The 116,957-nt window shown below is 41.2% G+C and overlaps 8 protein-coding genes across 18 annotated transcripts; 2 read left to right on the top strand and 6 right to left on the bottom strand.

The window, feature by feature from the left end:
- Window positions 1–17,019: 17,019 nt before the first annotated feature.
- Window positions 17,020–27,605, bottom strand: LOC122038003 (26S proteasome non-ATPase regulatory subunit 8 homolog A-like). Its single transcript, XM_042597536.1, has 6 exons — window positions 27,430–27,605; window positions 23,992–24,070; window positions 21,554–21,653; window positions 18,149–18,415; window positions 17,958–18,069; window positions 17,020–17,288 (listed from the first exon to the last, which is right to left on the bottom strand). The coding sequence occupies exons 1-6, from the start codon at window positions 27,532–27,534 to the stop codon at window positions 17,148–17,150; spliced, it is 804 nt and encodes a 267-aa protein (XP_042453470.1). The 5' UTR covers window positions 27,535–27,605; the 3' UTR covers window positions 17,020–17,147.
- Window positions 27,606–32,837: 5,232 nt separating this feature from the next.
- On the bottom strand, window positions 32,838–35,678 carry LOC122038002 (alpha/beta hydrolase domain-containing protein 17C-like). Of its 7 annotated transcripts, none has more exons than XR_006127782.1 (4): window positions 34,522–35,200; window positions 34,207–34,415; window positions 34,082–34,129; window positions 32,838–33,470 (listed from the first exon to the last, which is right to left on the bottom strand). XR_006127782.1 is itself a non-coding variant. In XM_042597534.1 (4 exons), coding segments are annotated over exons 1-4 (255 nt in total). In that variant the 5' UTR covers window positions 34,840–35,204; the 3' UTR covers window positions 32,838–34,122. The 7 variants fall into 7 exon arrangements, 3 of the variants coding, with proteins under 3 accessions (XP_042453468.1, XP_042453469.1, XP_042453467.1); XM_042597534.1 differs by having other exon boundaries at window positions 32,838–34,129; window positions 34,522–34,558; window positions 34,838–35,204; XM_042597535.1 differs by lacking the exon at window positions 34,082–34,129 and having other exon boundaries at window positions 34,522–34,558; window positions 34,838–35,202.
- A 3,838-nt stretch (window positions 35,679–39,516) lies between these two features.
- LOC122038000 lies at window positions 39,517–42,900 on the bottom strand. 2 transcript variants are annotated; one of them, XR_006127780.1, is made up of 3 exons: window positions 42,002–42,900; window positions 41,604–41,785; window positions 39,517–39,638 (listed from the first exon to the last, which is right to left on the bottom strand). XR_006127780.1 is itself a non-coding variant. In XM_042597530.1 (2 exons), exons 1-2 carry the CDS (start codon window positions 42,719–42,721, stop codon window positions 41,723–41,725), a joined length of 783 nt encoding a protein of 260 aa, XP_042453464.1. In that variant the 5' UTR covers window positions 42,722–42,900; the 3' UTR covers window positions 41,491–41,722. The 2 variants fall into 2 exon arrangements, 1 of the variants encoding a protein (XP_042453464.1); XM_042597530.1 differs by lacking the exon at window positions 39,517–39,638 and having other exon boundaries at window positions 41,491–41,785.
- A 696-nt stretch (window positions 42,901–43,596) lies between these two features.
- Window positions 43,597–45,005, top strand: LOC122038001. The gene is made up of 3 exons (XM_042597531.1): window positions 43,597–44,388; window positions 44,531–44,594; window positions 44,699–45,005. Exons 1-3 carry the CDS (start codon window positions 43,762–43,764, stop codon window positions 44,707–44,709), a joined length of 702 nt encoding a protein of 233 aa, XP_042453465.1. The 5' UTR covers window positions 43,597–43,761; the 3' UTR covers window positions 44,710–45,005.
- A 5,871-nt stretch (window positions 45,006–50,876) lies between these two features.
- LOC122037998 (mannose-6-phosphate isomerase 1-like) lies at window positions 50,877–65,491 on the top strand. Of its 2 annotated transcripts, XM_042597529.1 has the most exons (6): window positions 50,877–51,439; window positions 51,979–52,146; window positions 52,539–52,751; window positions 63,988–64,254; window positions 65,045–65,094; window positions 65,178–65,445. In XM_042597529.1, exons 1-6 carry the CDS (start codon window positions 51,146–51,148, stop codon window positions 65,236–65,238), a joined length of 1,053 nt encoding a protein of 350 aa, XP_042453463.1. In that variant the 5' UTR covers window positions 50,877–51,145; the 3' UTR covers window positions 65,239–65,445. The 2 variants fall into 2 exon arrangements, with proteins under 2 accessions (XP_042453463.1, XP_042453462.1); XM_042597528.1 differs by having other exon boundaries at window positions 65,045–65,491.
- A 3,453-nt stretch (window positions 65,492–68,944) lies between these two features.
- Window positions 68,945–70,505, bottom strand: LOC122011284 (transcription factor MYB62-like). Its single transcript, XM_042567675.1, has 3 exons — window positions 69,966–70,505; window positions 69,740–69,869; window positions 68,945–69,656 (listed from the first exon to the last, which is right to left on the bottom strand). The coding sequence occupies exons 1-3, from the start codon at window positions 70,114–70,116 to the stop codon at window positions 69,062–69,064; spliced, it is 876 nt and encodes a 291-aa protein (XP_042423609.1). The 5' UTR covers window positions 70,117–70,505; the 3' UTR covers window positions 68,945–69,061.
- Window positions 70,506–77,058: 6,553 nt separating this feature from the next.
- Window positions 77,059–79,530, bottom strand: LOC122037997 (transcription factor BEE 1-like). 3 transcript variants are annotated; one of them, XM_042597527.1, is made up of 6 exons: window positions 79,052–79,530; window positions 78,845–78,964; window positions 78,585–78,650; window positions 78,439–78,507; window positions 78,065–78,142; window positions 77,059–77,472 (listed from the first exon to the last, which is right to left on the bottom strand). In XM_042597527.1, the coding sequence occupies exons 1-6, from the start codon at window positions 79,460–79,462 to the stop codon at window positions 77,389–77,391; spliced, it is 828 nt and encodes a 275-aa protein (XP_042453461.1). In that variant the 5' UTR covers window positions 79,463–79,530; the 3' UTR covers window positions 77,059–77,388. The 3 variants fall into 3 exon arrangements, with proteins under 3 accessions (XP_042453461.1, XP_042453459.1, XP_042453460.1); XM_042597525.1 differs by having other exon boundaries at window positions 78,845–78,970; window positions 79,052–79,521; XM_042597526.1 differs by having other exon boundaries at window positions 78,071–78,142; window positions 78,845–78,970; window positions 79,052–79,521.
- A 20,136-nt stretch (window positions 79,531–99,666) lies between these two features.
- Window positions 99,667–101,987, bottom strand: LOC122005201 (formin-1-like). The gene is made up of 3 exons (XM_042560152.1): window positions 101,667–101,987; window positions 100,088–100,621; window positions 99,667–99,966 (listed from the first exon to the last, which is right to left on the bottom strand). The coding sequence occupies exons 1-3, from the start codon at window positions 101,985–101,987 to the stop codon at window positions 99,667–99,669; spliced, it is 1,155 nt and encodes a 384-aa protein (XP_042416086.1).
- Window positions 101,988–116,957: the final 14,970 nt, after the last annotated feature.

Below are 116,957 nucleotides of genomic sequence, written 5' to 3'. Positions count from 1 at the left end.
CGAAGGCTGGTCGCGACGGCCTGGTTGTTGACGGAAAGTCGTGGGTGATTCGGCTCCCACGGGCGGCTGACGATGCTGCAGGATCCTGCACACACTCAGACGATCTCCCTCCTCACGTTAGAGACCAGAACCCAGGGAAAAAGTCCCCGGATCAGGCCCTCCGACGCTCAAGTCAGGTCCGAGACTGGTGGCGATGGTGCTGGTCCGAGACCAATAATGATACTCCGGTCCGAGACCGGTGGCGATGGAGCTGGTCCGAGACCAGTAATGATACTCCGGTCCGAGACCGATGGCGATGGAGCTGGTCCGAGACCAGTAATGTTACTCCGGTCCGAGACCGGTAGCGATGGTGCTGGTCCGAGACCAGTAATGATACTCCGGTCCGAGACCGGTGGCGATAGAGCTGGTCCGAGACCAGTAATGATACTCCGGTCCGAGACCGATGGCGATGGAGCTGGTCCGAGACCAGTAATGTTACTCCGGTCCGAGACCGGTAGCGATGGTGCTGGTCCGAGACCAGTAATGATACTCCGGTCCGAGACCGGTGGCGATGGAGCTGGTCCGAGACCAGTAATGATACTCCGGTCCAAGACCGGTGGCGATGGTGCTGGTCCGAGACCAGCTGGACCCCAAATGGCGAAGGCATAGATGCATTGCTCTTCTCCGCCTTCATCCGTCTCGCTTATGCCGACCTCATTGCTTTGGTTGATCTGGTCGTTATTGCTAGCTTTGGGCTTACTCATTCACACCGCGTTTCTCCCTGCAATTGCATTATGTATGGTATAGAATTAAGAATAGAGAAGGGAGCGTAAAAACCTTACTCAACCCTTGGGCCACAGTGCCCTTGCAGCTTATGATGACCCCGCAGTTCTCGCGATGCGCTTGGTTAGCTGATCGGATCAGGGGCTGCCTACGCAGAGCTACTTGCTCGGCTGATCCGAGCAAGCAACACCCCCACAGGCCCGCTTGATACTTCTCTGATCTGACATTCACTACTGCTGACCTGCCTTGTCTCATCCGCGACCCTTTTGAATTGTCTGGCTTCTGCAGCTTTATGAAACTTCCCGCCTAGCCTCGGGCCTTTCATGAAGAATGCCCCTTTTTTGGGGTTATGCCCCTTCATGATTACCTCGCCATGTCAATCTTTAATGCGCTTCCTCTCGCGATGACACATGTCCGGCGCCTTTATTGCTCACGCCTCCTGATGCCAGCTTTTGACCCTTTTTCGCACCCTTCAGCGCTTACTCTCCATCTGATGGCGCTGGAGCGTGTTACCCAAAAAGATACTTGGCTCGACTCTCGATATTTCTTAGGAATGAATGGGCTTTATAAACCCTAAAGGCAGTCCGCCGTCTTCACTTCGACGCTTCGCTATCCTCTTTCTCTTGTTCGTGGCCGCTTCTGGTAGTGCAACTTCTCGTCTTCCTGCTCGCGTCCGACCTGTGACCCCTCTTGTCTTCGACCTCCTCCTTTGCTTACTCCTCACAATCATGGACGGTAAGGAAACCTTCTGGTATTCATACTATATCTCTGATCTGGACCATCACGACTTGTCTTTACTGCAATCCCATTTGAAGTTAGATTCCTCATATGAGCTTCGTCTCCCTTTGTCCACTGAACACCCCTCTTCTCCTCCCGAAGGTTTTGTCACCGTCTTTAAGGATCAAGTCTTAGGCGACCTTCGCTTTCCTTTACACCCTTTCTTCTCCGAGCTGTGTCAGTACTTCGGCCTCAGCATTTCTCAGTTTACCTCAAATGTATTCCGAGCCGTCTGCGGAACCATCATCTTGTGCCGCATTTATCACATTCCCTCGACCGCTCGATTATTCCATCATTTCTATTCCTTCCGGCGGGCCGAGGTGGGGGTATTCAACGTTCAGGCCAAGCCGGACTATAAGTTTTTTGATAATTTACCTTCTTCCAATAAAGGCTGGAGATCTCGCTTTTTCTTCCTCAAGCCCCCCGTCCCCTTAACCGGACCTTCCCAATGGCGTCTCATCCTTGCTTCAGACTTCCCTTCGCACGCTCATGAACCTGCCTGCTCCGCAGCTGCGGACAAGCTGAACGGTGTTGTTGTTCACTTGTCTGGATTGATGCTAGAAGGCATTCTGTACGCTTTTGGTCTTAGTCCTGTTTCTGCAGAAATCGGAGCTCCTTTTGGTAAGTTGTTACTTTTTATATGCTGCTCTTCGCTAACTGAGGTGCTTCTTCCTCTTATTCTTGTAGTGGCTGCCATCCTCCGCTCTTTTGCCAATCAGGAGACACCCTCGGTGGTCGTTCTGCAAGCTCTGAACGAGGAGCTAACACAAGGCCTATCTTCTGACCCCGCTGCTTCCGTCGGTCCACAGCCTTGGGACCCCGAACCTCAGAGACGGTAGCCGCCTCGGCGCTTATTGAGCCACCTGCCCCCAGCCCTGCAGACTCAGCCCTACCCCGCATCTCTGATCAACCTACATCTGAGCCATCGCCAGCAGGACAAGTGTCTTCGCTCCCTCCTACTATGAAGCTGCGCCTTACGCGCAAGGGCAAGAGAGCGCCCTGGTCACCGCAACTTCTCCTCCACCTCCTCGCCGTTAACGTGTAGTGAGTATCTCTTCCCCCTCTAGGTCCTCGGATACGAGCTCGACCCAGGAGACATGTTTGGCCCGGGAGAAAGCCACTGATCTGAAAGTGGCAGACCCGTCATTGGACCTGTCAGCTCCGGTACCAATCCAGAGTGTACTACCTGCCCCGCCTTCGTCCTCTGGCGATCAACCCCTGAGCTTGCTGACTCCCCCAGCCTCTCCTCTTCTTGCGCCTATGAGCTCAGCCATGTCGCCTTTGAACCTGCCTTCCGCAGACCTAGCTTTCGAGGCTTCCTAGAGACTTCCTTCAGAGACCGACCCGGCTTACGCGCCCACTGCCGACCTATCTTCTATCTTTGGTAAGGTCGATTTCTATGGGGACTTGGCCACCACCTGGCAATCAGCCAACCGCCAATTCTGGGAGAGCAGTTCCCCTTTGGAGGGGTTTGATCAAATTGCTCGTTCCTTGGTAGCGGTAAGCTCCTCTTTTTCCTCTTCTTCCTCTTCTGGGTATTCATATGCTTCTATAACCCCCTTTCCCTTCCTATGGCCACCTGCAGACCTGTTCCGCGAGTCTGAGTGTCGTTCAGTGAGCGGCCGAGCTTCAGCGAGAGAACGCGGTGCTCAAGGCACGTCTTCAGGAACTAGAGCCCCCTGTGGCTTCCTCAGCTCCTCTTGAGCCTTCCCTTGGAAGCTTGGATGCTCATCTGCGTGCCGCCGGGGAATCTGCGGCCTCTGCCTGAGCCATTTCCCATGCCGCCTTTGATAAAATTCAAGAGTTGGAGGCGGCCTTAAAGACAAGTGAGTCTTCCTTGGCTTCTGAAGTGGAGTGTCATCAAGCGACAGTTTCTGAGCTGAAAGACAAAGAGGCAGAGCTGCTCTTCCGATCAGCGGAGTTGAGATTGCTACGGCAAAGTCAGGAGCTCCTGCAAATGGGGTTGGTCGATGCCCAGGCCCTGGCTAGTGTTGCCGCTAGCCGGGAGGCAACCGTGCGGACTCAGTGGGAAGCTTGCCAAAACACTCTTCTATCTTTGCAAGCGGAGCTCTCGCAGGCCCAGGAAGCAGTGTCTCAGGGCCAGAGCGATTTATTTGTGGCTTGCGCTGAGGCTCCAAGAACAAGAACAGCCTGGAAGCGTACCAGGCCGGTGAACCAGGGCGGCTGAAAGCCTACAGACTGGCCTATGTCAGCTCTTCCTTTTTCCTCCAAAAGCTGGGGCGCTGGATGGTCTTGTTGCTGTGTCATGGGGCCGCGGGCGGGGTCAAACAGGCCTTCGAACAAGGCTTTCTACTCTCGGCACCTCCTGCCACCTTTCTGGACACAGCTCGCCTATCCAGGGAATTGCCGCAGGAAACTTCCCTTCCTTCGAAGCGGATGATGGACTCTTCTTCCTGGAGGCTCCTCACCCTGCGGCTGATCCGGCTCCCGTGGATATTTCTGCCCAGGCCCTTCCTGTTGCTGCTCCTGAAGCGTCCGCGGATCCTGCGTCTTCCGTCATAGTGCCAGCCGACCCCGGGCCCCTTCCGTTGGCTTCCGGTGACCCTGCCCCTTCTTCCTCGGATGTTGTGTGATTGGCAACATGTTGTAATGTTAACTTCCATGTGCTAACGCTGAATTTTCCGTGATTGTACTTATTCGCGTGGTCCTATTGAACTTTGGATGATTATGCTTATCTGCCTTTATGTCTGGATAATCGTATGGCTTCCTCTTCATGTGTCCTTAGTTTACATCTTTTCTTAGTAGGTCGTCCGTGGCTTCGGTTGATCTTTACCAATCCGCTCGCCCTTGCTTATTTTGCTCGGCCACGTCGCTCTTCCTCCAATAGTTGCCTTCATACCTAGCCCGGCCAAGGCTAGACTTTACCTTGCATGTCCCTGAAGCCTGCTGCTTTGATCTACCCACCTTCCTAGTGGCCCCTCCGTACACTTTTGTCCTGCTTGGAGCAATCACCTTAGGAGGCGCTTCGTATCTTGAGCCCCTACCTTTCCCATAAGGCCCCCTGGTTATACTCTCGAGGACCATCACAGGGCGTTCCTTGTCTATCTCCGCCCCTGCATCCACCATCCGTTGCCAACTTACGAAAGTGTCATTCCTTCGCCATACCTATAAGTATCTCTGTAATCTTTCCCTTCTGCTGTGATTCGCCATCACCGCAGAATACTCAAACGTCGCCGCCACCGACTGACTTTCTCGGGGACTTTGCCGCGACCCTCCCTTTTCTCCAAACCTCTTCTTTTCGTTTGCTCTTCCTATCTTCTGAGATAATCTCTTCTGCAATGGCTTCTCCTTCTTGGATCTCCTTGTTGGTGGAGCACTTCCCCAGCTTCGACTTTTGCTGAGTTGGATTGGGATGACCTACGGTACACTTACGAAATCCCTACTAGCTTTCGCCCATCATCCCTACTGGTGTGAACTTGTACTTCGATCCTCCGCCTGGTTCTTGTACTTTCTTTACTGAGCAATTTGTATCTGACCTTCGTCTACCCCCGCATCCTTTTCTGTCTGAAGTGTGCCGCTACTTTAAGATCCCCTTAGGTCATCTAACTCCCAACTCCATAAAGATTTTATGTGGCTTTGTAATGCTCTGCGAAGTTTGCGAGGTTTCCTGGTCCGCTCCCCTCTTTCACTGCTTCTTTGCTCTTGCTCGGCAAGCCGATGGTCTTTTTTACTTCCAAGCTCGCAGTCATACTGCTTTCTTCTCTCCTCTTCCTCCTCCCAGTGCTAACTGGAGGAAAAAAATTCTTTTTTCTCCGATTTCCCGAAGAAACAGGCTGGCCTATGCACTGGCAGTCTGAGCTCCCTCTAACGCCGGCGCTGGACGAATTCCACATGGACTTCTCCTTTGCTACGGCTGCAACCCAGATGGAGGATTGACGCTTGAATCTGAAAAGACTGCTATTGGAAGACCTACTTTCCTTTTTCCGACTGAGCCCCGCTTCCTCTGAAACACCGCGCTCCTTAGGTAAGTTCAGGCTGAGCCCCCCTCCTCCGCTTTCGACCATTTTCTTTGTGAGAATGACCCTTCGTATTGGTGCCTACAGCGGAGGTTCTGCATCGCGCTTCAGAGGTTCTGCCTTTGCCCCTCGATGATCTGGAAATACTGCGACGCGGTCGGGTGATCTTGGATAGGAGGCTACTCCCTCATCTTGGATCTACCTCATTTGGGGCAGCGACTCAGCCCGCTTCCAACCCCGCCTCGCACGCAGCTTCTCCTTCACATGCCGCCCCGAACCGAGGCCGGGGTTGTGGTCAAGCCAGCCGTCCGGTCAGCCGCGTCTTCCGAGGAGCCCCCCGGGCCTCTAGGCGTGGTCGCGCGGCCCTTCATCGCGCAGGTCGAAGCTCGTCCGGGCGAGACGCCACAGACAGGGGTGCTGCAGCCTCTTCACAGGGTCAGTCTCACCCTGATGACTTTGACTCTAACGACCAGCCCCTGCTACACAGGCGGCGCCGAAGACCAGGTCTGACTTCATAAACGCTTAATCCTATTCCTTTTACTGTCATATTGCCCCCTGCTACCATCGTGGCTGACTCTGACCCCACTCCCTTCTTCATTTTCGTTTCGTTTATCTGCCAGCCTCTCCCGACCCTTACAGGGGAAGACCAGTTGCATTCCCCTCTGCCCCCACTCCTGCTGAGGAAGACAGCCCAGGCGATCGTCATGACCCCGTGCCAACTGAGCCCGTTCCCGAGCCACCTCCTGCTCCTCCTGGTTCTGACGCTGGCCCTTCTCGACCTTCCTCCTCCGCCCGCCATCATTACAGGACCACTATCCCCTCTGAAGCTGCTCTAGCTCGGCGACACAACGCCCCCACGAGCATTCTGATGATGAAAGGCTGCCTCGGCAGTTTGTGGGCGGAGAGCATGAGTCAAATGGACAGCGCGTCACCCTTAGTTCAGATGGATAGGTTCTCGAAGTCCTGGGCTAAAGTAAGTACTCTTCACCTTATACTTAGTATTAGTTCGCCTTAATTGAGGGTTATATCTTCCATCCAGACTCATGCAGAATCTTTGGTACTGAACCAATCCTTCCACACCCTCCATCACGAGAGCAAAGAGCTCCGAGAGAGAGTCTCTGAATTAGAGCTGCAACTGAATGACCCCGCCCAAGCCAGTTATGCATTGCGAGCAGAGATCCAAGCCTTAACTAATTAGACCAACTGGCAGAAAAGTTCCCTGATGCAGGTCAAAGATGAACTCCGAGCTATGAGGGAGGAAAGAGCTGCCTCTGAGGCGGGGTATCAGCAACAACTAGCCCACCAGGCTCAGGAAGCACAGTCCAAAGATACCCTTCTGCAGGAGAAGAACAATAGACTGGAGGCTCAGGCGGCTCAGTTGGAAGTTCAAGGAGCTGAGCTGAGGGCCCTGAGGGAGGAACTATGCCAGTCTCGGGCGGCTTTGACGGGATTATCCGCTGCCCTGGCGATCTATCAAGAAGGAGAGGAGGATCGTTGCCTGCGAAGTCGAATGTCTTATCTGACCTCTCCTGAATTTTTATCCCAGACTGGGGCACGCTTTTCCCGACCATACCATACACGGCGGCTGGGGTTATCCGACAGCTTCACGCGCAGAATTTCTTGAACTTCATCCCTCCCGCAGACTTTTTGGAACAAGACAAAATCATTCAAGGCTTTCCGGATGAGATTTTTGCTCCTTTTAAATGATCTGTACCAGCCGCTTAAACTGAGGAATTTTTACATGTACATATGCATCTTCGACATTTTACTTGACTATCCTACTGTCTCCAGGCCCCTCGCCTGACCCGGCTTACTGTCTCCAGGCCCCTCGCCTGACCCGGCTTACACCGATAGAGTCAACCCTCTTAAATCCGATAGGGCCGTAGGTAGTTAGCACTCCAAGGTCGATCCAGCTTCCTTCCTTGAGCGTCCTGCAAATAATAGGCCCCCGATGCCAATTTCTTGATAACTTTGTATGGTTCGTCCCATTGAGGCGCCAACTTTGTCACTTCCCCTAAGGGTTTCATCTGCTTCCAGACGAGGTCTCCTTCTCCGAAGAATCGGGGGATCACCCTTCTGTTATAGTTTTGTCTCATCCTCTGTCTATAGGCTTCCAACCTGGCAGCTGTTTGTTCACGAATTTCGCTGATAAAATCTAGTTCGGTCAGCCGTCGCTCTGTGTTCCCTTGGTCATACATCATTCTTCTCACGGACGGTATCCCGACCTCCAGAGGTACTACTGCTTCATTACCATACACTAAATGGAAGGGTGTCAGACCTGTACTTTCTCGGGGTGTCGTACGATAGGCCCATAAAATGCTCGGCAGCTCGTCCACCCAACTACCTCCCATGTGATCCAGCTTGACTTTAAGCCCTCGCACTATTTTCCGATTGACCACCTCTATCTGACCATTGCTTTGAGGATGAGCCACCGAAGTAATGACCTGAGTTACGCCGAACCCCTTGCACCAATTTTGTATTTTACGTCCTTGAAATTGTCTGCCATTGTCCGACACTAACTTATGAGGCAGGCCGAATCTGCAAAAGATATTATTCCACAAGAACTGGATCACCGCATCTTCAGTGATTCTGGCCAGGTCTTCCGCTTCCACCCACTTGGAGAAGTAATCTACTGCTACCAGTAAGAAACGTCTTTGCCCCGTAGCCATCGGGAAAGGTCCTACGATGTCCATACCCCATTGGTCAAATGGGCAAGACACTATAGAATTTCTCAGCAGCTCTGTGGGTCGGTGCGTCAGGTTCTGATACCTCTGGCACGACAAACAAGTATTCACCAGCTTCTGTGCGTCCTTCTGCAAGGTAGGCCAGAAATACCCGGCCAATAGTACTTTCCGGGCCAGCGTTCTTCCACCTGCGTGATTGCCACAGCACCCCAAATGTATCTCCCGCAAGGCCTGATCTGCTTCTTCCGTATTCAAGCACTTAAGCAGAGGTCTGGAGAAAGACATTTTGTACAATTGATCTCCGATCATAACATAAGAATGGGCCTGTCTCCTGAGCATACGCGCCTCTTCTAAGTTGGTGGGTACAATTCCTTGTTGGAGGAAGCTTATTATGGGCGCCCTCCAATCAATTACTTCTCCCAGGTTATTTTGTAGATCTATCTGAGCTATAAGGAAGGTCTGTGCTATAGATTTGTCAAATGCCCAAGTGGTCAGGGAGCTGGCCATTTTAGCTAGTTTATCCGCTCTTTCATTTTCAGCCCTGGGAATCTTAGTGACTGTGACTTCTTTAAACTCTTCCCTCATCTTTTCATAGGCTTCCTTGTAAACTCGCATCTTTTCATTGTTTACCTCAAAATGCCCGGTCACCTGCTGAGTTACTAACTGGGAATCTAAATATATTATGATTCGGCTGGCCCCTACAAGCCGAGCTGCTTGCAGACCTGTTAATAGGGCTTCATATTCTGCCTCATTGTTGGTAGCTCTGAAATTTAGCCGTACAGCCAGCTGCATAATGTCTCCCTGTGGAGATATTAGAAGTGCCCCTACACCACTTCCATGATGGGTAGCCGACCCGTCTACATAAATTTTCCAGATCTCCTCCGAGTCTGCTTGATAAACCTCTGTCAAGAAATCCACCAGAGCCTGTGCTTTGATCGCGGTTCGGAGCTGATACTGTATATCATATTCCTCTAACTCGGTTGCCCATTTGATAAGCCGCCCTGCTACCTCCACCTTGGTGAGAGCTCGACCCATTGTACTGTTTGTCAGGACGGTGATGGGATGCGCCAAAAAATACGGCCGGAGGCGCCGAGCCATGAGAACAAGTCCGTAAACCAACTTTTCCAGGGCCGTGTACCGAGACTCAGCCCCCTTCAATAGATGGATGAAAAAATGCACTGGCCGTTGTACATTGTCCAGCTCTTTAACCAGCACGGCCCCCACGGCCTCGGGGGTGGCTGACAAGTAGACCCAAAGGGGCTCTCCCACAACAGGCTTAAACAGCGCTGGCAAAGACTCCAGGTATTGCTTTAGCTCCTCAAAGGCCTGTGTGCATTCTTCCGTCCACTGAAACTTGGCTGCTTTCCTGAGCACTTTGAAGAAGGACGCGGCTCGATCTGCAGATCTGGAGATGAATCGAGACAGCGCTGTTATCCTGCCGACTAGCTTCTACGTTTCCTTCAGATTCTGAGGGATCTGCATGTTTCGAAGTGCTTGAACCTTCTCAGGATTGGCTTCTATCCCTCGTTTAGTCACCAGATACCCCAAAAACTTCCCTCCTTTGGCCCCGAACAAGCATTTCAGAGGATTCAGCTTTACACCATATTGCCTTAGAGTCCCGCAGGTTTCCTCTACATCTCTTATGAGATTGGACGCCAGGGGGGACTTGATTAGGATGTCATCAACATAGACTTCGATGTTCCACCCAATCTGACTTCGAAAGACTTTGTTCATCATCCTTTGGTAGGTAGCCCCAGCATTTCTGAGTCCAAATGGTATGACCGTATAGCAGAAAGTACCGTCAGCCGTTATGAAGTTAACTTTCTCCTGATCCTCCCTGGCCAAGGATATCTGATGATATCCTTGATAAGCGTCCATCATGCATATCCTCTCACAGCCAACAGTTAAATCCACCACCTGATCGATCCGCGGGAGAGGATAACAGTCTTTGGGGGTGGCTTTGTTGAGGTCGCGAAAGTCTATGCACACCCTCCACTTGTTGTTAGGCTTTTTTACCAATACAACGTTAGAAAGCCAGGACGGGAACTGCACCTCTCGAACATGTCCTGCCTTCCTGAGCTGATCCACTTCAGCTCGGATAATTTTATTCTGGTCGGCAGAGAAGTTTCTCTTCTTCTGCTTGACTGGCTTGGCTTCGGGCATTAAATGCAGCTTGTGCTCGGCTACCTCTGGTTTGACTCCGGGCAGCTCTTCCGGTGACCAAGCAAAAACGTCCTTATTACGGCTCAGACACTGTATCAGCTCCGACCTAAGCTCCGGCGGTAAGTCGCTGGCAATGCGAGTGATGCTCTCTGCTCTGTCAGGGTGCAACTGAATCTCTTCCCAAGGGATAGGCTCCTCGGCAATAGGCAGAGACTCCTCTTGGATAGCGTGTACACCACCATCCTGTGTCCTCCGGCTTTTGCGCGCCTCCACCCGGACCATATCAATGTAGCAGCTGCGAGACACCTTCTGCTCTCCCCTTGACTTCCCCAACCCGCTCGCCGACCGGAAACTTGATCTTCTGGTGAAAAGTGGAGACAGCAGCCCGGAACTCATGCAGAGCTGGTCTTCCCAGGATGACGTTGTAGGAGGAAGGCGAATCCACCACTATAAAGGTGCTCCTCCGGGTGCGCACCAGTGGCTCAGTACCCATAGAGATGGCCAGCTTGATCTGACCCATGGGCTTGACTTCGTTGCCTGTGAACCCGTACAAAAAATTGGTTACGGGTTGGAGCTCAGCGGCATCAATCTGCATCTCCTCGAACGCAGCTCTAAACAAAATGTTGACCGAGCTCCCGGTATCCACAAAGGCCCGAGCCACTCGGCTATTAGCAATAACGGCCTTGATTATGAGAGCGTCGTCGTGGGACAGTTCCAGACCCTCCAAGTCTTGGGGCCCAAAGCTAATAACAGGGTCGAACGCCTGCTCGTGGCTGCATCCCACTGCTCCCACATATAACTGCCGACCATGTGACTTACGGGCTCGGCCTGAGTCCCCGTCAGTGGGCCCTCCTGAAATCATGCCGATTTCTCGCACAGCAGCGTTGCCCCGGTTTTCCAGCTCCCCGGCATCTCTTCGATCTTCCCCGGGACCGGCTTGGTTAGAAGGACCGGCTAGGTCGGGTCGGGTCTGACGAGCACGTCCAGCCGCGGCCCGTTCTTCCTCCATTCTCTGTATTTGGGGCGCTAACTCCGGGGAGCACCTGCTCGGCAGCTCGCCTGGAATCACGAGCGAATTGGAAGCAGTTACTGAGATCATGCGTCCTGGACCGATGATATGTGCAATATGGTGCTCCCCTTGGTCCAGGCCTGGGCGCGTGTATGGCAGCAACTCGTGGGGCTGGTCTGACTCCCTGAGCGGGCTGAGGGGCAGGCCTGGGTTGAACGCGCTGAAAAGGCTGAGCTGGTTGGGGTGCTCTCCTTTCAGGTCGGTTGCCAGGAGCCGCCGTCTTTTCGGCCTTCCTCCTAGCGGCCTGAGCTTCCTCCACCTTGATGTAGCAAGAAGCTTTCTCCACCATATCGTCAAAACTCCGGGCGGGGTTTTTGATGAGGTCCCTGAAGAATTCCCTTCTCGCAATCCGTGGGAGAAGGCGCTCATCAATATTTCTGAGGTGGCGGAGGGGACGTCATTGGCCACCTGACTGAACCGGTTGATGTAGCTTCGCAGAGGCTCGGTCGGCTCCTGTTTAAGAGCGAAAAGGCAATGGTCGATTTTTTGATACTTACGACTACTGGCGAAACGACGTAGGAAGGCCATTTAGAAATCCATGAAGCGGTTGATGGACTCTGGGGACAATCCATCGAACCACTTCTGCGCCGACCCTGATAGGGTATATAGGAAGACTCGGCATTTGACGGCATCGCTGTATTGATACAACATAGCCGCGTTCTTGAACTTCCGCAGATGCTCTTCCGGGTCCTTGCTCCCATCATATTCTCTAATGTTTGGGGCTCGATAACCCCTTGGCAGGCTTTCCCTCAAGATCTGAGCCGAGAAGGGTACCTTATCAGCCGGATCTTTAGGCAGATCTCTGGCAGAGATTATAGCCTTCCCCTTTCCTGAATCCCGGGGTGGATGTAAAGAGCTCTCCGCCACCGACGCCGGCGGCTCTTCTTTTTTCGGACTATGCTCTCGAGGTCCAGATCGATGATAGTTGCGGCGAGGCTCTCGGAATGAAGTACGAGGGAGTTCTTCCGGTTGCTTTCTCTTTGAGCTCCTGTCAGAAACAGGAGCTGGTTCTTTAGACGCTTCAGGTGCTAGGCGAGGTCGTGAAACCGTGCCTTGTTTTTCAGAGGCGACTCGCTTTCTGACCTCCTTGAAGAGCTCGTACTCCCCCGCGGTCATGGTAACGTTAATCCTCCTGCTGGAGCTTCGACCAGAGTCCTCCATCTTCACGCTTCGGATCAGGTTGTTGTGTTTCCCACAGACGGCGCCAAATTTGATCCTGTCCGAAAGTTGAGTCGGACGAAGGCTGGTCGCGACGGCCTGGTTGTTGACGGAAAGTCGTGGGTGATTCGGCTCCCACGAGCGGCTGACGATGCTGCAGGATCCTGCACACACTCAGACGATCTCCCTCCTCACGTTAGAGACCAGAACCCAGGGAAAAAGTTCCTGGATCAGGCCTTCCGACACTCAAGTCAGGTCCTTTTTTCCCAGAAAAAGCAGAGAACCGAAAAAAATGACTGAAAATGAAAAGTTGTGGAAAAAGTGACGAGAAAGCGTACCCGCGTACGAGGAATCCCTTCCTTTTTATGCACCCGCCTTGCTTCCAGAACCTGCAACCCTGTCTGAAAACGTTAGACGTTGGGCTTTGTCGTATATCCCGGACACCCGTCGTGCTGCTATTGGTCGTGAAGACATCTTCTTCTTTAGGAACCTCCGCCTTTACACATGGGTTTTATCTTGTAGCGAAGGACATCTGTCAGGCTACTATTGGTTATGTGGGCATCTTTTCGTTTAGGAACCTCCGCCTTTGCACATCTCACTGGTATGTAATGATTACCCCTGACGGACAATTGTGATCCTCCGACTCCTGCACAGCTTAGCTCATCCATTTATCGCGGTCTGCATCTACCTCACACCCCTTGACCAGGTCCCGCCTCTAAGCGTTACTTGTCAGTCGGACTAACCCTAAACAGCCCTGTCGGTCACGGTTTGTACTCTGTACCCTGTATTTCCTGGCGCTCGACCATAAGCCTGTAGATCGGGTTGTCTTTACATAGCTCTACCGCTTCCGACCTGTGATTTGTGACTTGCCCTTCCGGGCCTTCGAATCGCAGGCCTGTAGATCGAGCTGCCTCTACCCAGCTCTGCCGATCCCGACCCGTGAGTATTTGCTGACCCTCGACCGTAAGCCTGTAGATCGGGCTATCTTTACACAACTCTGATGCTTCCGATCTGTGATTTGTGACTTGCCCTTCCGGATCTTCGAATCGCAGGCCTGTAGATCGAGCTGCCTCTACCCAGCTCTGCCGATCCCGACCCGTGAGTATTTGCTGGCCCTCGACCGTAAGCCTATTGATCGGGCTATCTTTACACAGCTCTGACGCTTCCGATCTATGATTTGTGACTTGCCCTTCCGGGCCTTCGAATCGTAGGCCTGTAGATCGAGCTGCCTCTACCCAGCTCTGCCGATCCCGACCTGTGCCCGATGTTTCGCCTGTCGTCTCCCTTTGTCTTTCAACTACTTGCCCCTTTGATCGACAAGTTTGCCTGACCTCTGACTACCCCATATGCTTGCCTCTGACTGCCTAGTCAGCTTGACTATTGACTGCCGAGTCACCTTGACTATTGACCGCCACGTCCTCTTGACTTTTGACCGCTATATGGCCTTGACCCTTCTCACCCTTTTCTCTGGGGCCCCTCCATTGCCTACCGTATCACATTCCTTGAATTTTTTTTTCAATTTATAGTTCACTCGTCGAGAAAAGTTTGGCCTTCCAATGAGTCAGACAAACTCAATCATCGTTCATCCAATATGTTATCATTGACATTGAACGTTTGTTCTACAACAACTGTTGATACTCGGTAAACTAAAATTTTTGGGCAATCATAGAGAGAAAGGGAAAGCTTTGAGTCAAATGAGACCACCAGTTTAGGATATTAAAATCTGTTTTGCTATCTGCTATATTAAGATCAAAAGTATCCCTATGTACAACTGGGGATCCTTGTAGACATTTTATCCATTTTTTTAATGAAATATATATTTTTATAAATTTTAAATTAAAACTACTAGCATTTTATGTTTAAGAAATATTAGTTTATATTTTATACTTTATATTATATTCTTTATAAATATCATATAAATATTTTTTAATATTATATACAATATTATTAGAAAAAGATTTAACTGTCGTAATAAAACTTAATATTTCTTATAAAATTTTATAATTTATATTTCCAGTCTAAATCAATGCAACTAAATAAATTTTAGAAATATAAAAAAAATATTTTTTCTAATTCATTTTCATTGCTAATATAAAAGAAGATAAAAATTTATTGGTACTATTTTAATATAAAATTAATACTATATTAAAAAAATTTCTAAAATTAAATGAGAAGGAGGATATTAAAATTAAAAAACTGTTCGAGTCATTAAATATTTTTAAAATTTTATAAATACTATAATAAATATTCGATTGTGAAACTAAATCATATCAATATCATTAATATTTTATATAAAAAATAAATGTAATAATTCTCTCTACTAAAATGAATCTTGTAACAATTAATAGATTGAATTACAACATATTAGACACCAAGTAGAAATTTTTTTAAATCTCATTCTATTATTTTTATAAAATTTACCTCATTATTTCATTATAAAGAAATGTGACCATAAATAAAAAATAATAGTTCTAATTAGTTTAATATGATTTTTTTAAATTTTCAATTCATCTTTAACATATAAATTTAAAACATGATATACACAATGAATATGAAAAAATAAACCACTAATAATAGGTTACATATAAATTTTAGTTCTTCGATACTAGAAGTATTAGAATTAACATTATCAAATAATATTGAAAAAAAATTATGAATTAATTCATATTTATCTAAAATTAAATATAATAATGAGATGTTGTGAGTACTATATGATAACAATATTTTTTTGGATATTCCAATAGTTATCGATCCAGTGACAAGTTACACTCACATACGAATGTTTTTGCCAATGATCACTCTAAATATCATTACATAAAAAAAATTTATTATTTAATTACTAAATTCATCAATTCAATATTTTTTTCCTTATTTTGTGAATTTTTAATTTTAAGTATACTTCTAGGAATATTACAAAAATCTTCAAAAGTACATTTTATCTAAAACTAAATAAAAGATATTATACAGAAACAATTCTAGAAAATCAAGATAATTGTACTTGAGAATGACCAATTTTATATTTTATCGAGTACTTCACTTTGACATGTTGTTTCAATAATTCAAGTCATCATCGACTTAGAATTTGTAGGAAACATTGCGGTGCTTATATTTTATACGCAATTTTCTCGACAGAAAAATAATCTTCTCAAAATATTTAATAAAAATAGAAGATTTTAAAGAAGAATTTACCAAACTTTAAAAATAATTGTATTGATATTTTCTTATGTTTCAAATGTCATATTCAAAAGTTATACGATTTTATTATAGGTGGATTAAATGTTGATCTTATTCGAATTTACTATTTCTTTGTCCCTATGAGATTGAGATAATGAACCTCCTTATCCTTAGCCTCCTTCCACTATAGTCAGAACTCAGAAATAGAAGTCAAAAGTATATAAAATTAGAGTCAAAAGAACATAGAAATTATAGAATTAAAAATAAGAAAAGAGAAAATGAGAATGGAAACAGTGAAATAAATTTTCTTTTTATAAAGTTTAGAGAATAATAGATACTATATTATATATTTAAAATGATTAAATGATCACCACGGTTGAAAAAAAAAAAATCCATCTCATTCATCCCGAATTGTTAGAACTGCCAATTAATTGACGGTTCCACCCATCAAAATCGTTGATTAACTGACAATTCCAAGGATCATAACTAAAAGAAAAAATAAAAAAAACAAACCTGGAACAAACAATTATTTTGGACTGCAATCGTAATCAACCTAGAATTGGGTCAACAAGTATCCAATCCATTGACCCGATTACGGATCCGAACTGGTCCAGTTCAGACCCAGCTTGTGGTCGGATCTGAGTAAGATATAAGAGAATTTAATTCAACATTCTTACACTAAAAACGCACACCAAGCTTTTGTTACTCCTTAATCAATGTGAATCATGTCCTCTTGGATGGATCTAGTGATTAGCGCATGAGATATTACCATCATGAGATTTGGGATCCAAATCTCGACAAAGCCAAAGTAAATGACTCCTTTATGTACTAGTCACTATTCCAAAAGCTAATAATCATCCGTGATTTACCTCCTCCGTATTGATTCTGAGATGGATTAACGGGAACGCTGAGAGCGAACGTATTCATCTTTTGCCATCTTGATCAGTGTAAATCATACCAAACTTATTTGATCTATAAATTAAATTAAATTGTTTAAATTTGATTCAATTGTTTTTTCTATTTAACCCCAAAAGACCGATTAATAATTGTTGTGGATGAACTTTTGCTCGTGAAAAGAGTATGGATGATCTTGATGAACTTTGGCTCATTAAGCCATTAATTAGGACAAAAGCTTTCTAGTGTCAACTTGATTTTCCAAATTATATTAGTCGAGTAGAGCCAAGCTGTTCAAACCTGCATCAAATTGTTGAAAAGAAATCACGCAATGAAAGGGTTTGGAATTTGGAAGTGCGAGTTCGTCCAATCTTCTCATCCATCAAAGAAGTTGAAGACTAATAGAATGTGCAAATTAATCTATGGCTAAATCTGAAGCTTTAGTGTATAAACCGTCGAGTGGAAATGCGAAAACCAGAACGAAATCATTCAGACTATGCGCTCAAGCTCTCTGGCATAACTTAATGTCTGGTTGATAAGTTGCAGTGCTGGTATTTCCTTGCAAGGTTGAGATTCTTTAGCCCTCCGAAAGAAAACACAACAATCCTTGATTTCCCATTCCGGGTGTTCCTGCATGTATCAAATCATAGAACAGATAAACTTCCACTATAACACCGAATGGACATGTTTTCAAGATGTCAAGAGTGGGGAAACTTCGAGTGAGCTCAATGTACCATACAGGAGACTTGTAGGGATGACATTGGAGAAGTCAGCTACCTAAACTATGTTTATTATGTGCAATACCTAGATGCAGTTACTTTTCAGAAAATATGATCGAGGTTGACTAGATGACTATTTTAAAGGAGGCAAAATAGCCGACTCTAAATAGTAGGAATTAACATGACTTGTGATTTTGTTGTTGCTGTTGTAAAGTGAAAAGAAAGTTTAGACACCCGTATGGATTTTATCTGAAGTGAGGAAGTAACACTGCATTAAGAGAACGAAGAGTGACACTAATAGCTCATTAGCATGCTAGCTTTACTGCATAACTGCCAGAATCATTTAGCATAGAAAACCACAGGGAAAAAAATGTAGCCTATATAGAACGACGAGTTGAAAAACATCAGTGTCAGACCTCATTCAACTTTTCTTTTCCAAATAAAATTTATAGGTAGTAAAGGTGATGGGAAAAAAAAACTGACACCATCTTCAAAAGAAAACAAAGAGAGGTTATACACTTATACTGGTTGCTTGCTAAACTACAGCAAAGATATTCCAGCAGTAAAATAAATTAAGTACCTCTGAGATATAATCCAAAAGCTCTTGGTCAGAAGAAAACATCAGAATCTTTTTGGCATCAGTAATGGACAAATAACCATAAGCCTTTTCGCTGCACCCAGAAATCTCATCTCTGAAAATATTAGGGACTGTGAACTCACTTAAAAGAACCTTACATAATTTGAGTATAGAAGAAAGATATTGTATTTTACCTGACTGTCTTTGCAAGAAGATCCATGAAATAAACATAAGTATCATGCGGCACAGACTGCCTTGCACTCAATACACGATTATAAGCACCTTCCATGAAAGATTGTTCCAGCTCCACAGCATGCTTGATGCAAGGGTTCTCCAAAGCATTTTGCAGAAGTAGTTCTAATTCATTGTGAAATTCTGCTATTCTATTTTGCACAAGTAGCCTTAGAAGGTTCAGACCTAAGATTGGGTACTGCTGGGGTGACGGTGGTATCATACCATTGTTCGAAAGAAAAGAAGAGAAGAGAAAAGTCAACAAAGCAAAGAAGAATTAAAAAAACAATGATATTGTTAAAATCTAAGAACCCCTTGGTAGGATAACCATAGACATTGCAGGTAGACATGCACCAACCGATAAAATTCAAATCTAGAATACTAGGGTGATCTGAACAATGCTCGGAGAATAATGCATTGAGAAACAGTAAATTTTTGGGCAATCATTTCAAAACTGTGATGTTCCACCACCTTTTTTCTGTCAAATTCTATTATAAAAGCAAGAAAACAATATGATTAGAAATTAGAACAGTTTTATTTTCTTTTCTTTTCTTTTCTTTCCATGTTATTATACTCAAAGACAAACCCGAGCAGATATCAATAAATTTAACACATTGTAGTTACGCATATTGTGTCAAAGTACCTAAACAATTATCAAATCAATTGACAGGCGTGAATATCATATATGCCACAGGCGGTCTTCAATTCATAGTGGGGACTTAAATTCCATGCACTGATGCACAATATTATCCGCATTGAATAGATAAATAAATTATTAAATATTTAGCTACAATTTGGTGCCAAATTTAATGTATCAGCACGACAAGTTTGTTAACCCTCTCAATTTTTTTTAAAATATTAAAATAAGTATTTCTGTATGTTTCTTTCGAAAGAAAGATAGTAATAGAGTATTACACACTGATTAGGAGAAATTAGTAATAGGGTGAAGGCCAATTAATCAGCAATACTTTCCGTCCAATTTTAATGTCATCGCCAGAAGTTTGGTAATCAAGACAAAGAAGTAGCACAATTAAAATAACTGCTCATGTATATTCTTTATTTTGATCCACAAAAGTAGATATTAATTTGGAAATCTTGTATCTGGATGACTGATTACAAACTAATAAGGAATAGTTGCAATTGGGGTAAACCTAAGTCATAATTGAGCTAAATAGGGCTGAATCATTGGATGTGCAACTAACCCGACTACCCAAGATGTATAGAGGCTGGTTTTATGGTAATTAGGGCTCCACTTGGGTTTGATTGGTTGTTGGTCCCTTTCCTAGCTGGACAAGTGCGCATAAGCAGTATTTGTCGTAGGTGTGAATTAGCTTTGAATCAAACTAAATTTAGATATTCCAGTTGAACCAAGATTGAACTAGGTGAACTGAACAAGTTGGGTTCATGGGAGTCAAGTGGGTTTACTAAAGTTATTTTGATTTCCATACTCGCTCTTCTCCTCCACAACAATGGCACATAATGCCCTCTACCGAACAACAAACACCACATCTCCTTAGATGCTGATCACTGCAAATACACCGTCAGCAACGCCTTCCAATGCTAGCTCCATCACTGCTGCCCTTACAATCCACCACTAGAGTAGATGAGGTATAGAGCTTGTCTTTCTCCTCCATCTTGCATCGTCATTGCTTGCTGGAATCATGTGTAAGTATCCCACGGTGATTTTAATGTGATAAACCAAGTCAAATTAGGTCATGTTATGTTTTGATGTCCTGTGTCTAGTGTGCAGGAACTTAAGAGCACAAAAGATTGATTGAAAGACGCAACTAGCAAGAAGGACGATACGAGAGAGAGTCGACGTGCTCGGTGCATCCGAGGGACAAGGTGCTGCGAAAGAGTACACTGGCGGATGAGAAGAAAACGCGCGGCGGATTCGAGGGACGAGAAGCCAGAGTGAAAAGTTGCTTGAGAAGGCTGGAAAATGGGTTCGGGTGAGCCCTATTCCGGATGGCCAAAATCACCCAAGCGAGCGGAGCCGGAGCGGAAGCCAGATGAAAAGTCAACCTGCTGTTCACTGTAGTCTGGGTGCCTGGAGTGATTCCAGGCACCCGGAGTCCGGGTGCCCAGATTGCCCAGACCACTTCGAGTGCCGAGGGTGCCCAGCACCCTCGACTCCGGATCAGGATTAACAGGGTGTAGGCGCCCAAAGCGGGTCCAAATGCCCGGACCAGAAAGTTTATCGAGACGCCACCTGTTGCAATCCAATGAGATGCAAATAAAGTTCAATCCACATCCAGGCGCCTGGAACCTTCAAGGCGCCCCGAACAGAGCTATAAATGTGCAGCCATGATCCGAATAGCTAAACAGAACACTTGTAAACGATCTACTTTCAGTTTGGCTTTGTAATTCGGTGCTTTAACTTCTGTAAGAGGCTTCTCCGCCTAATAGAGACTTTAGTGAGCTTTCAACGTCTTAGATTAACAATCTCCTGATTACAAACCAAGTAAAAGATCTGTCTCTTCCTTTTTAATTAGCTTCTTAATTCTATTTATGCAAGTATTTATTAAATTAGCTTGAAAAGTCGAGAAAGGTTTGCATTTTTATTTGCAGGACAATTCACCCTCCTCTTGCCAGCCGCCAGGGGACCAACAATATGTTCCTTGCACCAATGCCATCATCGCCTCTCATGCAGTAGATGGGCAATGGCCATTCCACTGAAAGGCCAATGGCACGCAAAGATCAGTGCAAGAAGAACAGAAAAAAAAATGAAAAGGGTGAAGACGAAACTAATCCAAGAAGCAACACAGCCTGAACAAGTGATCAAATGATGTGAGGTCTACTTCTCTGATAGTTGAGATGGGGGAGATGGTTCTCTGAGGCCATCCCCAGAACCAGTAACACAAAGCACGTCACTTGTCTTGTTTGTCTGGATGCGTGCGTGGAGAACCAATTACGGTGTGCACATGGCAGAACCCATCAGATGGGGTTTTACAGATCAAACAAGTGAGCAACTGCAGAATATCAGCTATGCAAACACCCACTTCTACAATATATGAATTGTCATTCTTTTTCAAATTCCAAACAATTGAATTGAATCAAAATTCTAAACACAGAGAGCTATGCCAACTATAGGCTTTATTACAATAATAAAGAAATCCATGGTAAATAAGCCTTGAGCATAACATACATCACTAATCCATCTAAATTTTCACCAACAGGCATGACAAAATTACAACCCCACTTTAACAGACTATCATCCAGTTGATTTAAATAATGTTTAACTAAAAATTATACAGTCCACAAAAACTAGTAAACTTCAAACAGGATAGGAGAATTGAGAACATTTCTTGAACTTTTTTGAGGTTCAGTAAACATAATGTAAGAAAAAATTTGATAGAACATACCAGGTATCAGTATAGTAAGGTTTGAGTTGAAAGAAATCTCTTTCGAAGGCATCTTGATCTTCAGTTTTCACACTCAGAACAACAGCATGTTCGTATATCTCTCCTGAAATCTCACTACCAATGGCAACCATTATTATTATACTGGATAACAGCAGTTTGTTTCAGGTCAAAAGGTTATACAACTCAGCATACAGGAAAATATACTAAGAAAAAGAAACATAAAGAAAGAAGTGATGAAAGAAGAACAAACAACATAACTTGCAAAATGGAAAAAAAAAACTATCACGCCATCAATGCTAAAGAAACAAATTGGCAATTTGACTATATGTATACGACACAGTGAATTAAGAAGATTATCAACGAAACTTTGGGAAAAAGTATTTCTGAACAATTCCATTGGTATAATAAAAATCATAACACTCAGAAAGATTAATTGATTGATAAGTTCTTCAACTAACTTGGATGCATCAATTCATGTAGATTGTGCAATCAAAAGGGGCAAAATGATGTCGGTTATATCTGAATCCCATATTCCATAGCTCTCATTTTATACCTAATCTCCAACTTCACGGAGTTAAGAAGACTAAAGAGTTTTCATCATAGATCTGCATCTATGTCTATACCAGTAGAACAAATTAACAATAACAACATCGTTAGCCTTTAATTGAGTAATATATGACCCAAAAAAAATAGAACTAGCTGTCATTTCTTTAATTTAGCTTACAAGTAATTGGACTCAGGTTAAGGAAAGTAACAATTTGCAGAAAAACAATACCAACTGTTATGCAGCGTAACTAAAGTGGACTACTTAGTTAAGAACGGAAAATTTGAGTATGGTACTACTGCATGTAGTCTCAAATGTCAGTTGTCACAACATTTTGCAAAGTTAGTGCCTAACAGCATCAGCAACATGGATCAGCATGTACATTCTAATAGTCTCCTAATACCTAACTGAAGTTTATTTACAATTCTTAAACATGCTATTATGTCCTAAGCTAATTCCCAATGATAAAACTGTATAGCATAGATCAGCGTGCTCCACATAAGTGTATTGTAAATCAACACACTCCACATAAGTGTATCTAAGGTTTAAACTCTCGACCCGTGCCAAGGTTTCAATCCAAAACCGAAACAATACGGTTTCGGTATTGTATCATACTATATTGTGTATAATTTAGAAATAAGTTGTATATTGATCTTATATAAGTTCTCCATTATTGAACAACTTAATATTATTAGAAAAACTAATTAAATATAATTTTCTTTAAAGAAAATTGATTTATCAATAACTCGAATTAAAATTGATAAATCAAAATATATAACCTTCCTAATAAGTGGTGTGAATCAAATGGAGGCATTAGTTCTTGTAACATTTTATTTAGGTCAACTCTATAGTTCTCTAACTTCTAAATTAAATAATCATAATTATATAATTAATACAAAGATACTATTTTATATATAATAATTATATAAATTAACTATTTATTCATTTAATTAATTATTAATTTAAATAATATATATTCAAAATGGCAAAAAATATTAGAATATCAATTAAACATTAAAATAGTAAAAAAGTACAAAATAATTTTTAAAATAGCAGAATATAAATTTGATTTTTTTTTTTATTTTAAAATTTCTTTTTAAGAATTTTTTTAAAAAATTGATTAGAATTTTTTAAAATTTTTAAATAAAATAAAAAAAAAACGATTTCAGAATATTAATTAATAAAATTTATTATTATTTTTAAAATTTTAAATATATTTTTATATTTTATTGTGATAATTTAATTAGGGTTTGCGAAAGCCTCTTCGAAATATCACACTTGGTAATTGTTTAAATTATTTAAAACTCAATATTAAACATTGCACAAGAACCCTAAATGTGTACGCACGATGGATGCGGCGCCCGCATTGCCCCACTGCGCCCGCATCACCCCGCGGAGCTCACATTGCCCTACGCGTCCCGCGGCCCCGCAGTGCCCGTGTCGCCTAGCGGCCCCCGCGTCGCCCTGCGACCCCCGCGGTGCTTGCGGCACTTCCGGCGGTGCCGGAGGAGTCCTACGACGCCTCTAGAGGCACTGGAGGCGTCCTGTGACGCCAGAAGCATCGCTGGACACTTTCAATGTCACTAGAAGCATTCCTCGACACTTTTGGTGCCGCCAGAAGAGTCCGGCGAAGCCTCCGGGATGTGTGACAAGCTCGAAACTGCCGCGCTTGCGGTGCCAGTTTTGCTCCCAGTCAAAACGATAAAAATCGTCCGTGCTGCACGATACAGAACGAAATTTCAATTGCTGAGTGTATCTAAAAAAACTATAACTCATATTGTATCATAGATCAACATGTTCAACATAAGTGTATTGTAATTGCTGAATTACCACATGATTAATCATGAGAATATCAATAGATGAAAGAAATGTAGCTTTATGAGTGAAAGTGTATTACTTGCAATTGTCAACTCTTGGGCAGCATTTGGTGTTTTCTGAAACGAGGGCGGCAAGCTAGGAAACTTTGTCAACATAACCTGCAAAAGATCAAACATATTTAAGAAGATAAAGAGAGACAGCTAGAAAAGTTCATTATACCTAAACTAGCCTGTTTTCCATTCCACTCTGGAGCGCTACGATACAAACATCATGATCATGTCTGAACTTTAAAAGAGTAAACATTTAAGTCATATTATTTGAAAAAAAAAAAAAAGAAATGGAAAGGGCAAAGCACTATGCAATTTGATTCTTGAATATACACAATAAACCTCACTCTTGTCACCATCTCTTGTCCTCATATCTTCCACGTAGAAAATTACTTTAAGAACATGTAAAGCAATTTTTATCTTTAATTCAACATTCATATTCTTACTGTCATGGATTTTGCCTTTCATAGCATGCACATTATCAGGGTAATATTTGAACTAAGAAAACCCAGTCCAGATATATTGCATTAGTATAGTTATAAATGCTTATTCCTAAATATAACCAATTAATAAGCATGCAGTGGTACACCATATTTGCAATGAACTTCTCTATCATACACTATACATGGCACAGAGATCCAGATAACTACCCTCATCTGGTTCTCTCTATCTCTCTTTAGAAGATAATTCATATAAATTGAAGCAATTTCAAGTAGCCTTTTTTACTTGCTGGCTTTACATATATGGAAAAATGAATCTTCCACAATAAGCAAAACAAACTACATCTTAGTTCCACCTAGTTCATTCCAATGATTTTAACAAATCTCATTTTTATTCAAATGAAAAACTTGGCAAAAGGGTCCGAATTCTAAATTCGGATATTGTGTTTCTACATCCCTATGTGCAGTGAAAATTTAAAATGTTATTTTATGATTTAACAGTTAAATCAAAGGAGTGTTCGTATGGTTTTTAAAACAAATGTAAGCATGATCTTTATCTAAGCATGCATTACAATCTAACCGTTTAAGTAAAATCCTAAAATCATAACAAAGATAAACTATTATGTGATTTATTCATATAATGCTAATTTAATCATTTTATTTAGACATGCTAAATTATCTAAAATAAAAATATTAGATCATTTAAGTATAACCTAAATAAAACTATTAACATATGCATCAATATACATATGAATCAAAGTACAAGCGAAAAACATACCTTCCAAACAACCTGTGTTTGGGGATGGCTCCAACTATTCCGCGGTTTTAGCGGAATAAATCTTTGTTGATTGTCATGAGCTCATACTTCTTCCATCTAATCCGATCCACGATTGGAGTCCCCTTTCCAACACTTGATCACATTAGAAATCAAGTGTCATTTTTTATCGAGACGTTCGAAATGTCTTCCTCGAAGATGAGGAAGGGGCTGCCCAATTACCCCTTCACAAGGGGTTGTCTAATAGCCCTCAACAAGGGGCTACGCCTTCCAAAATTCTGCAAAAAGGTGGGCTGCAACAATCCTTCTTGGAGAAGGAAAAACTAGCGACAAGGAGATGATTCTCTTTCGATGGAAGAGAGGGAGAAGATCTCTATCTTCTTCCTTTGAGAGGGGTTGCCGAAATTGGTGATGGCTGCTGAAATTCTCCAATGAGAGGAAAAATGACTGTCCGATTTTTCCAAGGAGCAAGAGAGGAACCAGCTGCCAAAATTCTCCTATGAGAAAGAGACGAAGTAGCAATTCTCCAAGGAGAAGCCGAACAAAATGTGGCTACCGAATTCAATTCTCCAAGGAAGAAAGAAGTGACTGCCGAATTCTCAAAGAAAAATAGCTGTGTCAATTCTCCAATGAGAAGCCGAACCAATGTGGCTCTATGTAATCATCATGGAGGAGTGGAGTTAATGGTTTCCATCATCTCCAACAAAACGTGGTATATGTGGAGGAGAGAACGTGGTGGATAGGGAGAAAAAGAAAATTAATTTTTCTTTTCTTTTCTTGATCTCATGTCACGTTGAAATGAAATCCCCTTTTTTCCTTTTTTTTTTTAATTTCATAATACAATATTTAATGTAATTACATTTCCTCTTGGGCTTGAGCTTTCAAGGCTCATTGTCTTTTCTATCTTTGTCTATTGAATTTTTAGAACTTTTCTAGAACCCAATAATGCGAGTCCAGTGTAATCATATCAACGATCCAATATTATTGACGCGGAAAACACAGTTGTTCGCTATTACAATAATATAAATCTAATTTGTAGACTTTGTGTGGAACTCTTCCACTCTCCTTATTTCCATTGACTGTAAATCACTCATCAATTACATTTGATCATATCAAACTTTATTTGTCAATACATTGTTTAATCGCATCAAACTTATTCGCCAAATTCAACTACTTGAATTTGACTTTCTCAACAGGAAATAGAAAACCAATACTTGTGACCCTCAATAGTTCAGGGATACAGCTAATTATGGGTTCACAACTCTTTACGATTCAGGACTATAATCGTCCTTTATTCGGGCATATTCTTAATAGTCTCATCCTATGATCAACTTCTTAATTATATGACATTATAACTAATTTTGATTAACATCTAACGAATCATGGTAAGAGTGTCTAGCAGCATTGCCCCATGATTCCCTAGGTATCATTGAATAGTGTTTGCAAGAATCAGTCGATTATGGTTAACGTACAGTCCGGTCCTTTCATCTCATATATCCAGATCGAACATTGAGGGTTGTATATTGATTTGACAACTATGTGATATATCTTGTAGTGATATAGCATGTGTAACTAGAAAACTCATTTCCTAAAACACATCTTTCAGCTCTGATAAGAGACTTCATACATTATAAAACAATATATTACATAGGATATCCACACCCATGGGTGTGTGGTGAATCCCCAATTGTTACAGATTTGAAACACAACTTTGGAGCCCTAGGTCAATGAGATTCCACATTTTACAAATTTTAAGTTACATGAACAAGGAGACAAATTCACCAGAAACAACCAAAAAATAGGAGCCAAGCACAGTCTGATATTGTTGTTGTGTAATATTTTGAACAATCAGGACTTTCTAAACTAAATATGCACGTCAATTCTAATGTCAGGAAATATCACAAAAGCATCTCTTATCAAGCATATCAATGGAGAGAAGTGCATTTCTTTTCACTTTCATTCTACTGTTCCGGACATTACTAAAAACCAGAGTTGTGCAATCCACGCCAATCTCTCAAGGTTCTAAAAAATAACGCTCTGAATTTCAACTGGGATGCAAAACCGTCCCTAACGTTGAAGCAGGCTATATTTCTGCCATGCTCCAGCCAAACCCTAAAAGCAATTAAAAAGGGTAAACTTTTAACTTAAATCAACTCAAGAAGGAATATACGTTGCGATTAACTGCCCTAACAATCCAGGGATATGGAAAGCATTTCTCGGCACCGGTCGTTTAAATCTTTGAACGAATCGAGTACCTTCAGCTGGGACAGAAGATTGTTGCAGCTGCCGAAATCGCTCCTGACCAAGGCAGCCTTGAACCGCTCGAAGAGCTGCGTGACTTCTACCAATTGCGGATCCATCTCTTTCCCTCTCCGCTCCTCGTTCGACCGACTGACGCGATCTCAACCTGAACACACAATTAAAATGCCAACATCTTGCAATCGAAGGCGATCAAATCCAACCATCCAAGCTAAGGCCCGGCCCATTAGCGAGTTATTATTTATTTATTAACATTTTATTTTCTAAAAATAAACGATATATTACAGGTTTGCTTTTTAAAAAAATGAAATAAATCTAGCCCTCACAAATTATATGACGAAATTATTATAAATTATATTAAAATTTTATTATAAAATTGTTATTTATTTTTTACTGATTTTTAAGTTTTAAATGGTGTCTCATTTATTAAAATCGTGTCATTTGTAAATTGAGAATGTGCTAAATTTATTACCAACATTAAAAGATACGTATAGACTTAACAAAAGAAGGAAAGGCACCCAATGTGAACACGTAGACTGAAAGCCTGGTGCCATGTAAAATTAAAATAAAAAATAAAGGAAAGTCAGTCATGCTATAATTGTTAAAATCTTAAAAGCTTCTATCAAATTTAGTAATAATTCTTAAATGCGCCTTGTTGAATCAATATAAAAATTGGGATCCTAAGTCTAGAGAACCATACAAAATCCAAATCATTTATAATCCTATCAGGAGGTGCTTGATAGACGGATTTAGGATGCTCGAATGGAATGAAATCTGTTTCATTTCTATTCTTAATATTTAGTAGATGAGAATCGAAATCAAAATATGGATTTGATATCTCTAATTTCATAACTCACCCATCCCTAGGTTATCATTAAACTCATTCCTCCTTATTCGTTTGATTTTTTTTTGACGGCCCAGCCCCCTCCTCCGAACCATTTCTTATTTTCTTTTCTTCTCTTTTGCTTTTCGCGTTTCATCTCAGCGCCTTTCTTCCTAGCTCGTCGCCGTGTCACTGCTTCCTCGCTCGTCGGGCCACCCGCGACTGCATCCCCGGCTGTCACGCTGATCGCCGGTGCTTCTTCTTCCCCTACCCCACCCGTGATTCTTCTTCCCCGGCTGCCCATCCGCTCGCCCACCCCTCTTTTCCTCCTCCTCCTTGCTCGACCGCCATCACCTCTTCCTCTCGGGCACTCCTTGTAAGTTGTGACAAGCGATTTCTTTATGTGTACGCATCAATAAAATTAATTGTGTAACTTGTCGTATATAAAATGTGAATGTAATTTAATTATGTATGCATCAGTAAAATATGAACACGATCAAATGTAACTTGTCATAGTAAATTAACATGACATTAATTAACTGCTAAAACATAAACCCTAAAACATACACATTTTCTTTAATCATGTAAAAAATTAAAGTGGAGAGGTCATGCGAAGTCTATTCATCAGGTTTTGTTTAGATCAAGAGCTTGCTGCTTCCTAATCTACGATGATGGATCAATGTTTCACAGTACTTGCTTATTCCTAATGAATCAATGGCAAGAAGGTCTCTTTTCTTTATTTGATTGCTAATTGCCTTTGTGCAACATATCATTCCAACTAAATTTCTAAGGCATGATATTAAGGACAGTGGTGAACAAATTTAGACCAAGAATTATAAATACATAACCTAGTAAATTCTAATAATACAAAAAGTAAAGAACCCACAGAAGAAAAAGGAAAAATCATACAAACTATTTAATTATGGCCTAAATTTTACCACTTTTCTATACCTTAGTTTAACTTGAGCCACTGTTTAAATCCAATTTTCTATGTAGGAGACATAAGTCAACGAGGTTACATGTTTTTTATCTGAAATGTTGAACATTGTTATGATTTAGTTCCGTATTTATTCATGTATGCATGAGATATTTGATATTTATTCATGTATGATTTTGGTTCTGAATTATTAATGGTGACATTGGTTATATGATGTAGATAAACATGACATGACTACCATTAAACTATAGAAGACGTGGATTATTATGCACTTTGTGGAATATGTATGGAATGCTCATGGGTTGTTTGGTTGTCGGACTTTATCAAATTGCAATATTTGCATATCGTCGAAGTAGGATTCGTCAAATAAAAAGTAGGAAGGATAAATCGATTGCAAGTATGAAATGGATGTTCAACCTTACAAAAGAGAGTGATGAAATAAGTACTAGTGGTGGCAAAAGACGAATACGCTCGCCCCAGCGCCCCCGCTAACCCGTCCCAGGGCCAACACGGAGGAGGTAAATCACGGACAGCTACTAGCCTTTGGAATAGTGACTAGCACATAAGGGAAGCATTTATCTCAGCTTTGCCGAGATTCGAACCCCATATCTCATTGTGGCAATACCTCATGCGCTAGCCACTAGACCCATCCAAGGGGACGATGAAATAAGTACTAGTGAACTTTGAATGGATAGGAGAACATTCAGGATATTGTATGATATGGTTCAAGATGTTGAAGGTTTAAAAACCACAAAAAATGACACTATTGATGAAATTGTGACCTTATTTGTCTACGTGTTGGCACATCATAAAAAAATCGAACGATGAGTCTCCTTTTTAAACGAAGTCAGGAGACAGTGAGTCGTCATTTCAATCTATGTCTTCGAGCAATTTTACAACTGCATAGCATATTGCTCAAGAAACCTGAACCGATACGCGATGACTACGAAAAAGATAGATGGAAACCATTTAAGGTAAGCATTTTTTTAATCACCTATAGTTTAATTATATTTTTTATTTCAATATATAATTCTTATAATTACAAATTATTATAGGGTTGTTTAGGTACTTTAGACGGTACTTTTATCCAAGTGGCACCCTCTAAAGAAGAAAAACAACGTTATTGCACAAAAAAAGTCGGGATTGCAACAAAAGTGTTGGGAGTGTGTTGTCCACAAATGCAATTCATATATATTTTACCTGGGTGGGAAGGTTCTGCCCATGATAGTCAGGTACTTCGTGATGTCATCAGTAGATCATCTGGTCTTAAAGTCCCTCAAAGTAAATAACAAATACTTTTTATTTGAAGTTGGAATTATGACAAAATTTTAAATTTCCGGAATACTTGCATTTATTAACTAGTGTCCTTGGTTTAGACTGTTATTATTTGGCCGATGCTGGATATTGCAACTCAGATGGATTTTTGGCACCTTATCGAGGGCATAGGTATCACCTCAATGAATGGGAAGTTCATCGTCCTGAGACAACCGAAGAATATTTTAACATGAAGCACTCTAGAGCTAAGAATGTTATTGAGAAGTGTCTTGGATTGTTGAAGGGCCATTGGAAAATCTTAGCTTCCCCTTCATTTTTTTCCAATGCAAACCCAAGTTCGTATTATCATTGCATGTTGTTTGCTTCATAACTTGATCCGTAAATTCATGAGTCATGATCCTCAGGAGTGTATTCTTGATGAAGATGAACAAAGTGAAGATGATGATAGTGATCACGGGACTAAAACGGAATACATACATACAATTGCCCCAACTAATCGGTGGACTGCATTTAGGAATTATTTAGCACAACAAATGTTTAACAATTGGGAAAATGAAGTATTTGATATAAAATGACTTTCATTGTTGTGATGTTTGTTCTATTGTCTATGCAATTTTGTGAAAACTTTTATATGTACTCCTTATTTTGATGTTTGTTCTATTTGGTTTGTTGCCTATAAAAAAACTTTTAATGTTATTAACATTCTTTCAATCAGATTTGATATTCTTGTAATTTCATTGTTATAATATATGTCATATTATGTAGCATTCTTTCCCCTTCATATTATATTTTATGTGACTCTGATATGACCAGGATAGTAGGATGGAGAGTAATCCCGAGGAATCTGTGGGAAAGAATGTAGCACGAGGAAGAGGTAAAAACAAAGTTTTCTGGACGGAAGAGGAGAGTTGGGCATTAATAAGATGTTTGCAAGATATGACAATCGATTCTCTTTGGAAAACAGATGGAGGGTTCAAGAACAGCTACATGGTCGAGATAAGAAAGATTGTGATCCAAAAACTGCTACCTTTCACAAAATATATCAGTTACATTGAATCTAAGATCAAAACCTTAAAGAGGAAATTCCATGCTATCAATGAAATGTGCAGGCAAAGTGATTGTACTTGGAATGATGTCGAAAAGAAGATAGCTTATGAAGAAACATGGTATCTTAAATGGATTAAGGTATGTGTATTAGTCATTTTTTTTTCATGTTAAATTGATTGTTATGTTTTTTTTTTTTTGGATAAAATCACAATGACGCTAAAAGTCTCTATAATGTAGCATTCCCTTATTTTTCGGAGTTAGTGATGGTATATGGTAAAGACAGAGCAACATACCTTGTTGCGGAAGATCCTATGATGGCTGCACAAAACATCATTGATGTGGATGCCGGGTTGACCATATCGAATGACAATTCACTTGCTAAAAAAGAGTTGAAGTTGATTCGATGTAAAATCAATAACCTTCTGTTACATCAAGGGCATCTCACTCTAAGGAGAAAAAGAAATCATCCATTTACAGAGTTCAAAAAATTTCGAAGAGGGCAAAGACTTAAGCTGTGCAAAATGTCGATTCTGACTTCAAGTTATTCAGTGCTTAGGTTGAGGGATTTATGTAAACTGTTAGCTCACAATTTGAGTCAATGTCATCTTGGGTTCAAGGTAAATCCTCAAAAATGCCACAAGTTCTTGAGATGTTGGATAAGTATGATTTCGTTGGTAAGAACAAGTACAAGACTACTCAAGTAATTTGTGAAGATCCTCTGAAGGTTGAGTTATTGTTTAGTTTTGATCCCTCTGAAATTGAAGATTTTATACTTAGTTGCTTGGAATAATATGTTTGTGACGTCGTTGGATTTGATGAATACTTTTTTGCTTCAATCATTTTTGATATTGTGATAGATATTTTGATTATGCAAGACCATTGATAAAGTTGTTATCACCATATTACATTTTTTTAATAACATAGTTCAGTCCATGACTTTGTGTAATTATTTTTATATTTTACTTATAAGGGTAAAATGAGAATTTTGACCAATTCCCATCTCATAATTTAAGACAAATCAAACAACATTAATGGGAATAATATCCATTCCATGTGGCAAAAGGCGATTCGCTCACCCCCGCCAACCCGTCCCTAGGCCAACACGGAAGAGATAAATCGTGGATGACTACTAGCCATTAGTGCAACTGGCCAAGACATGAGAGAGGTTATGCTCGGTCACGCCGAGTTTCGACCCCAAGACCTCATGTGGCAACACCCCATGTCTTAACTATCGTACCGCCCCGAGGGGACGAATAATATCCATTCCAATATCTATACCAAGCACCATCAATCCAGTAATCATTCCCATTGCCATTAACCCCTCAATCAAAATCCATTATCATTCTCATTGCCAAATATATACAATTTACACTCCCAAATTTCTCTGTATGTTCTTAAAACTGAGGAATTACATGTAGTCAGACACTGCCTTTGTTATAGAAACACTTTGTGAATTTGACTGGAACACAATTACACTCCAGACACCAATACAAAACAACAGTTGGCAGCAGAATCGGACCAAAAGTTCTTTTGTTAAAACTTACAGTTTGTTCAGGACCTCGAGACCATTCTTTAACTTACTTTGCCTTTCTTCCTTTTTCGCTCACTAAGATCCGTGCTCATTCTTGATTTCGCCAGTTGGTCTGCCTTCTGAGGTTTTCTCAGCTGGCTGTCCAAACGCTTCCTTGCAATCTCAGAACAGCTACAAGCTCTTTGCTCATCATCTGTAGCTGTAGATTCAGATAGGCAGGTTTCTTCATTGTTGTTTAGCTTCGTCTCCTTTGAATTGTCTTGGTGTCACTATCTAGTAGATGCAATAAATTTCTTGAGGTGCTTGATGAATTGAGGGTAAAGTTCAAGATTACAGTGGCCACCACGGTCTAGCCAAAGAGGGTCGTATTTGTGTTTGCTAAGCTGCCAAAGCTGCTTTCTGTGCGAGCAATGAACAACTTCATCTGCAGTACCCAGCCAGTAGCAGGCAAGTAAGGTGATGTATATTTTTCAACATCAACAAATCATACTAATAACTATGTTGGGTATGATAGTTCATCTACTTGACTAACAAAACAAATCAATGGTAATTATGTTGAGTCTGAACTTTAGTGTTTTGTTTTGAATATGAAAATCATAGCTTTATTATATGAAGAACCAATTTCTTCTACACATTACATATGTTTTGCTGCTTTCTCCAAACCAATGCATTTAATTAAATGAATTAATTTGGCAATATTCTTATAAAATGGTATCAAGAAGACTTGCATAATCCTCTTGAAATATAAATTAGATGTTTCCCTCTTAAATTGTTTGCTTTTATCTTGTTGTGGCTCAAAAGCTAGATTGATTTCTTGCGACCTTTAGAAGTTGATCAGAAACTAACAGACTAAAATTTCTTCAATCCAATTTATTGTATAAAATAGGCTAATGAGAACCTAAACAATATCTAGAAGATATAACTTGCAGAGAAAGCTAAACTGTTTATTTTAATTTATTTTATTGATAAAATAGACAGTAGAGCACCAGATGCAAACATAATAAGCAGATCCAAGAACCAGCAAAATGAACTTACATGAATTACCAAAACTGGACAATTGACAAGGTTGATTTTGTCTATATTCTGCAACAAAGCTAAATCATCACTATGAATTTGCAAAAACTTACCTTGTAAATGCCAAACCAAAATGTGTGCTTAACTGGATACAGTACGCTAAGTCCAGAAAGGATCGGATGGCACTCTGTAGAACAACAGCTCTTAACTTCTGAAGACGGGAGGCCAAATCAAGAGTTGGACCACTGCCCAGTGACTGACCATACAGGATTAAGTCCTCATCTGCTACTCCATAGTGTTCCTTAAGACAGTTATAAACTACATCTACGCCTGCATATGTATTGTACTCACTTGGCTGCAAAGAAAAATAAATTCACAAAGATGACACAGTTTGACAAATAGAATCTATGTTATATGAACTAAAACTCATGCAAGAGCCAAACTAGAAGATAAAACACAACCTTTCCAGTGGATTGCCCATAACCAGAGGAGTCATACCTGCAAAATAGGAGGGTCGACAAATATTTAAATACACAGCCCAATCATTGGCTTTTATCTAAAGCAAGTTGAACTTGCAACATGCATCGTCGAAGTTCTCTATACCAGGCGTCTAAATTGTGGGCTGGCCAAGCTCAATTGACTTACCTATCGTCCAATTGTCATATAAATCATATTTCAGGATTTCAAGTTGGATATTTTAGTAGAGACCAACAATATCCTTATAGAGAAGACATTTTGTTTTGGGGAAGAGTTCTTTAGTGTCAAAAGAGATCGAACATCTGCCCGACGTCGGCGGCGTTCCCGTGCGAGTAGAGGAGGGTGGCGGTCGGCTGGGAGTGCCGCAACTACACCGCCACGATCTCGTTGCCCCTCCGCGTAGGGAGGCGCAGGACGTGCGCGTCGTCGCGGCCCGCGACTGCGATACCGGGAATGGAGAGCCGCCCGCTCCCCTCGTCGGCGACCACATCGTAGGAGGGCGGGCTCGGAGGGAAGAAGGCAAACTTGGCGGCGATCGAGGACGTAATTCCGCCCATCTTAGCCGCCTCCCACGATTTGAAATCATCAACGGCCCGGAGGGCGACGAGGCACCTTCCGTCGCTGTCGGACGAGCGGTCCAGGAGGCAGGGGCGACGAGGGGGAGGCGGCGGTGTGTTTATCGCAGCCGATCAGCGTCGCCGGGGCCCGCTACATGCACCACGTGGCGAATATGCGAAGGGACCCCTCTTCCGAAACAACAACGTGGTGCGGTCCCACCACACTCCGCAAGTATAATAACACAAGAGAGAGCTGGTGTCCAACGTCATCTCCAATGCGTAATACTCCTTCAAAGTATGGTGTCTCATAAAGCGCACATCATCAGAGTGATATCGTGCTCTGCGGTTGACCGAAGCGACGTGAAATCCTGTGCCGATAGATTGCTCGCTCGCTCGTTCTCATTACCCAATCCGCAGTTTCGAATGCGGGTAAACGTACCTGTTATTTGGATCATCGAATAGGATGGGTCGTGGATTTGGTATCTTATCAAATCATTGCACTGGCACCATCCAATCGAAATGCGACAGCACATGTCAAATGTAATAGTTGTTGGGTCGCATCCCCGTTAGGTGGTCCAGCGACGATGTTCTAATCCAGCGGTCTAATTGCGCCGAAGGGCCTAACATTCGATCACCGGTTGACCGAGAAACTACCACTGCTTAATTGTTTCAATTAGGGGTGGGCAAAAAAAATCCGATCCGTTGATCCGGCCAATCCGATCCGAAAAAATCCGAATCCGACGGATCGGATTCGGATATCGATCCGATCCGATATTTTTACCGGATAATCGGATCGGATACGGATCGAGGAAAAAAAAATCGGGTATCCGGTGATCCGATAAAAAAATATTTATTATTTTATATACTTTTAATTATGATATTATTCGTTTAATAATTATTATATTATTATATATTATATATTATATACTTTTAATTATGATAATATTATATACCTAATACATTTAGGCTGTGGCACGTGGGCCTGGGCCATGTGGGCCTGTGGCTAATCTATTTGCTATTATAATAATATTATATTATTATTAAAATATTGGTTATTGGAAGAGTTTGAACATTAGGGGTTTTAAGAAAAGGTGGCTGTGGACGGTCGGTGGTTACTGGTTAGGGTTTCTGAACATTGAACATACGGAAGAAAGAAGAAAATCTATCTCCAGTTCAAAGTTATTTCTTGACAATTGTTGTCAGGTGAGTTTTATTTCTATTAATCTTCGTGTTTATTTGTATTGTGTTAAATTTAGATTAGTTCGTTAGGATTTGTGATTCTCCTATTTATCAGTGCTATAAACTTATAGTCTACATCAATCTATAGGTATGAGTGAAAAATCTATGTCTGAGAAAAAAGAATCTCTTAATTCTACAAGTCAAAAACCTCCGAAGCATCCTTCTAGTGATGTTTCTTCTTCTAGTTCTAGCAATGGCAACAAGAGAAAGGGTTCTATTTGGTGGTCTCATTTTGATAGAATGGTGGATGATATAAACTATGCAAAGTGCAAATATTGTGATACAAAAATTGGTTGTGCTGCAAAAAATGGAACAACTCCTTTAGCTAATCATATCAAGAGATGTAAGCAACTTCCTGCTAATATGGATAAAAAGCAAAAACTTATGAGAGTTGAAACAAAAACTATTGTACGTGATGATGGTGTCTTTGAAACAATCTCTCTTCCATCTTGTTGGCAATTTGATCAAACAACTTGTAGAAAAGCCCTTGCTAGGATGATTATTGTGGATGAGTTACCTTTTGCTTTTGTAGAACATGAGGGATTTATATACTTTTGCAAGTGTTTGAATCCTGCATTTTCAATTCCATCACGTAAGACCATTGCTAGAGATTGTTATAGATTTTTCATTGAAGAAAAGAGAAAGTTGAAAACTATTTTTGAGACGCTCTCTTCTCGAATTAGTTTGACAACTGATGCATGGACTTCCGGTCAAAACTTGAGCTATATGTGTCTTACCGCTCATTTCATTGATGAGAATTGGGTTTTGCATAAAAGGATCATTAATTTTTGTCCTCTTGCTGGCCATTCTGGGCATTTGATAGGTCGAGGGGTTGAAAAGTGTTTGATTGATTGGGGACTTAAGAAAATTATGACTGTAACGGTAGACAATGCTAGTTCTAATGATTTGGCAGTTGATTATTTAAGAAGAAGACTTAATCATTGGGAATCTAGTATTTTGGATGGAAAATTTCTACACATTCGTTGTGTTGCTCATATCTTTAATTTGGTTGTAAAGGATGGTTTAAAGGATATGGATTCATCTATTGTGAAAGTTCGTACTATAGTGAAATATGTTAGATCTTCTCCTGCAAGACTTCAAAAATTTAAATCTTGTGTAGAAGAAGAGAAGATAGAAAGTAAAAGTCTTGTTTGTTTGGATGTTGAAACAAGATGGAATTCAACATATTTGATGCTTGAGTCTGCTGTGAAGTTTAAGAAAGCATTTGATAACTTGATAATTAGGGACTCTTCTTGCTATAAGGAGATGATGAAGGTGAGTGGAGGTCCTAATGATGAGGATTGGAGAAGGGTTAGTCATTTCTTGCCAATTTTGAAGATTTTTTATGATGCTACTTTGATGTTATCCGGTTCTCGTTATGTCACTTGCAATAGTTGTGCACAAAGTGTGTTTGCCATTGGTTTAGAGATCTCTAATTTGTGCAAAAGTGATGATGAAGGATGTAGGAAAATGGCAGAACAAATGAAACTAAAGTATGATAAGTATTGGGGTGACATTCTTAACATCAACTATTTGATATTTATCTCCATGTTACTTGATCCAAGGCATAAGATGCATCTAGTTGATTGGGTTGTGCGTAATTGCTTTGATGATACCAAAAGTACACTCTTGAATTTGAATGTGAAGATTCTTATTGATGAATTGTTCAAGCTCTATACTTCTTCAATGCCTCAAGAAGACAAGCAAAAAAGTTCCGCTTCAAATAGTGCATTGAATAATAGGAATGAAAATCGTCAAGGGGAAGTTATGGATTTTGCAAAGTTGTTGACTTCAAGGTTTCAAATGGAGGTTGGTTTTGATCATCCTCAGAGGAACAAATCTGAGTTGGATAAATATCTAGAAGAACCGCTTGAGAATGATTGTGAAAATTTTAATATATTGTCGTGGTGGAAGGATAATCAAAGGAGATTTCCTATTCTTGCAAAGATGGCCCGTGATGTACTTGCTATACCTGTGACAACTGTTGCTTCTGAGTCGGCTTTCAGTACTGGGGGTCGCGTCCTTGACTCATTTCGTACTTCTTTAACCCCAAGAATAGTTGAGGCCCTTATTTGCACTCAAGATTGGGAACGTACAACAAAGGCTGTAGTAATTGAGGAAAGTTTGGCATCATTGGAGCAACTCGAAGAAGGTTTAATATTCTAATTATTTTATTTAATTTTTAATTGATTAATATCGTTTAAAATATACTAATATTGATATTTATAAGTTGTTCATTGTTGATTTTTGTAGGAATGAAGGAGTTAACTACGGAGCAACCAAGCTTTATAATTGATGATGAGAGTTATATGACTTAAGTTTATCGTATTAGAACTAGAAAAATGTCGAGGTACATCATCTTGTAATATTTGATTGAATAAATTGTTGAGATAAAATATGTGAAGTTGTTGTGATACTGTGTTGTTTTGTTTATTGTAGAATACTAGAATATAAGCTCAACTTGAGATGAAGCCACTAGAAACCAGAGTAGACCAGAGTAGACGGAACTTCAAGCCATTGAGATCAAGCTTTAAAGATTATAAACTATTGGGTCATTTGGGTGAACCAATGTCTTTTTGTTTTAAAAGAAATATGCATGTAATTTTGTTTTAAAAGAAATATGCATGTAATTTTGACATTTGAAGTTATGAGTTAAATTCATTTTCAAGCCTATGAAAAAATTAAAATATAGAAAAAAATCGGATCAGCGGATATCCGGCTGTCCGATCCGATCCGATCCGGTGTTTTCGGATCGGATAGTGGTCGGATACCGGATCGGATACGGATCGCAGATTTTTTTAAAAAAAGAAGCGGATATCTGATCCGAAATACCGGATCGGATCCGATCCGTAGGTTTGCCCACCCCTAGTTTCAATTACTTGACAAATGCAGTTTGAGAATGAAAGATTGGTCAACGGAGCATTCCACGATAAATATTGAAATAAATCTAGCCGTGGAGAAAGCCGGCCGGTGCCATCCATGTCTTCCAATTCGACCGTTGGAGGGCTGTTCCTCCATCTGTTACAAAGAACGACAGCAACAAAACCAAGACAGAGCCGAATGCGCCATGGATGAGCATTCTCGACCACCTCGAAGTCATCAGCAACCGGCTTACAGTTGTTGCCGTGGCCGCAGCGGCCTGGCGGCGTAGGCGTAGCTTCCATGCGGCCGAGTAACTCTTGCCTAAAACAGCTTTAGGTTAGGAGTTTGTTTGACAGGACGCGATGTTAGAAAGAGACCAAATGAGCTGGATGAGCTACTAGTTCCTTGTTCTGCTTCAAATACTAATGATGTCCTGTAATTTTCTGATTTAATAAAAATGATCAAAATTAAAATCGCTTTAATATTGTCATAGTAGCAACAACTTATTTAAAATTAGAATGATTTTAATTAATTCTAATTAATTTAATAAAATTGTTTTTTTAAAACAAAAATTAATATTATAATGCTCTATATGTATATATAATATATTTTTAAAAAAATAAACAGATTTATTTTAATTGGATGGGTATATGAATTATAATACGTCGTCTATATTTATCCAAATCTCATCCAGAATTATAATTTTGCAATCGAAACTATTAATTCACAAGTCAATTTTATTTGTCCCCGTTCTCTATCTTATTATATCGATCGTATTTTTCACTCATCGATTTCTATTTGTCCACTAATCTTGTTGACGTTAAATCAATGCCATAACTGTCATTTGACGAATAACGGGGACATGAGTATATTTTTAATTAATTTAATCATTTTTTGAAATCAAGATTCGATTCGTACACAGATTTAAAAAATAACGACAATAATAGCAGAAAGCAGGATGCTGGAAAAGAAAAACCTGTTTTAGCAGGAATTGAAACCATACTAAATTGATAAATGTAGAATTGTTTTTTTCCTAAGTTGGCACATGTATTCGCTGATTAATTTTGAAGGTGGTCAAAATCTTATAAAAGTTTATCATCGAACACTAGAGTAAATAAAAAAACACTCTCATCAGATAGTTCATCAATCCAATGTTCTTAAATTAATAGTCTATTATTAATTTATTAAAATTAGGACTAAATCTTTAAATATTACAAAAATTTAAAAGACTCCTACTGTTGCACTATTACCATGCTATTTAGTCTAATTAATAATAGATGAATAATTAAATTCAAAAGGAACGAAAACAATATCCTTTGTATATTTTATCTTAAACAGATCCTAAGTTTCAGTATTATTATAGCAACTAAAGCTACTACAACAACCTATAACAGTTACAGTTACCTCTTTAACTATCCTAAAATATAATATTTAACTCTAATTAATATATCAGAATATTTATATCAAAATTACTTAAACTCCATCAAAATTATTTTTAACTTGGTAAAAAAAAACACTTAAATTTTTTATAACAACCACTTAGTTATTACACTGTATCAACTATGTTAGTTACTACAACATGTTATCGCTTTATAGCAATTACAAAAATTTAAAGTGATTTTAACTTGATAGAGTTTAAATAATCGTAACTAAATTAATAAATAATATTCTATGTATAATAATTTTAATTAGAATCAAGTATTATATTTTATTATATTGCATTAGTTAGGATCAACATTATTGTAAGTAAAAATATTCTCAAAATAAAATATATGACAAGGTGGGTATTTGCTGACTTTTATAAAAGAGACGTTAATTTGACGATTCGTTGGTTAAATGTGAAACACTCTTTTAATTTTTATCCTTAATTTAATTTGGTCAGATTGGGCTCCTGCACAACTTCTATTTGGATGGAAATGCAAAAAATACAAATTTGTTGGACGAATATGGAATTTTACCAAATAATAATAATTAGTTTATCTACTGCATACGGACAACGATCCACACGCACTCCCACCCGGCCCCTCCGTTGGCCCCTTAATTCATTTCTTTCCCATTTCTTTAGAGTAAGACGAACCTTCCACTTTTAACCACAAACACTAGAATCCTCTTCTCTATGACCAATTAATCTCGTCGATCAAACTCACTCTCAATTAGCTATTATCGATGAACCGAACACGATCGGTTCGTCAGCTCGTCGAAATGAACGGGAAGCGAATGCATGCAGAAAAATTCAGTTAATTGGTACAGAAGATCAGGTCAATTGGAATTTCCCTAGAATACAAGCACGCATTATGAAAAGCTAGCTTTCTCATGGAACAATAAGAGACGACAATCTAAAAGAACTGGGAATTAATTGCGAGTTAAAAAGCAAAAGGGAAGGAACAGGCGTGGAAAAGCTCACTTACTTGCTCCTCGATAGATTAGGAGAAGCTTTATCAATGGCGAAAGCAGGTTAGAAGATATATGGCTTCTTTCGCGGATTGGCGGATGTATTGAGCCGCCGCCGCTTCCGACGGCCGTGCTTCTAATCCGTAACCTTGTAGGATTCGTAGGTGATCTCCGACAGCCATGAACCAGGGAACAGCAGCTGTAGAATACCAGTTCAGGAACATGGAGATGAATGTTTTTCAAAAAAAAAGAAAGGGTTTTACATTCTTTTAGTAAATTATTCTTCGCTCAATACGGAGGAAAGACTTAAAAAAGGATTTTGTTGATTCCTCAAAAATGTTCGTTTACTATAAAAAGCAGAAGAAAAAAAAATGAGCAGATGAGAAAAATGGATGCAAAGCGAGTTTGGACTCACATCGAGCTGCTTTTGGACGACACGGGGTCGCCTCCGAGGCCGGCGGCGTGCTCTGTAACCCGTCACCGCGTAGATGTCCTCGTCGATCTCCTCCCTTGTAAGGGTTACCGAGAAATCGGGCCGCTCGCGCAGCTCAGGGATGCCTGACCTCGGCCGCGCCGCTTTTTTCTCGCCGGCAGCAGGGAGCGATCCGCTCGCTTGCGGCTCGAACATCGCCCGAACCCTAGCCCCCCTTCGCCTCGTCCGCAGCTTCCACGGCCACGTGGGAGCGGATGACGACGGCTCCGCTTCGGTCCCCTCCGTCCGAACCGCATCCGCCCTGGACTCGTCGCCTTTGGATGGAGACGGCGGCAGCGGTGGCGATTCATGAACTATCAGCTTGATTCGTTCCGCCGCTTCCCGGAGGTGAACCAACAGCTTCTCCCTCACCTCTTCAACCGCGCTGCTGTCGCCACTGCCTCCCTCTGGATCACCAGCCCTGATCCCCTCCGTATCTGAGAGACGCTGTCCGCCAGCGCTGTCGCCACCGCCGCTGCCGTCCGCCTCGTCCTTGCCGTTCACGCTCACGGAGCGTAGCACCTGCAGGCTACCCCACGTCTTCATGGTTGGAAGCGAGAAGCTTCCGCAGGTATTTCCCTGTGCAGCCACTCCGTTCGGCTCCTGCGGCAGCGTCGTCGCTGTCTCCGGTTGCTTCCGCTCCGTCTCCGCCGAGAAAAACATGGATCCGAGGCCTTCCGACGATGGTGACCGGATCCGGCTATCGAGCTCGTGCTACTGGGAGAGGATGCAAAATACTAACCTGCTAGCCCTCCTCGAGTCGGGAAACCGCCGGTAGGAGAGAGAGGGCAGCTAACGCTTTCGCTCGCGTGTGAATGGTGATGGAGGGATGAGAGAGGCGGACTCGCCCGGGGTTATAAATGGAATTAAAATAAACATAATATTCGGGAAAAAAATAGTTTGCGGCACATGGTTCGAGGGACAGGCTGAAATAACCGACGTGGCGAATGGTTACTTGATAATAAATGTAATGCTTGCCTCAGTTCATGCAGCGATCATTCGGCAACGGTTCAGTTAAACGCATCGCTCTCGCTCGTCTCAATTGTTTTTGGGAGGGTACAATGGCCCTGGCCCACCTCGTGTGTCACGTGAGCTTTCGTCATAAAGCAGGGACGAGTGCGGGTGGGAACACGCGCAATGCACGCGCGAAGACTCCGGTCATATTCAGGCCGCTGGGCTTTGATTTCGGGTGATTTGATGGTGAACGCTTATATGGATTGGGGCACAATTCAATACTTCTTCCAGTCGAACATCCAATCTGATTCAGACCAGAAAGTAGCTCTGGTTAAATTATATGCTGCTCGATAATTTCGTGATTTAAAAATTTTTAATATGGTTCGGGTTTGGCTTGGGTCACGTCTTGAGGAGCATCGAGTTGCGATCATATTGAGAACGAATAAAATTCTTATGGATCCACTGAGGCTACTCGTTTTAATACCCGGATCGTTAGAGCAACGGGAGGTGGGTATATGGCTCAAAATGTGGTGGCCTTTTGGGTCTGAAGCTTCTTTCTATATGCAAGCTTGTTTTAAACCTGCGGGAGCGAGAACCAAACCGAAAGCGCATCTGAACGTTCTGAGAGGTAACCTCAAAAAAAAAAAAACAAACAAATATTTCTGTGTCTGTGTTTAATTTTCCTTTGTATTGCTTTGGCTTCTTCCCTTCTCTTTTGCTCTCTCGATCGGAGAACGGAAGAGACCCCGATGGCGACCGCCCCGGAGAAGGAAGGGATCGACGTGACATCGGAAGGGCCGGTGGCGGAGAGACTTCTTGCGCCTCCGCCGCAGCTTACCCAATCTCGCCGTCTTCACAATTTCTCCTTCCCGACCCTGAGCTGGGGAGGCCAGCGCGTGCTCCGCTGCTCCAAACTCTCTGACGGTGTGGGATCCGCCGTGACTGTACCGGATGATCAGAACCGGACGGACACCCCAACAAAATTTCCGCTCGCGAGAGCGTCTCCGGGCGTGTTAGAGCCGAGGGAGGGCGAGGCGAGAGGAAGGGAATCGGAGAAAAATCCCTCCGCCGCACCGATTTCTGAGGCTGAACGACCCTGGAACTTGAGAACGAGAAGGGCGGCCTGTAATGCGCCTGCGGAGGCTCGGAACGACAACCATTGCTCGCCTTGTCATGGGGCTACGGAGATTGAGAAGGTCAACTTTCCGGTCAAGGCTCTGAGGATGGGATCAGACGAGTTGGAGAAAGGAGAAATGACAAAGTTCTCCGTCTCGCTGACTCGGAGGGAGATAGAGGAGGACTTTTTTGCCATCAAAGGGACGAAGCCCCCTCGACGACCAAAGAAAAGGGCTAAGATTATTCAGCGCGAACTTGATGTAAGTGATTCTTTGGGTAATAAACGAAGTTTGTAAGGAAGCATTATTTGATATGCCGATTGTTCTCTTCTTTAGATTCTAATTTAGTTTGATTTCTCCTGCATTAGCTTATTGTGCTGTGATTTTCTTCATCCACCTGCAGGCACTGTTTCCTGGTTTGTGGTTGTCAGAAATAACACCTGATAGCTACAAAACTGATGAGAAAGGTGTCTTTTTTTTTTCCTTTATTATTATTATTATTATTTTTTGTCTTCGCAATTGATCAAATTAGAAGCTCAATGTAGTGTTTGTCTCCTTCTTTGTTTTGCAGAAGTTGGCTAATTTGGTGAATTAAAGGCATCTTCTATGGAAAAGATATGTTTTAGTTGCTGCGTGTCTCTGTTCTTTAGTCACAGCCAACCTTGTTATGTAGAATACCTTGTTCTATGTAGAATGCCTTGTTAACCTATAAAGCACATGGTTAACTAAAATAAATGTGACATTTTGCTGCTTCTTTAAATGATGATCTGTTTCATTTCTTTTTGAACTTCTTTAAATACACAAAAATAGTTTGTTCAAAGAGGGAAAATGTATGGAATGACTGAGATAATATATTTCATTTATTGTTGTTTTAATAATATGCAGTGTATTATGCAAATATCCTGAAGCTTTTGTTATTTGGCAAGAGGAGGATTAAATTGAAGCTTCTAAAATGCAAGACTTTTATGTAATTACGTTACTTCATATGCTGTTCGTATAAGATAGTTTCAAGTTCTCTGGCATTAATGCAACAGTTTTCTCTCATATCACATATACAATGCATCCATTTCTTAATAAAGACTTGGGATCACTTGTGCAATTTCAAGATTTAAGTACAAAACGAAATAGCTTTTCAATGTCATGGGTGCATATGGCAAAGGAATTCAATAGAAAGGCTTGCCAACTTTAGATGTTGCTTGATAAATGCCACGCTAATACTTATATCTGTCTTGTCAAAGTAATCAGTTACATTTACTTGATAGATCATCATTATTTGATTTTGCTACAAATAGGTACTCCATTAGAGATGTCTAATTTTCATATGGAAACCGGCAGTGGATTGCTTAGAATATTGAACAGGAGCTGCATACATACTTCATAACCTTTTTCCAGAGTTCGCATTACTCCATTAACCATCTATATGTTGTTTCTATGATCCAACTAAAGTCCACTGCGGTCTGAACATGTCATCATATTCTTTTCTCATGAGCATAAGAAATGTGATCGGTTCTATGCCATTTGAACATAGAAAGAGCTTAATATGAGATTTTTATTTTTTTTGATTGAGTGACAACATACAAACAGTTTTTTTAGACATTTTTATACATCCTTTGCTCTAGGCTATAGCTTCTAGGAGACAAAGTGTGGAGCCTATTGCTTCATTCATTATTTATGGCAGATTAACTTTGCATGTCCAGTCTCAGGCTAAATATAGAACTATCAACCAGGCTGCTTGAAAGCAACAGTTATTTCCTAAGGTTTTTCATAGATCATAGTTCAATTGTTATATCTGGGTTTTTGTCCAATAATTACTTGGATTCTTTTTCCTTTTTCTAGTGTCATTGATGGGGTCATGGGGATCTATCAGTGGGTACTGGGATTCTGTTTATTTAAACTCATCATGTTATCATCATCATGGTCTGAATTTTATATGTTTTTGGACCCAATTGACCACCTATTGCAGATGGATGGTTGGAATTTTTATCCATTGTGTTGTATGTCAGCAAAGGATGCTATTATATTTTTCAACTTCAGAAGAACTGTACTAAGGATCAGTAGCAGTGTCGGTATAGTGGTTTGGTTGTGAGGGTTTCTTCAATGACTACAGGTTTTTGTTTTTCATATCCATGCAATGTAAAATTCTCTGAAAAATTTGTAGATTTTGGCAACACAAAATTCTCTGAAAATTAAGGATTCACTGAATGGACTAGTTGAGCTCAAAAGAAATAAGGGTTGAATCTTGAGAATCATTATCTTTTAATGCTTCTAACTGGCTATAGTTCCTGTACAAGAATAGTGGTTTGGTCAGAATTTAAAAGGAAAAACAGATTTGTTGTAGAATCAGGGACTGAAGCCTTGACTTTCCTATCTGGCCTATGACCTTAACAATTTGTGGGTCTTCCCCAATTATTTTCTGATCTTTTCAATTCTTAGTAGCAATAATTCATTCACCATGGTTTCTACCTAATGCCACTGCTAGTGCAAGTCTTAAAGATAAATCTGAAGTTCAGGGCTGGTATATGTATCTAGGTTATAGTTCTGGAACTTTGACCTGATTATCTGAACTATATTATTTGGTCAAACTAGATCTGGAATGGGATTCAATAGAAATATTTTGTGATTTCTCAATTCTGTATCTAATGATATCTCTAACAGAAGGTGGTTTATTGTACTTTCTACTGAAATGGAAACAATGTACATATCCAGCTTTGTGCTGTGTATGCTTGAAGTGTAATTTGATTTTAGTAATTAGTTCAATCCTTTTGAAGATCCAGTATTTAATGGATATTAAAATAAACTTGTTACCTTCTTAACTTCATCGTGCTGCAAAGCAACCTTCCATTTTAGACTTGGCATGTCATAACTTGTCATCCATTCTGTATTTGGCATGAAATTTAATTAACTCATGTTTAAGTTCTAGCTTCTAAATTTTTTGTTACTGAGAATGCTAGAAAAGAAGGATTGCTCTTGTAATCTTTTACTTACATGGATCATATAGCTTGGACCTTCTACAGCTTATTCATGAAGGTACAACTGCATCAATTTTGTAGTGTTACAATCCAGACATGGTTTCCAGTCATTGAACACTTATATGCTCGTGTCTTCAGCGGTTTCTTGATGGACTATCTCGGTAATTTATCATTGCTATACTTTCTGAGTAACACTTGTAGTTGAAAATAAATATTTGTTTCGTGTATTTTAATGATCATTTCTCTGACAACAAATGCAGAGCCTTCTTTGTAAACCAATTGGCCAGACTATGGTAAAAACATTTTGCATTGCTTTTTTCTTTATTTTAATTTGTTTTTTTATGATGGTTATTCTTTCATCATATCAATTTGATTTTGTTGTCTTAATGTCGCTCATGCCTATGAAAAATTACCTTCATTATTTGTTCAATATGTGAATCTAATCCTAATTTTCATGTATTCATCAAAGATCTTCATAGCGACTTAATGTATTATTTAATCACGTGTAAAAGAGTCTTTGCTTTGCGAACCATATGATGCTGTTTAATGTAAACAAACTTTGATTTGATGAGGCATGTATGTCTCACCTAGCTTCCTAGTGCCAATACAAACTTGTAGAATTTTGAGCATAGTGCGCGGACATTGATCTACAATGCTCAAAAATAGAGTTCCTCATTTTGTAATTTTATGGAATGACACAAACTGATTAGTTTAATATGACTGAGGCATGCAGCTACGACTCTTTATTCTGATATTGTCATATGCTTCAGTACTAGTGCCCAGTGGGCAATGTATACCACTGAACAAATGGTTAATCATATATGGTGTGGCCATTGCCTTCTACCTCGAAGAGGTGGTGCCAAGAGTTGATATCATTGGTGATGGTCTCTTAAAGGGCGTTCTAAAGTAAAGTTCTCTTTCGGGTCGCTTGGTTATGTATAGATAGATTGATTCAAACAGTACTTGGATTAGATAATTCATTTACAGGAATTAGGTTGCGCGTAGCTTGCTTGCAGATTATAAACTATTTTGCCGTTGGTGTCTCAAATGCTGTATGTCATATACGTGGGGAAAAAGAAATCAAATTTAGACTAATGAAACATAAATTTAGAAGGAGAAAAAGGAAAATGTTTGTGCTGTCAATTCTTTTATATATATATTATAACATTTTTTATTTAATATTCTTGTATTCAGTATTCACAGCGCTGCATAAATTTTTGGTTCTGTTGAGGGTCTTGATGACTCGGTTTCCAGCTTTCAGGTAATAATAAAAATTCAGTTCAAGAACCTCTGTAAAGCTATGCCTTCACTGTTAATTGGAAATTTCCTTCCTAGATATTCAGTTAACCTGATGATAATTTCAATACTCCAACGTGGTGCATGTGCTTGGGTCGATCATAAACTAAGTAAAGTAGAATGTTGGCTTGCTTTATCAGTATTTTGCCATGAGGGGCTTACTTTCTAGCAAACGGAATTCTCTGGATTATGACCCTTGATCCGCTCCTATATAACAGGTGAGATTCATGAAATCCCATCTGTATAATAGATGGAGTCTATAAAATTTCATCTAGGAGTGAATTGTTTCATTCTTTAGACCGTACTTTGGTCCAAGGATCCGTGCTCTACTTGCTAGGGGTTCTTTTGCATCGAAGAACGATAACCTCGATCTGCCATCGCGTGCCTTTTTTATTTTTTTTATTATTATTTTTTATTTTGCATGCATCTGCAAGTGATCTTTCATTGTAGATATCAATGACTTGAGAGCAAGATTCCAGAAGAAGTTTCAGAAGAAAGGAACAAAGAATAAGAGACCAAGCGGAACGTTGCACTACTAATTACGTTTGCGTAATTTACCATATCACTCAATAAAAACAAATTTCAATATTTGATTATTATTTTTAATCAAATCTCGTCCTTTATTTGTTTTTCAATTTATTTTATTATCCAAATTAAAAAATATTGTTGATGAAATGACAACGTGGCCACTATTCACTCCGTTTTTAAACTCCGCCGCAACACAAATTAGACTTCAGATAAAGCATAAATCATGAAGATGACTCGGCAACCATAATTCTCTCGTCATTCTTCACTCCCTCAATCATCGATGGGATTGGATCCTTTGATCTCTTTATCCTTTTTATCTTGGTCCATTCCTGAATCAAGATAAGGAGATTGGTAGGAGGTCATGGCCCCCACCTATTAACAGGTGGGAGCCATTGCCTCCCACCAATGTAAAGATTGGATCATGAGTTGGTCTAGTTTTTGTGGACCAGAGGATCCATTCCCATCATCGATACCAATATCGCTAATATCGCTTCATCCAATTTTGTGTATATTTTTTATATTCTTAGACTCCGTTTTATTCTTCGACTCTGTTTAGTTAGGAGTAATATAATTAAATTTATAATGTAATAAAATTTATAATATAATATAATAAATATTATACTATTATATTGGGTGAAAGTTGGTGTCAATTATTTTTTTTAAAAAATATAATTTATATTATTATAAAATGATAAAAATATTTTACTATTTTTGTCGATGTATGGAGACATTGATGGTCGACGGTAGCGGTGGTGATGATAACTATCTCGATGACTGATTGATGCAGTAAATAGACTAGGAGTATATTTGACATTTAAATTTTATTTAAATATTGATCTTAGAATATAATTAGAACCTATATTATAAAATTTTATTATCTTTTATAATTAAGATTATATTATATTTATTTTAGAATGGTACTAAACAAAATAATTAATATTATAATATAATCTTAATTATATTATAAAGTTGCTTATCCCTAGGGGTGTAAACGAATCAATCCGTTCATGAACTATTCGAAACTCGATTCGATAAAAGTTCGTTTAAACTCGTCTAATAAGACTTGTTAAGATAAACAAACTAAGCACATGTTTCATAATATGTAGTTCGTTAGTTCGTAAACATGTTTGTTAAGCTCATAAATAAACTTTTAAATAAAAAATAATAATTTTAATATTTAATTTATATATTTTACACTCTACTTATGAAACATATGGATAAATATATTAATTTTATTTATTAGAATAAAATTATAAATTTTAATAAGAATATTATAATATTCTCTAAATATATAATTTAATTTTTAATAAATATTTAAATTATAATTTATAGTTATTAAGCTCGTAAGAACTTGAATAAGCTCGTGAGCTATGAATATATTTGTTAAATAAAATCTGATATCAGCTCGATTATAAACGAGTCAAACTTAAATATTCAAACATTCGACTCAGCTCGATTCGATTGTACCCCTATTTATCCCTCACCAAATGTAGCCTTCACCTGTTGCTTGACTTGGATATATATTTTTTAAATACACTATTAACCTAAATAAGAGATAAATTAATTGATATGTTTTAAAGATTTTAATTATAAAAATCTAGTCCAAAAATTACTATTCACATATTTAAAATAATATTATATTATTTTATCGTCCATTTTTTTAATAGTTCTAAGAAGAATTTTTGTTCTTCTCTTAATTAGATATTAAATTATGGATGAAATAATATTTTAATAATTTTTAAAAGACATCTTTTAATTTTTCTGTAAATTAAATTATAATTTTCAAAGTGCGTATATATAAATGCATTCTCCTAAAAAAACACTTTATTTTTTTTTTAAAAATAACACATAAAATGAATAATTTGGAAAAATTTAAACAACTTCCTTTAATAACACATAAAAGTAATCCACTTGTTTACGAAATCAAAGTTCAATCGTTAAGTTTGAGAGGATCGAGATTGACATATCGGCTCAGATCGGCTCGGCTCGGATCAGCTCGGTCAACGTTTTAACGGCGCTGGCGGCTCGTGCGAAAGCGTTAGCCGGTGATTCTGCCCCGGCGACCGATAGCCCAGGGCATCCAATCCGCATCCACCGCTCTAGTCTCCAATCTCTGTTCCCTCTCTGCTTTAAAAGCCCCCCGCACACCGACGCCCGCGTTCGTCGACGAAGAGTCCCAACCTGCATCCCTCCTCCTCATAGGGTTTCCGTTCTCCCCGGAGGCAATGGAGGCGCCGCTGAGGCCGTTGCGGCTTCGGTGCTCGGTCCAGAACTACGATTGGGGACGCCGCGGGGAGGATTCGACGGTGGCGCGTCTGTTCGAGCGGAACTCCGGCGCCGAGATCGATCCGTCTCGCCCTTACGCAGAGTTCTGGATGGGCACGCACGAGTCGGGACCTTCCTTTACTGGCTCGGATTCGGAGGAAGTTACACTTAAGAAGTGGATTCGGGAGAACCCTGGTGCTCTGGGAGATAAGGTCGTGGCGAAATGGGGAACGGACCTGCCTTTCTTGTTCAAGGTGCTTCTCCTCCATTAATTGGCATTTCTGCATCTTTCACTTTGAATGGGGTTTACACAGCCTGTTCCCAGCGTATTGGTTTGTGCTTCTCTACAGTTGTGTGCTGTCGAAGGCTTACAATTTGTTTTCAGTCAATTGTTGTTGAATTTCCAATTCCTTGTTAGCGAAGGAGTTTTAAGAATTCTAGTTCTGATTAAGTGGGAATTTGTGAATCGTGATTTCATTTTTTTATGTTTGGTATAAAACATTGTGCACTATGTTTATTATATACTTTTTACTCTCATGAATTCTGAAGCACAAATCTTACAATTGTCTAAATCAAAATTGCAATCTTGAATATTTGAAATAATACAATTTTATCCTTGCTTTTTTCACCTATGGCTAAAATATAGTAGAATATTAGAAACAGAATTCCAATTTTATAAAACTAGACGCTTCAAAACAAGCTGTTAAAATTTGTATTTTGTTGAGGTAGGTTTTTGGTATTCCTTGGGATATTAAGTTATGCTAAATTTTACTTGTTCTTGTATTTTGAGTAGATATTGTCTGTGGCTTCAGCATTGTCCATACAAGCGCACCCAGATAAGGAGCTTGCAAGGATGCTTCATAGGATGCGACCAAATGTTTACAAGGACCCAAACCATAAGCCAGAGATGGCGATTGCTTTGACAGAGTTCAAAGCGCTATGTGGTTTTGTCAGCATGGAGGTACATTAAGTATTCTTTCAGTTGATCTCCTGATTGCCGTCTGTTTCTCTTGTTCTCATATACTCCAGTTGTATTTCTATTTTATGTGTTTAGCTTTTATCTGATTAAATAACAAGTTCTTTATATTATTGTATGTATTTGCCATCTTTGCTACTCTAGTTTATATGTATGATTCAATTTTAAGATAATCAAGCAATAATTGATTTTTATTCTTGATTATCTTGTAGCCGACCCCACCTAGTGGAATAAGGCTTGGTTGTTGTTGTTGTTGATTCTTGATTATCTTGTTCAAGATAATGATTCAATAGATTGATTTTGATTCTTGATTATCTTGTTTAAGATAATCATGCAATAGATTGATTTTGATTCTTGGTTTTCTTGTATTTGTATAGGAACTCAAGGATGTCCTTATCGGCGTGCCTGAAATTGCAGAGCTGGTTGGTAATGATGAAACAAACAAAATTATATGCATGAGAGAGCTAAATGGCTATGTGAATGCAAAAGCTGTTATTCAGTCTGTCTTCACGAAGCTTATGTCAGCAAATAAAGATGCAATCTTGGCACTGGTTTCTAAACTAAAAAATCGCTTAGAAGCAGAAAATAAGGTAAACTGGTCTATTTATGTAGAGTTTGTTCACATATAAAAAAAAATCTGAAATTTAACGTTTGTTATTCTCTTATAAAAATTCTGATTCTAAAGGACACTGACATGTATGCCACTTTGTTCTTTGATCTAATAACTAAGAATGAAAAACCTCTATTAAATTTGCCAAAATAGAAACTGTCAAGTTGATGATCTCTTCTGTTATTTTTTCTTCTTTTGCCAGTAACATAAAGCTTTTCTATCATCTACTTAAATTGATTTTTGAAGTATTTCAGGTGCATGTCTAAGTGTCTGATTAGAAGGATTATAGAATGAAATTGTTAATAGTATATTTTGTTGGTTGCTACTCGGAAAACCTAGAGGTTCCACTGTACAAAAATTTTGTACAAAGGTCTGAACCTTTTTCTAGCTACCATGTGTTCTTTTAAATTAAATTTTGGATCGCCTGCGGAACTTAACACGTTTGATCCAAAACTTAATCTATTTGTTCTTTTAGGTTTTGACTTGGATCTCCTGCGGAACTTAACACGTTCGACCCAAATCACCTTAAGTTATTAATTCCATTAAATATTAATTTCCATAATCGGTTCCCAGTACTGACGTGGCGAGGCACACGGCCTTCTTGGATATGGGAGCAACCACCACCGACTAGACAAAACCTTTTATAGAAATCTAATATTTAATTTCCTAAAATAACTTTAGGTTAACCGAAAAGAACAATCAAATCACAAGGAAAAGAAAAACAAAAGAACACAACATCGAAAAACATATTCGAAATTCTAGAATCGTTAGCCTCTTGTATTTGGTATTATTTCCATAAATAACTAGTATGATGCGGAAAGAAAAATTACTAGTTATACCTTGTAGAAAAACCTCTTGATCTTCTACCGTATTCCTCTTCTAACCTCGGACGTTGTGTGGGCAACGATCTTCCGAGATGAGAAACCACCAAGCACCTTCTTCTCCTCCTAGCTAGGTTCGGCCAAAACAAGAAAGCTCCACCAAGGACGAAGAACAAACACCAACCAAGCTCCAAGGGATACAAGCTTTCTCTCCTTCTTCTTCTTCTTCTCCAAGTAGTATCCGGCCACCACAAGAGCTCCAAGCCAGAGAAGGTTCGGCCACCACCAAGAGGAAGAGAGGGAGAGGTTGGCCGGCCACACCAAGGAAAAGAGAGGGAGAGAAATAATAGAGGTTGTTCACATGAAGCCCTCTACCCCTTCTTTTATAATCCTTGGTCTTGGCAAATAAGGAAATTTAATTAAAACTTCCTTAATTATTTTGCCATGAAAAGAAAATTTTTATTTAATTAAAATAATTTCCTTTTCTGAAATATAATGGCCGACCACTTTTCCAAATCAAGGAAATTTTAATTCACAAGAATTAAAACTTCCTAATTTGTTTGAAATTTATAAAATTTCTCAAATAATTTTTCCTTCATGGTGGTTAATAAAAGGAATTTTATAAATTAAAATATTTCTTTTAAACACGTGGATAAAAGAAAGTTATCTAAAAATTAAAATCTCTTTTAATCTACAAATAAGGAAAGATATCAAATCTTTTCTTAATCTTTTGTAGAAACTTATAAAGAGAATATTTAATTTTAAACTCTCTTTAAATCGTGAACATGATTAAAATTGAAAGTTTTCTTAAAATTTAAAATCCTCCTTTAATCAACAAATAAGGAAAGATTTCAAATTTTAAACTCTCTTTAAACATGTAGATGATTTACAAAATAAGGAAAGTTTTTACAAAATTAAAACCATCCTTTTAATCTACAAATAAGGAAAGAGATTAATCTCTTCTCTTAATCTTTTGTAGAAAGTTATAAAAGGAAATTTTTAATTTTTAAACTCTCTTTAAAATCATGATATCCACATAAGAAATAATTTTAATAAAATCCTTTTAATATTCTAGTGGCCACCTAAGCTTGGGACCCAAGCTTTGGCGGCCACCTACTGACTCATCCATTTGGTCACCTATAGATGGGTAAGAAGGTGGGTATCGGTGGGTATAAATATCTATATCAAGAGGCTACGATAGGGATGAGAGGAGGAATTGGTTTTGGTCTCCGGATGAAATTAAGCCTCCGTGTTCGTCCCGACACACAACTTAATTTCATCAATAATTCATTCCACTAAAGAACTATTATTGAACTATCGCACTAATCCCAAATTACATTTGGGCTCCTTATTATGAGTGTGTTAGTCTCCGTGTTTAAGATAACAATGTCCACTAATTAAGTAAGTTCGACAACTCACTTAATTAATATCTAGCCAAGAGTAGTACCACTCAACTTCGTCGTGTCGGACTATGTCCACTGCAGGTTTTACGACAATCCTTATGAGCTCCTCTTGGGGACATTCTCAACCTAGATCACTAGGACACGGTTTCTATAATCAACAACACACTATAAGTGATATCGTTTCCCAACTTATCGGGCTTATTGATTCGTGAACTAAATCTCACCCATTGATAAATTAAAGAAATAAATATCAAATATATGCTTGTTATTATATTAGGATTAAAGCGCACTTCCATAATAATCGAGGTCTTTGTTTCTTTATAAAGTCGGATAAAAGAAACGACCTCTAATGGTCCTACTCAATACACAGTATTAGTGTAATTATATAGTTAAGATAAACTAATACTAATTACACTACGACCTTCCAATGGTTTGTTCCTTTCCATTGGTCGTGAGCTACTGTTTATAATTTATAAGGTACTGATAACATGATCCTCTACATGTGACACCACATACTATGTTATCTACATTTATTATAAATGTAGACATTTGACCAATGTGATTCTTATTTCTAGATAAATGTTTATACCAAAGCTAGGCTTTTAGTATACACTCTAACAATCTCCCACTTATCTTAAAAGACTAAGCTGCCATATTCATCTGATTTCCAACCCTTCAACACGCCCATAGCTCTTGCCTTAAGGACCTTAGTGAAAGGATCTATAGTTCATCACCGGCTGCAACAACTTCTCCTCGTTTATCTATTTCTCGTATTGGGTGGTACTTGGCTCTGTGTTTACTTGCCTTATAGACTTATGGTTTCTTTGAGTTTGCTCTACCAACATTATTACAATAAATTGTAATAATCTTTGACAAACCAGAAATCATATCTAAGTCTATCTTGAGGTTATTAGTCGTTCAGCTTTTATGGCTGCCTCGAGGCTTGCCATATACTAAACTTCATGGTGGAGTCCAGAAAAACTCCTATGCTTATCACTCTTCCATAGTTATGACTTTACCTCTAAAGTAAACACAAACCCGAGGTTGACTTATTATTGTCCCTATCCGATTGAAATCAAAATCCGTATAACCCATAAGGACCAAATTAATCGCCTTGTAAGCTAGCATATAATCTAGTACCTCAAGGTACTTGATATATCTTTCTTTGCGATCTCTGTCTTGTCTAGAGTTACTGATATCTCTAACTATGCCTTGGTAAAGCAGTTTACGATCTCGCATACATTGTCACCAAGCTTAAAGAAGCGCCTTTATTTCCTTTATCTCCTTTGATGTCTACAGACATCTTTAGATAAAGTTACTCTATCTGAAAGGTAAGAAACCTTTCTTGGAGTTTTGTATGCTTAAACGAGCAAGGATTTTTCGATGTATGAAGCTTGGGATAAGTAAAATATTCTTTTCGCGATCCCTTATTACTTTGATCTCGAGAATATTTACATTCCTTCATATCGAATTGTTTGACGACCATACCCTTACTTCGACAACACTTTGATATTATTTCTAACTACCAAAATGTTATCTACGTATAATACAAGAAATACCACCACGCTTCTATCACGCCTTTAGTATACACAAGACTTATCCGGTTACTAAATAAATCCATAGACTTTAATAAACCGGATGTTCTAACCTTGAAGCTTTGCCTCGGTCCATAGACTGATTGAGCTTGACTCTTTGCCCTTTGCGATGAACCCTTCCGGTTGCTTTATATGGATACTTTCTTGAGACTTCCATTAAGGAATGTTGTCTTGACATCCACTTGCGAATAGATAAAAGAATCAGGATAGACTTAAGATGGCTACCGGTGAAAAGTTTCCTTTTTCATAGCCTTGCCTTGAAAGTTTCTACCTTCCCATCTATCCTTCTTTTCTATTATAGACCTTTTACACCCAAAAGCTTTTACACCACTTGGTGGTTTTCAAGCTTCAGATTTTATTAGAATACATATATTCTAATTACATTATTCATTACTCTTTGCGAGATCTGCGTATTTATCTTGGAGTGCTTGTCGCGTGTCCGGAGATCGGTTCATGTCCTTGGATCGAGTCCAAAACTCTCCCAAAACATGAATCTTTTAAGGTTGCTAACAACCCTCCCACTAGACATTTTTTTAATTGTGTATCATTTGTGATACGTGTTGCGATTTCCTTGTGGTATCTCATCTTATACAGTTGGTACTAGATTAGAAATGTCTTTTATTATTTCCTTAAGAACAAATTTACTTATGAGCACGTGGTTCATTATATAGTCCTTTTCTAAAAAACAGTCATTGATGCTAACAATGACCTTCTGATTTTTAAGACTATAAACCTACTTTTGTTTATCTAGGATAACTTACAAACAAGTGAACTCCTATCCAACTTATCATTATCTCTCATATGTGCTGGATTACCCGAATCCGAATATGCTTCAAAATAGGCTTACGCCTATTCAGCAACTCTATATGAGTAGAGAGTTATGACTTTGGAAGGTACTACGTTCACTTCCGTTTCCAGAGCATATCCTTAAAACAAATTTGGTAATTTTCTGAATAACTCATCACCTATCTAATTATTCCATAAGAGTCCTATACCTTCTTTCTACTACACCATTCTGTTGGGGTGTACCAGATGCAGTTAGTTGGGATTGAAATCCAACTTCTGATAAGTGACTCCTAAATTCTCCCAAGAGGTACTTGCCACTACGATCTTACCATAGTGACTTTTACTTTAACATTTCTCCGCATCAGCCTTGTACTCTTTGAACTAATCAAAGTACTTAGTCTTGCGGCACATTAAGTAAATTTATTTGTATCTTGAATAGTTGTCTATAAAATAGACAAAATATTCAATACTACCTCTTGTCTGGATAGTCATAGGATCATACAAATTAGAATGAACCAATTTCAACATATATTTGACTCCATACCCTTAAAAGTTTCTTGGTTATTTTCTTTCTAAGTAAGACTCGCAGGTTGGAAAGATTTCCACTACCAATGAACCCAAAAGTTCATCAGCTACCAATGAATCATACTCAAGTATAACCTAGCTTTTAGACGCCAAAGATATAATTGGTTCTTTTCTGAAGGTTGCTTTCTCTTAAAATTAGAAGATGTATTACTAATTTCCATTTGTTGCATCGTGGGAGTTATTGGATTATAAATTGTCAACCATCATACCGGAATAGATAATTTCCTTATTTTCTTGATAACATCTTTGTTATCAAAATAAACAATATCTATAATAGTTTAGAAGCTGAATCAGGTTCTTTCTAAACTTGATACGTAAAACAATTACTTAAAATCCATATTTTATTCTTATCGAAGGATAAACATCTCCCATTGCAACAACTACCACTTTACATAGCATTGCCCATGATTTACTTTCGTTTAGTTGTCGGGTTTCTGGAACCCCTGCAAAGAATTGATTAATGGCATCTTGTATCTACACTTCAGGTTCTAGATAACACCACTGGACGTGTTTCGACTAATGAATTAAATACACCTAAATTGTTCTTAGTTATAAGAAATCCACCTTAATGTCCAAGTCCTATTTCCAATCATATGATTGGGACTACTAAGTCTTTTCTATAGTATGACTACTAGGGATTGACAAACATCCTAAGAATCACAAAATATTTGGTCAAGATCAACTCCTTAAAATCTCCGTGAATTTTGTATATCTAATCGAAGAGGAGATTTTATTCATTAATTTTATTATCTCGTCAACTTTACTTTACGAATAAAATTAATAGTTGATCATCTTTGATCAAATATTTGGTCAAAACTCTTTCAATTTAAAATAACATTGATTCCTCAAACAATATTATTTAAATTCACCAACACTCAAACACCGTGAATTTTCGTACGCCACGTTAGTGTGGACGTATCAAAATTTAAACATTTGTAAGAGGAAGGTTTATTAATTATCTTGTCGATAAATCTTTATCAAATAAAATTACCTCAACACCGTGAATTTTGTATGCCACGTTAGTGTGGACGATACAAAATCAAACATTTATAAGAGGGTTTTAATTTTATTATCTTGTCAACCTTTTTTTGTGACAAATTAATAGTTGGTTTTCTTGATACACAAATAATAGCGGTGACTCGATGGGAGGATATATTACGTCTAAGTGTATACCATTACTGACACTAAGTCCATTAATAAGATTATGCCTTTTCGGAAGATCACACGCTCTTAATTAACTTCCTATAGTCATCCAAAATTGGAAGTACGTTACAGTGATCCATAAACAAGCTCATCCGTTATGGAGGAAGGCACTCGAGCCAACGCAAGTTTATTTGCATCACTTACAAACCAATAAATGGAGACCGTGGGATTTATTTAAAATCTCTCCCACTTAGTTATTTATAAACGAGGAATTTTAACTATACTAGTTTACTATACAAACACAGCACAATATAAAAGCGATAAATAGAAAATCTAATTTTCAACTATTATGACTTTTATCTATTGTTGTCCTCCGTGTGTCACCAACCCTTGCTGCTAGCCATCGCCATCGGGTCTAGTTGTCGCGTCCATCTTGCTCCTTGTTCCGCTGCGCCTCAAAAGTTCCACGCTTGCAAGATTCGATTCGCGACATATATAGAATTTTACATTTTCGATCCTATATTCCTCGAAGGAACGTATATATCTAGATCAAAAATAAAATCCTAATAAAACTAAATACGACTCCTGTATTTTATAATACAATCACGCACACACAAAATAATGATATGTCCAAGGGTCCAATCACATAATAACTATAAGCCATAATAGTTGGATCCTGCATCCACAAAGTTAGCATCCTACTATTATCCCGCTTAAATATGTATGACATGTGCGTAATTAAACTAATACCAAATACATGAGGCAAAACCCTAGCTCGATAATTGTTGGTTCTTCTCGGAAAACCTAGAGGTTCCTGTACAAAATTTGTACAAAGGTCCGAACCTTTCCTAGCTATTATGTGTTCTTTTAAATTAAATTTTGGATCGCTGCGGAACTTAACACGTTTGATCCAAAACTTAATCTATTTGTTCTTTTAGGTTTTGACTTGGATCTCTGCGGAACTTAACACGTTCGACCCAAATCACCTTAAGTTATTAATTCCATTAAATATTAATTTCCATAATCGGTTCCCAGTCTGACGTGGCGAGGCACTGGCCTTCTTGGATATGGGAGCAACCACCACCGACTAGACAAAACCTTTTATAGAAATCTAATATTTAATTTCCTAAAATAACTTTAGGTTAACCAAAAGAACAATCAAATCACAAGGAAAAGAAAAAACAAAAGAACACAACATCGAAAAACATATTCGAAATTCTAGAATCGTTAGCCTCTTGTATTTGGTATTATTTCCATAAATAACTAGTATGATGCGGAAAGAAAAATTACTAGTTATACCTTGTAGAAAAACCTCTTGATCTTCTACCGTATTCCTCTTCTAACCTCGGACGTTGTGTGGGCAACGATCTTCCGAGATGAGAAACCACCAAGCACCTTCTTCTCCTCCTAGCTAGGTTCGGCCAACACAAAGAAGCTTCACCAAGGATGAAGAACAAAACACCAACCAAGCTCCAAGGGATACAAGCTTTCTCTCCTTCTTCTTCTTCTTCTCCAAGTAGTATCCGGCCACCACAAGAGCTCCAAGCCAATAGAGAAGGTTCGGCCACCACCAAGAGGAAGAGAGGAAGAGAGGTTGGCCGGCCACAACACCAAGGAAAAGAGGGAGAGAAATAATAGAGGTTGTTCACCATGAAGCCTTCTCTACCCCCTCTTTTATAATCCTTGGTCTTGGCAAATAAGGAAATTTAATTAAAAACTTCCTTAATTATTTTGCCATGAAAAAGAAAATTTTATTTAATTAAAAATAATTTCCTTTTTAAAATACAATGGCCGGCCACCTTAAATCAAGGAAATTTTAATTCACACAAGAATTAAAACTTCTAATTTGTTTCGAAATTTATAAAATTTCTCAAATAATTTTTCCTTCATGGTGGTTAATAAAAGGAATTTTTATAAATTAAAATATTTCTTTTAAACACGTGGATAAAAGAAAGTTATCTCTAAAATTAAAATCTCTTTTAATCTACTGAATAAGGAAAGATATCAAATCTTTTCTTAATCTTTTAGAAACTTATAAAAGAGAATATTTAATTTTAAACTCTCTTTAAATCATGAACATGATTAAAATTGAAGTTTTCTTAAAATTTAAAATCCTCCTTTAATCAACAAATAAGGAAAGATTTCAAATTTTAAACTCTCTTTAAACATGTAGATGATTTACAAATAAGGAAAGTTTTACCAAAAATTAAAACCATCCTTTTAATCTACAAATAAGGAAAGAGATTAATCTCTTCTCTTAATCTTTGTAGAAAGTTATAAAAGGAAATTTTAATTTTTAAACTCTCTTTTAAAATCATGATATCCACATAAGAAATAATTTTAATAAAAATCCTTTTAATATTCTAGTGGCCAGCCACCTAAGCTTGGGACCCATACTGACTCATCCACTTGGTCTTGGCCGGCCTAGCTTGGGTTCCAAGCTAGCTTGGCCCCGTTGGATGGGTAAGAAGGTGGGTATCGGTGAGTATAAATATCTATATACAGAGGCTACGATAGGGATGAGAGGAGGAATTGGTTTTGGTCTCCGGTGAAATTAAGCATCCGTGTTCGAACACACAACTTAATTTCATCAATAATAATTCATTCCACTAAAGAACTATTATTGAACTACCGCATCAATCCCAAAGTACATTTTGTGCTCCTTCTTATTATGAGTGTGTTAGTCTCCCTGTGTTTAAGATAACAAATGTCCACTAATTAAGTAAGTTACTGACAACTCACTTAATTAATATCTAGCTCCAAGAGTAGTACCACTCAACTTCATCGTCATGTCGGACTAAGTCCACCTGCAGGGTTTAACACGACAATCCTTATGAGCTCCTCTTGGGGACATTCTCAACCTAGATCACTAGGACACAGTTTCCTTCTATAATCAACAACACACACTATAAGTGATATCATTTCCCAACTTATCGGGCTTATTGATTCATCGAACTAAATCTCACCCATTGATAAATTAAAGAAATAAATATTAAATATATGTGCTTGTTATTATATTAGGATTAAGAGCACACACTTCCATAATAACTGAGGTCTTTGTTTCTTTATAAAGTCAGTATAAAAGAAACGACCTCTAATGGTCCTACTCAATACACTCCAAGTGTACTAGTGTAATTATATAGTTAAGATAAACTAATACCTAATTACACTACGACCTTCCAATGGTTTGTTCCTTTCCATTATGGTCGTGAGCTACTGTTTATAATTTATAAGGTACTGATAACATGATCCTCTGTGTGTGACACCACACACCATGTTATCTACAATATAAATTAATTGAACAACTTCATTTATCATAAATGTAGACATTTGACCAATGTGATTCTTATTTCTAGATAAATGTTTATACCAAAAGCTAGGCTTTTAGTATACACTCTAACATATTTGATAATCAGTAATTTGTCACATGAGTTCAATTTGCCTGGCACATTAAATTTTATTCCTTTTTAGTTATCTAAATACTGTTATCCTTGTACACCATTCGAGCATTTGAGTGTTATTACTTATTGCTAATCATATCTGTTTGCGCTTTCAATATTTTTGATCGATCAGTTTTCCTAATATTATTTCTGTTAATGTTGCAAATGTGTACCATTTTCTTCTAAAATTTCTGCAACTCTATTGAAATTTATTTCTCTTAAAATTTATTAGCTGTGAGCAAATTTATTTCTCATAGCTTTCATTTCTTGTGAATTATCTGGAATTAGTAGAAACACCTAACTAACACCTTTGAAGGAGCAGTATCTGAACTCAAATCTCAAATTTGAGTTCTCATACAAACAATAGTTTGAATGAGCACAATATATCAAAATAGTAATCAAGAATGCCATTTGTTGATCTTGTGGCAAATTTTGCTTTGCCTCCAATTATGACGAATATAATTTGTTAGATTGAGTACTTAGACTCTTCCGTGTAATAGTTTAATGTTTTTACCTGTTGTAAGTGGCAAAGAAGGCATGCATATTAGCGCATGCCACATACAATGTTATCTGAATATACAGATTGCTATGTTTGTTAGCCACTATTTCCAAGAAAATTTTGTCTACCTTAATTTTTTCTTTTTCTTTTTATCAAGATTCCTTGATATGCTGTGATGTCATGTTGTACAAGCTTTTCTTTACCTTCTTGTTTTGCAGAGTGTTACTGGTTTTATTGTGTGAGTTAAATTCTACATTGAATCATGTTGCTTGAGTCCAGTTGTCATTTATGGGGTTTGTTGGCTTGCATTGTAATGAAATCTTCTAAAATTAACCAAAAACTAACAGAGATTCTTCAAGAGAAAGCCATTCTTTCAAGGAAGTTTTGAGGGCTTATATATTATTTACTCTAGTTTTTTTTTTCTCTCTTCTCATTTCTGACTAAGTAAACGTGAAGCCACTTCTGCTATCTGACTGAATCAGATTAAGAGGTCCTGTGAACATGAATTCATTCAATTGAGCCTAATATTTTCTGACTCCTATTAGGTGAAAAGGGTCATCAATCTCATTGCTTATACAATCTTGTACAGTGCTATTTCAATTCTACTCGTAGCAGTTGATGTCTAAATGGAGGATGGGCCAAGGCAGATTAGAGAGTAAGAGTAATTCCTTCTGAATTCTTGAGTTTTTAGTGTAGGCAAGGCACAACATATCTAAGTTTTGTGGAAGTCACCTTGCATCACATCCTACAACTAACTCTAAGACTATGCCAAAACCTGAGAAGCATCAGCCTTAATTGTTTTAATTGTTGAAAACATCCGTTAGGCAACCAACCTAAAGCATTGGCCTGCTGTTGTATTTCTGTGTTGAGTTAATGTGCAATGCAAATAATCTATTTGTTTTTCTTACTGTTTGATGTTTTGATAATTATTTTACCTCACTTAGATTAGGAGGTTATCAGAGAGAGAACAACTAGCACTACTTCTGGAGAAGCAATATCACGCTGATGTTGGTGTTCTGGCAGCCTTTTTCCTCAATTATGTGAAGCTCAGCCCAGGTGAAGCGCTATATATTGGTCCAAATGAACCCCATGCCTATATATCAGGTGAATGCATTGAGTGTATGGCTGCATCAGATAATGTTGTGCGAGCTGGACTGACACCTAAGTACATAGATGTTCCAACACTTTGTTCAATGCTCACATACAAACAGGTGTGTTAATTTCTAAACCATTTTTTTGTCTTCATGAAATTATTTGTATTATGTGAAGCTAATATCTAGTTTTTTAATGCATAACTTATTGTATTATTTGCTCTTCCTCTTAGGAAAATATGTTCCAACCAATGGTTTTGGTGATGCATTATGGTTAACAATATTTTTTTATGAATCCTAGCGAAAGAGAGGGTTTGGCTTTCCAATTATTATTTGTTGGTAGCTAATGCTTCAGTCTCAAGTATTTTATGTTACTATCTTAACCTTATACAGAATAGGTGGATCTGGGTAGGTAAGGGGTTAGTCCAGCGTCCTCTGTTTCTATATTCCATTTAGAAGAATCAATACCATTATATAAATGAATGTTTGGTAATGCTATAATTTCGTGAATAAATTGGAGGAACTTTGTGCGTGCTGTTGACTTCCTAACTGCTAATTTGTATGGTGAATGATGCTTATCATCTTCAGTGTTCTTGAACCTGCACCTAAGCAGCCTGTTCAACAAATAATCTGAGTCCGAACTGGTAATGGAGGACACCCCACTGAACCTAACTCTTGAGCCATTCAACCCAAAAACCAGGTACTGGCAAGACCTTAAGTTCCCTGCCCATTTGGAACGACTATAGCCAATCACCTTGGAATATCACTTTTTCTTTTTTTGGCTAATAAGTTTAGTATAACTCAAGTATTATGGATGAGTAACTTTCCTCTTCTCTCTATAATCATTGTTTGAGCTCTCATCTTATTACCTGTTTACTAAGCTGGTGAAAACTTGTCTCAACTTGTACAGGCCTTTCCTCAAATTCTTCGAGGGATTCAATTAAACCCTTTTATCACACGGTACACACCACCATTTGACGAGTTTGAAGTTGATTGTTGCATTCTTCCATCAAAAGAGTCCGTTGTTTTTTCTCCCATACCAGGACCATCGATTTTCATCATTGTGACTGGAGAAGGCCGACTGCAGACAGGTTCTACAGATGAAGAACGGGTCATGGAGGGAGATGTGTATTTTGTGCCCGCTCACAATGAGATTCATCTAAGTGCTGCCCCTGACAAACCTATTCATTTGTATCGTTCTGGAGTGAACAGCAGGATTTTTGGTTAGTGTATTCTTCATTTTTTTACTGCAAGGTTAAACGTTCTGATATCCAATTCTATTCAGTAAATATATCTATATTCAAATTTCAATAAGATGTATAAGAGACAGACAATTGGTAGTTGCTTTATCCATCTTCAGAAGAATGTTTTACACATTTATTTACTTGTTAATCTTTTGCTGTAACTCGTCCTGAAGATATTTTTCCTACATTACACCTTTGACGTATGGTCTGCCCAAGCTGCCTTTAGTGCATATCCAAAATGTGTCTTTAGCCAAAAGACGATAGCAGGTAGAGAGGCCTGATTGATCTAGTAAGGCCGAGTATTGTGGTTGGTCTAAGAGAACTCAGTTTGGATGACGCGGTCTTAACTCGGCCGAAATGGTGCACACTGCTAGTTGACTTCCTTCCTAAACATACAACTGATTGTTTGGACCACGCTGGGACTAAAAAACCTCAATCGGCGCCTTAGGGTGCATATTTTAGCTCTTTAACATTTTTCACATTCGTAGTCCCCCTTATAAGGAGGCTTAGGGGACAATGCACTTCTTAGCAAGCGAGCTGTGCTAATTAAACCTGAAGTCTGAGTATCTGACATGACATGATCTGCAGATTCAAATGTTGTCTATATATATATATATATATATATATATATATATATTTATTTATTTATTTATATTGATATTGATATTGATATTTGAATTTTCAATGCATGAACAGGGCAAAATTAAGAGGTAGATAAGGAGTCCAAGTGTCAAAAATCAAGAGCCTACATTTGGTAATGGTAGGTAGAGTTCTATTCTTAGGGCCAACTTACCTACTTCCCTCATCCAAATCGATATCTATCTCTTCCATGCGACAGGCTGCTAACATTGTTCCCTTCTGAACACATGGACTCACCTTCTGGCAACACTCCATTTTATCCTTCTTCCTCGATCTGCCGGTCAATGAATTAAAGAACAAATTATGCCCACATAAGTTGGACTAGCAATTACGGAAATTAGTACGACTTCTTAAGCTAAGAAATTGACCTTTCTGTTTCTTCCTTGAAAGTTTGATGGCAGCCTTATTTCCTTGACAGTTCCAACCTCTGAATACTTAGAAATCAACAGAAGCAAACAAGGAAGAGGGACAAGTAGTATTATGACCTGTATGACTCGATTGAATTACGACTCGTGTTTATTTTTCCTCCAGTTACCAGCTTTAAAGGTCACATAATGTAAACCTTTGCAGCTCATCGAATGTCTATCATTCCAACCTTCTGAGTCAGAGTGACTCATTCAGCTTTACACCTCCAACAAATCTCACAATGTTCATCTCACTTACGAAGAATTCTATTGCTGGAAGCAATTCCTATGGCGTGCGCGCGCGATGGCCTCGACTTTTTTTATTTTTTTTTCCCGAAAGGTGGTCAAAAGTTTCGCATTTGTCAAACTGAACTAACAAAGGCCTCTCCTGCATACGTGGCTAACATCTCCTGGCCAGATTGCGTGTGCCCCGTGTTTAACACTAACAGTCCCACAACTGTGCAGTCTTATCACCAGGATCCTGGAAGAACATCTTCAACATGGCAGATCGCCATCTCGCCATCTTTCACTCTGACTCCAGTACCTTTAGTTAGCAGGTCAATACGATGACCCGGGAAAACACGTTAATCACGTGTTCCTTATCCTCCTCGATAACTAAGTTCACTGTGCAAGCTCTGGATAAATTAGTATATTTCTGAAAACTTTAAAGGGTCAATTAAAAAAGCGACAAAGCAAAAAAAAAAAAAAATTCCATCGTTTTTTTTAACTTTAGCGTTTGTCATCAAAATTTTCCACTTTGAATAGAATACTCTCATCTCATCTGCATTCTGCAATTGTTTTTTTCGAAAAAGACAGCTTCAGAATAAATCTATCTTCCACCAATCAGTGCGACACGAAAGCCTACAAGATCTATGAGCTCTAGATGAGTGATCCCCACTTTGCTACTGTGTCCTCCAGTGAGACTCAATGACCAAAAAAAATAAGAAAAAGAGCTGGATTCGACAATAGATACATGAACAGTCGACCTACTGCACATTTATCTGTCTCCTGCCAAGGCTGCAGCAGTGGTTAAAGCTCTCTCCTAAATTATCCATGGTCCGTAACAAAGTACAAAAACAAAGTTATTGAGGCCTCAGCTAGCTACATACACGTGCAGTAGTTATTTGAGGTGGCTAAGGCCTAAGGGAGATAATTGACTTACATGGATACCTATTCCTTCCAGATAGGTGGGAATCTCTCCTAGTTGCCTCACCTATACGTACTAATTGACGACGCTACATGAATGTGGCCTCTCTTAAGAGTTTAGTCTCTTCACGCGTCTACTTGACAATGAAAGCCTGAAATGAAAGAAAAAGTTGTTATTCTCTTTTATATAATGTGTTCATTTTTTTAAAATTTATTTAGAATGGCTATGCACGCTATCGATCTCCACTTGCTTTTTGAAAACTTTTCTTTTTTCTCATCAAAGTGCATGCACCTCCACTTGCTAAGTGTAGTCTTAAAGTGACTCCATATTTTTCTTCTTCTATTTCTCTAAATTCAGGGGCTCAATGTAAAACTCCTGAATCATCAGACCTATACATCTAAGAAAAGAGTAGGTTTTAATCTAAATGCTATTTTACATGTATTCATGCGAAGGCTCCTAATATAATCTTTAACATTCTTTAGTAAAGATTTTGATTAGTTTGATTCTCCAACTTATTGCATCACATCCTATCCTAATTTGGCCAGACTTAAAAAAAAAAGGTCTAATTTTAAGGGTTAAATGTGCCTTTAGAAATGGCATAAAAGCTTAAAAGCTTTCATCAATGATAGGAAATGCTAATAATTCTTATTTATTATAAATACACATCACAAGTCATTCTATTTGACATTTGTATCTTGCCATCTAACGTTCACTGTCAATATATTTATAATTTTTTTCCTTCTTCTTCCTACATATGTCACATTAACATGACAAGCATTCATGATTAACACCTGCTCAATTTTTTTTTATAAAAAAAATGAGCGATCCATAGATGATATTGATTTAATCAACTAGAGTATTAGTCAAATCAGAACTCAATTTATTATTTTTTGTCAGTATATTAACTCATTGCAACAGCTACAAACCAAATCCACTCGATTGGTTGGCTTTTAGTTCCTTCAGATAATCTCAAAATCATGATTTTTGTTAGATTAGCATTTAGTCATTTAGTAATAACATAACCCTAAATTCAAACAAGTTTAGGACATGGAAATTCTTTCGATTAGTTTGTCTTTCAAATTCAAATAAACCAAATATATATGCATATATGGCATGTCAGTCAAAACACTAAAATTCGATTTATGGTGGGTTCGAAAGAATTGGATAGAAAAGAAACCCTTCGAATCAAAGCTCTACGACGTTCACGTTCTTCTCACGTGCTCCCTACCCTTTACATATTCGCTTTTAATCCAACTACAGGAATCATGAGTTTACTATTTGTTTGAAGGTGCACTGCACTGTTGCATGATCACTGGCTGGCACATCAAGTGCATGTTGTTGGTTTTCATGATTGACTTAGCATCGATGGAGCTAGCTAGCAAGAAAATTTGTCTTCAAAAATAGAATAAAATCATATATATATATATGTTCGTGACAATCACACTAGATCACAATTAAGGACTCGAGTTACACTAATTATACCTACTGATTAACTAATCTCCAAAGTTCCAACGGAGGGAATGATCTTCTTCTACCTTATATTCCATGTAGCCTCTCAACATGCCATAGAGTTCATCCACATCCCAAACGCTTTCCTCATGGCCATTACTTTTGCAGCCGGTGTAATTATTGAAGGCCGGATCAAAGCTGACAGTGTCCGACGTGGCCGTGGTGGGTTCCGATCCATAGCCATGCGTATAATTACTTTGAAACGGGTCGAGCTCGTGCTGAATGCTGCAGGCGAATTGGGGCAAGCTAGGGATCATGATCAGTTGGGAGTCGTCGCGGTTGCGGGATGACTGGGAGGTTGATTCTTGATGAGGAAAAAACTGAGGAGGAGGAGGAGGAGGAGGAGGAGGAGGAGGATCGGGTGGGTCCAGTGAGGAATACTGCAAAGAGTGAGCGGCGGTGGCGGCGGAGGTCTTCTCCAGCAGCCGCGGCATCCAGTAGCAGCGGACAGCGTCGTGGAAGACGCTGCTGTTGGCGTCGACCCGCAGCTGCCGCGCCTGCTTCTGCACCCGCGTCCGCCAGTAGTTCTTGATCTCGTTGTCGGTTCTCCCTGGTAAATACTGCGCGATCCGCGACCATCTGCAGAGAGAGAGAGAGAGAATTAACAAAGCAACTGCATATATACATATATACATATACAATAATTCACATCGATCAACTACCTGTTGCCCCACTTGGAGTGGAGTTCGAGGATTAACAGTTGCTCCTCAGGGGAGAGATTGCCGCGCTTTATGTCCGGCTTAAGATAATTCAACCACCGGAGACGGCAGCTCTTGCCGGTTCTCTTCAGCCCTATATATAGTAATATATATATAAACAGATTATATATATATCAGGAGAGGAAATTTGCAGGTATTAGCTAGGAACTTAGGTTGAGCGTCACTTGACCTGAGGACCTAGCGAGGAGATTCCAGCGACCTTCGCCGTGGCAGGCAATGTAGTGGATGAGGAGATTGTCCTCCTCTAGAGTCCAGGGGCCTCTCCGTAGCTCCATCTCCTGACATTGGATGATGGATGATGAACTACTTTTACCGGACATTATTATTCTTGCCGTAGTTGTAGCTGTAGCTGCATCCGCAGCTGCAACTAGCTCGTAGATAGCTAAAAAGGCTCCCTAATTAATTATGCGTGTGTGTAGGTCGGGCCAGGGATTTATCATCAGCGCGCAGGCGGCTATGCGAATGAGAAAAAGAACAAAATCGAGAGAAAGAGAGTCATATAATCAATAGGGGAGAAGGCTGAGTTTACAAGTTATATAGGGAAGGAATTTTAGTAGGCTTAGGGTGGAAGTGGCATGCCAGGATAGATGGCTAGCTAGCTAGCTAGCTATCAGAAGGTGTGCGATACCTATTGGCGTTGAATTGAGAAGGAAGGAATTTTTGGAGTCCGGTCAAAAACTTGCAGTTTCCAGAGTTGGGATAATGATGGGAGGCCTGGGGAGGGGAAGCCGGGTGTCGTGTAACCAGTACTCGGTGGGAATCAAACCGTAGAATCATCTCCTTGAAGATGTTCAATGCACAGTTTGGTGCTCGAGTCGCCCTTCAAATTGAAGACCCAAGGAGAATGAATCGTTCATCTCCACGCTTAACAAGCAAACAGAGCTAAAAGAAGGTGGATCAAGATGAATCTTTTGGCTCTTGTGCGTTGTTACCAAAGGCGCCGAGCCACGTTAATGACTACCCGGGCTACAACTTGGGTAGCCAACGACAGTGAGAAAGGAATTACAATGGAAGAAAGGGGAAAAAAAATGAGGAAAATGGGCGGCTAGCTTAGGGCGGCAACCTCGGCGTTCACGGCTAACCCGGGGTGGCGACGTTGGATTCGACGACTAGTCCGAAACAATGACGTTGACGATGATCTACTTCAACGCTTGTAACCCACATCTTGAGATCAGTCTGAGTAGTAAATCCGGGCTGGCTCCACCATTGGTAGTTACAGTTAGATTATATATTTATTTGTTTATAGCTTTTAGGATCATTTGAATTTTTTCCTTTTTTTGTATAGAGTTTAGGGTTTCTTAATTTAACTATATAAGATCTTATACTCCGTATCAATTGTGAGATCTAATAATATGATTAGTTTTTTTCTTCTCTTAATTTCTACATGGTATCAGAGTGGTTCTTTTTCTCTAATCTAATTTTTTTTTACCTCCCCTTGTTATTATTTTCTGTTGTCGCTGTTGTCTCCTACTGCTTCTATTGATTTCGGTGCCAATGTCATTTTCTACTGATTTTGACACCGACGCTCTGTGCTACTGATTTCTATATTTAACATCCTTTTTTGTCTCAGATTATTTGTGTGATCACAGGTCGTCCTGATATCAGTTTTTACGGATCATACAAATATGTATCCTTATAGTTTAGTTATTCTAAGAATTATTCGTTCTATCATCATGCCTGGTCGTGCAAATGCCTTATGGAAATCTGATTTATATATGTTTGAGTAGTTTCAACAGTTCCTTACTTCACAACCCTCTGCCATGCCAGCTTCCTCTCATATAGATTTGTTGTCGTATGGTATTTCGATATATCTTCATCCTTGTAGAATTTGGACTTTGGTGCCTCCCATCATATTGTTAGGACCGAAAAGTAGCTAGAGGGGGGGGGTGCTCGTCGTGCTTCGTTGCTTGTTTCTTCAAAGTGATGCGCAGCGGAATACAAAGAAACAAACTACAACAATGCTAATAATAGGATTTTACTTGGTATCCACCTCACAAGAGGTGACTAGTCCAAGGATCCACGCACACACACACACACACCTCCACTAATAAACACTCCTTTTCGGTAACTACCGAAGGCGGAGAAGCCCTACAAGTCTCTCAATACAAGTAGAAGAAAGGGTAGTAAAGAATAAGCAAAAGCTTACAAGAGATGCAGTAAAAACCCTAGCTTCTTCTTCTTCTCGTTGCAACTCGCCTCTTGACTTGGATGAACCTCCAAGAACCTTCAAGAACTGGCGGTGATGAGCTTAGAGAGTGCTGGGGAGGAGCTGTGTTGAATCTGGAATGAATCGGTGAAGTTCTGCCGAAGGAAATGAACGCCTGCTGCTTAAATCGACGCTAACGGTCGAATCCCGATCGATTGGAATGCTCCCAATCGATCGGGGAGGCTTTGGATCGATCCACGGATCGATCCAGAGCGCCTGGATCGATCCTCGGATCGATCCACGGATCGATCCAGCGCTTATCGCGCGAAGCAGCAGCGTCCCAATCGATCCACTGATCGATTTGGACCTCTAGATCGATCCACCGATCGATCCAGAGGGGTTCTGTTCGCGGGGACTCACCGGATCGATCGGCCGATCGATCCAGATCTTCTGGATCGATCCACTGATCGATCCAGATCTGCTGGATCGATCCACGGATCAATCCAAACCTGCTGGATCAATCCACGGATCAATCCAAACCTGTTGGATTAATCGGCTGATCAATCCAGATCTTGGTTTTTGCCCAAAACCAAGCCCAAAGCCCCCTAAACCAACATCTAGTCAACCATGACTTGTTGGTACATAAGACCTAGCATCCGGTCACCCTTGACCAGCTAGGACTCTCTCACCAAGTGTCTGGTCAATCCCTTTGACCCACTTGGACTTTTCTCTTCTTGTCAAGTATCCGGTCACTCCCTAAGACCTACTTGGACTTTTCTTCCTCGTGCCAAGTATCCGGTCAATCCCTTTGACCTACTTGGACTCTCACCAGATGTCTGGTCAACCTTGACCCATCTGGATTTCTCTTGCCTGGCTTCACTCACCAGGACTTTCTCAATTGCCTAGCTTCACTCACTAGGTCTTTCACCTGGCTTCACTCACCAGGATTTTTCTCCTGCCTAGCTTCACTCACTAGGACTTCCCAGTCAAGTATCCGGTCATCCTTGACTTACTTGACTTTTCTTCAATCAACCTTGCATTGTCAAACATCGAAATCCAAACCAAGACTCAAGCTTGGTCAACCAGGTCAACCTTGACTTGAGGAATATTGCACCAACACATATGTCATCCAATTTGTCATCTTTTGTTTTTTTTTCTCTTAGTTCATCTATATATATTGTGGCTACTGATGGTACTCCTATGTTATTAGTATGTGTTGGTTCAATTGTTACATCTTCGTTATTTCTTACTAATGTTTATTATATTCCAAGACTTACTTTAAATCTTATTTCTGTTAGTCAATTATGTGAGTCTGGATATCTAGTCTTTTTTCTTCATCCAATTGTTATGTTCAGGACCTGCAATCTCAGAGACTGATTAGGACAGACCATAAGTAAGGAGTACTCTATGTTTTAGATCGACTCAAATTATCAGAAGTTGTAGATTCGAGTGTGGATTTATCATCTTTTCATCTGAGTCGTTAGAAGATTTTTATTTGTGGTACTCTTGCTTAGGTCATGTTTTAGCATCTCGTTTGCAGTTTTTAGCCTTTACAGGAGCATTATGACCTTTAAAAAGTTTTGATATTTCTGATTGTAGTGGTTGTAAACTAGCTAAATTTTCTGTCTTACTATTTTCTAAAAGTCATTTTTTTCTTTTGCTCCATTTGATCTTATCCATTCTGATGTATGGGGACCTTTTCCTATTCCTACAAAGGGGGGGTCAAGGTATTATATTTCGTTTATTGATGATTGCACTCGTTACTCTTGGGTCTATCTTATGAAACACAGGTCTGATTATCTTACAATTTTTAATAATTTTAGAGCTCTTGTGAAAACTCAACATTCTAGTATCATAAAGTGTTTTCGTTGTTATTTGGGGGTAAATACACTTCGAATCAATTTTCACATACTTGCTTCTGATGGTACTATTCATCAAACTCCGTGTACAAATACTCTTGAACAAAATGACGTGGTTGAATGGAAACATAGACATCTTGTTGAAACATCCCGTTCATTTTTATTGTTTGCCAATGTTCCTAGTGCCTTTTGGGGGAAACAATCCTTCCTGATGCTCATGTAAATAATAGAATTCCAATTTCACACAATTCATGTTTGTCACATTTTGAAAAATTATATGGGTATGTTCCTGTCTATTCCTCTTTGCGTGTTTTTTGTTGTACTTGATTTGCCCTTCGTCCACATGCAGAGCGTAATAAGTTAGCTTCTCGGTCTGCTCTTTGTGTCTTTCTGAGTAATGATGTTAGTCAAAAAGGATATCGTTGCTTTGATCCTATTAGTCAAAAATTGTATGCCTCTTGTCATGTTGTGTTTCTTAAGCATATTCTATTTTTTTTCTATTCCGGCTAGTTCGTATAATATGACAAAGTCAGATCTTCTTTGCATTGATTTTTTCAATACCGATACTGAGGAAGATTCACCCACAAATCCTACTGGTAGTTCAATTGAATATGGTACTTTGGTTCTCGAGATATTCGCTCCACATGTTCCTCCTTCTGTAACTACCCAATTATCTCCTGAGGTTGCGGATGATCCTTCTCTCTACCATCGTCAATTCACTCGTGTTCGTAAGTCTACTAAACTATCAGATTTTACTTACTCTTGTTATTGTAGTTCTTTTGTTGCATCTATTCATTATCTTTCTGAGCCTGAATCCTATAGAGAAACTATTTGTAATCCACTTTGGCAGAGTGCTATGGCTGAGGAGCTAATTGCTTTGCATCAGAGTCATACATGAGATTTGGTTCCATTGCCACTATGAAAACATACTATTGGTTCTCGTTGGGTATATAAGATCAAACTAAATCTGATGGATCTATTGAACGATACAAAACTCGTCTTGTTGCTAAAGGTTATTCTCAGGAGTATGATATGGATTATAAAAAAATATTTGCTCTTGTTGCAAAAATGACAACTGTTCGTACTCTGATTGTTGTTGCTTCTGTTTGTTGATGGAGAATATCTCAGATGGATGCCAAGAATGTATTTCTAGATGGTGATTTTCATGAAGAAATTTATATGACGCCTCCTCCTGGTATTTCACACAAACCCAGTGAAGTTTGCAGGCTTTGTAAAGCGCTTTATGGTCTCAAACACCTCGTGCTTGGTTTAGAAGTTCTTTACAGTGATTACTTCGTTTGGTTTTCATCCTAGTAATCATGATTCAATATTGTTTGTCAGATGTACGAGTGCAGGTTGTATTCTTTTATCATTATATGTTGATGACATGATTATTACTGGTGATGATTCTGATGGAATTGCTTTCTTGAATCTGAACCATTGTTTTGCTATGAAAGACTTGGGTATACTACGCTACTTTCTGGGCATTAAGGTTGCTTATTCCACGAAAGATTATCTTTTATCTCAGTCAAAGTATATATATCTAATTTGTTTGAGCGTGCTCATCTTACTGGTAATAGAGTAGTTGATATTCCTATTAAGACTAATGTTCGATATTCTTCATCTGATAGCTCACCTTTGCCAGATCCTAGTTTGTACATAACTATTGTTGGAAGCTTGGTTTATCTCACCATGACTCGTCTAGATATTGTGTATGCTGTTCATGTGGTTAGTTAATTTGTCGCTGCACCAACTACAGTTCATTGGGCTACTATTCTTCATATTCTCAAGTATCTTCGGGGCACTCAATTTCAAAGCCTTTTATTTCCTTCTACTTCATCTCTTGAGCTGCGTGTATACTCTAATGCGGATTGGACTGGTGATCCTATACATGGATTGCAAATCTACCACCGGCTTTTGCATTTTTTTTTGGTGATTCCCTCATTTTTTGAAAGAGTAAAAAGTAAAATATTTTTTCTAGATCTTCCATAGAAGCTAAGTATCACACCATGGTCTCAACTACTTGTAAGATAGTTTGGTTGCGTTGGTTTCTTGCGGATATGAGTGTCTCTCTTCATCAACTTACTCCGTTATATTGTGATAATCAGAATGCTATTCAAATTACACACAATTCAGTTTTTCATGAGCAGACGAAACATATTGAAATTGATTGTCACATTACTCATCATCATCTTCAAATTGACACCATTACATTGCTTTTTGTTCCTTCAAAGCTACATATTGCTAATATATTTACTAAGTCACATTCCGCTTCACGTTTTGGTTTCTTACCTGACAAACTCTCAATGCTTCCAACTGTAGCATAGAGGGGGAATGCTAGATTATATATTTATTTGTTTATAGCTTTTAGGGTAATTTGAACTTTTTCCTTTTTTTTTTTTATAGAGTTTAAGGTTTCTTAACTTAACTATATAAGACCTTATATTCTGTATCAATTTTGAGATATAATAATATAGTTAATTTTTTTCTTCTCTTAATTTCTATCGTTATTATTAATTAATTAATTGGTATAGTGTTAACTGCTCTTTTAGTTGAACAGTTGTAAGCCTAAGCAAATAAATTGGCTCCTAGGTGTGACGATATTTGACATGCATGTTTTCCATTCACTTCGAGGCTTGCGTCGTCTCCTAATCAATCCAAAACTAGTTTTATTATTTTGATTCCCCATTGCCTCCAAATTAAGATTGAAAAAGAAAGCTCCATTTCCTCTTCCCCAATGTTTAATTTTCATTCTCAGTGCGTTGTAAGAGTCTAGAGTCTAAAACTCATAGGTTAGATTGATCTATATATGTAGTGATGATGCTGATGGAGGTGATGACCAAACCTTCACTTAGTGGTTGTACTCTTCCTAATTGCATCACCTTAATTGCCTGATTATTAACAATTTTACATAGTTTATATATAACATTTGCATCTCAAAGCTTTCTTGTTGCTTGGCAAACGCACAAAACCATTTGGATGATTTAATGAATTACTTACTAGATTTTCTTTCGAAGAAATAAAGAAGAAAATATATTATGGCCAATCAGCCTTCTAGGTCAGAGCTTGGAAGCTCGATTAAGGCACATTGTGGAATGTTGAGTGCATTGAACTTTACATGATGGAGCGTGTTAATTAGTTTAAACCCCACTAATACAATGCAAGGGATTAATTAATGAGACTCGAAAGCTAAGAACAGTTATGGCGCCATTGGGTCAGTAATAGGCCGAGGCCCAATGTGAATTCAGTTAACCAGGTGAGATGAACTAGCTTCTTGATTATCGACTATACAACAGAGTTTAACAGTCTAAAATATTATTAGGGTAATGGTAGCGAGAGATACTGAATACATGATGAACAAGTGAAAAGGGTAACTGAACAAGATACAAAACAAAGAGATAAGAACAGTTCGGTTTGAGTTTGTTCAAAGGCCCACACTTGAGCACACAAAAGTATGTAGCTCATGTGCCCCCGTTCTGTGCCATGCATGGGCTGTGGGGGACAGACATCTCCCGGGCTGGATTAGGGGCGATGTATGTGGTCACGGACATGGTAAAGCCAAGAGACCAAAAGAGTCAAAAGGACACTCATGGGTGGAAGCTAGTGCAATCCCCATGCCCCTCCACGACCCCCTTCAGTCTTTGTTCTTGTTCCCCATCTGCTTTACCTACCTGCAAAGGTGACGACGGATTTACATGGCACCTTCAATTATTGACCCCACTCATTTTCTAGCAAGCATAGACAGGTCAATCATTAAAAATCATGCATGTGCACGGTGATAAGGTTCATATGTTCATAACAAAGGTTGGATTCTTTTCTTTGGTGTATCCCTTCTGAGACGGGACTGGAGCTAATGATCCTTAATTTGCTCTCACGTCTCATATAAGTTTCATCTTAATTAGTTTTCCAATATCTTCCCATATAATGATGATATCGTCTAGTTTCTACGTTGTTTGCCATAAACTTAATAGGATAATCGCTTACACTTTACTAATTCATCTATGATCTCTTTTGATAATTTTTACTGAATCTGAGACTATCCATTTTTAATGTTATCACTAGTACTAGGTAGTTAAACTCCTACATAGGATTCTTTATCCAGTCAAAAAGTGACAAGAAATCAGAGTCCTGTATAACTTTCTTGACTTGTTTGATTTTTCTTTGCCAAATTTTCTTAAATGAACAATTTTTTCTGCTCTTCTTTCGGTCTGGGCAGCATAAGAACAAGGTAAACTTTTAGTTCCTGCTTATAAGGGCGTTTACCTGTACCTTTGAAGGAGATCCGGCGCCTAGTCTGTAGTCATGAAAATAGCTAGCGGCCGAGAGTTCCATTGAGAGAAACTGCATCAGGTACCACAATTAGGCATGGTGATTGTGAATAGTCAAACCATAAATATATTTGTCCTTGCTACTTTGCCTAATCACATGGATGGTGTCTAGCATGTACCATAAGTTGAACTCTACCTTGTCCCCTAGCTCACTATGTGCAAAGCTTGTGGGTTAGCTGAGTCATTGTGTATCTGGTCTATGTTGAAGCATTGTCTGACTGAACTAGGGGACTTTTAACAATTTAAGCTTTCCTACCAGTATTTTCAATAAAGAAATTAATACTTTTTTGAACAAACGAAAAGTAATACCTCAACTTGGTTCTGCAGTGATTGCACATAACTGATTATCTCATCCAGAATCCTTGCCGTGCCCATCATCTGTCATGACTTAGAGGTTAAATCGAAGGAAATTTTTTGACTGTACCATTGGGTCTGAGATTTCTTTGATGTAATACCTTGTTACATCCTGGAACATGATCTTGTAAACACCTCATTCTTTCATTTATCTTCTTTCTTCTCTCCTGCAACCGTACAAGCTTATTGAAATGGACCTATTACATGTTAATACTGCGAGTTTTGTTTCTCTCTCTTTTTATTTATTTATGAAACTATCATATTTTTTTTTTCCACATATATAGATAGATATAAGTAATATGATCCTACCACATAAGCTATCAGGGGACTGAATTTTAGTGCATTGAAACAACTTGCCTACCCTCTCAGCTAGGCTATGGTTGTCAGAGGCTTGGCCTCTTCTTGCCCTTACATGAACCACCTCTTTTTGGTTGTTCTTTTCGTTTGAATTGCATTTGTGACTCTTCCCACTCCCTGAGCCCTGAAACTGAAAGAGAAATCGGTAAAAAAAAACACACACATTCAGAAGCTTCCAATCTAAGTACAAATAATAGCCTATTTCACATACATTCATCTTCTTAGTCTTGATTTCTGTCAATCCAGCCTCTGAGAAAAGCTCTGAACCAAGCTCAGAATTACTATATGGTGCCGCCATTGTCTTCCTTTTCCTTTCTTCATGGATGTGCTCTCCAATTGAACCTAAGACAGGCTGCTGCTTTAAAATAGGCTGTTGACATTCTACGGGCGGCAAGAAGCTTGAGAAGTTCTTGATAATTGGCATTGCAAACTCCTGATGGGGCAAGTAGTAATTATTCGAGCAATCCGTCGACCCTATGCACTGATTCTCTATTACAGCGCCATCGAACTCAGAAAGTTGGCTCGTCAGCTCAAAATCTTGTTCCAATTCCATGAAAGGAAAGGAATGCCTAAGGTAGTCGAATTCCTCGAGAGACTCTCCCATGGAAGTGGAACAGGACATGTAATAGGAACCGAATAAAGTGTGAGAAGCAATGGAGGTAGAGGAGAAGCTGGCCCCTTTAAAGGTCTCTCCATTTGGTTTTAGGTGGATAAGTGGCACAACTAGCTTGGTGGCTGATGTTTATGTGGGTCATCCTTGCAAAGTATTTCCACTGAAATTAGGTTCATATGATGATAATATTTTAATTGGGATTCCGTTATGGATAGTTGTTGAGGTAGACAAATTCTTGTGCAATACATGTCAGAGAATATCATGGATTTCACAACTCCAGTGATCATGATATCTGATTGGTCAAGTTTTAACATATAATGAAGTAGCCTTTGTAACTGTGTTATTTTCAAGTTAATTATAATCATGATTTGTGTCAATCTTTGTGTGCAAAATGCTTGATTGGCCAGCTCGTTCTTATGCTCCTCTCTTGCATGGTTGTGATCCTGCACCAACTCTTCTATCTTCAGCCATGGTGATAGCTGCACTGTGTCTACTAATGAGTAGCAAGTGTACCTGCATATTCAATTAGAGCCATTATTGGCATGAGCAGTCTTTTTTCTTTTTGGGTGAAATACAAAGAGATCAAATATAATGTTTCGACAGGAGCAGAGATTTGACCTAATCTTAAGCAAAATGATTACTGAATTCCTAGTCCTTCCTATCTTTTCAGTATATATTGATTATTGCTGCTTTTGATCACTATAGCTGCTCAATGGAGAGTCATAACAGGGTGATTGTGGGCTCTGACGTCCCTGGCAATAGCAATAAATGACCAAGCCTGAAGCTAGTGTTCAAGCTTGGGGCTCAAGCTATGGAGAGCTATCATTCACGGTGCCTTAATTTGCCTCCATTATAATCCAAAATAAGGTTTCTGCACCCTTCCATGTGGTGACTGGCTAACATGTTCAACGAATGCTGCTTAAAGGATCCAAAGCCAATTACCCTTGTAACTCGGATCTATACAAATGCTAGTTACTGTGTGATGTTGTGGTGGAGGCCTGGACCATATGCCTATTCCTCTGCTTTTCAGAGGGAAAATTTCAAGCTTATCTTAATTGGTTCATACATACATACTGACTTATTGTGTTTGAACGGAAAGAAAATTTCCATTCAATTTTTGTTTTCCACTCAAGTGCCTAAAATTGGTGTCCTTGTCGCAGCCCACAGGTCGCATCAGCCAGCAAGAGGACCAACAACTGTGAGAACGACGTCGGCAAATACGTGAATGCCTGCCATTATGTTGAATGCCATGAGCTGATCTAGTGGGAGAGTCTCGGTTCGATCGGTTAATGGATACGATCATACATAGCATCTGTTGAAGCAATGGAGGTCTTGCTAATTGACCAAATACGATGCACAACGTGAGTCGGTACCGAAAAAGAAAGTAGGACAACTCCAGAGGGGTCCTCAGACAGAAGGAGTTTAAAGATTGTTGGGGGAAGCCTCAACACGATCGAACATGCATCGGGAGTCATCGTCAGTCATGAATTGACATGTGATCAGGCAGCTGACCTGAGGTTGCATGCATTGCATTGCTGCTGGGATCCGAGATGGTATGGAATTACGGAGCATATCTATTGGGTAGAAGATTTGGACGAGACTTTTTTGAGGTTGCATGCATTGCATTGCACTGCACTGCTGTTGAGAAACATATCAGCTGGTGCCCAAATGATAGCGTGAAAAGAATGAAAGTAAAGAGAGAGTGTCGGCGAGAGTTCAACCCTTTTCCACGAAGCATATATATGATATTTACAAGTGTGAAAGGGCAAATTACCTTAGACATCATAGGAAAGTTGATAATATATTGACGCGGTGATAAAGGGCCCAATCAAATGTGGGTCAAAGGTAGAGATAATAGTTGGAAATTAAAATTAAGATGGTCAATGATAATCAGCAGTGGTCAATGGTCCCATCCAAGATGGTTGAGCTGAAAGCTACGCTAACTACCGATCGGTCAGGTGGCTTGTCTGAGTAGAGTACTCGTCTGGCTAGGAATAATACGATAAGAACATCATACGCTCATTACAGATTGGAGGAACGTTAAGACGATAGGAGCGCTTGTCCGGTCGAGCAAAGATAATCTATCGAACCAAGTCACTACGGGAAAGCAGCAGAGGTCGACCGAGGGGAGGAGTCCCCGCTGAGTGACCACTCCACTCGACCGAACAATGAGACTATTTCCGTATCTCTTGATATTCCTTTGGGAGATAATGCTGCTGATAATAGAGAATGATCAACAGGAGGATCGTACGACGGAAGTTTCTACTGTCTTGTTAGAGATTTGCATGACCTATTAAGGTAGAGTGTCAGATATAATTTTCTGACATATCCTTTCATAGGACAGTTTGGAGAATATGTCCAATGCCTTGAGAAGCATGCACGTCGTCCACTGTAATCTTATATAAAAGGGGATTCATGCATTGACGGAGGTACGCGTTACTCACTATTCACACTTGTGTTTGTTGTTGCTCCATTTTTTTCTACTGTTCTAGTGACTAACTTGAGCGTCGGAGGATCAATGCCGAGCTAGGACCCTCTTCCTGGCCCGACATTGACGTTTCTTATATTACAGAGCAGAGCAAAGTCTATACACAATCAACCCAGAAGTCACATCTCCAACTAGTATTCTTCATAATTTTCGGATAGGATCACACGTCATAGAAAGTTAGGAGTATATCATGACCCATAGGGCTCAACCTAACAACTCGGCAACTAAACAGCTCGGCAACTCGAATTAGACAGTTTGATCAAGTGTAACTCGGATAATGGTGATTCAGTAAGATAACTGAGCCAGCTCGGTCCTAGAGCAGGTCATGCTGTTGGATACTGATGGTATCATCAGTGATCACTGAGAAGCCTCTGAAGGAGTTGAAGCAGACCAAGACAGTGTGGCATGGGGAAGAATAGCAGATGACCTAATTGGGGTTTTACTGCTATGAAAGAACACTTGTTCAATTCAACTCGATGAGGGCAGGCTGTATAAATATAGAAGGAAACTCAAGTTTAACTTTAGCTCTCAATAACGAGTACAGATCTTCTGGATAACATTTTTGTGATCCAAAGGATGTATCATTCGCATTTGGTACCGGATCGTGACCGTGATTCGGCTGTAAATGGTTGTGATCTTTTCTTGGGTCCATCGTCCCCATCAGATTATAGTTTTTGTTCGAAGCGGGTGGCCAAAGGCCGCTCAAAGGCCTCCAGTGGTGGATAAGTGACTAGGTTACTAGGCGCCGAGCGAGGATGTCCTCCGGACGACCTCCGACCGTCCGCTCTGAAAAAAATTATAACCTGGTGGAGATGGTGAATTTAAGAAGGGATCGCAACTATTTACGGCCGGATCGACGATCCGACCGTAAATACGAGTGACACATCCTCTGGACCACAAAAAGTGATCCAGGAGATCCTGCTCCTCAATAACCATAATTTTTTGAACCAAATATTATTTATTTAGAAAACAATAAATTTAGATTTTTATTAATATTTTATTTGTAATGAAAAAAACAATTCACGATTGCATTTTCATATTTAAGCTAGAATATAATTTTGGATGTAAAATCGAATCAACTGATGATAAATTCAGTTTGAATTCTATTTGTGTATTAATTCAATTTGATATGAAATCCATATGATAATTTTAACCTTGCCTTAATCCATTTGAGTAGATGAGCATTGTTAATTAAATTGTATAATTGTGTTATATATATAATATAATTAATATAATAGGCCATTAATTAATGTCGTTATTTACAAATGGAATTGAACTGAGCTAGAAATTAAATCATAATGACTCAATCGATTGAATTAAATTAATTTATTAAATAGGTCGAATGGTCTGAAAGAATTAAATGAGCTTAGCCAACTAAGAGTATCCATATCAGAATCCTCATCTAAAATCTATAATTTAGGATAAAAGAACTACTTTATTAAATTTAGATATCCATTTTTCACTACATAAATTACATCAATTACCCTAAATTTACCCTAAATTTAATTATCCACATCAATTACCCTAAATTTAATTTTTACCTTAAATTTTACATTTTGCATTAAAAAAACATCCGCATCAGCTACCCTACCCATTCCCTAAATATACATTTCATGAATAGTAGTTCTTTAAATTTAGGGAATGGATTCCATTCCCTAAACATTAAAATATTATTTCTCTCTCCTCCCTTTAATAATATAAAATTTCTCTCTCCTTCATCTCTCCTCCATCTAATAATAAAGAATATGGAGGAAAGAGAAAAAATAATAAAAAAATAAACATATGGTAAATTATAAGGAAGTTGATGTATTATGTAGTAAAAAATGGATATCTAAATTTAATAAAGTAGTTCTTTTACCTTAAATTTTAGATTTTATATGAGGATACTGATGTAGATGTAATACATCAGCTTCCCTATAATTTATCATATATTTATTTTTTAATTATTTTTTCTCTTTCCTTCATATTTTTTATTATTAGATGAGGAGAGAGATGGAGGAAAGAGAAATTTTTTATTATTAGTGGGAGGAGAGAGAAATAGTATTTTAATGTTTAGGGAATGGAATCAATTCCCTAAATTTAAAGAACTACTGTTCATAAAATGTATATTTAGGGAATGGGTAGGGTAGTTGATGCGGATGTTTTTTTAATGTAAAATGTAAAATTTAATTTAGGGTAATTGATGTGGATGCTCCAATAGTGATAAAAGTAAGACAAGTTCACATAAATTTTAGAGGACACATGCAAATGAAAAGGATATTTGTTATAATTTTTATCTAAAAATAATATTATTATAGCAGTTTTATTCAAAATTGTTAAATTATTATAATATAAAATAGTTCTACTTCAAATAATTTTTATCAAAACTATTTTAAAATTGATCAAAATTACTTTAATATTGTTCTATTAGTTTTAATCAAAAGTATTATAATTAGAATAATTTTGATCAAAACTAATTTAAATAATTTTAGGTAAAATAATTTTTTGAGCAATTTTAAAGCTAAATTTGCTCATCGTAAATTATTCTAAATAATTTAATTAATTTTTTTTAATAACAAAAACAAGGGATCTGTTGTTTATTAAGGCATAAGTAGAACTCTGTATTAATGTGCATGTCAAAAGTTAAAACTCCCTAACTATAAATTGTACAAGGCAAAGTTAGAACTAGGACACTAAATTGTTATAAAGAAAACAAATAATGAAAATTTGAACAACTTTCGGTGTGAGTGAAAGGAGACGAATGAGAGCTACTGGTGCAGCTGTGCAGGGCAATGGTACAGGGGTAGGGTGCCTTTTTTATTTTTTTATTTATTTTTTATTTTTTTATTTTTCAATCGGATAACTTCGATGAATTATGAATGAATTTCCGTGTAACTTGGATACATGCCAACTAAACAAAGAAAAAAACCGAATGAGGTACTGAAAATTGGTTAGTAACTAACTTTTGTAATTTTTTTCATTAATATTACGTTTGGTTAATGTAATCGAGCTTATAATGTAATTAAATTTATAATATAACATAATATAATTTTGATTACATTACTATATTTGGTAATATAATGTATTTAATCTTTAATTAAAAGGGTGATTACATTTTTTTTATTTGGTATCTATTATTTTTTATAAGGAATGTAATTCGTATTATTATAAAATGACAAAAATATCCTGCGACTTCTACCGACAGTCGCCGCACTTCTGTCGAAGCTTGCGGCCATAGACAACTAGCGGCGACGGCGGCGGCGACGTTGACCGGCGACGCCTAACAACAATGGTCGGGGACTGGAGGCGGCAGCTGGCGACGGTTGGCGGCGGCGGCCGACGACAACGACAGGCGGTCGGCGACGACGGCCGACGACGGGCGATCGGCGGGCGATCGGCGGGCGATCGGCGGGCGACGGGCGATCAACGGGCGGTGGTTGGCTAGAGGTTTATTCGACATTCAAATTTTGGTTAAACAGTGAGCTCGTAATGTAATCGGATTACATAGTATTTGCTTTGTAATCCAGATTACAAAACTTCACTACCTTTTGTAATCGAGATTAACATTACAAGTTTAAAGTTAAATCAAATAAAATAATCAACCCTGTATTATAATCCTGATTACATTATAAGACAGATTACACCCTACCAAACGTAGCCTAAGGATTTTTAAATTACCGTGGCAACTCAGACAAAATAAGAAGATAATAATTACTAAGTAATTAATGACATATTAACTATAAATTATTATACACTTTGCTTTTCATTCCTCCTAAAATTCAAGAGTTTATAAAGAACATTGAGTTATCTCGCACGGACTGACACAGTTAATTTATGTAAGAGTGTTAATGTTATAGATCTGGAATTGATTCTCAGCTGATGTAGAATATCCACTGGTTGTCTCAACCCCTCTTTACATGTGTTACTGTTGCTAGATGAAGACTTCTGTGATTTACACTCCCCAGGGGCTGTAGGACTAAGTGCACATGAGTGGACTAAATCCAATTAAATCTATATAGGTGAGTTTAATCTTCATAAGGTGGGCTTAATCTCTATAAAATGGGTTTATACTTCACACACACACACACACAACTAGTTATCATTAAGGAAACTAAACCATAATTAAGTGATCTAATGCTTGATTGTGTATAAAGAGAGTTTGTAATAGATATGAATTCAATATGTAGATCCATTAACTTCATTCATTAACATTGATAGGCTGTTAATGAGAGATGAGTGATGGATAGTCCCCATAAGTTGGGCCGGGTATATAAAAAAAGAGATTAGTTCAATTAGGACATGCTAAATTATGCTCTCTTCCTCTCGATTCTTCTCCCTCATTGAGAAGGTCCTAAGGTTGTCGACTCAATCATGTGGAAGGCTTCCATTGCGCTTGTAGGATCTCTGACGACAAATAAAAAGCAATAGCCTTGCAATGGATTCAGGTCAGCTTTTCACTAACTATTGTTTCAGTTTCAATATACTTTAGAAATTGATGATAGTTAAATCCTGTTATAAATGTATCCTTTAGTTCATTATTGATGTATCACAATCCTAACTGATACAGTGTATATTTTGTGGGGTCGATAGGATGATGTGGTTATGAGTTAAGGCCACAAGAGGGTCAGAAGTCAAGCTGACCTGGAGGACAGGAAGGTCAGAAGTCAAGCCTTCGTGGTCGGTCAGCAGTCAAGCTGACGTGGAGGATAGGAAGGTCAGAAGTCAAGCCGCCGTGGCCGGTCAGCAATCAGGCTGACATGGACAGCAGTGAGGTCAAAAGTCCAGCTTACGTGGCCAAAGTCAAAGTCTCAGAGGACAGGGTGGTCAAAGGTGGGGATTATAAGACCAGCCCTGACAGTGAGTAATAGACGGGCCCGCGGGCCAGGTATAGCTAAGGACGGAGACTACAAACAAACAGGTCTGGTTACAGACCTGGCATGCAGGTCGCGACATCTAAGCCAAGGATCAGAGGTCTGGCACAGATCCAGCGTGCAGGTCGGGACATCCGAGCCAAGGATCATAGGTCTGTCACAGACCTGACGTGCAAGTCGGACATCTAAGCCAAGGATCAGAGGTCTGGCACAGACCCAGCGTGCAGGTCGGGACATCCAAGCCAAGGATCACAGGTCTGGTTACAGACCTGGCGTGCAGGTTGGGACATCCAAGCCAAGGAGCAGAAGTCTGGACAGACCCAGCGTGCAGGTCAGGACGTATAAGCTAAGAATAGCCATGAGCAGGAGACAGGTCTGGATACAGTCCCAGAGTGCAGATCGAGATGTGCAGACCGGAGATAACAGATGACAAAGGCAGATCTAGATACAAGCTTAACACAGATCGGGGCATACAAGTCAAGGGTAATAGTATATAAAAGCAGGACGAGTCCAGATCTCGGAACGCAGGCTCATCGTCCAGACACTACAGGACAAATCAGCCAAGGAATCATAACCGCTTGTCAGAGAGAATAATCAAGGTGTCAGGGAATATGCCAATAGTCGGGGCTCAATACACCTTCGGTTTTGCCGCCAGCCTATTAAGAAGAGCCACGTGTCAATCATTGCCAGACAAAGCCTGACAGCCGACATTCTCTGACACCCATCAGACCCAGAAACTTCCATTGTAGTATAAAAAGGGATGCCTTGTCCCTTATGCAGGGACGCTCACTCGCCATTTTTTCACTAGTCTTTACTTTTCTTCCTTTCTCTGTGTTTTCTGGGGGAAAAGTACCTGACTTGAGCGTCGAACTCGGGGACTTTTTCCCTGGTTTCTGGTCTCTGACGACTGGTGGATTCGTCTGAGTGTGCGCAGAGCAACAACGTCATCGTCCTGATCATCTCTCACCGTCAGCTGCCCGTGTGAACCTTTCCAGGAGGGTACCCGGTAGATCCAACGCTTCAACGACTCTCCGTCAACTTTCTGCACAACAAGGCCCGCCTTCATTCGACTCAGCTTCCGGACGGGATCAAATTTGGCGCCGTCTGTGGGAACACCATAACATGTTCCGGAACGTGACGATGGAGGAGTCTGGCCGCATAAATGTCACGATGACCGCCGGAGAGTACGAGCTCTTCAAGGAGGCCAAAAGGCGAGCGACCTCCGAGAAGCAGGCGACTATTTCCTGGCCATGACAAGCTCCTATTGAAGCTTCCAAGGAGCCCCTCCCTATTTCAGATCGAGGTTCTAAAAGAAAGCAGCCTGAGGTATTTCCTCAAATTCCTTATCGTGAGCCTGGCGTGGGATATTACCAGCCAGAACCTCAAGGGAAAAGCCTCAAGAAGGAGCAGCCTCAAGCCTCCATGGCTAAGAGTTCCTTGTCGCGAGATTCGAAGAAGGGGAAGGCCTTTGTCGTACCTGAGGTATTCCCAGAAGATCCGGACGAGAAAGTACCTTTCTCGGCCAAGATTTTAAATGAAAGATTGCCTAAGGGTTATAGAGCTCCATCGATCGGAGAGTATGACGGGAGCAAAAATCCGGAGGAGCACTTAAGAAAGTTTAAAAATGCAGCCCTGATGCACCAATACAGTGATGCTGTCAAATGTAGAGTTTTCTTGAACACTTTAACTGGCTCAGCTTTAAAGTGGTTTGATGGGCTACCTCAAGGGTCCATCACCCATTTTTTGGATTTCAAGACGGCTTTTCTGCGTCGATTCGCTAGTAGCAAGAAGTATCAAAAGACAGATAATTGTCTCTTCGCCCTGAAGCAAGGGACGACTGAGCCCTTAAGAAGTTATATCAACCGCTTTAATCAAGTGGCTCAAGATGTCCCCACTGCCACTTCGGAGATTCTGATGAGCGCCTTCTCTCATGGATTGGGGGAAGGAGAAATCTTCAGAGATCTCATCAAAAATTCCGCTCGGAATTTTGATGAGATGGTGGAAAAAGCCGCTTCCTACATCAAAGTGGAAGAAGCGCAAGCAGCCCGGAGGAAAGCTGAAAGACCACCTTCCTCCGCTAACAAGCAAGAAAGAAGGGTACCTCAACCACCTCCTCAACCTCTGCCACGCGCTCGGGAGGCCAGACCTGTATTTCATCCCGGGTCGGAAGTCAGACCCGCACCTCGAGTTGCCGCTGTGCATGCTCCCCGACCAGGGCCATGGAATAATCGGTATTGTACCTATCATCGGTCACGTACGCATGATACTAATCATTATTTTCAGTTCACTCGAGACTCCAAGCGGGATGTTGAGATGGGTTTACCTTCGCCCGAACTAGCCCCTCAATTGATCAAGATGATGGAGGAACAAAGGGGCACGACTGGACAGGCCGGGCAATCTCGCCCCGACCTCGCAAGACCTAGCACTCATCAACCTGGCCGGGGAAAAGAGCCTGAAGGATCACGGGAGGTTGAGAATAGAGACAATGCTGCCGTTAGAGCGATCAACATGATCTTTGGCGGGCCAACTGATGGGGATTTAGGAAGAGCACGCAAGTCTCACGTTCGTCGCTTGGAGGTTCATGCCGTCGGATGCAGTCAGGAGCAAGCTGCTGGCCCGGTTATTAGCTTCGGGCCAACATACCTGGGGGTTTGGAGTTGCCCCATGATGATGCCCTCATCATCAAAGCCATCATTGCCAATAGTCGAGTAGCTCGGGTTTTTGTTGACACTGGGAGCTCGGTCAACATTCTATTCAGGACCGCATTCGAAGAGATGCAGATTGATGTCGTTGAACTCCAGCCAATGGCTACATCTTTATATGGATTTACAGGCAATGAAGTGAAGCCTCTGGTCAGATTAAGCTGACCATATCTTTGGGCATCGATCCACTGGTGCGTACAAGGAGGAGCACTTTCATAGTAGTGGACTCTCCTTCTTCTTATAATGTCATTTTAGGAAGGCCCACCCTGCATGAATTTAGGGCTGCTGTTTCGACCTTCCATCAGAAAATCAAATTTCCCGTGGGCGAGCAGGTCGGGGAAGTTAAAGGGGAACAGAGGGTTTCTTGTCGGTGCTATACTGACATGGCCCGAGTGGAGGCTCGGAAAAATCAAAGGATGCAAGATGGAGACGTCCATGCTGTTCAAGAGGAGCCTCTGCCTATAGCCGAAGAACCCATCCCCTGGGAAGAAGTACAACTACACGCCGAGCAACCCGAGAGTTTGACTCGGGTGGCAAGCGACCTGCCCTCTTCCCTCAAAGAAGAGATAATTCAGTGTCTGATCCGCAACAGGGATGTCTTTGCCTGGTCTACTGAGGAGCTACCCGGGGTCAAGCCGGAAGTGGCTGAACACAAGCTGCATTTATTACCAGATTCCAGACCTATCAAACAAAAGAAAAGGAATTTTTCAGCAGACCATAATAAAATAATAAGAGCCGAGGTAGATCAGCTCAGGAAAGGCAGGACATGTTCGGGAGGTGCAGTTCCCATCATGGCTCTCCAATGTAGTCTTGGTAAAGAAGCCTAATAATAAGTGGAGAGTATGCATAGATTTCCGAGACCTCAACCGGGCCAGCCCTAAAGACTGCTATCCTCTGCCCCGGATTGATCAAATGGTGGACTCTACGGCTGGCTGCGAGAGGATATGTATGCTGGACACCTACCAAGGGTATCATCAGATACCTTTAGCAAGGGAGGATCAAGAAAAGGTCAGCTTTATTACGGCTGACGGTACTTTCTGTTATACTGTCATGCCCTTTGGTCTCAAGAACGCCGGAGCCACATACCAACGAATGATGGATAAAATCTTCCGGGAGCAGATCGGGCGTAATGTGGAAGTTTATGTGGATGACATACTCATCAAATTCCCATTAGCTGTGAATCTGATCCAAGACGTGGAAGAAACATGCAGGACTCTCCGGCAATAGAAGCCAGGGAAGCGGGGTTGGGGTCTTCGTAATATCTCCTCAAGGAGATATACTCCAATTGGTGGTTCGATTGAACTTCCGAGCCACAAATAATGAAGCAGAATACGAGACTTTGTTGGCAGGACTGCAAGCAGCCCGGCACGTAGGGGCAGCCCGGGTAATCATTTATTCAGATTCACAGCTGGTAACTCAGCAGGTGAATGACAACTTTATCATAAATTGTGACAAATTACAAGTATACCAGGAAGCCTATGAAAAGATGAAGGAAGAATTTGTAGAGGTCACTGTAGCCAAGATACCCAGGTTAGAAAATGAGAGGGCAGATGAGCTTGCAAAGATGGCCAGTTCCTTGACTACTTGGGTGTTGGATCGGTCAACGGTACAAACTTTTCTGATAGCTCAGATAGATCTGCAAAACAATAGAGAAGCAACTATTGATTGGCGGGCACCCATGATCAATTATCTCAGACAGGAGATCTTACCGACCGACCCAGAAGAATCACGATTGATAAGGAAGCAGGCCCATGCTTATGTCATGATCGGGGACCAACTCTACAATAGGTCCTTCTCCCAACCCTTACTTAAATGCTTGAGTATGGAGGAGGCCGACCAGGCCTTGCGAGAAATACATCTGGGATGCTGTGGCAATCATGTTGGTGGTCGGACATTATCTCGCAAGATACTCCTGGCCGGGTATTTTTGGCCTACTTTACAAAGAGATGCTCACAAATTGGTAAATACCTGTCTGTCTTGCCAAAGACATCAAAATTTAACACATCGGCCTACGGCTTTGTTAAGAATGTCTATAGTCTCATGTCCCTTCGATCAATGGGGCATGGATATTGTAGGACCATTTCCCATGGCATCAGGTCAAAGACGTTTCTTATTGGCGGAAGTGGACTATTTTTCTAAGTGGGTAGAAGCAGAAGCCTTATCCCGGATCACAGAAGATGTCGTCATTCAATTTCTATGGAGGATCATTCTTTGTAGATTTGGTATTCCGCACAAGCTGGTATATGATAATAGAAGGCAATTTCAAGGACAAAGAATCCAGACCTGGTGCAAAGGATTTGACATAACGCAAGCCTTCACTTCAGTAGCATATCCACAGAGTAATGGTCAGATCAAGGTGGTTAACCGAGAAATAGTACGAGATCTGAAGGTCAAGCTAGATCATGTGGGCGGCAATTGGGTGGAAGAGCTGCCAAGCATTCTGTGGGCCTATCGTACAATACCTCGGGAAAGTACAGGCCTGACACCATTCCACCTAGTTTATGGCAATGAAGCAGTTGTACCCATAGAAATTGGAGTTCCATCGGTCAGGAAGACACTATATGATGAAGGAAACACAGAGCGGTGGTTAGCTGAGCTGGATCTTATTAGTGAAACTCGGGACAGAACGACGACTCGGTTGGAGGCCTATCGACAAAGAATGAGATAAAATTATAACAGAAGAGTGATTCCTCGATTCTTTGGAGAAGGAGATCTGTTCTGGAAGCAAATCAAGCCAGTGGGGGACGTGATTAAGTTAGCACCTCAATGGGAAGAGCCTTACAAAGTCATTAAGAAGTTAGCGTCCGGAGCTTATTATTTGCAAGATGAACGGGGCAAGAGGCTAGATCGACCCTGGAGCGCTAATTATCTACGACCTTATCGAGTTTAAAGAAGCAGGCCGAGAAGTGTAAGCTGGGCGATAAGCCGGGCTGTCACTTATCCAACAAACCAGGTTAGCAGACCAGAGAAAAGTAGATCGGAGAAAGCAGAAGAAGATGTGAAAGTAGAAATTGTATGTCCTAATACTTTTTATGGCAAAGGTAAGCAATGTTAGTAAAAGCAAGCCTTAGAATGCAAATGAAGAAGTATCAAAGTACTTTACAAGAAATTGTCAAGTCATTATATACAAGTAGCCAATAAATATCACTTGAAAGGAGCAAAAATTTCATCCGGGATCTCTTTAAGGATCCGGTCATGGTCTAAAAATTCAGGAGGCGGAATTGACTTTAAATAGTCTTGCTCATAAAGTTGGCACAGAGCCCCGCCCGCCCCATAGATAACAGACGTGGAGAAACGCTGTCCAGCCTGTACACAGAATTCCGGAGAACGCAGATACAGAGCACGATTCTGTAGACAGCGATCGTTCTCTCCATCTTTATAAATAGCCAGAGCTGTTGATACACCCTCTATGGTAGCCCGAGCTTGAGCCAGTTCATTCCGGGCAGTGACCAGTTCTGCTGCTTGGGAGGTCAATTGGGCCTCCTCAGATTTCAACTTCTTATCTTGTTCCTGGCTAAAGTCTCGGCAGCACGCAACTTCTGAGCCAATTGTTCCATAGCTCGTTGATGTTTTAAAGCTTGTTGATTTATACTCTGCTGGTGCACAATATCGACTCGGCTTTGCTTTTCCTGGAGATCTTTAAGTTCATGGTTGGCCAGCGCTAGGGATACTTCCTGACTATTCTTCTTTTTGGTCAAATCTTTTATCTCGGCCCGTAAAGCATGACTAGCTTGGGCAGGATCATTCAATTGCAGTTCCAGTTCGGCAACCTGGTCCCGCAGCACCTTATTCTAATAATGAATAGCATGGACGGAATTGTTCACTACCAGAGACTCTGCACAAGCCTAGGGCATACAGGAAATATTTGATAAGAGCGGGAAAAACAACAGTGGGGAAATTTTCAAAGTTTACCTTGATATACAACTCTACGAATTTGTCCATCTGGGCCAGGGGAGGCAAGAAGTCCATGTGCTGTATGCTTTCTTCCCATAGAGTGGCTAGACGACCTTTTATCTTGAGGGAGCTGGTGGGAACATCTGCTCGTGACCATAACCTCTCCTTAGAAGGGACAGTAGTACAGTAACAGTGATGAGTAATCGGGGGTGGTTCTGAGGGACCCGCAGCTGAGCCAAGAGGAGCTGAGGGCTCAGCAGTTGAGCCAGAAGGAGCTGAAGAAGGCCCCTGAGAAGGTGCTACAGGTGGGGTAACTGAAGGGCATTCTGAGGGGCCAGCTTCGTCGCCTTGAGGTTCCTGCGATGTGGAAGGTTGAGCCAACGGAGGCTCGACCTGAATATCGGACGAAGTAGGGGATCATTTACCTGGCTCGGGATTGGAGGCGGAGTCACAATGGGAGGTGGAGGAGAGGCAGTTGCGGCTGGAGGAGGAGAGGGGATAGACGACGGGCCTGAGTCGGGCACTGGACGAGGGGCTCGGTGTCGACGTCTCTAAGCCAACGGCTGGCCATCCGAATCAGAATCATCGGAAGGTGATCGAGACCTGCATCTAGAGGGAGAAGGGGCATCCTGGCTCAGGCGGTTATTTGTGGAGCGAGACCGGCGAGCTACTTGAGAAGCTTCTCTGAAAGCAGGGCTGGCGAAGGAAACATTGCCTGATCTTCCACCAAGGCCCAGACGTCTTCCACCAAGGCCCAGGCCAGGGATATAAGTGGCTCTGGGAGGGCTAACCGATTGGAGGGGTGTTGGGGTAGTAGGCCGAGCTGTACATGGGGCCCGGGGGCGAACAGGGGTAGCCGGCCCAGGTGGACGCGCAGGCTGGGGGCGAGCAGGGATAGCCGATCGGGGTGGACGCACAGTCCGGGGGCAAGTAGGGCGAGCCGAGGGAGCAGGTCGGACACCAGAAGACCCTCGTCGAGCAGGTTGGGGTGGATGATTGGCCGGGGAAGCCCCACCGATTGAAGTCGAAGATGAGTGGGGGAGTGCTATCCTCTGTAAGATAACTCGGCCACGCCTCAGTATTTCCATATCGCTCAGAGGAAGGGGCTGAACCTCTGAAGCGTGGGTTAAGACTGCAGCTGCCCAAGATAAAGTGTGAAATTAGCTGCCGTAGAAAAAATAAAGTGCCCACGAAGTGATAACAGAAAGGAAAGAGAGGCTTACCCAGGGAACGAGGCGTCTCAAGGGTTAGATAACTCAGGCGAAAGTAGGACAACAATTCCTCCTCAAATAATAAACGCGTCAAGTTCAGCTGCCAGCCGGCCAAGCGAGACGAGGCTTCTATGTAAGAAGAGTCAAGATGAAATTCCCCTAGTTCGGGAGAGGGAGGAAGTGACTGTTGCCATCGCAAGGGCCACTCCACCTCGTGGGGAAAGATAATGAAAAAAAATTTGTTCCTCCAGCTTGGGTCGGAAGGCGGTAGGGATGAGAAAAAAGTAGTTCGAAGACAGGGCTGAAAACGGAATGTGTCCTCTTCCTAGTGCCGGAGGGTGAAGAAGCAATGGAATAAGTGGGAGAACTAGGATAATTCACACACATCACATAGCACTACAAAGCCATAGAGGATCCTTATGGAGTTGGGTGTCAGTTGTCCCAGGGGAATTCGGAAGTAGCGGCATATGTCGGAAAAGAAAGGGTGGATAGGAAGACGAAGGCCCGCCACAAATTGCTCTTTAAAGAAGGTGCTAGAGCCAGCAGGGGGATTGAAGAATTGATGTATTCCAGTGGGGATAATCACTTGCGCGTCATCCTCAACTCCGTAAGTATAGCGCAGGTCATCCCGATCCAATTCATCGAAAGTGGACGAGCTCGGGTAGTACACCGCCGCCAAAGAAGGAAGAATAGAGGGGGACGCCATGAGAAAAAGGAACAAAAGGGAGAAAGATCAAGCGGAAAGCTTCGGCGCAAAAGCAGGAGGGATTCAAACAAAAGGAAGAGAAAAAGGACATGAAACGCTTGAAGTCGAAAGTGAGGAGAATATTTATAGCTGCCGGACAAAGGGACAATTTCGTCAGACTATCATCCATTGGAGCAAAATAAGGGGCGGGAACAAAGAGAGCCGAAGGATCTTCCTTGGAAATAACGCCCGAGGGCATATTTGGAAAAGTAGCGGCGCGAAGTACGAAGAGGCGGATCTCGGGAAAAGATATGAACAGTTGTCTTAGAAAAGTGCCCACGCTTTCCCGAGCTGGGCTTAACTCTTAAATTCCCCGATCTTCATCTATACATACCTGGATCACGAGGGACCCCAGTCTGTGCTTAACTCTTAATTTCCCGGTCTTCGGTTATCCAAACCTGTAATACGAGGCAAAGGACAGATCGAGGAGCAAGACTGAGGCAGGGGATCAGCAGAGAAGGGCAAGGAAAGCAGGTTGGGGAAATAGAAGGATCCCCGACCAAGGGTAAATGAGACCTAAAATAGGTGGCCAAATTACACACAAGGCCTTGGGGCATTTCAGACGGGCTTAGACGGGCAATATACAAGACTACCAACAATAGAGCAACACATTGTCAGATGATTAATATGCTAAAAGAAAATCGAGAGCCCACAGTCAAGGTGTATCATGAGAAGGATAAATACGATAAAGTGAAGATAAATCAGCAAATAAGTTGAAAGCGAGTTGGTTAGCTACAATTTTACATCAAAAAGTGCAATACATGTTTCCATCTTAGGGATTATCGTCCGCAGGGGCGGGATTATCATCAGCAGGGCCAGCAGGAGGCTCAGGGAGGCAGGAAGTAGAATCGGCCGGAGGCTCGGGAAGAAAGAAGAAGTCGCCATCATCTTTGAAAGAAGGGAATGACTCATCAGGAATCTCGTTCATGATGCGACCTATATCTAAGAAATCTTCTGAAGGGGCAGCCCAAAGCAAATTCTGTTCAAACATTTGGCGAGCTCCTCCACCCGCGCCACAGCATACCATGAAACTCATCAGATCTCCAAGTTTCCTCATGAAGAAAGGGGAGGTAACGTAGGCTCGCCTGTAGGCTCTCAGACAACCCACTTCCCCTGCCTGATAATCTGTCAGCTTAGTCTCGCCCTTCTCCTTGTCAGCGTGGGCCAGAGTCAAGGCTTGTTGACTTTAAGAAATGCTCTCTTGAGCTTTCAGAAGGTCGGCCTGTATAGATTTAAGGGTCGCTTGGCTGGCCTCTCACTGGCTTTGAAGGGTTTTCTCCCGGTCGGCGCTGGAAGCCAATTGACCCTGGGCTTCTGTTATAGTCTTCTGAAGAGTCTCTTGGGTTTCCTGCATGCTCGCCAACTGGGCATCCTTTTTATCCAGTTTAGCTGCTAGTGCCCGACGCCTTTCCACTTCCGAAGCTAATTTGGACTCGCTTGTTTTCAAAGCCGCTTCCAAAGCCTTTATCTTGTCAAAAGCCGCATGAGAAATATTGCGGGCAGACTCTGCAGACTCCCCAATCAAGCAAAAATAATGCGCTAGGTCTCCAGGAGTCGGATTGAGGGGGTCGCGGGGAGTTAGTGGCAACTCTAACTCCTCAAGACGAGCCTTTAATACTTCATTCTCCCTCTGTAAGCTGCAGGCGTACTGAACGACACTTAGGTTGGCGGAGCAGGCCTGCGTTAGATATAGGAAGAAAAATTATAAAAGATTTCAGCAGAGGAACATAGAGATAAGAAGACTTACAGAAACAATATGGCAAGCCGCTTGATCTAGCCCCTCCACCGGGGGATTCTTCCAAAACTTTCGATGGCCTGAGCGCCAGGAGGCTGCTAAGTCTCCCTCTAATTCAACCAGGGCAACAAGGGGAGGAGCCCCTTCAGCAGTTTCTGCGGCGGCGGCGGCATCTGATCCTGTGGAGGAAGGCAGGCGCCAAGAGTCAGTAAAGGAATATTTCTTGCGACTTTTTCTCCGAGATCTAGAAGTAGGCGCGGGAACAGCTAAAGGAAGGGAGGCAGATTGAGTCGCAGAGCTCCTGGGCTGGTCCACTAAAGCTAATCACCAGGGAAGCGGGGTTGGGGTCTTCGTAATATCTCCTCAAGGAGATATACTCCAATTGGTGGTTCGATTGAACTTCCGAGCCACAAATAATGAAGCAGAATATGAGACTTTGTTGGCAGGACTGCAAGCAGCCCGACACGTAAGGGCAGCCCGGGTAATCATTTATTCAGATTCACAGCTGGTAACTCAGCAGGTGAATGACAACTTTATCACAAATTGCGACAAATTACAAGTATACCAGGAAGCTTATGAAAAGATGAAGGAAGAATTTGTAGAGGTCACTGTAGCCAAGATACCCAGGTTAGAAAATGAGAGGGCAGATGAGCTTGCAAAGATGGCCAGTTCCTTGACTACTTGGGTGTTGGATCGGTCAACGGTACAAACTTTTCTGATAGCTCAGATAGATCTGCAAAACAATAGAGAAGCAACTATTGATTGGCGGGCACCCATGATCAATTATCTCAGACAGGAGATCTTACCGACCGACCCAGAAGAATCACGATTGATAAGGAAGCAGGCCCATGCTTATGTCATGATCGGGGACCAACTCTACAATAGGTCCTTCTCCCAACCCTTACTTAAATGCTTGAGTATGGAGGAGGCCGACCAGGCCTTGCGAGAAATACATCTGGGATGCTGTGGCAATCATGTTGGTGGTCGGACATTATCTCGCAAGATACTCCTGGCCGGGTATTTTTGGCCTACTTTACAAAGAGATGCTCACAAATTGGTAAATACCTGTCTGTCTTGCCAAAGACATCAAAATTTAACACATCGGCCTACGGCTCTGTTAAGAATGTCTATAGTCTCATGTCCCTTCGATCAATGGGGCATGGATATTGTAGGACCATTTCCCATGGCATCAGGTCAAAGACGTTTTTTATTGGTGGAAGTGGACTATTTTTCTAAGTGGGTAGAAGCAGAAGCCTTATCCCGGATCACAGAAGATGTCGTCATTCAATTCCTATGGAGGATCATTCTTTGTAGATTTGGTATTCCGCACAAGCTGGTATATGATAATAGAAGGCAATTTCAAGGACAAAGAATCCAGACCTGGTGCAAAGGATTTGGCATAATGCAAGCCTTCACTTCAGTAGCATATCCACAGAGCAATTGTCAGATCAAGGTGGTTAACCGAGAAATAGTACGAGATCTGAAGGTCAAGCTGGATCATGTGGGTGGCAATTGGGTGGAAGAGCTGCCAAGCATTCTGTGGGCCTATCGTACAACACCTCGGGAAAGTACAGGCCTGACACCATTCCACCTGGTTTATGGCAATGAAGCAGTTGTACCCATAGAAATTGGAGTTCCATCGGTCAGGAAGACACTATATGATGAAGGAAACACAGAGCGGTGGTTAGCTGAGCTGGATCTTATTAGTGAAACTCGGGACAGAACGACGGCTCGGTTGGAGGCCTATCGACAAAGAATGAGATAAAATTATAACAGAAGAGTGATTCCTCGATTCTTTGGAGAAGGAGATCTGTTCTGGAAGCAAATCAAGCCAGTGGGGGACGTGATTAAGTTAGCACCTCAATGGGAAGAGCCTTACAAAGTCATTAAGAAGTTAGCGTCCGGAGCTTATTATTTACAAGATGAACGGGGCAAGAGGCTAGATCGACCCTGGAGTGCTAATTACCTACGACCTTATCGAGTTTAAAGAAGCAGGCTGAGAAGTGTAAGCTGGGCGGTAAGCCGGGCTGTCACTTATCCAACAAACCAGGTTAGCAGACCAGAGAAAAGTAGATCGGAGAAAGCAGAAGAAGATGTGAAAGTAGAAATTGTATGTCCTAATACTTTTTATGGAAAAGGTAAGCAATGTTAGTAAAAGCAAGCCTTAGAATGCAAATGAAGAAGTATCAAAGTACTTTACAAGAAATTGTCAAGTCATTATATACAAGTAGCCAATAAATATCACTTGAAAGGAGCAAAAATTTCATCCGAGATCTCTTTAAGGATCCGGTCATGGTCTAAAAATTCAGGAGGCGGAATTGACTTTAAATAGTCTTGCTCATAAAGTTGGCACAGAGCCCCGCCCGCCCCATAGATAACAGACGTGGAGAAACACTGTCCAGCCTGTACACAGAATTCCGGAGAACACAGATACAGAGCACGATTCTGTAGACAGCAATCGTTCTCTCCATCTTTATAAATAGCCAGAGCTGTTGATACACCCTCTACGGTAGCCCGAGCTTGAGCCAGTTCATTCCGGGCAGTGACCAGTTCTGCTGCTTGGGAGGTCAATTGGGCCTCCTCAGATTTCAACTTCTTATCTTGTTCCTGGCCAAAGTCTCGGCAGCACGCAACTTCTGAGCCAATTGTTCCATAGCTCGTTGATGTTTTAAAGCTTGTTGATTTATACTCTGCTGGTGCACAATATCGACTCGGCTTTGCTTTTCCCGGAGATCTTTAAGTTCATGGTTGGCCAGCGCTAGGGATACTTCCAGACTATTCTTCTTTTTGGTCAAATCTTTTATCTCGGCCCGTAAAGCATGACTAGCTTGGGCAGGATCATTCAATTGCAGTTCCAGTTCGGCAACCTGGTCCCGCAACACCTTATTCTAATAATGAATAGCATGGACGGAATTGTTCACTACCAGAGACTCTGCACAAGCCTAGGGCATACAGGAAATATCTGATAAGAGCGGGAAAAACAACAGTGGAGAAATTTTCAAAGTTTACCTTGATATACAACTCTACGAATTTGTCCATCTGGGCTAGGGGAGGCAAGAAGTCCATGTGCTGTATGCTTTCTTCCCATAGAGTGGCTAGACGACCTTTTATCTTGAGGGAGCTGGTGGGAACATCTGCTCGTGACCATAACCTCTCCTTAGAAGGGACAGTAGTACAGTAACAGTGATGAGTAATCGGGGGTGGTTCTGAGGGACCGGCAGCTGAGCCAAGAGGAGCTGAGGGCTCAGCAGTTGAGCCAGAAGGAGCTGAAGAAGGCCCCTGAGAAGGTGCTACAGGTGGGGTAACTGAAGGGCGTTCTGAGGGGCCAGCTTCGTCGCCTTGAGGTTCCTGCGATGTGGAAGGTTGAGCCAACGGAGGCTCGACCTGAATATCAGACGAAGTAGGGGGATCATTTACCTGGCTCGGGATTGGAGGCGGAGTCACAATGGGAGGTGGAGGAGAGGCAGCTGCGGCTGGAGGAGGAGAGGGGATAGACGATGGACCTGAGTCGGGCACCGGACGAGGGGCTCGGTGTCGACGTCTCTAAGACAGTGGCTGGCCATCCGAATCAGAATCATCGGAAGGTGATCGAGCCCTGCGTCTAGAGGGAGAAGGGGCATCCTAGCTCAGGCGGTCATTTGTGGAGCGGGCCTGGCGAGCTACTTGAGAAGCTTCTCTGAAAGCAAGGCTGGCGAAGGAAACGTTGCCTAATCTTCCACCAAGGCCCAGACGTCTTCCACCAAGGCCCAGGCCAGGGATATAAGTGGCTCTGGGAGGGCTAACCGATTGGAGGGGTGTTGGGGTAGTAGGCCGAGCTGTACGTGGGGCCCGGGGGCGAACAGGGGTAGCCGGCCCAGGTGGACGCGCAGGCTGGGGGCGAGCAGGGATAGCCGATCGGGGTGGACGCACAGTCCGGGGGCAAGTAGGGCGAGCCGAGGGAGCAGGTCGGACACCAGAAGACCCTCGTCGAGTAGGTCAGGGTGGAGGATTGGCCGGGGAAGCCCCACCGATTGAAGTCGAAGATGTGTGGGGGAGTGCTATCCTCTGTAAGATAACTTGGCCACGCCTCATTATTTCCATATCGCTCAGAGGAAGGGGCTGAACCTCTGAAGCATGGGTTAAGACTTCAGCTGCCCAAGATAAAGTGTGAAATTAGTTGCCGTAGAAAAAATAAAGTGCCCACGAATTGATAACAGAAAGGAAAGAGAGGCTTACCCAGGGAACGAGGTGTCTCAAGGGTTAGATAACTCAGGCGAAAGTAGGACAACAATTCCTCCTCAAATAATAAACGCGTCAAGTTCAGCTGCCAGCCGGCCAAGCGAGACGAGGCTTCTGTGTAAGAAGAGTCAAGATGAAATTCCCCTAGTTCGGGAGAGGGAGGAAGTGACTGTTGCCATCGCAAGGGCCACTCCACCTCGTGGGGAAAGATAATGAAAAAAAATTTGTTCCTCCAGCTTGGGTCGGAAGGCGGTAGGGATGAGAAAAAAGTAGTTCGAAGACAGGGCTGAAAACGGAATGTGTCCTCTTCCTAGTGCCGGAGGGTGAAGAAGCAATGGAATAAGTGGGAGAACCAGGATAATTCACACACATCACATATCACTACAAAGCCATAGAGGATCCTTATGGAGTTGGGTGTCAGTTGTCCCAGGGGAATTCGGAAGTAGCGGCATATGTCGGAAAAGAAAGGGTGGATAGGAAGACGAAGGCCCGCCACAAATTGCTCTTTAAAGAAGGTGCTAGAGCCAGCAGGGGGATTGAAGAATTGATGTATTCCAGTGGGGATAATCACTTGCGCGTCATCCTCAACTCCGTAAGTATAGCGCAGGTCATCCCGATCCAATTCATCGAAAGTGGACGAGCTCGGGTAGTACACCGCCGCCAAAGAAGGAAGAATAGAGGGGGACGCCATGAGAAAAAGGAACAAAAGGGAGAAAGATCAAGCGGAAAGCTTCGGCGCAAAAGCAGGAGGGATTCAAACAAAAGGAAGAGAAAAAGGACATGAAACGCTTGAAGTCGAAAGTGAGGAGAATATTTATAGCTGCCGGACAAAGGGACAATTTCGTCAGACTATCATCCATTGGAGCAAAATAAGGGGCGGGAACAAAGAGAGCCGAAGGATCTTCCTTGGAAATAACGCCCGAGGGCATATTTGGAAAAGTAGCGGCGCGAAGTACGAAGAGGCGGATCTCGGGAAAAGATATGAACAGTTGTCTTAGAAAAGTGCCCACGCTTTCCCGAGCTGGGCTTAACTCTTAAATTCCCCGATCTTATCTATACAGACCTGGATCACGAGGGACCCCAGTCTGTGCTTAACTCTTAATTTCCCGGTCTTCGGTTATCCAAACCTGTAATACGAGGCAAAGGACAGATCGAGGAGCAAGACTGAGGCAGGGGATCAGCAGAGAAGGGCAAGGAAAGCAGGTTGGGGAAATAGAAGGATCCCCGACCAGGGGTAAATGAGACCTAAAATAGGTGGCCAAATTACACACAAGGCCTTGGGGCATTTCAGACGGGCTTAGACGGGTAATATACAAGACTACCAACAATAGAGCAACACATTGTCAGATGATTAATATGCTAAAAGAAAATCGAGAGCCCGCAGTCAAGGGGTATCATGAGAAGGATAAATACGATAAAGTGAAGATAAATCAACAAATAAGTTGAAAGCGAGTTGGTTAGCTACAATTTTACATCAAAAAGTGCAATACATGTTGCCATCTTAGGGATTATCGTCCGCAGGGGCGGGATTATCATCAGCAGGGCCAGCAGGAGGCTCAGGGAGGCAGGAAGTAGAATCGGCCGGAGGCTCGGGAAGAAAGAAGAAGTCGTCATCATCTTTGAAAGAAGGGAATGACTCATCAGGAATCTCGTTCATGATGCGACCTATATCTAAGAAATCTTCTGAAGGGGTAGCCCAAAGCAAATTCTGTTCAAACATTTGGCGAGCTCCTCCACCCGCGCCACAGCATACCATGAAACTCATCAGATCTCCAAGTTTCCTCATGAAGAAAGGGGAGGTAACGTAGGCTCGCCTGTAGGCTCTCAGACAACCCACTTCCCCTGCTTGATAATCTGTCAGCTTAGTCTCGCCCTTCTCCTTGTCAGCGTGGGCCAGAGTCAAGGCTTGTTGACTTTGAGAAATGCTCTCTTGAGCTTTCAGAAGGTCGGCCTATATAGATTTAAGAGTCGTTTGGCTGGCCTCCCACTGGCTTTGAAGGGTTTTCTCCCGGTCGGCGCTGGAAGCCAATTGACCCTGGACTTCTGTTATAGTCTTCTGAAGAGTCTCCTGGGTTTCCTGCATGCTCGCCAACTGGGCATCCTTTTTATCCAGTTTAGCTGCTAGTGCCCGACGCCTTTCCACTTCCGAAGCTAATTTGGACTCGCTTATTTGCAAAGCCGCTTCCAAAGCCTTTATCTTGTCAAAAGCCGCATGAGAAATATTGCGGGCAGACTCTGCAGACTCCCCAATCAAGCAAAAATAATGCGCTAGGTCTCCAGGAGTCGGATTGAGGGGGTCGCGGGGAGTTAGTGGCAACTCTAACTCCTCAAGACGAGCCTTTAATACTTCATTCTCCCTCTGTAAGCTGCAGGCGTACTGAACGACACTTAGGTTGGCGGAGCAGGCCTGCGTTAGATATAGGAAGAAAAATTATAAAAGATTTCAGCAGAGGAACATAGAGATAAGAAGACTTACAGAAACAATCTGGCAAGCCGCTTGATCTAGCCCCTCCACCGGGGGATTCTTCCAAAACTTTCGATGGCCTGAGCGCCAGGAGGCTGCTAAGTCTCCCTCTAATTCAACCAGGGCAACAAGGGGAGGAGCCCCTTCAGCAGTTTCTGCGGCGGCGGCAGCATCTGATCCTGTGGAGGAAGGCAGGCGCCAAGAGTCAGTAAAGGAATACTTCTTGCGACTTTTTCTCCGAGATCTAGAAGTATACGCGGGAACAGCTAAAGGAAGGGAGGCAGATTGAGTCGCAGAGCTCCTGGGCTGGTCCACTAAAGGTAAGGGTAGTTGACCAAGAGAAGAAGCTTGAGCGGGAAAAGAAGCCTGCTCGGGAGTTATAACTCGACCGGAAGCCGAGGCTGATATGTGGGGTGATGTAATAGGAACCTCAGGCCCCATATTAATCTCCCGGGCGGGAGTATCAGTCTTGGTTTCCAAAGAGCGAAGGGTAGCAGATGAGTGACGGCTGGAAGGAAGAGGTGGAGGTGACGCCTGAATAGCTTGAGTAACCTTCTTCCTCTTGCGCTGAAGTTTCAGGCGTTTGGTTGGTCGGGGGGATGCAACTCGCTTTTCCTCGACCCGCTCTTCAGTGGCCTCCCCGACCTGCTCTTCAGTGGCCTCCTCGATCTACTCTTCAGTGGGTAGATCAACCTGTCCTACAGCGGCCAGGTCTTCCACTGGAGCCATATCCATGGGAATGACCGAAGAAGCTTCCTCCTGGGCCGGCACCGATGGGATAGGTGGTGGAGCGGAAGGAGCGGACTGTGAAGCAGAAGGGCCAGATCGAGAAGAAGCTTCCAAACCTTGCTTAAGCTCCTCACTTAAAGTTTTCAAATAGGAGACAGATCGGCGCTTAACATCGGAGGAGTACGCTCGGAACATGGCAGCCTCTGCAATAAGAAAGAAAAATACCTCAGTTAGCGAAGAGTAGCAGAGAGGAAAACGGGGTCTTACCAAACGGAGCCCCTATTTCCATCTGAACAGGGCTGAGCCCAAACAAATATAGAAAGCCTTCCAATAGTAGTATAGAAAAGCTAACAATCATGCCTTAGAGTTTTTCTGAAGCGGTGTTACAAGGAGGCTAATGTTGATGTACAAGGAGGTCGAAAGGGAAGTTAGAGCGCCACTGTGTCGGCCCGATCAGCGGCCCGGGAAGTCTGACAAAGAAGAAACGAGATTTCCATCCCTTGTTCGAAGAAGGCATGTCAGAAAAAAACTTATAGCCAGGCCTAGCCTGTACCATAAACACTCCTGGCTCTGAGCGTTTGAAAGAATAGAAATGGTGAAAGAGTTGAACAGTCAGGGAAAGTTGGTATACACGACAAAGGATAACAGTGCCGTAAATTGCTCTAAAGAAGTTAGGAGCAAATTGAGAGATGCAGATGCCGAAGTATTCGCTCAGGGAAGAAATGAAAGGATGGATGAGAAAACGAAGGCCTCCCAAAATCTGGTCTCTAAAAACGGTTATGAAGCCTTCCGGAGGGTTAGCAGGGTGTTCGTGGGGCGTAGGAACTCGGAGTTCGTAAGCGTCACTAAGTCGAAGGTCCGATCAAATCATAGATAGGTCGTGATCGTCTATATCCGAAATGAAGCATGAATACCAAAGAGTGGTCTTACCGTCAGCCATTATCAAGGTAAGGAAGGTTGGAGAAGAGATCAGTTGAGAGGAAGAGGAGCACCAAGCGGGAGGAGTCTGGAAGGGGAGGGGCGACGATGATGAAGAAGCAGAACAATAGAAAGAAGGTAATTAAAACGCGCAAGGCAATGACTGCGGACAACCTTTAGGGTTTATAAAGGGAGTTCTCCTAGGGAATATTGAAAAGAGATGTCGAGTATCCTTTTGGGTGAAGCGCCTAAAGCCGTTCGATCGCCGAGGGACATATTCTTGTGGGAAAGCGTGTACAAAAAGGAGTGGCGTGGGCGGCGTCATCCTGCATAAGCAATAAAGACATGGGACAGGTGTCGATCCCCTAGGAGCCGTATTAATGATGGATGTGATAAGGAAATCATGAGACGAAGCGGGAGTACGGAAACGCTTACCACGCGATTTTCTCGGGAACCAGTGAAAGAAAATAGGCGGGAAAGAAGTTCAACCGTCACAAGTCCACAAGACGTTCTTTTCCTAGGGGCTGAGTAATATTTTAAATCTCTTTATCCTCATAATACCCTTTACCATATATTTTTTGCCTACAGACAAAATCGAAGCGGATGCTTCAAGGGAGATTCAAATAATACCTGGTTGGGAAATTACCTTCCAGGGCGGCAACATCTAGCCTGGTCGGGAAATTACCTTCCAGGGCGGCAACATCTATCCTAGTTAGGAAATTACCTTCCAGGGCGGCAACATCTATCCTGGTCAGGAAATTACCTTCCAGGGCGGCAACATCTATCCTGGTCGGGAATTTACCTTCCAGGTCGGCTGTCCCAGACTCTTGCCTCAGTGCGAGTTATAAGTGAGCATGACTCTCACGCCCAACGACCTTCCCGGTCGGCTGTCCCCGACTCTCGCCCCAGTGCGAGTTATAAGTGAGCATGACTCTCACGCCCAACGACCTTCCCGGTCGGCTGTCCCAGACTCTCGCCTCAGTGCGAGTTATAAGTGAGCATGACTCTCACGCCCAACGACCTTCCCGGTCGGCTGTCCCAGACTCTCACCTCAGTGCGAGTTATAAGTGAGGATGACTCTCACGCCCAACGACCTTCCCGGTCGACTGCCCTAAACTCTCGCCCCAGTGAGAGTTATAAGTGAGCATAACTCTTACGCCCAACGACCTTCCCGGTCGGTTGTCCCAGACTCTCGCCCCAGTGCGAGTTATAAGTGAGCATGACTCTCACGCCCAATGACCTTCCCGGTCGGCTGTCCCAGACTCTCGCCTAGTGCGAGTTATAAGTGAGCATGACTCTCATGCCCAACGACCTTCCCGGTCGGCTGTCCCAGACTCTCGCCTCAGTGCGAGTTATAAGTGAGCATGGCTCTCACGCCCAACAACCTTCCCAGTCGGGTGAGCATGGCTCTCACGCCCAACGACCTTCCCGGTCGGCTGTCCCAGACTCTCGCCCCAGTGCGAGTTATAAGTGAGCATGACTCTAACGCCCAACCACCTTCCCGGTCGGCTGCCCCAGACTCTCACCTCAGTGCGAGTTAATAGTGAGCATGACTCTCACGCCCAACTACCTTCCCGGTCGGCTGTCCCAAACTCTCGCCTCAGTGCGAGTTATAAGTGAGCATGACTCTCACGCCCAACGACCTTCCCGGTCGGCTGTCCCTGACTCTCGCCTCAGTGCAAGTTATAAGTGAGCATGACTCTCACGCCCAACGACCTTCCCGGTCAGCTGTCCCAGACTCTCGCATCAGTGCTTGTTATAAGTGAGTATGACTCTCACGCCCAACGACCTTCCTGGTCGGCTGCCCCAAACTCTCGCCCCAATGCGAGTTATAAGTGAGCATGATTCTCACGCCCAACGACCTTCCCAGTAGGCTGTCCCATACTCTCGCCCCAGTGCGAGTTATAAGTGAGCATGACTCTCACGCCCAACGACCTTCCCGGTCGGCTGTCCCAGACTCTCGCCCCAATGCGAGTTATAAGTGAGCAGGGCTCTCACGACCAACGACCTTCTCGGTCGGGCAATGATTTTCTCGAGCAGTACGTCTTATATTCATCGACACAACAAATCACAAGCTAAGTTATCGTGTCCGACTGGTCAATAAGCAATATTCAAGGGTTCTGATTATATAGGGAATCTTACAGGCCTATCCTCTACTGGCTCATTGGCTTTGGTCAAGAGTTCATACGGTATAAGGTAACATTGGGTAAGCAATCTACTTTTATTACTGTTATTTTTGTTAGAAATATTAGATGGGCACAGGTGTTCTATAAAAACATGATGATATCCAAAACAAAGTGTGGAACTACAACAGGAGGGGAATACAAAAAACAACTGTTGTTCCGTTAAAATCGGAGGTGCATTCTTTAAGGATTTACATGGTTACCAGAGCCAGACGCTTGAGCCTGCTTAGTCAGATGAGCTCGGACCTTAATTAGATATTCTGTCATAAGGTCGATGGTACGCTTCAGTTGCCCAATGGTTTCATCTTTGATCCGTCCTTCGTCTTTCAAAAGAACCACCTCATCTTCATGCTTCCTCTTCAAATAAACAATATACTACCCTTGACTCTGAAAGTCCGATTGAGCTTTATGCTTAAGAGCGATTTCGGCTCGGGTCCTAGATTTGGCGGTCAGTCAGAGGCTCTCCATCTCATGAGTAAGGGAAGCCTGAAGATCTCTGCTCGCGGTCATCTCCTGAAGGATGCCTTCCTTTTGAGCCAGCAAATCCGTCAGAGTGGCAATTTGCTGGAGCGAAGCTTCTTCTTTTTGAGCTGATAGCTCCAACAGATGGGAAGTCTATCGAAGCAAAGAAGCAAGTTCACTAGGTTCTGTGATAGACTCCATAGGTACAGAGTACTGCATTAACAAAAGGATAGCTGGAAGCAGCGGATGTTTGGATCTTTTATAAGGAAGGAGAAGGTGAAGAGATTTTCATGAAACTCGAGGTGGCGCTTAGAAAACAGTGTAATATTTATAGGAAGAAAGCGCGCTCGGAAGTTGAGGAGTCAGCATGAGCACATGAGATAGTACCTCTCCTAGGAGGACAGGATATTCCCCAAGAGGTAGAGGGGAGACAGGGCAGCAAAGGGTGCGGGAGCCAGGTCAGCTAACACAAGGACGGGGATTTAGTCAGTCGGACTAGAGCCTCCTTCGACTAGACTTGAGGGGGAGGCTTGTGATAAGGTGCATGTTTTGTGGGGTCGATAGGATGATGTGGTTATGAGTCAAGGCCATAAGAGAGTCAGAAGTCAAGCTGACTTGGAGGGCAGGAAGGTCAGAAGTCAAGCCTCCGTGGCCGGTCAGCAATCAAGCTGACGTGGAGGACAGGAAGGTCAGAAGTCAAGCCGCCGTGGTCGGTCAGCAGTCAGGCGACATGGACAGCAGTGAGGTCAAAAGTCCAGCTTACGTGACCAAAGTCAAAGTCTCAGAGGACAGGGTGGTCAAAGGTGGGGATTATAAGACCAGCCCTGACAGTGAGTAATAGACGGGCCCGTGGGCCAGGTATAGCTAAAGACGGAGACTACAAACAAACATGTATGGTTACAGACCTGGCATGCAGGTCGCGACATCTAAGCCAAGGATCAGAGGTCTGGCACAGACCCAGCGTGCAGGTCGGGACATCCGAGCCAAGGATCATAGGTCTGTCACAGACCTAGCATGCAAGTCGGACATCTAAGCCAAGGATCAAAGGTCTGGCACAGACCCAGCGTGCAGGTCGGGACATCTAAGCCAAGGATCACAGGTCTGGTTACAGACCTGGCGTGCAGGTCGGGACATCTAAGCCAAGGAGCAGAAGTCTGGACAGACCCAGCGTGCAGGTCAGGACGTATAAGCTAAGAATAGCCGTGAGCAGGAGACAGGTCTGGATACAGTCCCAGAGTGCAGATCGAGATGTGCAGACCGGAGATAACAGATGACAAAGGCAGATCTGGATACAAGCTTAACACAGATCCGGGCATACAAGTCAAGGGTAATAGTATATAAAAGCAGGACGAGTCCAGATCTCGGAACGCAGGCTCGTCGTTCAGACACTACAGGCCAAATCAGCCAAGGAATCGTAGCCGCTTGTCAGAGAGAATAATCAAGGCGTTAGGGAATATGCCAACAGTCGGGGCTCAATACACCTTCGATTTTACCGCCAGCCTATTAAGAAGAGCCACGTGTCAATCACCGCTAGACAAAGCCTGACAGTCGACATTCCCTGACACCCATCAGGCCCAGAAACTTCCATTGCAGTATAAAAAGGGATGCCTTGTCCCTTATGCAGGGACGCTCACTCGTCATTTTTTTCACTAGTCTTTACTTTTCGTCCTTTCTTTGTGTTTTTTGGGGGAAAAGTACCTGACTTGAGCGTCGGAGGGCCTGACCCGGAGACTTTTTCCCTGGTTTCTGGTCTTTGACGACTGGTGGATTCGTCTGAGTGTGCGCAGAGCAACATCGTCATCGTCCTGATCATCTCTCACCGTTAGCTGCCCGTGTGAACCTTTCCAGGAGGGTACCCGGTAGATCCAACGCTTCAACGACTCTTCGTCAACTTTCTACACAACAAGGCCCGCCTTCATCCGACTCAGCTTTCGGACGGGATCACTAACAATTGGTATCAGAACTAATGATTAGTTTATTGTTAGTTGTAAGGCAAAATTGACACATATACATCAATTTTTACATTTGATTCCATATGAATGAGCAAAATTGATATATATTTGTTGAATATAACATGGATTGGTTAGGATTTAGCCTATGAATCAAGTTTTCACATTATTCGTGAAGAACTCAATTAACGGTGTTATTTTAGGATTTTTGAGCTGAAAAATCACATTCAGAAAATCAAGTTTTCTGATATCAATTGATTGGAGAAGGTCCCCAATTGATTGGTAATCACAAATTAAAGCATAGAAAATTTATAAATCGATTGGTATGATTGATTGGTGTTTACCAATTGACCATTATAAAGGTCAATTAATCAATTGGGATGCCCAAAATTGTGCACAGATGGTTTATGACACTAATCGATTACCATGAGGGTTGATTGATTGCTAAATTTGACTTTAAGCATAGAGAATTTCTGAATCGATTAATGAATCGATTGATTTTTACCAATCGATTACCATGAGGAGTCAATCAATTACGATTCAATGGGTTGTCCATAGGGAGTTTCTTAATCGATCGGTGGATCGATTGACGCTCACCAATCGATTACATCAATCAATTGGAGTGGATGAACTTGTGAACCGTAGCCTTCGGAATCAATCAGGGAACTTGATTGTTATGTACTAATCGATTTCCAACGATGGGCAATCAATTGGCGTGTGTATCAATCAATTGCCAATGGTGGGCAATCGATTGCCGCGTGTGTCAATCAGTTGCTCACCATTGGCAATCAATTGAGAAGGGTGTAAATCGATTGGTATCTAATACCAATCGATTAATAACTGAATTTAGCTTAGTTTTTAATAGTTTTTTCCTGTATTCTTTTCTACTCTTGCTTCATAGTCAAACTATACTATTGCCAAAGTGAAACTAACTGAATTTACTTCAAAGACTTGATGTAACGTTGCACTATGTATCTCTATTAATGCCCATATAGTAGCATATTTTGTTTTTTTTTACATTTTGTTATTGTACAACTATAAAGATACATGCCTTATTTGTTAAACTGAGCTATGTTCTGTTGGATCGAGACGCGCTAGAGGGGGGGGGGGGTGAATAGCGCTCGTGGCTATTTCGTTCTATTATCGGAATCGTAAAAAGCGTAAGAGTTAATGCAGCGGAATAAAAACAAACACACAAAGACGCAAGAGATTTTTACTTCGTTCGGAGCCTAAGGCGACTCCTACTCGAAGGCCCGCGATCCTTGATCGCTTCCGGTGGGCAACAACTACAAGCTCGATTATTACAAACTAAGTATTACAGGAAATGCTATCTATATCTATGAGAATCTAGAAATCTTGTCCTCGAGACAACACAGAGTCTTCAACTACACCAAGTCTTACAAGACTTAACATTCTCAACTTCCTCGCTGCTCGAAGACCCCTTATAAAGGGCATCCAAGGCGCCTTGAAGCCCTTCAAGGCGCCTTAAACAGGCCGAGTCACCCACGGAGATCATCACAGACTTGGTCGAACTTCATCCAGTTCAAGGCGCCTTCAGCCTGTTGGTGCAATATCCCTTAGGTCAAGGTTGACTGGTTTGACCAAGCTTGAGTCTTGGTCATAGTTTCGATGTTTGACAATACATGTAGACACATGGACAATGCAGGTGCAGTTGTTCATATGGGGAGATTCTGATCAGGGACTGATCAGTGTGAATGAAGAAGAGTCAAGTAGGTATACCTGACTGGATGGAAATCCTGGTGAGTGAAGCCAGGTGAAAGTCCTAGTGAGTGAAGCTAGGCAGATGGAAATCCTGGTGAGTGAAGCCAGGTGAAAGTCCTAGTGAGTGAAGCTAGGCAGTATGAAAATCCTGGTGAGTGAAGCCAGGTGAAAGACCTAGTGAGTGAAGTTAGGCAGATTGAAAACCCTAGTGAGTGAAGCTAGGTGAAAGTCCAAGTAGGTCAAGAGAGTGACCGGATACTTGGCATGAAAGAAAAGTCCAAGTGGGTCAAAGGGATTGACCGGACACTTGGTGAGGGAGTCCTAGCAGGTCAAGGGAGTGACTAGATGCTAGGCATGACGTACCAACAGGTTAAGTTTGACCGGATGTTGGTTTGGGAGATTTGGGACTTGGTTTTGGGCAAAAACCAAGCTCTGGATCGATCAGTAGATCGATCCAGAGGTCCCAATCGATCAGTGGATCGATCGATCTAGAGGTCCCAATCGATCGATCGATCGATTGGGAGGTCGATTTCTCACGATAAGCGCTGGATCGATCCGTGGATCGATCCGCATTTTCCGAGAGCATGAGGCGCTCGGATCGATCCGTGATCGATCCAAAGCCTCCCCGATCGATTGGGAGCAATCCAATCGATTGGGATCCGACCGCTGGCGCAGATTTAGCCGTTGGCGTGCGTTCATCTTCGGTAGATTCATTTCAGATCTTCACCAGCTCCTCCACAACTCCTCTCAAGCTCGAGATTGCCAGTTCTTGAAGGATCTTGGAGGCTCTTCCAAGTCAAGAGGCGGATCAAAGCAAGAAGAAGAAACTAGGGTTAGGGTTTGTGCACTCATTGTAAGCTTGTATTTCTTTACTACCCTTTCTTCTTCTTGTATTGAGTCTTGTAGGGCTTCTCCGCCCTTGGTAGTTACCATAAAGGAGAGTTTCATTAGTGGAGGGTGCGTGCGTTGTGTGGATCCTTGGATTAGTCATCTCCCTTGGAGGTGGATACCAAGTAAAATCCAAGTGTTAGCATGTTTGTATTTGTTTCTTTGTATTTCCGCTGCGCATCCTTGAAGAAACAAGCAACGCGGAGCAACGAGCACGCGAAGAGCTATTCACCCCCCCTCTAGCTACTTTTCGGTCTTAACAAGTGGTATCAGAGCGAGGCCGCTCTTCACCGGAATCATCGCCGGAAGGGTCAAGCATAACAAGAAGAGCTAGAGGGTGAAGAAGTTTAAGCAAAATTGTCAAAGTCAAAGAAATTCAAAAGCTCAACTTCTACAATGGAATTTCGAGATGGGCTCGGATTCGACACGAGGGTGGCTCCACCGTACACATCCACAAGCTTCGATTCTTGGAAATCAAGAATCGAAAATTTTCTTATGATGGAGATAGAGCAATGGTTTGCTCTAATGGAAGGCTTCAAAGCTCCAACAAACTCCAAGGGCAAGCTTCTCAAGAAAAGCAAATGGAGCTTGGAGCAAATTCAAAGGAGCGAGGCAAATGATAAAGTGACCAAGCTTTTGGTCAACTTATTGCCTAGCCACATTTTGGCTCAAATCGGAGAATTCAACGATGCCAAGGAGCTTTGGAGCAAATTGGCAACAATCCATGAAGAACCCTCCACTGTACCGAATCAAGAGGAATCCAAAGAGGGAGACTCATTGGAGCGAGATCAAGAGGAGGACTCCGAGGTTGAGAGATGCTCAACCTCCGAAGAAGAAGTCCAAGAAGAAGCTTCATCTTCAAGGGAGTGCAATGAAGAGAACAAGGAGGGAGCATACTCCTTGTTCCATGTACAAGATGATGAAGCCTCCACCTCTAGGATTGAGGGGGAGCAATCTTCATTGACACCGGATCAAGAGCAAGAAGAATCGTCTACATCCGGGTCAAGAAGAGAAGAGGATGAAGAAGCTTCCACCTCCACAAGTCAAGAAAAATCAAATGGAGGAGCATCACTATCGGATCAAGAGGAAGCCTCTACATCCACATCACATGGAGGAGAAAGCGCCACCCCTACACAAGAAGGTATACATGTTTCAATTAAAAATAAAAATCATATAATATGTTTTGAGTGTAGGGAAAGTGGGCACTATAAGAGCAAGTGTCCCAACTTGGCCAAGAAGAAGGGTCAAGTGACACGAAAGGGCAAGGAGAAGCCAAAGGAGACCACCCCCGGGACAAAGAAGAGCAAGGAGCACATTGTGTGCTTCTTGTGTCAACAAAAAGGGCATTACCGAAGTCAGTGTCCCAAGGGGAAGAAGATGGTCAAGGCTCAAGGAGGCACCAGTCAAGGGGGAGCCTCCAAGGTAAAGAAGAAGGTAACATTTATTGAGCCTACCCTTTTACGTTATGGTAAAAAGCATGATAGTTCAAATTTTTATCATTTTAATGCAATTTACCATAAGAATAGAAAGCATGAGGACATTAAGGAAAAGCATGTGGCTCTACATGCTAAGACTACCCAACCTAAGGTTAGGAAGATAGATAGACATTTGGGCAAAAACACTAAGGATAATAGATACAAGCCCAAGAATAAAAATGCTCATGGATCAAATGAAAAATCAAATACTAAGGACTTAGTAAGGGAAAATCAAGTCTTGAGGTCAAGACTTGATAAATTAGAAAAGACCCTAAAAAGATTGGAAAATATCCTATTAGGGCAAAATGAGCATAACCTAGGTTTAGGGGTACAAAAGCCATCCAATGATCATAGAGGTTTGGGATACAAACCCAAAGCTAAAAAGGATGTGCCTAGTTATCATAGGGTTCCATATAGTTATGGAACAAACCCTAAGTCTAGAGGTCAAGTCAAGGATACAAGGGAAGATATCCCTAGAAGTATCTTTGCAACCAAAGTGACTAAGACTTCTAAGAAGTCTAAGAAAGTCACCAACAAGGTCACTGTAACGACCACCCTTCTTACTACTACTACTCTCTAAGGATGACCGTTACTTAACTACTAACTCTACTTAACCGGTATGATTAAAAATCACATGGAAACCCTACCGAAAAATTTCGGCAGAGTCTCCCCTGTACCGGTGACCAAATCAACAATACAAACAAACTATACTCAGCCACAGGCGGCTGGAACATATATTTTCACAACCAAAAGGAATAACATCACCACGCAATTTAATGAAATCCAAGCATGCAAGTAATAAATAGCGGAAACAAAATAAAAACATACAGTTAACTAACAGCGGAAGACTAAATGACTCATCTAATACATTTTTAATAAATTCTTAAACTAAGTCCCAAGGCTTCCATAGTCCTGGCATCACACATCCCTCGAACACCTCCTTGTCGCCTTCCTTTCTATATCTTTTCCTTTCCTGTATCTGCAGTAAGAGGAAGTGTAGTCTATAAGCAAAATTTGCTTAGTAAGCGCTATCTAACTCACAAAACTCGATATGCATGTATATAAATAAAAACATGCTAAAACTGAATGCTAACATGTAAAGCTACTCATGCTCATAAATAGCAAATAACAGTAAGCTAACTCATGCTCTTCTAATAGTAAAGAAACATACTGAAAGGCTAAACATGTAAGACAAGTCTATACTATCATGCTAGCATAAAGAATTTAACTTACTGAATTCTAAACACTTTCTGATTCTTATTAAACTCACTTAAAAAAACTTATTCTTTTATTTCACTTATTTAAAACTTATTCTTTAATACTTGTAAACTTTTGTAAACACATTGTTTTATTAGTTCAAAATCTTATACTTATAATACTTCAAAATAATAATCAACTTCTTCTTGGGCCCAGGCGTAGTACCATCTTATGCGCGTTCCCTAATAGGTTGGGGTAGCGAGCCACCAATCCTAAAAGAGCAGACCTCGGTCTACCAGGGCCAAGACCTCGGAATTGGACACCTGGATTTGTTTAACGACAAGCTCTTGGATGTCGGGTACTAGCCTCTTCTTAAAAGTAAAATATTTATAATCTTAATTACTTCTTCTTTTAATGCCTTGGCATTTTAATAGGCACCTTGTGTGCCAAAATCCCTAAAGTCTTGACTTTTGGGATCTACTTAAGGCCTCGGCCTTTTCTTTCTTTTCTTAATCTTTCTTATACTTTTCTTGAACTCTTAAAAAGAACATAGGTATGCTACAGCAGAATTAAATCAAAGGAAAGAAAATCTGACTTCTATAAGCATGCTATATCAGAGGCAAATCAAAAGAAAGCATATCTAACTTCTTCAAACATGCTACAACAGGTTTAATACAAAGGAAAACAATTCTGAAAATCCTGAAATAAACAACATATATATAACTGCTCAGGTTGATCTAATAGCACAGGAAAACTAGAAAGTATACTCATGCATATCTCGTGGCAAAGGAAACTGATCATGCTCAACACATAGCAAACAAAACTAGGAATTAAATCAATACTGCTCATGCTATAATTAATAACAAATAAAAACTAAAGAAACTGCTCATGTATATCTAGTAGTAAAGAGAACTACACATGCTTAACTAACAACAAATAGGAAGGTCTAAACAACATGCTAGAATAAATCAAAAATCTGCAAAGCAAGCTCTGAAGCCAGTATAGGATTAATGGGCTGTTCGTGCCACTACATAGTACAAAAGGGTCTAAACAGATGCTAAATATATATATATATATAGGGCTGTTCATGCCCACTAACTAGCACCAAAAACTATGACTGAAACTTAGCTAACTTGTTGAAGGAAAACTAAATTAACTAACCTGCTGCATGTGTAACAAAAGGAATAAAACTTGCAGAATTGAAACAAAAGGAATCAAGCTTGCTTAATTGCAACCTAAGAAAATCAACTTGCTTGCTATCAGAAGCCTAACTATTTGCCAAACCCAATGGAACCCCTTCTCATCTTCCCACAAGAACATCACGGCAGGGAACCAAAGGAGGTGAATGCTGTGCTAAACAGATTTTTACAGCATAAATCCGAAATCTGTAGAAACCAAAACGTGGAAGCAAAACATGGAAGAGATCATCAGCAAGCAAAACCCTTCTCTTCCATGTTTATCTATTTCATTCGTTAAACTAGAACAGATCTAAACCATTCAAATCCCTTCTCTTCTTTCTTTAGGGTTCACGGCAGCAAGCAAATCCGAGAAGCTTCACGGCAAAATCGAACAAACAAGGAAACACCAAAACGAATCGAAATTCGGAACTATCCTACTGCAGGTGAGTAGCGACTTACCTCGGTTTCTTGAACTCACAGCCGGAAGAGAAGGACT

This window comes from Zingiber officinale, chromosome 1A, assembly GCF_018446385.1.
Source record: "Zingiber officinale cultivar Zhangliang chromosome 1A, Zo_v1.1, whole genome shotgun sequence".
Classification (NCBI taxonomy): Eukaryota; Viridiplantae; Streptophyta; class Magnoliopsida; order Zingiberales; family Zingiberaceae; genus Zingiber; species Zingiber officinale.
The sequence above is the reverse complement of the archived record's forward strand: the minus strand, read 5'-3'. Positions and strand labels throughout refer to the sequence as shown.

Bases quoted from the DNA above. Each gene is read 5' to 3' on its own strand.
- LOC122038003 (XM_042597536.1), bottom strand. From the start codon at position 27,534: ATGGATCCGCAATTGGTAGAAGTCACGCAGCTCTTCGAGCGGTTCAAG. The intron at 18,070-18,148 runs GTAAAATACAAT...TAATATTTTCAG, and splicing joins CTTCTTGCAAAGACAGTCAG to AGATGAGATTTCTGGGTGCA. The intron at 17,289-17,957 runs GTACTTAATTTA...TGATACATGCAG, and splicing joins TTTTGGATTATATCTCAGAG to GAACACCCGGAATGGGAAAT.
- LOC122038002 (XM_042597533.1), bottom strand. The intron at 34,416-34,521 runs GTTGTGTTTTAT...TTTTCTTTGCAG, and splicing joins ATGGGCAATCCACTGGAAAG to CCAAGTGAGTACAATACATA.
- LOC122038000 (XM_042597530.1), bottom strand. From the start codon at position 42,721: ATGTTTTTCTCGGCGGAGACGGAGCGGAAGCAACCGGAGACAGCGACG. The intron at 41,786-42,001 runs GTGAGTCCAAAC...GGTATTCTACAG, and splicing joins TCGTCCAAAAGCAGCTCGAT to CTGCTGTTCCCTGGTTCATG.
- LOC122038001 (XM_042597531.1), top strand. From the start codon at position 43,762: ATGGCGACCGCCCCGGAGAAGGAAGGGATCGACGTGACATCGGAAGGG. The intron at 44,389-44,530 runs GTAAGTGATTCT...ATCCACCTGCAG, and splicing joins TTATTCAGCGCGAACTTGAT to GCACTGTTTCCTGGTTTGTG.
- LOC122037998 (XM_042597528.1), top strand. From the start codon at position 51,146: ATGGAGGCGCCGCTGAGGCCGTTGCGGCTTCGGTGCTCGGTCCAGAAC. The intron at 52,147-52,538 runs GTACATTAAGTA...GTATTTGTATAG, and splicing joins GTGGTTTTGTCAGCATGGAG to GAACTCAAGGATGTCCTTAT. The intron at 64,255-65,044 runs GTGTGTTAATTT...CAACTTGTACAG, and splicing joins CAATGCTCACATACAAACAG to GCCTTTCCTCAAATTCTTCG.
- LOC122011284 (XM_042567675.1), bottom strand. From the start codon at position 70,116: ATGTCCGGTAAAAGTAGTTCATCATCCATCATCCAATGTCAGGAGATG. The intron at 69,870-69,965 runs GTCAAGTGACGC...TACTATATATAG, and splicing joins TCTCCTCGCTAGGTCCTCAG to GGCTGAAGAGAACCGGCAAG. The intron at 69,657-69,739 runs GTAGTTGATCGA...CTCTCTCTGCAG, and splicing joins CACTCCAAGTGGGGCAACAG to ATGGTCGCGGATCGCGCAGT.
- LOC122037997 (XM_042597525.1), bottom strand. From the start codon at position 79,462: ATGTCCTGTTCCACTTCCATGGGAGAGTCTCTCGAGGAATTCGACTAC. The intron at 78,971-79,051 runs GTATGTGAAATA...TTTCTCTTTCAG, and splicing joins TCAAGACTAAGAAGATGAAT to TTTCAGGGCTCAGGGAGTGG. The intron at 77,473-78,064 runs GTAAACGCCCTT...TCACCTTTGCAG, and splicing joins GATCTCCTTCAAAGGTACAG to GTAGGTAAAGCAGATGGGGA.
- LOC122005201 (XM_042560152.1), bottom strand. From the start codon at position 101,987: ATGGCGTCCCCCTCTATTCTTCCTTCTTTGGCGGCGGTGTACTACCCG. The intron at 100,622-101,666 runs GTGTGTGAATTA...CCACTGTCTTAG, and splicing joins GCTTTGTAGTGATATGTGAT to AGACGTCGACACCGAGCCCC. The intron at 99,967-100,087 runs GTAAACTTTGAA...ATTCATTATTAG, and splicing joins TCGTAGAGTTGTATATCAAG to AATAAGGTGTTGCGGGACCA.